The sequence below is a fragment of the Eublepharis macularius genome, chromosome 5, assembly GCF_028583425.1.
Source record: "Eublepharis macularius isolate TG4126 chromosome 5, MPM_Emac_v1.0, whole genome shotgun sequence".
Lineage (NCBI taxonomy): Eukaryota > Metazoa > Chordata > Lepidosauria > Squamata > Eublepharidae > Eublepharis > Eublepharis macularius.
Genome location: NC_072794.1, coordinates 170,460,690 through 170,582,585, shown reverse-complemented (window position 1 = coordinate 170,582,585; position 121,896 = coordinate 170,460,690). Strand labels below are relative to the sequence as shown.

At 48.0% G+C, this 121,896-nt stretch overlaps 3 protein-coding genes across 7 annotated transcripts in view; all 3 read left to right on the top strand.

Moving 5' to 3' along the window:
• Positions 1-1,114: 1,114 nt before the first annotated feature.
• On the top strand, positions 1,115-43,821 carry LOC129330539 (sodium-dependent lysophosphatidylcholine symporter 1-like). 5 transcript variants are annotated; one of them, XM_054980601.1, is made up of 14 exons: positions 1,116-1,858; positions 10,949-11,068; positions 11,218-11,342; positions 12,063-12,195; positions 15,476-15,554; positions 24,841-24,995; positions 25,896-25,986; positions 26,961-27,082; positions 30,062-30,145; positions 34,002-34,085; positions 36,213-36,325; positions 38,531-38,674; positions 39,661-39,837; positions 42,513-43,821. In XM_054980601.1, exons 1-14 carry the CDS (start codon positions 1,763-1,765, stop codon positions 42,544-42,546), a joined length of 1,557 nt encoding a protein of 518 aa, XP_054836576.1. In that variant the 5' UTR covers positions 1,116-1,762; the 3' UTR covers positions 42,547-43,821. The 5 variants fall into 5 exon arrangements, with proteins under 5 accessions (XP_054836578.1, XP_054836580.1, XP_054836576.1 ...); XM_054980602.1 differs by having other exon boundaries at positions 1,117-1,858; positions 42,516-43,821; XM_054980603.1 differs by lacking the exon at positions 34,002-34,085 and having other exon boundaries at positions 1,115-1,858.
• A 6,991-nt stretch (positions 43,822-50,812) lies between these two features.
• On the top strand, positions 50,813-82,302 carry FKBP1A (FKBP prolyl isomerase 1A). Its single transcript, XM_054981944.1, has 5 exons — positions 50,813-50,937; positions 51,070-51,117; positions 78,564-78,676; positions 80,724-80,887; positions 81,258-82,302. The coding sequence occupies exons 1-4, from the start codon at positions 50,901-50,903 to the stop codon at positions 80,850-80,852; spliced, it is 327 nt and encodes a 108-aa protein (XP_054837919.1). The 5' UTR covers positions 50,813-50,900; the 3' UTR covers positions 80,853-80,887; positions 81,258-82,302.
• Positions 82,303-113,426: 31,124 nt separating this feature from the next.
• SDCBP2 (syndecan binding protein 2) overlaps positions 113,427-121,896 on the top strand; it is a 22,253-nt gene continuing 13,783 nt past the window's right edge. Inside the window, exons 1-2 of the mRNA XM_054979193.1 lie at positions 113,427-113,506; positions 121,418-121,495. Of these exons, the coding sequence (XP_054835168.1) occupies positions 121,442-121,495 (54 nt within the window). The 5' untranslated portion in view covers positions 113,427-113,506; positions 121,418-121,441. The remainder of the gene's footprint in view (positions 113,507-121,417; positions 121,496-121,896) is intronic.

Sequence of the window (121,896 nt, the reverse complement as noted above, 5' to 3'; positions counted from 1 at the left end):
TGGCTCCATAAACAGCTTTCTAATGAACTGAGAAATAAAAAAGACTCATTTAGGAAATGGAAGGAGGGCCTTATAGCCAAGGATGAATATAAACAAATAACCAGTGCTTGTCACATCACAAAGAGATGCAATGTCCCTCCATGGGTCAGTAACGACTCGGTGCTTGCACAGGGGACTACCTTTACTTTTTTTTAAAAAAAAACCAGTGCTTGTAGGGAGAGTGTTAGAAAAGCTAACGTTCGGTATGAGCTTAGGCTAGCAAGAGATGCTAAAAACAACCAAACAGGGTTCTTTGCTTATGTTCAAAGGAAGAAAAAAAGCAAGGACATGGAGGGCCATTGCAGGGGCAGGGAAGTAAAATTGTAACAAGCTGGAATGCATCCAGAGGACAGCAACGAATATGATGGGGAGGGGGGCGGTCTGGAGACCAAGTCCTGTGAGGAAAGGTTGAAAGAGCTCAGTTTGTTTAGCTTGGAGAGTTGACTGAGAGGTGATATGATAACCATCTTCAAGTACTTGAAGGAGTGCCATATTCAGGATGGCACGGATATGTTTTCCACTGTCCCAGAAGTTCAAACCAGAACCAACAGGTTGAAATTAAATTAAGAGAGTTTTTGGCAAAACATTAGGAAGAACTTCCTGGCAGTTAAAGCAGTCCCTCAGTGGAACAGGCTTCCTCAGGAGGTGGTGGGCTCTCCTTCTTTGGAGGTATTTAAGCAGAGGCTAGATGGCCTTCTGACAGCAATGCTGATTCTGTGAACCTGGGCAGATTGTGAGAGGGAGGGCAGGAAGGGTTGCATCAAGGCTTAGTTCTTACATGCCTAGGGTAAGGCCGATCACCACCTTGGGGGCAGGGAGCAGTTTTCCCCAGGCCAGTTTGGCTAGGGATCTTGATGGTGTTTTGCCATCTTCTGGGCATGGAGCAGGGGGTCACTGGGTTGGTGTGGGGGAAGGGGAGGTAGTTGTGAATTTCCTTCATTGTGCATGGGGTTGAACTAGAGACCCTACAGGTCCCTCCCAACCCCATGATTCTATGAAAGAAAACAAAGTATGTATTCTGTGGAAATCTAGAGAGCCAGTTCAGTGTAATGATTAAGAGTGGCAGGACTCTAATCTGGAGAACGGAGTTTGAATCCTCACTCCTCCACTTGAAGCCAGCTGGTTGACCTTGGGTCAGTCACAGCTTCTAGCTCTCTCAGACTCACCCACCTCACAGGGTGTTTCTTGCGGGGATAATAATATACTTTGTAAACCGCTCTGAGTGGGTGTTAAGTCATCCTGAAGGGCGGTATATAAATCGAGTGTTGTTGTCGTTGTTGTTATTTGGTCTTTAAGGTGCTACTAGACTAGATTCTTGCTCTGCATGTGCACAGAGGCGCTGTGGCTGGTCCTGTCCCTTCTCTAGTCAGTTTCCTTCTAGTCAGTTTCCTTTTCTAGTCAGTTTCCTTTGCGCTTCCGCCGGCAGCAGCTGGTCAATTTCTGCGCGCCTCTCTCAGCCTTTGGGAGGTGCCCAAAGCAAGCCGGGAATCCTTGGCCGGGGCTCCATCGGGCACTGATCCCCCCCCCTCGTGTTTGCATCTTTCCAGGTCCCACCCCCTGCCCGGGAGGTTTCTGCTGGTGTCAGTTTCAGGGCCTCCCCCCCCCTTCCCCTCTGGGCTACATAAGGAAGAGGCATGCTCCGCGGGCCGAGCCCGGCCTGTGCCTGCGCTCCCGTCCTTTTGCAATTGGGGGGCGGGGGACAGGGGGGTGCTAACCACCAGCCATGCTTCAGCAAGAAAGCCAGGGCGATGCGGCACTCACACGGTTAACTCTGGAAGCAGCCGTGGATCCCGGGAAGAAGCCACAACAACCCGTTAAGGTAAGAAGAGGCTTGCGGGGGGAGGTGGGCGAATGGGAAGCAACCGTGCCACGCTTCTGCCGTTGTAGCAGGGCTGGCAGCTTGGCTGGGAGGGGGGGGGAGCTGCGGGGGAGGCCCCCAGAGCAGGCTGAGTCAAGCAGGGAGGGCTGATCTACAGTCCCCAACAGAGTTCCTGCTGCATTGGACTGGAGGTGGCTTTTCAAAGCAGCCCGGACTCTCTTGGGTTTTTCAGAACTCGGGAAGGCTGTTTGCTAGGCCTTGGCCTGACTCTGGCCGGCAGAGGCAGGGCTGGTGCTGAGCACCCCTTCTTTTGCAACCGATGCGAAGGAGCCACACCGGCAGCTACACACAATCCAGATCTGACGTTCTGCTCTGCAGACTCCGGAACCACTCCGGCATTCTTTGTTCCCTGGTATAAAACAAATGTCTATTTGCTTCATTTATACCTCGCCTTTCTCCCCAACAGAGGCCCAAAGCAGCTTACATCATTCACGCCCCCCCCCCACTCCATTAATCCTCACAACAACCCTTTGATGTAGCCTGGTGAGGCTGAGAGTGGGTCAAAAGGTAAAGACAGCCCCCAGTGCAAGCATGGAGTCATTACTGACCCATGGGGGGATGTTGCATCCCCCCTTGGCAGACTTTTTGTTATGGGGTGGTTTGCCATTGCCTTCCCCAGTCATCTACACTTTACCCCAGGAAACTGGGTACTCATTTTACCGACCTTGGAAGGATGGAAGGCTGAGTCAACCTTGAGTCAGCCACTTGAACCTGGCTTCTGCCAAGATCGAACTCAGGTCGTGAGCAGAGCTTGGGCTGCAGGACTGCCGCTTACCACTCTGCGCCATGGGGCATGTTCTGAGAGTGTGTGATTGGCTCCAAAGAGCCACTTTGGTGTAGTGGTTAAGAGAGGCAGGACTCTAATCTGGAAAGCCAGGTTTGATTCCCCACTCCTCCGCTTGAAGCCAGCTGGGTGACCTTGGGTCCGTCACAGCTCTTCCAGAGTTCTCTCAGCCCCACCCATATCACAGGGTGATTGTTGTGGAGATAATAATAACATACTTTGTAAACCTCTCTGGGTGGGCGTTAAGTTGTCCTGAAGGGTGGTGTATAAATCAAATGTTATTATTATTAAAAGTCACCCAGTGAACTTCCAGGGCAGTCCGGGAATGCGAACCTAAGTTGCTCTCCTCTAACCAGTGCACCACATTGGCTCGGAGTGTGTTGTTATTTTACTTCTTTATTTATAGTCTGTCTTTCTCATTGAGACCCAAAGTGGATTACATAGCACAAGCGCAAATACGATATAAGCAACAGCTGGGACATTCACTGAGCAAAGTACATCCAGAGGAGTTAGCAGTGTTAGTCTATAGTAGCAAAATAGCAAAGAGTCCAGTAGCACCTTTAAGACTAACCAACTTTATTGTAGCATAAGCTTTTGAGAACGACAACTCTCTTCATCAGATGCATCTGATGACGAGAGCTGTGGTTCTTGAAAGCTGACGATGCATCTGACGAAGAGTGCTGTGGCTCTTGAAAGCTTATGCTACAATAAAGTTGGTTAGTCTTAAAGGTGCTACTAGACTCTTTGCTATTGAGCAAAGTAGGTCAATGAACAACAGGACTTTCAGGGAAACAGGGACAAAAGGGAATAGTCACAGAAAAAGTTTAAGCAAGCATAAAGCTGAGCACAGAGATGAAATCTATGAGAAACCAAGCATAGGTTATGTTGCTATTAGGAATTCCTCATTTGTTTAGACAGGACTTTTTTTTCAGCTGGAACGCTATGGAACGGAGTTCCAGCACCTCTTGAAAATGGTCACATGGCCGGTGGCCCCGTCCCCTGATCTCCAGACAGAGGGGAGTTGAGATCGCCTTCCGAGCCAGTGGCACGGAGGACAATCTAAACTGCCTGGAGATCAGGGGGTAGGGTCACCGGCCATGTGACCATTTTCGCCAAGGGCAATTTAAACTTTAAAAAATTCCCCCCTTGTTCCAGCTGACCCAAAGTGACATCATTGTGCGGTCCTGAGTTCCGCCACTGAGTTCCACCATCTCTTTTCCCAGAAAAAAAGCCCTGTGTTTAGGACTCTCAGTGTAAACAGGCCCCTGCCCCAAGGTGCTTCCAGGCTCAATTTGAAGATGGAAGAGGGAGAGGAGACTGGAGAGGAGGTGCCGTGGAGGTTCTTCAGGCTTTGCTTCAATTGCGGGCGGGTGGGGTGTTCCTCCAGCTCCCTCTTGCCCTGGGTGATTAATACCAGGCCGCTGTGCAATTTCTATATCCTGCAGCGCCTGCCAAGCCCTTTCCCCTGTGCCTTGAACTTTGTCCTCCTTGGACAGGAGCCCTGGGGAAGTGCAGGCAGGAAGAGGGGGGGGTCCCAGGGCATATTAATTCATGCTTTAACAAAGTTCGCCCCCTAGGCAAGCTCTGCTTCGTGAGAACATGAATAAACGTGCCCACATTCCAGTCTCCACCATCACCTTGTCTAATTGCAAATACCGTCCTCCACGGTTATTTCTTACATCGAGGCTGCCACAATGAGGTTGCCACCTGTGAATTTTTTAAAAGGCAGGGATGCAAAAGGTGAAACTCTCCAGCTAAAAAAAATCCCTGTAAAAGCAGGAAAGATAGCCGGGCGCTGAGCTTTGTAGTTGGGGCATGTTGCTAAGAGAACATGAGGTTCCACAGCAGGGTGTGCCTCTTAGCACTATCTCAAGTTTCCAGAGAGGAGTACAGATATGGCTTGAAAGCTATTTTCTTCTTCTGCAGATCTGCTCAGTTTGCCTGCACCCTCCTTCAGCCCACAGTTCCTGCTCTGGTTGTTGTGGGTTTTCCGGGCTGTATTGCCGTGGCCTTGGCATTGTCGTTCCTGACGTTTCGCCAGCAGCTGTGGCTGGTATCTTCAGAGGTGTAGCACCAGAGGTGTAGCACTGAGAGATCACTGAGAGATCCCTGTCTTTTGGTGCTACACCTCTGAAGATGCCAGCCACAGCTGCTGGAGAAACGTCAGGAACTACAATGCTAAGACCACGGCAATACAGCCCGGAAAACCCACAACAACCATCGTTCTCCGGCCGTGAAAGCCTTCGACAATACAGTTCCTGCTCTCTCTGGGGGTTCTCTGCTGACTTTCCCCTATTCTTCCGCTTTTCTCAGGCCCTGCAACTCTCGGCTCAACTCCCTCCCTCCCTCTTTCGCCGCACTTGATATGTGATGTCAGCATGCTCCTCAGCTTATTCTAAAACATTTCTGCAGTTCTTTGAACATTCTGGGTGCACTCAGAAGACGTTTACAAATTGGAATTCCAGGATGGAGGTGAGGGAAGGTACAGGAGCTCTTGACAGATGGAAAACATGAGGCTACCTAGATTGCATCAGACTCTTGGTCTAGCAAGATCCACCTTGCCCTCTCTGAGTACACAGCACAATGGACCGCGGTGTAAATTGAAACATATATAAAAAATCAGCGTGCAAAAGTTAAAGGGCGAATGTATTTATTCTAGATTCTTATAATCAACCCTAAATAAATATTATTTGACAGTTCTGCTAGAATATGTAGGATGAAATCCTTGGTATTCGTCTGCAATTATATTTAATTCAAAGGTAAACAATGGCAAACCACCCCGTGAAAAGTCTGCCAAGAAAAAGTCGTGATGCGACATCCTCCATGGGTCAGTAATGACTCGGTGCTTGCACCTTTATCTTAAACTATACATTAGAAAATCACCTAAAGTCAAAAACAATTACATTCAACTACAAAACATATATACATGAAAGAACAATAACATACCTCCATAACTCTCAAGGACAGAGTCCCATTCTTATATACAAACAATACCTAAGAAAAAGGTCCAACTTTTCCACACTGTTCAAATGTCGATTAGATTAAACAACTCAATCCCATTGGATGTTCATTTGAATACACAACTACAGACATCCGGTAATTCTGCCGTTTCAAAAGAAAAATTCTTCCTCTGCTTTGAAATTCCTTACATCCAAATGTTGTGGTGTTTCTGTGCTTACAGTTGTCCTCGGATTTTACAGACTCAAATATTAGCAGTACAAATCATGCGTACATCCAGGGCTCATTTTGAGGGGGAACGCACAGGAACACAGTTCTGGCAGTTCCCCAAAGAGGTCACGTGTCAGGTGGCCCCGCCCACTGGACTCTCTGCCATTTTGGGCCCGTTTCGGCCTGGATTGGGGCTGAAACGGCCCAGATCGGGTTGGTGCCAGATGGGGGAACTTTTCAGCCTCTGCTCCCCAGCTGTATTGTGGAGATAATATAGATCCAGAGGAGTTAGCCATGATAGTCTGTAGTAGCAAAAATAGAAAAGAGTCCAGTAGCACCTTTAAGACTAACCAACTTTACTGTAGCATAAGCTTTCGAGAATCACAGTTCTCTTCTTCAGGTGCATGGAGGGTAACAAGAAACTGGTCAGATGTGGGGATAATAATAACACTGACTTGTTCACTGCTCTATGGCACTAATCTGTCTAAAAGAGTGGTATATAAGTACAGTTATTATTATTATTCAAATTTCACACAACACAATAATAAATAAAAATCACATGTTATGCTTGACTGGCCTTCTGAGCTGATACAAGTTTCCACCAGAGATCCAAGTATCAGCCAGGTATCGGTGTAAAATGTACACTGTTCCAAGTAACACCATCTTTTGCAGTTTTGTAGGTGTTATGTCAGAAAGCTGCAGTTTTTCCATATAAGTTGCAAAGTTTTTCAGGATGGTTCCAAGGGCCCCAATGACAATGGGGACTACTGTTGCATTCTTCTTCCATAGTCGGGTGGTTTCTATTGCCAGCTCTCTATATTTAATCATTTTTTCTTGTTCTTTTTCTTTGACTCTGGAGTGCCCTGGAATTGCAATGTCAATGATCCAAACTTTTTGATTTTTTTCTACAACTGTTGTTGTTGTTGTTGTTTCCAGGGTAGAAGCTTTCCAACACTCTCTTTGTCAGATGGGGAGTTTTGACTCTTGAAAGCTTATACCCTGGAAATCTTGTTGGTCTTTAAAGTACTAATGGATTAAGGTTGCCAACCTCCAGGTGGGGCCTGGAGATTTCCCAGAATTACAGCTCATCTTTAGATGACAGAGATCAGTTCTCCTGGAGAAAATGGCTGCTGTTAAGAGTGGGCTCTATGGCATTTACAACCCACTGAGGTCCCTCCTCTTGTCAATTCCTACTGTCCCCAGGCTCCGCCCCCAAATCTGCAGGAATTTCCTAACCCAGAGTTGGCAAGCCTGTACTGGGCTTGCTCTTCTATTGCAGACCAATGTGGCTACCCACCTGAAATTAAGCTGGAGGTAGGCTCTTTAGTTTAGAGAAGGGCTTGAAACTTTCCTGAGCAGAGTGGTAGGAATTGGATACAGGCTGTTTGGAATGAATGCCTGAAATCCAGCAAGGTTCTGCTTAAGGTCTTGTGGTTGCCAACCTCCAGGTGGTGTCTGGGGATCTCCTGGAATTACAACTGATCGCCAGGTGACAGAGATGAGTTCCCCTGGAGAAAATGGCTGCTCTGGACAGTGGAATGGCATTATACCCAGGGGTCATTTAGTAGAAAAAGAGCTAGAGGAACTTATTAGTATAACTCATTAGCATATGCCATGCCCCTTGGCATCACCAGAAGTGTGTCATTGGCATAACTGATTTGCATATGCCACACCCCCTGACGTTATCTATCCTGGCTGTTTTGGACCCAATCCTGGCCATTCAGGGCCAAAATTGGGCCCAAAATGGCAAAAAGGGGCTGAAAACAGCCCCAAATGGGTCCAAAATGGTCAGGATCAGGCCGCTGTTGAGCGAGAGAGTGATCCACCACCCATCAGAGGCCTGATCCGGGCCATTTCAGCCCCAATCCAGGCTGATACAGGCCCAAAATGGCCGAGGTGGCCCCACCCACCTGACTTGTGACCTCTTTGGGGAACTGCTGGAACTGCATTCCTGTGCATTCCTCCTCGAAATGAGCCCTGATTATACCCCATTGAGGCCCCTCCCCTCCCCAAACCCTGTCAGGCTATGGGTGACAGGATATGGCGGACAGACCCCTGGACCATTGCAGCAAGACGCAGCTTCTTGGTTCAATGGCTTTTATTCAGAAATCAGATCATTTCCATACATATGTCCATAGGACCACTCAGAAGCCAAGTAAGCATCTAAGCCGCAAGAGTAAAAGTTGACAGGAATGACATCACGTGAGAGAGACTTCTCTTTTAACATTCAAGTTTGTTCCTTTCCCCTCTCCCAATCATAAACAAGATGTTGGCGCTCTTCTTGTGTGAGAACGTTCCACATATTTGCAGTATCAGTTGAGTCACTAGAAAACAAGACATAGCAAAGTCTGACAGGGAGTAGCATACAAGGTCAGAAACACTGGAAACTGGTGCAGTTCGTTAGATAAACACCTGTGAAAGCCTGTGAAAGAAATAGTTATGGCCTTGGTAAAATGACATCGAGTTACAGCAGGCTACATTGGTTCAGAACAAAAAGATCAGTAAAATTGGCATGTTTGGGGCTCAGGCATGACACGACCCTTTCCAGGTTTCACCCCCCAAATCTCCAGGAATTTCCCAACCTGGAGCTGGCAATTTTTGCCTAGATATTAGACACTGCTGCTTGGATGAGTGGGGAGTTCAGGCAGCTCTCCTCAATATTTCATTTCTAAGTTCATAGAGCTATCTCTATGAGCCAATGGGAATCTTTATGGACTAAAGAAATTAAATTTACTGATTGTCAAATGTTAAGGGGGAATTGGTATAAAATGTTTTTTAGATGGTATATTACTCCTAAGGAAATAGCAAAAATCAATAAAGACTATAGTGGAAGGTACTGGAAATATCAAGGGACGGATGCAACATTCTATCGCAGGGGTGGCCAAACTTGCTTAATGTAAGAGCCACATAGAATAAATGTCAGATGTTTGAAAGCTGCAAGACATGATGCATTAAAGTGACTTCAGAGGAAGAGGCGAATTTGGGGGAGTGTCCTGGAAGTGACATCACAGGAAGGGGCGAGGGTTTGGTGCAGTATGCTGGAAGTGACATCATGGGAAGGGGTGGAGCTTTGGAAGAGCCATCACCTGACCTTTGACTTGGAAGTGACATCACAAAAGTGATGTCATATCCTTGCTAGGCTTCACCCCCAAAGTCCCCAGATATTTTCTAAGAAAGATCTGGCAATGCCAGCATTTTTATTGAAAATATGAAAGACATGAAAAGAAATAAGGAAGGAAGGAAAAAAGGAAAGAGGAGGGAAAGACATGGAAAGAAAGAAGGAAAAGGAGGGAGGGAAAGACATGTAGAGAAAGGAGGGAAGGGAGGGAAATAAACTAAACTAAAATGTATGGCCACGGCAATACTCAGAGTCCTCTGGGAGCCGCACAATATGTCTAGAAGAGCCGCATGTGGCTCCCAAGCTGCATTTTGGCCACCCCTGTTCTATCATATGTGGTGGACATGCAAGAAAATGAAAAGATATTGGATAAAAATACACGAAGAGATGCAAAAGATACTAAAGCTTTGCTTTGAGCTAGTCCCCCAAAATATGTTATAAAATGTTTTACCAAGTAATATAGCAAAAGAACACCATGAACTCTTTAAATATATGGTGACGGCATGACAAAATGAAAGACAGAACTTTGTCCAGACGTGACTGAATGGATGAACAAATTGTATGTTTATGGGACAATGAATACATTCTTATTTGCATAATAGATCAATTTCAGAATTTCAGGAAAAATGGAAAGACTTTGTCGCGCTTCGGGGCGCCCCCTGGCGGTAGCGGCGACGGGTCCAGGGGAGACGGTCCCGGTGGGTCTGTTCTGAGCGCCTCGGCGGGGCCGGAGGGTACCCTGGTCGATGGAGGCTCCTTCCCAGGCGGCCTCAGACACACGTGCGGCCCTTATCTGAACCGGTGGGACCGGTCAGCACTTGGCTCCACCCAGGCCAGCTGCGCCTTTCCTGTCCAGGGCAGCCTGACCTCCTTCACCAACGTCAGCCACGCTCTCACTGACAAACCACCACTTTCCTCCTCGGCCCGCCTCCAGAGCCTCCTTAAATCCCCCTCCACCCTCAGCTCCACCCCTGCTCTCAGGTGCCTCCACCCAGCGTCATGCCCACTACCTGGGCCACCTGTGGCCACGCCCACTGCACCCACTTCCCCTTAGCCCATTGGTGGGTAGCCTGTAGGGTTGTCTCGCCCCCCTCCTGCCTTCTTGGCCTATTGCCTGCCTCCCCTGCGGCGGACAGCCGCCCCCGCCACTGCCGGTGATGCCTGGGAGGCCCGGCTGCCTCCTGCCCCCTTCCCCCACCCTGTAGCCTCTGGCCGTCGCCTGGGCCGGCTCTGTGCACCTGCGCCAGCGTTTGGCGGCGCGGCCCGGCCCGGCCTCCTCTCGTACCAGGGCCTCTTCGCCGCCGCTGTGCAGCTGGCCACACTCCTGGGCCTCTTCCCTGGCCGCCGGTTGTCCTGCTTCCCAGCGCTCCTGGCGGCGGCGTGGTGGCGGCTGGCGGGCCCGCGGGAGCACCGCGGCTCTCTGCTGCCGCCGTGGCCTTCGGGGCGCCGTGGCTCGCTGTCGCTGCCGCGGCCTTCGGGGCGCCAGGGCTCTTTGCTGCCGCCGCTGCGTCTAGGCTCCCTGCGGCCCCCGTGTCCAGGTAAGTGGGGCCGGGGTCTTCGCCACGGAGGGGGTGGGGGTGGCCGTAGTCCAAGGGCACCGCGCCCGGCCTCAGACAGACTTTTTCGACTATGTGGCCAAAAGAGAAGTTTTTTTTAAAATATACTGAATATAAAATGACGAGTATAACATAAATAAGTGAGAAGTTGGAGAGGAGGAAAAAATGTGCAGTTTTAATAATCTGCGATATATTCTGTCTTTGATATTATGTCTATACTTTAATGTTACTTTTTGTTATGTTATTATGTAGATTTAATACTTCGTTACATACATTGTTTTTGATATTATGTTTACTGTCTAATGTTACTTTCTGTTATATAGTCTGCTTTTGATATTTTTTCTACAGTCCAATGTTATTTTCGGTTTTAATAATATAATTTTAAAAAATTATTTCATTTCCAGGGGAATTCCCCTTTGCCGCTACACAGGAAGATCTGTTATGCCATCGGAAGTGCCCCATACCAGCTTACCAACAACGCTCTTGGATTTTTCTTCCAGCTCTTCTTACTCGATGTTGTTCAGGTGAGCTAGGATGGAGGAAGGCAGCCGATTTCCAACTGATTTCTTTTGTGTGTGTTGTGAAGTTGGTGGGAGGGAAGCCCGAGTTCCAGCCCTTGGCCTATCAGGAATGCTCTTTCCGTGCTATGAGCCGGACGTTTGTCTTGATGCAGCTCGAGCCGTTCCTTGCATCTCTGATTCTTTTCCTTGGGCGAGTCTGGGACGCGGTGTCGGACCCGGTCGTGGGATTTTTGGTCGGCAGGAGCCCCCGCAGGAGATGTGGCAAATTCATCCCTTGGTGAGTCAGGAAGGAAAGGATTCTGGGATCAGATCCAGAGATCTGTTGATGGGAATCTGTAGGCACTTGAGTCTTAAATTATTACCAGCAATTAGTAGAATAGTGGATACGTGCTTTCCTTTATGCACACAACTCGCACAAAAGGTCTAGAGTTTCCTACTTGTATCTGACAAAGGGAGCTCGACTCTTGAAATATGGTTGGTCTTTAAGGTGTTACGGGACTCAAGACTTGCACATCTATTGCAAACTGACATGCCTGCTCAGTTGAAAAGGTCTAGGCACTTTTTTAAAAGCTGCAAATTCAGGGAAAGGGGCTGTGAAGGCTTCCCTGTAGCTTAAGACCTTGAGTTAACATCTTTCACCAGCATTCAGACCTGTGGTTCTGTATCCTCTGTGCCGGGAGAGGTTAAACCCGTTGGGTTTCTGCCTTCCTTGCAACTGTTAGTCCCAGGAACACATCCAGAGAATAGTGATGCTGAGGTTCAGTTGTAATGAAATGCAATGAGTTCCTTGTTGGAATTGAACCTCCATATTCAGAAGCAGTATACTGCTGAATACTAGAGGCTGTGGACAAGCAATAGGGGAGTGGGCCCTTAATACCCTGCCTGTAATCATCTAAAGACTTATGGCTGTCCACTGTCAGAAAGAGTATGTCTGTCTAGACGTCCCTTACATTTGATCCAGTGATGCTCTTCTGATGTTCTTGTTTTCTCTTTACAGGATCGTTGGCTCCACACCTTTTGGGGTCTTCTTCTACTTCTTGCTCTGGCTTGTCCCTACTGATGCCCCCTCCGTGTCACTGAAGTTAATTTGGTACTTGGTTATGTACTGCTGCTTCCAGACGTGCATGAGTGTAAGGACTTCTGTGTGGGGCTGGTGGATGTTTGTTCATCTTTCCATTCTTCTCTTCTGCATCGATGGTGGTTCACTATAGAAAAGAGTCCAGTAGCACCTTTAAGACTAACCAACTTAACTGTAGCATAAGCTTTCAAGAACCACAGTTCTCTTCATCAGAGGCATCTGACAAAGAGAACTATGGTTCCCGAAAGCTTATGCTACAATAAAGTTGGTTGGTCTTAAAGGTGCTACTGGACTCTTCTATTTTGCTACTACAGACTAACATGGCTAACTCCTCTGGATCTATGATGGTGGTTCACGTGGCACTCAAAATTCACCAGTGGGGTGTAGTGGTTAGTGTCAGACTAGGGTCTGGGAGACCCAGGTTCGAATCCTCACTTTGCCATGGAAGCTGGCTGGGTCGTCTTGGGCCAGTCACACAAACTCAGCCTAGCCTACCTCACAAAGTTGTTGTGCGGATAAAATACGGGAGAGGGGAACTATGTAAGTCTCTTTGGGTCTTTATTGGGGAGAAAGGCTGGGTATAAATGAAGCCGATTAATTAAATAACAACACCACTTGCAGCCGGGCAGTTTTTTTCCTGTCCCTCAAGTTCTGCAATTGGGCCTGAAGACGAGGCAGTTTGCCTGGCACATTGTTGAGCCTTTCCTTTCTCCAAGGATCTTAGGGTAGCATTTTAATATTTAATATTCTACACCCGCCAATTTTAATGGTTTTTAATACGATGTTTTAATGTTTTTATAATGTTTTTACTGTTTTTAATTTGTTGTCAAACCGCCCTGAGCCCGTCTGACGGGGAGGGTGGTCTAAAAATGTAATTTAATAAATAAATAAATAAATAAATAAATAAATAAATAGCATACCTGGTTCACCACAATCCTGTGAGGTACAGTTGAACCTGCCTTCAGCTGAGTCCATCTAGAAGTCGGCCTGCTTGGCATGCTCTCCTTAGACTGGCAGCATCTCTCCAAGAGAAATCTCTGCGGAGCGCATTTTTTAGGTAGATGCTGGGGATCGAACTTGCGGCCTCATGCATGCAAAGCAGGGCCCTGTCCCACCAGCCCACAGCTGAGGACCTGGTCACAGGTGCCTCCTTCATGGCTGAGCAGAGACTAAAGCCCACAATAATTATTTATTTATAATTTCAATTTATAGACATGGCTCAGGGCACTGAACAATGTAATGATAAAAACATTCATAAATAATAAAACAATTTAAGTGATCCATAATTTAAAAACATTCTCAGACGGAGATAGGGCTTCAGATTCCAATGTTGTCACTGCCCTACAAGAAACAGAAAGGGGGCAAGGAGAAGGAGGGGGGATTGCCATTAGGATGGTATCTGTCACTGTCCTCAACCACAAGCCTGGCAGTACATCTCTGCGTTAGGTCTTGTAGGGAATAGATGTTATTTGGTAGGGAGTTCTACCAGGTGGGAGCCAGGGCAGAAAAGGCCCTGTTCTGGTCGAGGACAGGTGGACTACTTTTGGGCTAAATCGTTCTCAGCAACACGTAACACTCTTCGGGGAACATACCAGAGGAGATGGTCCCGAAGATACGCAGGTCCCTGACAGCTCAAGGGCTGCCAGCCTTCCAGAGGGTACTGGAGATCTCCTGGAATTACAATGGATCTCCAGACTGCAGAGATCAGTTCTCTGGAGACCATAGCTGCTTTGGAGGGTGAACTGAAAATTAATGGATGGCTGCCCCCATACAAATGCAAGTGAAAAACAAAGGAACTAGTCCACGGGAAGCACACTACAGTAATCAAAGAATTTACAAAAGTGTATTCAAAGTGCAAGTGCTATAAATAGTTAATAATTCATACATATTCCAAGTTAATTCAGATATTCTTATCCCATATACAAGACAGATTTTACAGGGAAAACCTTCAAAACTGTATGTCAGACAGCCGGGCATCAAATAAATAAAGTCTTTTACAGAGTCTTATACAAAATACTGATGTTCCCAAGTCCTCCCGGGTCCAAAGAAGCGGCAACGATGAAAACGAGGAACTAAATTCCAAACCACGCCCAATCTGGGGCCGGCTACACGCTGCAGATTTCGTAACACCTTCGTCAGGAGCGTGTGGTTCGCTAAAATAAGGTTTAAAAACCTTTTTATATCCAGCGCAAATGCACCACGACCCACAAGTAACAATTACGTAGAAGTGTACCTTCATTATAGGAGGAACAGGCATAATCCAGCGTTATTTCATTATTAGAACCAAGAACCCGGAACACGGCGGCTGTGCTATCTCTCTTGCGCAACTAAAACGCTTGGCGGTTCCCCTTTTCATTCCCTACTGGCTAATGACTGATCGGATCCTTAAAGGGAACACGCTCACAATCCATTTCCTATATACAACACATCTTGCAAGAAACATATCTCTGAAGGCAATTTCAAAGAAAACAGCTGAGGGAGAGGTCGTGATTAAGACCCCGTGGATGGACTGTGTCCAGTTTATGAATCCAATATGCCTCCCAACATAAGAGGGATAGTTGAGCATTGTCATGATTATGTCTGCAAAACTTCCAAAACAGAAACCCTAATTGCGTTCTCCTTGTGTCGTGTGATAAACATGTAGGTTAGTCCTGCCCCCCTCCCTCTCTCATCGGATGCACAACGTAGCTGGAGTCTCGTTCCCCACAACTGAAGGTCTCTGATTGCAATACGATGCACGTTGGAGGCCCCAAACAGCTATGCCAAGCAGCCTTTTGATACTCATTGATAGGGCACAGTTGCTGTTCTTCCAGGGAGGTAGAGCAAGATGGGTAGCCGTGTTAATCTGTCTGTAGCGGCAGAAAAAAGCAAGAGTCCAGTAGCACCGATAAGACTAACAAACTTAGGGGCAGGGTGTGAGCATCTGACCAAGAGAGCTGTGGTTCTCGAAAGCTTATGCTACAATAAAGTGGGTTAGTATTAAAGGTGATGCTGGACTCTTTACTATTTTGCCTCTACAGACGAACACGGCTAACTCCTCGGGATCTCTTTTCTCCAGTAGAACTGATTTCTGTAGTCTGGAGAGGAGTTCTAATTCCAGGAGACGTCCTGGCCCTACCTGGTAATCCTAATATTGACCTACCTTAGAGGATTGTTGGAAGGGTTACAGTGATAAGGACTTTGGACATTCAGAAGTGCTATTAACCTGCTAAGTATTGCTATAAAGAAACAACTGGTGTGTGTGTGTGTGTGCACGCGCGCGCAAACCAGCAAGTGGAGCATATTTGGGCCATGTTAGTCTAATGTGGACCTGTCCTGTTCTCTTTTTCTAGTGTTACCATGTATCATACTCCTCACTAAATATGTTCCTGGGAGGGAATCAAAGAGAACGGGACTCTGCCACGGCCTACCGTAAGTCTCTTTGGATGCCATTTCGTATGTTCCCTGTACAAATGTATGTACAAACTAGCGACAAAGCTCATTGTGGGGAAAAATACAACGGGCTCTAGAAAGGGGAGGGCGGGCGGGCAGGGATTCCATCCTCCTCTGTCACTGATCTTGGCTGGATGAAGGCAGGGGGGGCAGGCATTGCCACCTGCTCTACACCTGATCCTGGCTGGGTAAAGGGATGGGCATTGCCTCCTGCTCTATGTCTGATCCCAGCCAGGTGAAGCAAGGGTGGGCATTGCCACCTTCTCCGCGCCTGAGACAGGCTGGGTGAAAGGGGGGTGGGCATTACCTCCTGCTCCACACCTGATCCTAGCTGGGTGATGGGGAGGTGGGCATTGTTACCTGCTCCACTCCTGATCCCAGCTGAATGAAGGGGCGGGCATTGCCGCCTGCTCCGTACCTGATCCCGGCTGGTGAAGCAGAAGTATGTATTGCCACCTGCTTTTTGTCTGACTCCAGCCGGATGAAGTGGGGCGGGGGGGGGGATTTCTGCCTGATCCACGCTGGATTCCAACAGTTTGAATGGGGGGGGGGACGGGCATTACTTCCTGCTCTGCACCTGATCCCTGCTGGGTGAAGTCAGAGGTGGGCATTGCCACCTGCTCCGTGCCTGATCCCAGCCAGGTGAAGGAAGGCAGACATTACCTCCTGCTTTGCACCTGATCCCAGCCAGGTGAAGGGGACATGCGTTGCCACCTTCTCCACTCCTGATCCCGGCTGGGTGAAGGGTGAGGTGGGCATTTCCTCCTGCTCTGCGTCTGATCCTGGCTGGTTGAAGGGGGGTGGGTGGGCAGTGCCACCTGCTCCGCTCCTCATCCTGGCCAGCTGAAGGCAGGAGCCATTCAACAACAAGGGGAAAACCCGCGCGGGGAATTATACTGTGTTCAGTATATAACCAACAATTCTGTAACAGCAGTTCAGTGTATTCAGAATGTTTATCTCAAGCTTATAGCAATGTAATATATTTCCAATTCAAAATACTTGTAACAAAAAATTTTTATACAGGATGGACCTTCCAAATTTCAGTAACCAGTGTCCGTTGCAGTGTTTTCCTAAATACAACTCATATAGTCACAAAATAAAGTATGCAGACAATAGTCCAATGGTCGGAGGGAAGACACGCCCAATCCGGGGCTGGCTAACACACAGATTTTGTCCAGTGCCTCCTCAGGGGCGTCTATCTTCGTCGTTTGTGCCACTCAAAACCAAATATTCTTTATATCTGCAAAACAAACATATCTTCACACGTACACTCAATAATAATGTCTATCCCACTCAGTTGGTACAATCCATAAACACTTACATGTACAATTTTCCAAATAACTCATGGTCTGCAGATCACAGGTAAAGTGACATTGAGCTTTCACTGGTAGCATGCGGCGGCAGTCAATTCTCTTGCGTGCCTCACGCAAACTCAAACGGACCCTTTTAAACTGTTTAATTAGCCCGCCCATCTAATGAAAAGGAACAGGTGGTTCTCCATCAGCATAAGTAAATTAAAGAAAACAATTCAAAGACAACTCATTGTTTAGTCCTTGGTTCAGATTATGCCACACGTGATTAGGTTTATTTTCTAGTGTAATTATGTCCCTTAAGACCATAAATTCAAAGGTGGTCGGAAACGGGTGGAATAAAAGTTGACGCGCCTTTAAGGCGGCGGGGCACCGGAAAACCACCACTATTCTCCGTAGATGGCAATGCAGCGAAAAATAATTTTAATTTGATTTGGCGAACTAATTTATAAATATCCACGTGCGTTTGTAGGGGCCTATATGGGGGAGTGGGAACAAATCCCAAACCCCTATTAAGTACTGCCAATTCAGCGGCACTTAATGGGCGGGAAGCCAAATTAAAGACTAAGTTTTCTTTTTTGGTCTCTGGAAGGGTTTCCTTTTGCCTCTCTCTAAAAAAGAAGACGATCCCCGTTGCGGGGGATACACAGTTCTTGTACGTAGAGTTCTACCGCTGGGGCCCTCATCGCCTGAACTATCAGAAACACCCGAGGTTTCAGAAAATAAACCTAATCACGTGTGGCATAATCTGAACCGTGAGGAAAGGCAAGCGATAAGGAACTTACGTCTGGATCCTACACTAGTAATTAAATCTGCCGACAAAGGGGGTGGCATAGTGGTCCTTAATAGGGAGATGTATGTAAATGAGGTCCATAGGCAATTACAGGACACTTCTAGCTATGCAAAGATTTCATTTGATCCTACTAATCACATACAGGGACTTGTTAAGATAGTATTGGATGAGGCCAGGGAGATGGGGGACATAGAAGATAACCTATATCATGCACTACAGGTAAAAACTCCAAGAATTCCGTTATTTTACATCTTACCAAAGGTGCATAAACAAGTCTTCCCTCCCCCGGGCAGGCCAATCGTGTCGGGCTGTGGTTCCGTGTTAGAACCTTTGGCCATCCTTTTAGATACCATCCTTCAACCAGTGGTGCAGGTGATTGATTTTTTGTTACGTGATACGAAGGATTTCATTAACCAGGTGGAGAGTACTCACCTGGAAGAGAATGATGTGTTTTTAACAATGGATGTAAATTCACTTTACACAATCATTGCTCACGAGGCTGCCAGGGAAGTTGTCGAAGAATCCCTTAGGAAGGGCACAGGATCGTGTCCCTTACCGGTACCACTTCTGTTACAAATGCTGGGTTTAGTACTGGAGAAAAATTATTTTAAGTTTCAGGAACAATTTTATTTTCAGAAGAATGGCGTTGCCATGGGATGCTCGGCCGCTCCGAGCATCGCCAATCTTTTTCATAAATGAGACCAACCCGTTTAGGAACTGGATTCGTTTTTACAGAAGGTACATTGATGACCTTTATTTTTTGTTTTCTGGGGAACAACAGATAGAGCCCTTTTGTACTTGGCTGAATAGCCGAGACCATAAGGTTCAGTACACTTGGCAACATGCCAGGGGAGAGATTGATTTTTTGGATGTAATCACGTACAGGGACTTTTGTAACAAGGTTAAAGTGAGGACTTTCACCAAACTTACTGATCGCAATTCTTATTTAGATTTTTTCTCATTTCACCCCAGGCATTTAAAAGAGAATATCCCATACGGACAATTACTACGTATCAAACGCAATTCTTCTACTTCCCAGGATTTTTTAAGGGATAGCAGGGCGTTGTGTAGGGATTTCAGACGTAGGAATTATCCTGATAGAATTCTTAATACCGCACTCTCACGGGCTAAGATGGTAGATCGGAGGAGATTGTTTCAGACTAGACCTCAGGACACGGTAGATAGAATTAAGTGGGCACTGGATTACACTCCCCTTGCTAACCACATTAAGAGAACGGTGGATCGACATTGGACGATCGTCCAGGACATTAAAGGCTGTGAACAGCGACCACTGTGTGGTTTTAGAAAAACAACTAGCCTTAGGGATAGTTTGGTCCACGCACGTTTGGATGGCCATAAAGAAAGAACACACTTACGATTCGGTTTCGCTTTCTCAGCCATGCCGGACGCTCCTCTCGGCGGGTCTGGGAGGAAGCGCCCGGGCACCCTGACCGGGTGGCTGATCTGCAAGGATTAGCCCCCAGGACTCCCAGTTAGGGAGGCAGGGTCCGGGACGCTGCGGGAAAACCCCCCCGGAATCAATGCGGGGGGGGAATTGCCCGTTTGTCCCTATGGAGGCCGGCAGACGTGCGCGGCGCCTTGAGTGCCGCCGGGCAACGAGAAACGGCAAATAAAAGAAACAGGCGGAAGCCTGTAAACAAGCGAATCCCTTCTGTTCTACAAGCGTTTGTGAAGGAGAGGTTGATCTGAAGAAGACTCGCTCTTCCCCTTCGGTGAGTTCCAGAATTTGGCTGGCGCCCCCCCCCCCCAATGGCAGCAAAGAAGCAAAGTCCCGCTCTGGGTAAGTCAATCTCGGCTACCTTGCAGAAGGGAGAGTCACTCGAAGAGTTGGTGCGCAGGGTGGTGGTGGAAGCCATAAAACCCTTTGTTGACAAGCTGAACGAAACTGATCAAAGGGTGGGCTTAATTGAAAGCGAAGTGAAAACCATTAAGGAAGTAGCGGGGGGGGCAGAGAAGTCTGCTCTGGAAAGTGCGTCACTTGTGAAGGCTACGAAAAAAGAGCTGAACTTGGTAGAGAACCAGCTGATCGGACTACAGGTGGAACGAACGCAGACCATTTTGCGTCTCCAAAACGTGAAAGAGGAGGAAAATGAGGATCTGTGGGATTTGGTCTCGGAACTACTGGCGACACCCGCGAGGACAACTAAAGAAGAGGTTAAAAGCGCCATTTTGGAGGTCCGTCGGGCTTCTTCAAAATATGCAACAAAGCGACAGCTGCTTCGCGAGATCATTATTGACTTTTCATTTAAAAAGATTCGTGACACTATCCTATATAACTCATACAATGCGGATTTGGATTTTATGGGTCTTAAAGTCAAGATTTTGAAGGACGTTCCATTTCTAGTCCAGAAAAGACGTTTTAAGTACAAAAAGTTCGCAGCTCTTCTGAGGGACCATGGAATAAAGTATAAATGGTTACTTCCGGAAGGAATATGGTTTGGACATAAAGATCAAGCCTATAAGATACTATCAGAAGATCAACTAAAGGATTTTGAGGATAAAAACCCGGAATTCCAGTGCACCAAGAACGAAGAAAAGGAGAAGCCTGAGGGGGGGGGGAGGAGGAGAAGAGCACCGCAGCTGCGGTTGCACAGAGAGAATTGCGTCCGGGACCCAGAAGGGGGAGGAAAATTTAATTAGAATTTGAAATGTGTATTCTGTATGATTAACCACCCCATCATTATCTTATTGAGCTATTTTTTTTATTATGGCAGTATGAAGGGAAAACATTGAAGTGTAGTGTTGATTGTAGGTTATCCTTCCCTTTTTGTCCCTTTTTCCTCGCCCCCTCCCTTTTTCTTCATCTCTATCCCCTTCCCTTGTGATAGTCTTGTGTAGTGTTATTGTAGTGTTGTGTAGTATACTGAAAAATAAAAATTGTTAAAAAAAAAGAAAAAGAAAAAAAGAAAGAACACACTTACCTCAGGGTAATTTTAAATGCGGCAGGTGTGCCGCATGCAGCCTCATGTCAGAGGGGAAGGAGTTCTGGATTAAAGGAGAAAGGTTAACTATCGACCATTTCGCCTCTTGCCACACTGCAGGAGTGATTTATTTGATAGAATGCTCCTGCAAATTTTTGTATGTAGGTTGCACCACAAGACCATTAAAAACACGCATTCTGGAACACCTCTCCCGCATTCGGCACAAAGTAACAGAAGCCCCTTTGGTGCAGCATTTCATTGATTGTAAACATGTTGCTAACTCCTTTCGGGTTGTGGTTTTGGAAGTTTTACAAAAAGAGCATTTTAGTCCAACTGCTCTTTTACGCAGAGAAGCTTATTGGATCTTACGTCTGGAAACTGTAAAGCTGCAAGGACTAAACAATGAGTTGTCTTTGAATTGTTTTTTTTAATTTACTTACGCTGATGGAGAACCACCTGTTCCTTTTCATTAGATGGGCGGGCTAATTAAACAGTTTAAAAGGGTCCGTTTGAGTTTGCGTGAGGCGCGCAAGAGAATTGACTGCCGCCGCATGCTACCAGTGAAAGCACAATGTCACTTTACCTGTGATCTGCAGACCATGAGTTATTTGGAAAATTGTACATGTAAGTGTTTATGGATTGTACCAACTGAGTGGGATAGACATTATTATTGAGTGTATGTGCGAAGATATGTTTGTTTTGCAGATATAAAGAATATTTGGTTTTGAGTGGCACAAACGACGAAGATAGACGCCCCTGAGGAGGCACTGGACGAAATCTGTGTGTTAGCCGGCCCCGGATTGGGCGTGTCTTCCCTCCGACCATTGGACTATTGTCTGCATACTTTATTTTGTGACTATATGAGTTGTATTTAGGAAAACACTGCAACGGACACTGGTTACTGAAATTTGGAAGGTCCATCCTGTATAAAAAATTTTTGTTACAAGTATTTTGAATTGGAAATATATTACATTGCTATAAGCTTGAGATAAACATTCTGAATACACTGAACTGCTGTTACAGAATTGTTGATTATATACTGAACACAGTATAATTCCCCGCGCGGGTTTTCCCCTTGTTGTTGAATTGCTGTGGCGGGGGCAGCCCCCTTTTGTTAGCTTAGAAGGCAGGAGCCAGGCATTGCCCCCTGCTCTACACTTGATTCCAGCCACATGAAGGGGGGACGGGCATTGCCACCTGCTCTGCGCGTGATCCCAGCCAGGTGAAGGAAGGCAGACATTACTTCCTGCTTTGTGCCTGATCCCGGCCAGGTGAAGGGGGTATGCATTGCCCCCTGCTCCGCTCTTGATACCAGCTGGGTGAAGGCAGGGGGCGGGCATTCCCATCTGCTTTGCGACTGATCCCAGCTGGGTGAAGGCTGAGGAGGGCATTACCACCTGCTGTGCTCCTGATCCCTCCTGGGTGAAGGCAGGATGTGGGCATTGCCACCTGCTCCGCTCCTGATCCCAAACGGATGAAAGTGGGGGGCAGTCTTTGCTGCCTGCTCCATGCCTGCCCCCGTCCTGGGCTTCCCACCATGGCGCGCTCTCTGGAGGTCCGGCTGCCTCATCTGGGCTTCCTTCCATGGCGCCCTCTGGAGGTGCACCAGGGTAGGAAGGGAGTTGTCTTGAATATGCTTAGCCTTTTATATAGTAAGATGTATGCAAACAAGTGTATCAACCCGGCTATCATCAAAATACTGTCTTTCACCAATACTGCGTGATGTAGTAGGAGGAGCGCTGGAGTATGACTGGGGAAACTCAAATCCTTACTTTGCCACTGAAATTTACTGTCAGCCTAGCTTGCCTCGCAGGTTTGTTATGAGGATGAGCTGCAGAACGGAGGACCATGTACGCCCTCCCCGCGCTCCATGGAGGAAGTGTGGCGTATAAATAGAAACTCTTTGCAGTCGCCAAAGTCACAGCTCATAATTTTTTTAAAAAAATGTTTTTAATCATCATAATGACCTGGAATGCCCAGGTGAGCCTGATCTTGTCAGATCTCAGAAGCTAAGCAGGGTCGACCTGGGTTAGTAATTGGATGGGAGACCTCCAAGGAAGATCAAGGGTGCAGAGGCAGGCAATGGCCAACCACCTCTGATAGTCTCTTGCCATGAAAACCTCACCAGGGGTCAGCATAAGTCAGCTATGGCTTGAGGGCACTCTCTACCACCACCAATAGCACGTTACAAAATAGCATCAGGTGGATAGCTGGATTGGCCTGCACTGGAAGAGCAAAATTCGGGTCTAGCAGCACCTTAAAGACCAAATGGAATAATAATAGTAATAAAAATAGCAGTAATTAAAAATAGCTGTGGTAGGCTACATGTGAAAACCAAGTGTGTATAAGCCCCCAACACTTCCCTAATAATAATTTGCTCCATTGATTCATGAACGTCGAGAAAATACTGAGATGGCAGCATTGGGATTGATTAATTAAGGTGAAAGGAAAATGTGACATTTTAAAGGGACAGGGAGGGCCTACATGGAACAGCTTGATACTGCAATTGGATTTTGAGTTTTAAAAATAGACATAAATGAGGACTGAAAAAGATGGAGAAAACTACGCAGAAAGCATCAAGCTGTAACAGGTGGCCAGCAACGTTGTCTGAACTCTCTGCTAAAACTGAGTGAAGGAATGAGTCACGGGAATTCTACAAATCGATGGCTAGTTCGGAAAGGACCCCGGCTTTGGGCTGTGCTTCTATCCAGGGCTCCTGCATGGGGGGCTGGAGTTCTAATGGAGTTACAACTGATCTCCAGGCTAGAAATTCGTTCCTTTGGAGAAAATCAAAGGTTTGAAGGGCAGAGTGTGGCATTGCACCCTTGCTGAGCTCCTCCTCTTCCCAGGAATTGGCCCCAAATCTCTTTGAAGTATCCAAGCTGGAACCAGGGCCAGATCTAGAGTGCCCGGCGCCGGGGGCAACGCTTGTAGGTCCTCGCAAGAGCGCGCTCCCGACGCGGCGTGATGACGTCATTTTGGTGACATCATCGCGCCGGCGCCAGAGGCAGCGTGCGGGGCTGGGAAGCCACCCACGCCATTCGCTTCTCCGCAGGCAAATGGCGCGGTCGGCTTTGCAGCCCCCCCCCGCTGTCTTTCGCCTGCACTGTGGGACAGGGGGCGGCCCGGCTGCCCCCTCTCCTGCGGGGCAAGCAAATGGCGTGGGTGCCTGTGCTGCCCTTTGCCTGCCCTGCGGGACAGGGTGCGCGGCAAGCCGGCCACCCCCTGTCCCATGGGGCAAGCGAAAGGGAAAGGCAGCACGGGAACCTGTGAGGCTGCCCGCGCCATGCACCTGCCCCGCGGGACAGGGGGCGGCCGGCTGCCCCCTCTCCTGCGGGGCAAGCGAATGGCGTGGGCGCCCGCACTGCCCTTTGCCTGTCCTGCGGGATGGGGTGCACTGCAAGCCGGCCGCCCCCTGTCCCGCGGGGCAAGCAAAAGGCAGCGCAGCTGCCCATGCTGCCGCCTGCGCGCTCCAGCAGCTGGCAGCTGCTCCCGGCGCCCCCTCCCTGGTGGCGCCCGGGGGCAGACTACCCCCTGCCCCCCCCAGATCCGGCCCTGGCTGGAACTGATCATTCTATTTCCATTTTCTAGTTTTACTGCTGTGATTTCAATGCTGCAGGTTAGATATTGCAGTTTTTAGTACAGTCCCCCTACCCCGCCGGTTGGAGACTTACAGATAGTTGTTTTTCTTACTTTTCAACAGTGTGCTTCTCTTGTTAGATCTTAATAGTGCAGCTTGGGTATTTTAAGCCACTTCATGTGTTCCTTCACTTGATAGAATGCTGTGTTAATATCAGAGATAATAGCCTCCTCCAAGTCTTTTGAAAGGGACGTGGATCCCTCCCCCAAATAGACTAAAAAGAGGAAGTGCAGGATTGCAAACAGCCTTGTAATTTTGGACCTGAAAAGTTGCATCATGCAGAGGCACAGTGGACACAAAATTTAAGGGCCATAGATCCAGAAGAGTTAGCCGTGTTAGTCTGTTGCTGCAAAATAGTAAAGAATCCAGTAGCACCTTTAAGACTAACAAACTTTATGGTAGCATAAGCTTTCGAGAACCACAGCTCTCTTCGTCAGATGCATTTGAGGAAGAGAGCTGTGGTTCTCGAAAGCTTACAATAAAATTTAAGAGGTATATCTTTGCAGCGAATGTGATGGGCAGCTCCAGGCAAGTTCCCCTCCCCTCTTTCCCTTTCCTTGCATTTCCTGTCTTTTGGCAGGGATGAGTGTGGAGGTGTTGAGCACCCTCGTCGGATCAGGCATCCAGGGCGAAATAGTTGGCAGCCACCACGCAAACATGAGGAAGACCTGTGACACCGAGAACGGCACCCTGGCGAACGGCACCTTTCTGCTCACCCACATGTTGGAGAATACAGTAAGAGTCTGGCAGCACAGCCGCATAGGCAGAAGCTGAGAGTGAGTCCCGGAGACGTCGGCTTGGGATGGAATGGAGGGGAGACTGGTGCCGGGGGGGGGGGGCCTGAAAAGGAGGCAAACAGTGCAATCCTAAGTAGAGTTACTCCAGTCTAAGCCCATTGACTTCAATGGGCTTAGATTGGAGGAACTCTTCTTAGGATTTCACCGGAAGTCTAGGGATTGGAACCAAGACATGCAGCCAGAGAGCTGTGAAGAGCAGGCTTTGGGCAATGGGATAAGGAATTGTTGCAATTGGAAGAGCAGAAATAGGCAGGGAAGTAAGATCGGTAGAAGCCCCCTTGGGCCATGGTTGGGGGAATTCATAGAATCATAGGTTTGGAAGGTACCCCTAGGTTCATCTAGTCCAACCCCCTGCACAATGTAAGAAATGCAGTTACCTCCCCCCGACACACACCCAGTGATCCCTGCTCCATGCCCAGAAGATGGCAAAACACCCTCAGGATCCCTAGCCGAACTGGCCTGGGGAAAATTGCTTCCTGACCCCAAAGTGGCGATGGGCCTTACCCTGGGCATGTAAGAAGGGGCCCCGAGAACTAAGCCCTGATGTAACCCTTCCTGCCCTGATGGAGGGCAATATTGCCAGGAATGGGCAGAGGGTGGCGTGCAGGTCCATGCCTCGGAGAGCAAGATTGGCACTCTTGCCTCTATTGCCTGGTCTCAAGGGGCTCATTGCAAGAACTGCCCAGCCTGGAGGGTCTGGGTTCAAATTCCAGCCCAGCCCAGTCTAATCTGTCACTGTCTTGTCTCCTCCTGTAGTTTGGTGTCTTTTGTCTAGAGAAGGAAGGTACAGTGGTCCTCTTTAGATGCTAAGGCGGGGCTGTTTCTCTCTGCTTTTCAGCGCAGGTCCTACATGGTGGCCTCCGTAGTGCTTGGATCTCTCTATTGCATTTCCTGCCTGGTCCTCTTTTTGGGAGTGAAAGAGCAGACAGGTACATTCATCCGTCCTGCCTTTTCACACCACCTTAATACAGATTTGGAAGAGCGAGCCAAGAGACGTATAAGCACATTCTCCAAAGCCGTAAGTGACCCATTCCAGTTCCGAAAGACCTTGGCGACGTCCGTAGTTCAGGATGTTTTGTTTCTCTACGTGCCTGAACCTCACAGTTGAACAAGTACGCCCCACAAACTCTGCAATATAACAGAGGGCGGATGCTGGTAGCACACCTCTGAGATCACGGGGTGCCTCTCTTGGCTTGCAGGCTGCCTCGGCTGTGCCCCTAGAAATATTCTCTCTCCACTGGTTGGGATATCCTGACCTGGATAGCCCGGGTGAGCCTGATCTCGTCAGAACTCGGAAGCTAAGCAGGGTCGGCCTTGGTTAGTCATTGGATGGGAGACCTGCAAGGAAGACCAGGGTTGCAGAGGCAGGCAATGGCCAACCCCCTCTGTTAGTCTCTTGCCATGAAAATTCCTCCAGGGGTTGCCATAAGCCAGCTATGACTTGAGGGCATTCTCCCCCACCACACTGGTTGGGTTGCTTGTGTCCTTGGGCTGGCCTGGTGACGGGTGACCCACAGACCCTGCTGGCGTTGCTAACCTCCAGGTGGTGGCGGGAGATCTCTCAGAATTACAGCTGATCTCTCGGCCACAGAGGTAGGTCTCCTTGGAGAAAACGGCCGTTTTGGAGGGTGGACTCTATGGCATTACACCCTGCTTCAGTCCGGCATCTCCCTAAACCCCGCCCTTTCAAGACTGCAACCCCAGATCTACCTGGAGCTGGAAACCGAAGGCCTTGCAGAAGTGCTGGGCTTGAGATCTTTGGCCTGTACAAATGTGCTTGACTCTAGCCATTCTCTAAGCCAGTCTCAGGCTTGAACCGGAAATCCCTGGGACCGCACCTTGGCCTTTCTGCATGCAAAGCCCTCCCGCTGTAAACCTCCTCACCGTGACCTCTGTCTTCCAGGCCCCCTCAGCCCCTTGGGGAAGTCCAAGATCCCCTTCTTCAAGAGCCTGCGGATCATCCTGAGCCACCGACCTTACATCTGGCTTCTCGGTAGCTTCCTAAGTGCCTCGCTGGCATTCCAGGTACTGTGTCTCCCTCTGTGGACTGGGGAGAACTGTTAAAAAGTGAGGAGGAGAGAGCAAAACAGCTACAGCATTCGCAATGCAGAAAGTATGAACTCCAACAGCTGTTAAGTGAATTTGTTATCCCTATTACCATACGGCTAGAAAGTTTCTGTCTCATACCAATGTTAAAAATTTGGCCAAGGAGAAAAATTCTATTTAGTACCAACTATTTTTGAAATTCTTTAATGTTTTCTAGGGAAGCTACCATCAGTATGTTAAAGACATGCATTGTAGTCAACTGCACTGAAGAAAACGGGCTTTTAAAAATGTGCCGGAATCCAGATGCTATTATCATTCTACAGTATTACCAAAGTGACTTTCTATACCCTTCACCAGGGGTCATTTTGTAGAAAAAGAGCTGCAGGAACTCATTAGCATAACTCATTAGCATATGCCACGCCCTTTGCCACCACCGGAAGTGTGTCGTTAGCATAACTGATTTGCATATGCCACACACCCTGACATCACCTATCCTGGCTGTTTTGGACCCAATCCTGGCCATTCAGGGCCAAAATTGGGCCCAAAATGGCAAAAAGGGGCTGAAAAGGGACCCAAAATCATCAGGATTGGGCCACTGCTGAGCAAGAGAGTGATCCACCACCTGTCAGAGGCCCGATCCAGGCAGTTTCAGCCCCAATCCTGGCTGTTTTGGGCCCAATCCAGGCTGAAACGGGCGGGGCGACCTGGCATGTGACCTTTTTGGAGAACTACGTTCCTGCACGTTCCCCTCAAAATGAGCCCTGCCCTTCACTATAATTTATCTAATCCACTGAACTACTCATTGAAATCAAGATTATAAATTACTTTTACACAGCTATACACACCAATCAATTACAGAATATTCCCAAATAGTAAAAAGTCCAGTAGCACCTTTAAGACTAACCAACTTTACTGCGGCATAAGCTTTTGAGAACCACAGCTCTCTTCATCAGATGCATCTGACAAAGAGAGCTGTGGTTCTCGAAAGCTTATGCCTCGATAAAGTTGGTTAGTCTTAAAGGTGCTATTGGACTTTTTACTATTTTGCAGCTACAGACTAACTTCTCAGAATATTCCTAGGCTCAAAAGCCAACCTTACTTCAAGTCACATCATCTGTGTACAGTTTAAGATTTGAACTTCGTACTAGTTATTCTTTCATATTAGAGACCTGGATTAATTGCTTTAAAGCCATATAAAACAGAAAGAGCCTATTTCTTTGTCCTCCAACCAATTGCCCAGGGTCTAGAAGAATGGCAGAGGCTTAGCCCCTCTCTTGAGCACGAGTGGGGGTCTGTAGCCTTCTGGTACCTTGAAAGAGGGGCCAAGTGACAATTAGCCCCATTGCTATAGTTAAGGATGCTATCAAATAGCGTTGCCAACCTGCAGGTGGGCCCCGGACTGGAATTACAACTAATTTCCATATGACAGAGATCAGTCTCCCTGGAGAAAATGGTGGCTTTGGAGGTTGGACTTTATGGCATAATACCCCCTCTTCAAGGACCATCCCTTCCCTGACCCCCTCCCCTCCCCAAACTCTACCCTTAAATCTCCAGGAATTTCCCAACCTAGAATCGACAACCTAGGATCCTGTGATAGTTTTAGGTAGGCAGTTGTGTTGGTTCACAGTAGAACAGCAGGATATGAGTCCAGCGTAGCACCTTAGAGACCAAGAAGATTTTCAGGTGTAAGCTTTCAAGTCAAAGGTATCTGAAAAAGGGAACTCCAGTTCCCGAAAGTTCACACTCTGAAAATCTTGTTGGTGTCTAAGGTGCCACTGGACTCAAATCCCGCAGTGCTTCTGAGAATGTGCAAAGTATCTGAAGAAGGGAGCTCTGGCTCTCGAAAGCTCACACCATGAAAATCTTGCAGGTTTCTAAGGTGCCACTGGACTCAAATCCTGATTTTCCAGGAGAGCTCCAGATCCCACCTGGAGGTTGGCAATTCTACCTTATATCAGAAGAAGGGAGCTGTGACTCTCGAAAGCTTACACTCTGAAAATCTTGTTGGTTTCTAAGGTGCCTCTGGAGACAAATCCTAGGATCCTTAGAGGAAGTTTAGGGCAGCATGCATGCTTCTCTGTTCCCTCCCTTTATACTCACCAAAGCCCTGTGAGTTCAGCTAGGCAGAAAGGGAGTGAGTGGCCCACGGTCACAGAGTGGAGAGTTATTTATTTATTTATTATTTATTCATTAGACTTATAATCCACTCTCCCTGCAATGTAGGCTCAAAGTGGATCATAACCTGATTAAAACACAATACAATATACACAGCAGCGGCGCCAGGGTTTTCGGTGCCCGCGCGTGTGTGCGTGCGTGTGCACGCACCAGCCTGTGTGATAATATCACGTATGACATCATCATGGGCGTGCGTGCGCCGCCAGCCCAATTGCTGTGGTGGGTGGCTGGGACGGCGTGCAGGTGGCCTCCCAGCTCTTCTGCTCAGTTGCCCTGTGCCACTGCAGACGCATGCCTGGAAACTGAAACCAAAGTGTGTGCTGGCGGAGGCGCGGGGCGGGAGGGCTAGGAGGCTGCAGCTCCCTGGTGTGCACTCCTCTGGCACCCCCTCCAGACCCCCTCTGGCGCCCTGTGTCCTGAGGCCACTGCCTACCTGGCCTCAATGGGTGCGCCGGCCCTGAATATACAATAAACGTATAGCTAAAGGCAATTTAAAACTGGCAGCAAAATTTTAACAGCAGATTTCACAGTCCTGCAAGATCACTGGGTCTGTGGAGGCTAATATACAGCAACGAGCTTAAACCAGGAAGTGGGGGGGGGTCTTCTCTCCCACTCAGTAGGAGGCTGAGAGGAGGCCTGCCTGCATCAACCTGGCGGAACATCTCTGTCTTACAGGCCCGGCGGAATGCTAAGTTGAGCCTAGATCTTCTAGATTCTGGTCCAGGGCTCTAACTTATTCCATCCTTTTTCTGGCATGCCAACCATCCTTCCGTTCTCCCACAGCTTGCCCAGGGGATTTTTGCCTTCTTCTGCACGCATGCAGCCGGGCTGCCTGACAGCTTCCCGTACCTGGTTCTCATCCTGCTCGTAAGTAGCTCCGCATTTGCCCTCTGTACAAGTTTGATCCTGTGGGCAGGAATAGGATTGTGTGCCAGCACACCCCATCATGGTAGCCATTCACCCTTGGGGTGGAAGGACCTTGTCCAACCTGTATAAGTTGGAGCTTTCCCAGGGAATCTTTGCCTTTTCCAACTGTACAGTCTCTGCACTCCAAATGTCTGCATGTGTTAGAAAACATTAGGGGAAAGAACCTTAGGGCAAGCTACGACATGGATGCCATAGAAGTAGGACCAATCACAATATGTTCAAAGTTTCAGGTAGGTAGCCGAGTAGGTTGGCACAAGAACAGGTATCTGGAGATGCAATGTTAGAAGGGTAGTTTAAAAGGACAGAGCCGGCGGCAGGGCAAAGGCTTTGCTATACATGGGAGCTGTGTGAAGGGGCTGTGAAATACCAGAAGGGAAACTTCAGCCCATTAGAACCCCTCCAGGTCCAAGCCTGGCTCTGGAAGACAGCTCCAGCCCATTTCAATTCCTTGCTGCCCTCTGGTTGCAATCCCACCCAGTTTTAGACTGGAGATGTGAAATTGACAGAGCCTTGGGGGAGGCGAAGATTAAATTAACAAACCGTCTGATGAGTGATCTCTGCCAGCTCTGTCTTTTTAAACTACGCTTCCCAGCTAACATTTTATCTCCCTACACTTGACAAATACGCACTGAAGCATCTCATGTAGAGAGACTCTGAGATCCAATACAGTAGAAGATTCCAAGCCACATGTCCTCCTCGGATGGACACAAATGCTTCCAAATGCACACTCCTTGCAGAGGCAAAGGAAATTGCCTTGCAGGCTCTTTGGAAAGATCCCCTGCTCCAAGCAGGCAAAGGAATGCTGGGACCAGCCCTTAAGAGATGCTGTTTGGTTTCAGTTTCCAAAGAAAGAGGACAGTTTGCTCCCTGCATGGCCAGTGGGAAGGGCTGCCAAATCCAGAGACCTGACCAAGTCTGAGAGGGAAACTACACGAGACGCCTGGGCACATGTTGGGTCCTGCAAAGTTCCCTGGGTATTGTAGTCTTACAAAGAACAGCCGCTTGATGCAATTCTCTCCTGGGGAATCTCTCTCTCTTGCAAAAAGCCTCGGCTTGGGTTTTCCTTTGGGGCTGGGGGAGGAAGTAACAAGATGCAGGAAACCCAGGGCGGCTTTTTGCAAGAGAAAAAGAGAATCCGCCAGGGAGAAGAGCGGTGTGTATGGGGGGGGCGGGGGGAATTCTTTCTCTCTCTCTCTCTCTCTTGCAAAAAGTTGCCCTGGATTTCCTGCCTCCTGTTATTCCCCCGCCCCCCCCGAGCTCCCAGAAGAAAACCCGGGCTGAGGCTTTTGGCAAGAGACAGAGAGAGAATCCTTCTCATCATTCTTCCCCCGATGGAGAATTGCATCGAGCGGCTGATCTTTGTAAGACTACACTACCCAGGGAAACTTGTGGGACCCGTCCCATGAAGAACACGTGTTTGCCGTCTCGTGTAGTTTGGCTCTGAGTCTGTGGTTGAGCTCATGACTGGGACATGTCTGTGCTTTCCTTGTGAAGTCAGCTGGCAAAGTACTGTCCTGGAGTTCCCTGTTTTTTTTCCAAGACCCTTTTGGATTTTATCACAAGACTCAATAACCAAGCAGGCATTTGGAAATATGCCGGGCACACGAGAATCACCAGATTGGTTAGAGGGAGAGCCGCTGGTCCTAGTGAACTCTGTATCAGAGAGGGATTTGAATCCATGTCTCTCTGCTCCTAGTCAGACGTAACAAGCCACTGCATCATTGTCACCCCTCGCAGCTTCCTGTCTGTTTTCCTTCAGGCTTTCCTTGAGCATGAAGAGATGCCCTATAGCTAGTAGCCACCTCCTGAAAATGCTCATCTGAGAAGTGTCTTTTGGTCTTCAAAAGCCATTGAGAAAACCTCTCTCACCCCAAGATCACCACGGCCATCAGGGTCCATTAACAAGCCAGTCCATTGCCTAAAAGTTGGTCCAGTCTTTGTGACGCCACACAAGAGCATCTTCAGAGGTAGTCTGTTGGGATCTGAGAGGCCACTTTAAGGGCACATGGTAAGCAAGCTTGCTGAAGCTAAGCAGGTAGAGGTGTGGCTGGCGCCTGGAGAGAAGATCAGCTTTGAGCAAGGGTTGGTTTCTATAATCCTCAAGCTTGAACGCTCTGTGACTACACTGGAGGTACTGCTCAACTTAATTCGGCTTGCATGTGCCCCTATTCTTACAGTCTTGATGGCACTGGCTGTTGTTCCGATTCACTCTTCCCTTAATGCTGACTTTAATTTTCCTCTTGTTTGTTTGTTTATTTTATTTAGTTTCAGATGGATAGCCGTATTGGTCTGCTGTAGAAGAGCAAGATTCTAGTCCAGTAGCACCGTAAAGACCAACAACACCACATCTTGTGGGCCTTTAAGGTGCTATTGGACGCAGATCTTAGTTTATTTAGTTGATTTATGTGAGGTTCTTTGGAGGTTTTTAAGCAGAGGCTAGACGGCCATCGGACAGCAATGCTGATTCTGTGAACCGGGGCAGATCAGAAGAGGGAGGGCAGGAAGGGTTACATCAGGGCTTAGTTCTGTGGCCCCTTCTTACACGTCCAGGGTCATGTTGATCGCCATTTTGGGCCCAGGAAGCAATTTCCCCCGGGCCAGTTTGGCTCGGGATCCTGACGGTGTCTTGCCATCCTTCTGGGCACGGATCAGGGGTCAGTGGGGGTGTGAGACGGGGAGGTAGTTGTGAATTTCCTGCACTGTGCAGGGGGTTGGACTAGATGACCTTGGGGGACCCATCCAACCCTATGATTCTATATGAGGTGCCTGCCCCTCTTTCTTCAAGGAAAGGCTCCTTACATTGAAGGAAAGCGCCAGTAGAATAGTTCCCCCAGACTAACCCTATTGACTGTTAAGCATGAGGAACCTGGTTTGACTGCAAAAGCACTTTGTTATGTGATGCTGTATTTTAATGCTATTTTTAGATTTTTTTTTGTTAAGTTTTGAGAAGCCAGCTTATGTGTGTGGGCATCAGCATTTTGGAAATCAATTTTAAAAAGAACTGGAGGTGGTGTAGTGGATAGAGTGCCGGGCGAGGATTTGGGAGATCCAGGTTCGAGTCCCCCTTCTGCCACGGAAGTTCGCCAGGCGACCTTGGGCCCGTCGCAAACTCTCAGCCTGGCCTACCTCACAGGCTTGTTGTTTTGGGGAAATGAAGGCGGGGAGAACGGCGTTCAAAGCCGCTTTGAATGCCCTGACTGAGGGAGAAAAATGGAGCATAAATAAATAAAGGCAAAGGATATAAACAGGGGTCATTTCATAGAAAAAGAGCTGGAGGAACTCCTTAGCATAATTCATTAGCATAACTAATCAGTATATGCCACGCCCCTTGCCATCATCGGAAGTGTGTCATTAGCATAACTGATTTGCATATGCCACACCCCCTGACATCACCTATCCTGGCTGTTTTGGACCCAATCCTGGCCATTCAGGGCCGAAATTGGGCCCAAAATGGCAAAAAGGGGCTGAAAATGGCCAAAAAGGGGCCCAGAATGGTCAGGATCGGGCAGCTGCTGAGTGGGGGAGTGATCCACCACCCATCAGAGGCCCAATCCGGGCCGTTTTGTCCCCAATCCATGCCGAAATGGGCCCAAAATGGCCGAGAGTCTGGTAGGCGGGGCCACCTGCCATGTGACCTCTTTGGGGAACTGCCAGAACTGAGTTCTGGTGCGTTCCCCCTCGAAATGAGCCCTGGATATAAATAAATAAAGGAAGGCTTTTAAAAGTGACTTCTGCGACCAGTATTACCATGCTTTGGCAGGTGGAAATTGCCATTCTCACTCTCTGATCTCTCCAGGTGGTCGCCTGCCTCTCTATCCCCTTCTGGCAGTGGTTCCTGGTCAGGTTTGGGAAGAAAACAGCTGCCTTTGTAGGCATGTCGGTGAGTGGCCTTTTCAAAGAGGCACATTGGCGCTTGAGTGTCAGAGAACCAGCTTGGTGTAACGGTTAGATTTACAGATCGGGAGATCCCAGTTCGAATCCCTACTCGGCCTTGGAAGCTGGCTGGGTGACCTTGGGCCAGCCACACGCTTTCAGCCTAACCTACCTCACAGGCTTGTTGTGACCTTTCCTTAGCCTAACAGCAGCTCGGAGAAAGGCCTACAGATCATTTTGCCAATAATGGAATGAAGCTAAAATGTGAGCCACCTCAGAATTGGCTTCCTGCTGTCCTTTTCACCATTGTGCCTCATGCCTGCAAAAGAAGGGTGAGGCCATCTCTGAAAGGCAGGGCTTTTTTTCAGCTGGAACGCGGTGGAACAGCGTTCCGGCACCTCTTGAAAACGGTCACATGGCTGGTGGCCCCGCCCCCTGATCTCCAGACAGAGGGGAGTTGAGATTGCCCTCCGCGCCGCCAAGCGGCACGGAGGGCAATCTAAACTCCCCTCTGTCTGGAGTTCAGGGGGCGGGGCCACCGGCCATGTGACCATTTTCTCCAAGGGCAACCCACTGAGTTCCACCACCTCTTTTCCCAGGAAAAAAGCCCTGCTGAAAGGTATGGTAATGTAACTGTAAAAGACCCACAAAGGGGCTGTCTTTGTTGTATTGGGCTCTCATGATCCCCCCGGGAGAGAGGTTTCTCTTACACCTGTTCTGCATAGGGGAAACTGAGGCAGAGAGCAGCTAACTTGCCTGAGGTCACAGAACTGAGTCCGTGTCAGAGACGACCCTCTGACGTTGAAGGGGAACACGCAGTTTCTAGACCTCAAGATCACAAAGGAAAGCGTTGGGATGTTTGGTAACTTACAGGTGGACCACCAACGAACTCCCCGCAAGGAAAAATCAGTAATATACAACGATATTTACTCAAATGCTCAACGAGAAAAAAGTGCAAAGCGCTATGAATAAATGCAATGTAATAAGAACAATATATCAATTCCACATAGCATAAATGCATCAATCCCTCAATGAACACAGCACTTCAATTTCCTCAATAAATACAATTACACAATCATAGATGGAAAGACTTGATGGTTTGACTTTGTATTACGGGCCTTTTAGGACTGCGTTGTCGATTACATATTTATTGGAAGAGGATAGTGATTACTTATGAATTATTTATGATTGTGTAATTATCTTTATTGAGGACATTGAAGTGCTATGTGGATCCAGAGGAGTTAGCCGTGTTAGTCTGCAGTAGCAAAATAGTAAAGAGTCCAGTAGCACCTTTAAGACGAACCAACTTGACTGTAGCATACGCTTTCGAGAATCACGGTTCTCTTCGTCAGACGAAAGTCCAGTAGCACCTGTAAGACGAACCAACTTGACTGTAGCGTAAGCTTTCGAGAACCACAGCTCCCTTCGTCAGTAAAGTTGGTTAGTCTTCAAGGTGCTACTGGACTCTTTTCCGAAGTGCTATGTGGAATTGATATATTGTTCTTATTGCATTGTATTTATTCATAGCACGTTGCACTTTTTTCTCGCTGAGCATTTGAGTAAATATTGTTGCATATTACTGATTTTTCCTTGAGGGGAGTTTGTTGGTTGTTTGCTTTTGTGCTCTCCCTGGCCAGCCTCTCACCAGTATAACTTCCGGGTTCCCAGCTGATCTCCATAGAGCAATTCCCCTGGAGAAAATGGCTGCGTTGGAGTGTGGACTCTATGCATTATACCCTGCTGGGGTCCCCCCCCCAACTCCCCCAGGTTCCACCCCTCCAAATCTCCAGGAATTTTCTAACTCGGAGGTGGCAACCCCATTCTCAGCCCCTGCTGGACTCCATTGGCTTTGCTGTCCAGGAAACTTGCCAGTGGCACGGCTTCTGCTCACCGTCTTCTCGGCCCTGTCTAGATTCTGCCTTGGGGTGTGCCCTCGCGCATGTCACTTGCCCTCCAGACCCATCCAACGGGAGCAGCGATGGCCTTGTAAGTTTTCATGCGCAAGATAATGCTTGTGACTGGGGCAGATTTTGTTAATTCAAAGGTTACTTATTAAGACTGTGATAGGCATGATATCTGAAGTGAGAGATCCTGGCCCTGACTGAACCCCCCCCATTTCTGCCTCTCTCATCAGCTCTTCATCCCGCCCGTCATCGTCATCACATTAGTAACCCACAACTTCCTGGTCTTCGCCTTCATGGTTGCCCTCGCGGGGTGTAGTCTGTCTGTTCTCTACTTGTTGCCGTGGTGAGTGGAAGGGAAGTCCTGAACAATAGACAGCGTGTTCGGGGAGGGTGTGTATCCAAAACGTCCTGTGATCCTGTCCAACATTAGGAACAGGGGGCGTTTCTGAAATGGTGGGGTGGAAAAATGCAAGCACTGTGGAATGTGAGAAAGAAAAAGAAACTGCTTTTAATAAGATGGGAGAATCGCAGGTTCCACGACGGAATTTGCTTCACCTTCCTTTTGAGGTTTTGACTGAACAGCAGGAGTCCTGGATCTGAGTCCAGAAGCATCTTAGAGACCAACAAGACTTTCAGAGTGTAAGCTTTCGAGAGTCACAGCTCCCTTCTTAGGATGCAAGTAGGATTGAAGATCCTCGAACCTTTATATCCCAGCTAAAGATGGGTGGGGTATTAGAAGGAAGGGCATCAGGATATAAAGGTACAATGCAGCTTAAGTACAACAGAAATTAGCATCTGTAGTGAGATAAGATCCAGAGGAGTTAGCTGTGTTAGTCTGTAGTTGCAAAATAGTAAAGAGTCCAGTAGCACCTTTAAGACTAGCCAACTTTATTGTTGCATAAGCTTTCGAGAACCACAGCTCTCTTCGTCAGATGCATCTGACAAAGAGAGCTGTGGTTCTTGAAAGCTTATGCTACAATGAAGTTGGTTAGTCTTAAAGGTGCTACTGGACTCTTTACTGTAGTGAGATAAGAATCCTAAGTCTTTATTCAGTCCTGGAATGATGATGGGTGAGTCCATTGTTCTGTACTTGTGAATGAACTCCATTTCAGCAATCTCATGTTGTAATCTCCCCTTGAAGTTTCTCTTAGGTCAGCAACGGAACGTCCTGGAAGATTTAAAAGTTCTCCCATGGATTTTTGAGTGTTGTGATTTCTAATATCAGATTCATGTTCAGGGCTTTTTTTCTGGGAAAGGTGGTGGAACTCAGTGGGTTGCCAGCACAGGGGGCAACTTTTGGTGAGAGGTGGTGCCTCTGGTACCACATGTGCGCGTGCAAAGTGCACATATGCTCCCAGGACCAATGATGTCACTTTGGGTCAACTGGAACAAGGGGGGAGTTTTTAAAAGTTTAAATCACCCTTGGCAAAAATGGTCACATGGCTGGTGGCCCTGCCCCCTGATCTCCAGACAGAGGGGAGTTTAGATTGCCCTCCACACCACCGGGCGGCACGGACGGCAATCTAAACTTCTCTCTGTCTGGAGATCAGGGGGCGGGGCCACCAGCCATGTGACCATTTTCAAGAGGTTCCGGCACTCCGTTTCACTGCGTTCCAGCTGAAAAAAAGCCCTGTTCATGTCCTTTTATTCTTTTGCATAGGGACTGGCCTGTTTGTCCAACGTAGAGAGTGGAAAGGCATTGCTGACACTTGATAGCACATATAACATTGGAAGATGAATAAGTGAATGAACCTGAGATGGCATAACTGGTGTTGTTAGAGCCAGTGATCGTGCCATCGGAGCAAACTGAATTGTGATTAGATTGAGGTTCCTGTTTGCAAACTGCCGCCCCCCATCAGTCTCCTGTAAGGGAATGTCTATGCATTGAAATAATTCTGGGAAGAGGGGAATAGAAGTAGGAAGGATGAAGAAAGGGAGTCAGGTTGTGTACTCCCTATGAAGCATTAGACTGAAGGCAAACAAAAGGAAGTACAGTTCACACAATGGACATTTGACTTGTGGAACTCGCTACCTCGAGATGCTATGAGCGCCTCTGTCTTAGATGGGTTTCAAAGGAGTTGGACACATTTATGGAAGATCGGTTTATCATTGTCTACTTGCCAAGAATGGGTTCAGGAGGGACTAGAGGTTAGATGGGCCATTGGACTGATCCACCAGGGTCATTCTTGCATTCCAGCTGCTAGGCAACTTTAAATTTGGGGTCAGTTCTCGCTCTCTCTCTCACACACACACAGATGTGTGCGCGCGTTCTCATCCAGGTCCTAGGAAGTTTCTAATGCAGTCTAGCAGAACTCTTGGCATTAGTTTGTCAGGAAGAGAGAATGGGCCCATCCCTCTATGTGCCTTAGCTGTCGACATCTGCTGTCCAAGAGAAACGAAGAGAATGTCTTTCTTTCTCTGGCATTAGATCCCATGACAAACCCGTCACTCACTGGAGCTTACCCTCGGCAGTGCAGTCTCTGTGCTGGGAGCGTGCATGTGTGAACAGGCGTGTGTATAGTTAACTCGAACTTCTGCTTGCTCCCAGGTCTATGCTTCCAGATGCAGTGGACGACTTCAAGCTCTGCAATCCCACCTGCCTCAACCTGGAAACCTTTTTCTATTCCTTCTATGTGTTCTTCAACAAGTTTGCCGGGGGAATTACTCTTGGCGTTTCGACAATGGGCTTACAGTAAGCGTCCTCTTCCAGCCCCTCTTTTTTTCCCTAGTTGAACTTTGTAAAAATGGGGTTGGAAAACTGCTCACTGGAAAGGAAGACTTTGGGGAAACTAGGAACCAACTTTCCAACCCAAATGGATAGATGTCGGGGTTGTCAACCTCCAGTTGGAGCCTGGAGGTCTCCTGGACCCACAACTGATCTCCAGGCTACAAAAATCAGCCCCCCTGAAGCAAATGGCTGCTTTGGAGGGTGGACTTTATGGCATTATGCCCCACTGAAGTCCCTCTTTCCCCCAAACTCTGCCCTCAGCAAGCGCCACTCCAAATCTCCAGGAATTTCCCAAGCCAGAGTTGGTAACCATAAAAGGGGAGTATTCTCTTTTTGCTCCCTGATACTTGTTCATTCATTGGAGCGACAGACGCAGCAGGAACCATTAATTTCACTGGGGCTTATGCAAGAAACCTTTGTGTTGGATGGTGCCTCTGCTATGTGCCCATCCACTCACTGTCTGTTTGGGGCGCACCTCTTTCCTTCCCCAAGGAAATCTCAGGTTCTAGCCATCTCCAGACCAAGGCGAGTTAGGCAGATGTGGTCCATTCCTTAGGGTGGCCTGCTGAGGCCTGATTTAATCGGGATACTAGAGAAGCAAAAGCTCTCTGCCTTGGGACTTTGCACTGCCCCAGCCTCTCACGGAATCTGGGTTGCCACTCATGCAAAGCAGTTCTGCATGCCACATACCAGCTTTGCAGGTACACAGAGATGTTTTGCAAAGTCCCACAGGAGAAGGCTTTTGCCTCACTAGTGTCATGTTTCAGTCAAGCCTGAGTTTGTCATGGATGTGGTTTGTGGCTTCGGGAGGAGTGCAGCCACCGGTCCCTGAAGGAGCTTTCTCTGAGTTTAGTGCTTGCCCACCTGTTATCTGTTTGGCAGTGCCTGTGGCTGCTTCCATGTAAAAACTTCTCCCCAACGTGGCGCATTTTGACCTTCATCCTGGACAGTTTTGCAGGTTACAAAGCCGAAGACTGTGCACACAACCCCCAGGTCATCCTCGCACTGCGGATTTTGATGGCGCCTGTTCCCATAGCCCTGCTGCTCTGCGCCATGGTCATGTTCTGCTCCTACCCCATCAATGAAGAGCGGCGGAAGCAGATCCAAGTCGAGATGGAGGCTGCATGGTGAGAATGGATTTCAGTAACAAAAGAGGGTAGGAGAACCACAGAGTATGAAGGGTGTGAAGGGTTCTCTGTTACTCAAATAGGAGGTCCCCTTAATTAGCCGGGGGAATTAGCATTGAAAGAGATGCAGCAAGAGGGGGTAACTGGGAAATCTCTGCCTATGTATACCAGGATTGTTCCCTTAGAAAACTCTCAAATAAACGGTCAGGAAAGGTTTCTTTTATTAACAGAAAAATAAAAGGCAAATGTACAGAGAACCACACACAACAGACACACAGAACTAGCTAAGAAAATAGTGAAGAAGAGAAAGCAGTTTCAGGGAGGGCTATAGTTACCAGTCTTGAAGAAGGAGGTCCATGGAGGCAGCAGGGAAATGACCAGTGTTTCACAGAGAGAAGAAGACATCTGGGTGTGTGTGGATGGATCCCAGAACACACAGTCACAGCACATGGCTGGGCAGCCCAATTATAGGGCCAAACATACCCTGCTGACGTCTCTGCCCCACAAGCAACAGCACAATAAAAAGCAAGAGTCCAGTAGCATCTATAAGACGAACAAAGTTAGTGGTAGGATTTGAGCTTTCGTGAGTCACAGCTTACTTCTTCAGATACCTGAAGAAGTGTATCTGAAGAAGTGAGCTGTGGCTCAAGAAAGCTCATACCCTACCACTAATTTTGTTAGTATTACAGGTGCTACTGGTCTCTTGCTCTTTTCCACTGTTACAGACAAACACGGCTATCCATCTTGATCTATCTCCTTGGAATAATAAGTTGGGAGAGGCTAGGCTATCTGGGATGGACTAAAGGTGAAATATTGCTTGATGACCCTTTAAGCACCGGGTGGGAAATCTATCAGTTTTGCTGAATAGCCTGATTAGGCTAGATTGGTGAAGGGAAGCACGGAAGGGCGTTGATGAGATAAACTCAGGAGCCTTTTGGAAGACCTCATTGTTTTAACTTTTTGCATTTTCCCTGGGGTGTGGAGGGGGCTGCCAGTCAATCAGCTGCCCATGACTCACGTTCTGGTAGTTTTCCACCTCCAGGGAGGCTGCCATCCGCCCTGGCCCAGGCAGTACCTTCTGCTTATGGCACAAGGAAGGGGTTTATGATATTAAATATGTAGAAACGGTCCTTTCCCGCGTGAGAAGGGGGCTGACTGCTAACACCTCCAGGGCGGGGCTCTGGCTCAGTGGCAGAGCAGCTGCTTGGCATGCAGAAGGGTTCAGTCCCAGGCATCTACTGTTAAAAGGATCAGCCAATAGACAATGTTGACCTTGAAAGACTAGCAATGGCGATGGAAATTCTGCACAGGGTTTTTTCATTTTGCCTTGTCTCCACTGAGCTTTTAAAAAACGAATAATAAGAATGCAGTATTAGGACAACACAGGAATTTATCTACTACCGATTAAAAACAGGAGGAGGAGGAAGATTTTGCATCTTTTGTACTGGATTTCTGCTAATGTTTTGTCTTTGTAAACTTGCATTTATTTCCCCCATGGCATTGTTTATTGAAATGTCCTTGGTATTGACTGTACGAATCTCACCCTATGTAATCTGTCTTGATTCTCAGTGAGAAAGGCGGACTATAAATGACATAAGTAAAAGAAATAAATACATGCAGCAAATGGAGGTGGTAATGCAACTGAGGCTGAAATGCAACTCCTTAGCGGTGGTGTAAATACCATCTGAATGCTTCCCAATGCAACCCCCCCCCCGCAGGCCAAAAACTAGCTCTTCAGGGTTGTAGCCCAGACCTCTTGGATGTACTTATTTTCTAGCTGGAAGGAGGTTTGTTTGGGGAGCATTCAACAATGTGATCCTCCCCCGGTGAAGTGGCCCAGTTCTGTCTATAAAGTCCAAATTCATTGCTTCATATTCCCATCCTCCATTCCTATTCCTTTGGCTCTTCAGCTGGGGGAGTTTACATCCAGACCCACATTTACCCACTTTACAAGCCCCCTCCCACTAGAACAGCCTTCTGTGCCCCAACACCTACCCTTCTCTTTTTACCCCACCAGGTAGGGTGGTCCCTTGACTCCCACAGTGGGAGATTGGGAGCCTAGAACCTACCTTGCTGCGGCCCCGGGTCCCGGTCTCTTGTGGCTGCGCTCCCGACTTGCGCGATAACGTCACTTCTTGGAAGTGGTCGTCATTGTGCAGTGTCAAAGGGCAGTTGGGAGCGCTCCTGCAGGCTGGATCAGCCCGCTGCAGGGCACAAGTCAGGTTGAAATGGGCCCACTGAGGGGCGCGTTTTGGCTCGAATTGGGCCGCTGTGGGCATGGGCATGCGTGCTGCACCGCCTGGGGGAGGCACCTTGGGGAGCGTGCCCTCCACCAGCCAAGTTAGTGGGTGTGGGGGAGGAAGGGTGGGAGCAGGGAATCCCCTACCCTGGCTGGGGGAATGGCACCTTTACCAGGAAGGGACTGATCTTTCAATTGCCTGGGAGGTTCCTGGCACATAGCTGCCCTGGAAGGCTGCTGGTGGCCAGAACATGCTAAAATGGCAGCGTAAGGACCCAGCCACTGCCCTCCCCGCAAGGAGCTGTGGCTCCGTGGCAGAGCCTCTGCTTTGCATGCGGAAGCTTGACTTGCTCCGGGGCTGTTCTAGCAGCCCAGACCTCCCTCAACGTCACCGTCTGTTAAAAAATAGGCTTAGATTTTGTGTGTGTCTTTTAAGCAGCCTTCGAGGACAGGCTGAAAGCCCGGAGTAGGAGACAACTTAAGCTCCTTCGCCCATCTGGAGAAAATGCGATAAAGTGCTCACGCCTGGCTGCGACCGAGAAATCAGCGCTGTTGCGGGAAAGACCTTGATGCTTCTTGCTTCTGGTTTCTGTATTGCAAAGGACAGATCTTGGCTGTCTCTCTTGGCGCATGCAGGGATGCTCAAGAAAGCTTGCTGGCAACAAAGAAAGGAATCTCACAGGGCTTGCCACTCCATTGGACAGTTTCTTCTCAATGTGCAGAGGATGCTGTGGCTTTAACCGACAGATCAACTGCTAAAAAAAGATCTCTTTTTATTGGAACAGATCAGCAAGAGATCGCCAAAGGTGGCTGTGGAGTATCCTTCCTTGGAGGGAAGGTTGAACAGCTACCAGGAAAGCTCCATATATCATCCTCTTCTCTATGATTCATAGATGCCCCTCACTTTTAAGGGCCAATCACAGAGACTGTGCGGATGTGCAATTTCAACATGTCCCCAACACTTGGGATCTGGGTGTCCGTGCCAAAGGTGTTGAACAGCACCTCCCCCATACCAGGTCCATCTCCATATCACCCTTCCCAAATATCCACCTATATAGCCCATCGGATAGGCAGTCATTCCCTCTCAGCCTAACCTACCTTACCAGGTTGTTGTGCAGATAAACTGGAGGTAGGAAGAACCTGACCTTGGAGGAAGGATTGATAAAAATGTTTTTTTTAAAAATATATATATAGTGTGTGACCTTTCCAAAGCACTTTGTCATAATGGATTTCAGGAGTTCGCTGATTGGTGGGTGCTGTTTTCGAAAATTAAACGGGGATCTCTGCACAGTTGTTTTGCTAACACCAAATAGATGTCCTTGTCCACTCCTACCCCATGATGTTATTTGTGTCTTGAGGCAGAGGGTTGCAGTGTATTGCTAAAGCATATACATTGCATGTAGGATCTCTGACTATATTTAGGTAAAGAGGATGGCAAGGACCTCTGTCTGAGAATATGGAGAAGTCCAGCCTAGCTGAGTAGACAATCCTGGGCTAGTCGGATGCCTGCTTGATACCTAAGGCAGCTTCACAAAGTTCTAGTAGTTGGTCACAGCAGCAAGAGTTGAACGACCAGGCTTTGCCAAGCCCCGACAGGTACCTAGCAAGACCTTCGCATAGGATCCAGATGGCCAGATCAGCCAGTTCAAGGAAGAGGGCAATCTTTCGGGCTAAACAGAGCAAGACTTTCCTATCAAAGCTAAATCTATTTTGTTGCTTTAAAATAAAATGCATCATTTATATCATGCTGGCTTATAAGATAGTATTAATTTATAGAATTTTTAGGAGTATATAGGGGGACTAAATGTTGCAAATGTTGGAAGGGACCCTACAGGTCCCTTCCAACCCTATGATTCTGTGATTCTATAAATGCTAAGCCGCCAGTCCTGTACCACCCACCACCTGCCTTTTCAGAAAAATTCAGTACTGCGTGCGACGTTTCTCAGAGGGCTTTGCATAACTCCAGAACTGGTGTAGGCTGTATGCTTTGGGGAGAGGGAAGGGGATTTCGCTTGCCCTTCATCTTCCATGAACGGAGTTGAAGGTTTTGCATTATTCCTTCTCCCTGCTTTGAGCCTACATAGGTATCAAAAGTTTACCAAGCATCACAACCCTTGTTTCCATTTCAAAGACCTGGGAGAGGGCTTGAGCACAGCCTCATGTGCTAACACAGGGTGCATTCCCTTCTACTGTTTTTGAAGATCACATTCTGCCACTGAGACGGAGACGTGCTTCAGGAGTGGGTTGCGTACAGCTTGTATGCCGCCCTGCCACTTCATTCCCATTATATTCAGAGGTTTTTTTTCCCCCGAAGGAGAGCAGCAGCCTTCTGGTGCCAGGGAATTTAAAGCTGTTATTCCATCCTGCCGAAAGCTTTATAAGGGGTGTGATTTGTATTCAGGTACTTTTGATGTTACACCACGTAGGCTGGGAACATGAGGAGTCTCATGCGGTGCTCTGTGCTTTGCTGTTTGACTGCAAACGTGTTCGTTCTGAGACCAACGGCTCTGGGGTTGCTTTCTTTCAGCTGACAAAGCGCCTCTTTCTTTTGCACAACTTGAAAAGCGGCCTCCATGTGTCACTCTCTGTGTGGTGTTCCGCAATCTATAGCTCTCTGCTGTTCGCTTCGTTCTGTGCCCAGAGAAGAGAGCGAGGTTGAGGGTGGTGGCTCTCAAAAGCTTCTTGGGAGGTGTGGGCTCACGTCTCATTTTGACACCTTAAAGACTTCGCCGGATGGAAACACCACAGTTGGCTTCATCAGATGCATGAGGGAGATCAAGCAAAGGCAGGTATATTAGAGAAGGACTTGCTGAGGTATGCAGGGGTGGATTGGTCCTTTAATTAAAAAAAAAGGTAAAGGTGCAAGCATCAAGTCATTACTGTGCAAGCATCAAGTCATTACTGACCCACGGGGGACGTCACAGCACAATGTTTTCTTGGCAGACTTTTTGTTATGGGGTGGTTTTCCATTGCCTTCCCCAGTCATCTACACTTTACCCCCAGGAAACTGGGTACTCATTTTACCGACCTCGGAAGGATGGAAGGCTGAGTCAACCTCAGAAGGATGGAAGGCTGAGTCAACCTCGGAAGGATGGAAGGCTCAGTCAACCTTGAACCGGCTTCCGCCAGGCTCGAACTCAGGTTGTGACTCAGAGCTTGGGCTGCAGTTTATCACTTTGTGCCACGGGGTCCTTTAATTATCTGGGCAAATTTCTGGAATGCTGATATCCTGGAGTGCCAGCGGCGGCCGGAGGAAGCCAAGTTGAGTCCCTGCAGAGTTGGCAGCACCAGAGAGACTGTTTGGCTTGCTCCTGGAACATTTTAACATGGAAGGGAAAGATAACAAGATGGGGACTAAACAGACTAGGAGAAAAAACCTTATTCATACACTGAGTGTGTGTTATGTGCTATCAAGTCACTTCCCACTTATGGTACACTCCAAAATGTCCTATCATTAACAGCCTAGTATTAGATTTCCCCTCCCGATCCTTGCCCAATCCATGGATATTAAAAGAGTCCTCAAAGCAATTTACAAATGATGGAAATAACAAAATTATAATAAATCAACAGAACGTGGAGGTTCCATTTAACTGTTCAGCTAATAGCCATTGATAGTCCCTCTTCTCTATGAGTTTGTCTAATCCCCTTTTAAGGTCATCGAAGCTAGTGGCCATGGCTACATCTTGTGGGACTGTGTTCCAGAAGTGAATTCTTCACTGTGTGGGAAGAAACCTTTTTTTTAAATAAGAGTTTTTATTAAAAGATTGTTCCAAGTTAATAAGACACAAAAAAAGCGAAGACAAAAAAGATAAAAAAGAAAAAAGACAGTAAGAATTAGAAACGAGAATTAGGAATAAGTACCAATTTTCTCTGTGTAAAGATTTATACATATTACAAATTATAGCCTACCTTCAAATTTATCTTTACCATCCTTAAACAAAATTGGTGAGCCATACTGGCGATGACTCACCTTTTATGTGGTGCAGACGCAGACTGTGGACCGGTGGGAAGGACGCACCCGCCTCCCAGCCCTTCCCCGTCATGATCGGCCCACGGTGGGAAGGGCCCACCCACCTGCACAGCTCTTTGCACTGAGATTGAGGCAAGGAGGCGGCAGGGTGGGTGGCCCTGCCTCCCAGCCCTTCAACACCACGATCAGGGCACTGGAGAGGGTCAACGCCCAGCCCGGCCACCCTCCTCCTCCTGCCCCAGATCGGGGCACTGGGGAGGGGGCAATGACCAGCATCTGCCCTTTCTAGAGCCCGCTATATTTTTTGCCACAATGGGCTTTGTTGCTAGTCAATAATATATCTTAACCCCCAATTAGCCCCAAGAAACCTTTTTTTAAGCCACAGTTGCTTGGTGGGAATTCCACAACCTGGGTGAGGTCTCCTTGCCTCCAGGTCTCCATCTTTTTAACCTCACTGGGTTGTGGCACCCAAAGCAAGGCTTCATCTCAGGTCCACAGCCCAGGACAGCTCCTAATAGGAGACAGCATCCCTTGTATAAATACAGCCCATTTCCGGTTGACTCTACGCAGTGAGCCACCCGTGACCGAACAAGCCTCGAGAACAGTTGGATTCCTGAACAGCTTCCAATCTGACAGCCTCTTGCATCCCTGTGCTTGCTTTTTGCAACGGTTCTATTTATGCCAAGGCAGAGCGCAGCCAGAGACAGAGTGTTCTGAGAGTGTGACATGCTCTCACGTTGATGGCCCAGTCTCCCTGTTCAAGAGCTGCCTTGCGTCTGCTCATTCGGCTGCATCAGGACTTTCTAGGTATTGAAGCATACAGCTGTCAAAGGGATGTGCAGGCAGAATACAGTTCTCACCAGCTACCTTGAGAAATGCCTCCTTTGCTCACAGATGGTCCTCGGCTCCCAGCTCCACAACCTCCCAAGGTTCCCAGATCACAGCAGGACCCTGTTCGCGGTATTCTGTTGACGCAAGCAAGGCACAACTTTGCCCCTTCCTCCTGCCAAACCCCTGCATGGGCCTGACTGTCACCTGGCTAGCCACGGCCCAGGCCCATGAAGGCTGGTTCTGGGCCACAGGGCTTGGGGGACAAGAGACAGCCCCCGATAGTCCCAAGCTAGCTGGACCAACGTTCTGACTCGGCAAGGTGGGGGGGTTTTGCTCTCATATGACAGCTCCCTGTTCTGAAAGAGGGAAGTCAAAGGAACCAAGATCTCAGTAATGTTGTGAGCTGTGTTGGCTCTCAAGGGCACCATGGGCAAAAAAGCGTTTTCTAGTGATGATGCCCTAAAGGAGGACACTTTCAATGCAAATTTAAATGGAGTTACTTTGGTCTAAGCCCATTATTATCAACTAGCAACAACACCTATTGTGTTTAACAATACAATGGGCTCTAGCAGGGCCTCAGACAGGCAAAAATCAGCCTGGTGCAGAGTGCAGCAGCACTCCAGGGCCTGTTCTGTCGCTCCGGCAGTGAGAGCCAGTTTGGTGCTGTGGTTAAGAGCGGCAGGACTCTAATCTGGAGAGCCGGGTTTGATTCCCCACTCCTCCGTTTGAAGCCAGCTGGGTGACCTTGGGCTAGTCACAGCTCTTTGGAGCTCTCTCAGCCCCACCCACCTCACAGGGTGTTTTGTTGTGGGGATAACAACAACATACTTTGTAAACCGCTCTGAGTGGGCATTAAGTTGTCCTGAAGGCCGGTATATAAATTGAATGTTGTTGTTGTTGTTGTTGTTATTATTATTCCTGCGCCCCACAGGCCTCAAACGGGTGGAAATCAGGCCAGTGTATTCGCGGCTGGGGAGGGCAGTGCAGGCAAGCCGGGCATGCCTGCAGCCACCCCACCCCAAATTGAGGCTTGGGGAGGGCAGCACAGGCTTGGCCGTCCCACCCCTTTTCAGCTGATCAGCTGGGGAAGGTTGGAGGCAGTGGGCTCGGCTGTCCTGCCCCTTCCGGGCTGTTTGGCTGGAGAGGGGGCAACTGTGCCTACACCGAAGGTGAGTTGTCGCCAATACAACTCACCTTTTATATAGAAGATGGGCTGAGATTGGAGTAACTCCAATTAAAATGGCACTGTGATTCTCTTAAATTAGAACCATGTGATGCCTCCTAATTTATTTATGTATCTACTTTATTTATGGTCTGCCTTTCTCACTGAGAGTCAAGGTGGATTACACAATTTAAATCAATACACTCTACAGGATGGGGCATCTGGTAAGCAATGTAATAGAATTAGGATTGTAGAAATCTGAAACAAAGCAGAAATATGAGAGGTAAAACAAAGCGTAAGCAAGCAGCGATGTACTACTTTGTACATCCAAAGCTTAACTGGAAATTCAGGCTTGTTCCTGAGCATTTTCAAGCAGAGGCAAGACAGCATCGTTAGCTACGGCAGAGTAAAAGGTTTATCCCACGGAGATCTTTTTTTCAGTCTAACACAAGGGGGCAGACGGTAAGGTTGTGGTACTGCCAATAGTTACAGCAACTCTTCCTATATACACCCCTGCTCCTACACAGAGTACAGTGCAGTGTCTGTGGCTAATGGTTACATTCCAGCTTGAGTTGGCAACTCTGGCATTGGAAATTCCTGAGGGCTTGCATTTGGTGATTGGGGAGGGCAGAGTTTAGGGAAGGAACTAAGTGGGGATGTAATGTCACTCTAGAACTCTTGTTGCTCCTAGACTCTATGGTATATCATGGGGTCCACCAAAGGCTACCAGGTCACTTACCTCCTTGCACTGGTGCGATGATGTCACTTCTGGGAAGTGATGTCATTGTGTGGCGCGTAGGGGCGTGCACTTTACAGTGGGCCGATTTAGGCCTCCAATGGGACGTTTGGGGGCAAAATCAGCCTGCTGCAAAGCGCAGGAGTGTTCTTGGAGGGGAGGAGTGATGTTGTCGCGCTGCCCCAGGAGCACACCCAGCAGGCCCCTTCCCGTGTCTTCCTCCCCTGCCAGTCAGGTAAGTGGAGACGGAGGGCGGAGGGTGAAAGCGGGGGATCCCCCACCCCACTGGGAGGATGGGTCCCCTAGGTCCACCTCTTGAAACTGCCATCTCCTCTAGGGGAACTAGTCTCTGTAATCTGGAGATCTGTTGCAAATCCTGGAGAATATCAGCCCCCCCCTTGAGGTTAGCAATCCAAGCAAGCCTGATCCCTGCAAACTTTGGGGTGTTCCTCTTTCGAAAAGAACAGCCTGCGCCATTGCTAAAGCTAGGTGGAACCTCCATGTTAAAAGGCAATATATCTCTGAATTCGTGAGGCCTAACTATAGGCACGTTACCCCTACGTCTGCCGTGTGCACTTTTGATTGACGTGTCTTGCAAGTTCCATGCTCAGAAATTGACTCTTAGGACTGCTGGAATCAAGCCCAGCTGGCATCAGCTTCTTGGCACCTGAGCAGAAGGCGCTTCAGTCTCCCCGCTCGTTTTCCTGCTCTGAAATGGCCCCCAAGGACTGCTATTTGCCCTTTTGAAGAAACCTTCAACCGACTGCACATTAAAAAATCTCCCCAGATGGGAAAAATGGCATCTAGCAACTTCAGAAGCAAACTCCTCCCTCAGTTCTGTAAGCTGCGCCATTAGGTTTTATTCATGCTTATCTTGTCTTTTTATGTGAATTTGGAAAACCGTGTTTGTCATTTGTTTTTTGCAGAGGTTAAAAGCAGGGAGCAGAGGAAGTGCTTTTCTTAAATAATTTTAATGCTAAATTAATAATTTAACATTATTTTAATAAGATAAGCCATCATACAGACTGGTGGAGGAACAGAGTTTCTCTGCAAGTGTCAGCTTTAAACTGTCCACGCCTCTCTCCCAGAATCTCCCTAGATGTGGCAAGCTAGCACTTCAGGGAGAAGATGCCCCAAGAAGCTAGCTTCCTACATACATGGTAGGGTTGCCAACATTTTGTTGGGAAATGTCTGGAGATTTGGAATGGAGCAGGGTTGCCAACCTCCAGGTGGTGGCTGCAGATCTCTCCGAATTTCAACTCATATCCTGGCTACAGAGATCACTTCCTCTGGAGAAAATGGCAGCTATGGAGGGGGGACTCTGGCATTGTGAGGTCCTTCTCTTCCCCAAACCACACCTCTCCATGCTCCACCCCCAAATCTCCAGGAATTTCCGTATTTAGAGAAGGATCTCAGCGGGGTATAATGCCACACGGTCCACCCTACAAAGCAGTCAATGTTGTCCCGGGGAACAGATCCCTGATGCCGAAAGAAGTTGGGATTCCGAGATCCCCCGACCACAACTGGAGGTTGGCAACCCCAATGTGCTCATTCCAATTGCCCTATCTCTGACCGAGGGTCCATTCTGGAATCAGGGCAGGGATGAAGCGCGGACGCGACGTCTCCAGGGGAACAGGTCCCAGTTACCAGCAGATCCCTTGGGATTCCGGGAGATCTCCCGGTCCCACCTGGAGTTGGCAACACCAACACGGAGATCATTCTAACTGTCCTATTCCCGCTCCGGCCGAGGGTCTATTCCATGAGGCCAGGGAAGAAAAAAAGATCGCGACGTCTCCATAAGGGACGCGCCTCGTCCCCTCCGCCGGGGCCAGATAGGCGAGCCGCCCCCGCCGCCCTCCCGAGGGGCAGCCAAAATGGCGCCCGCTCCTTTCTGTCACGCCGCAGCCGCGCGCGGGGCATGCCGGGCCTCGGCGAAGGGGCGCGGCCTCTAAAAGGAGGGGCGAAGCGAGTGGGCGTGGCCTCCGAGCGGCGGTTCCTGCGCAGGCGCCGTCCGTCCTCCGCTGCCGCCGCTTCAGCCGCCGCCGCCGCTCGTGGCTCCGACCTGCCGCCGCCTCAGCCGCCGCAGCCGCTGCTTCTCCGGGGCGGGCCGGGATCGCCGGGCGCGATGGGCGTGCGCGTGGAGACCATCACCCCCGGGGACGGTGAGCGGCCGGGGTGGGGGTGGGGGTCTGTGTGGGGGTGGGGTGGGGGTCCGAGCCCCGCCCGCCCCTCCCCCACTCCCGGCCGTTCTCCCGCCCCTCCCCCACTCACGGCCTTTCTGCTTCTCCCCTCAGGGCGGACCTTCCCCAAGCGCGGGCAGACCTGCGTGGTGCACTACACGGGTGAGTCCTGCGGCGGGGGCAGCTGTCAAGGGGGGGGAGGGGAGGGGAGGGGCCGAAAAGGGGAGGGGGCACCTGCGTTGCCAACCTCCAGGTGGGAGCCAAACCCCGGTACTGGAAGCACAGACCCGGAGTGGGCCAACCGCCACCGAAGGCGTCGGCATGAAATTTCCCCAATGAGAGAGCTCGGTATAACGCCAAAATGATGATTTCCTTAAGGCTTTATATATTTATATGTATAGCTATCTATAAATCTCTCTCTCTATCTATATAAAGAGATAGGTAGATTTAGATATAGATATATAGACAAATGTAAAGGGCAAGGTGATTAAGTACATATTACAATGATAAATATCCATAAAATTCATACAAGACTTTTGTATGAATTTTATGGATTTTTATTACTGTAATTTTTATTTAATTACATTGCACTTTACATAGATACACCTAAAAAGCCTTAAGGAAATCATCATTTTGGCGTTATATATATCTCCTTGGGGAATTTTCATGCCTACACCTTCAGTCGTGGTTGGTCCACTTCGACTCTCCAGATGGGGGCTGGAGGCCCCTGGAATTAGAACTCCAGACCCCAGAAATTATTCTTCCTTGGAAAATGGCTGCTTTGGAGGGAGGGGGGCTCTGAGGCTTCACATTCTGGCTCCCTTCCCTCCCTCGGCTCTGCCTCCCAGTCTCCAGGAATTTCCCGACCTGGAGCTGGCAACCTGGGTTATTAGTTTGGGAGTGGGTGAAATTGGGTTAAGGGATTCTCCCCCTGGGCAGGTGAGCAGCTGTCTGCCACAGACAAGGGATTTTCATTGTGGAATTGGGTTGCCAAGTTCAGCTTGCGGAATTCCTGCAGCCTTAGGGGCAGAGCCCGGGAAGGGAACTCAGCAGGGGTGTAATGCCTCAGCCTGTTTGCAGGGCGGGCAGGCTATAAATCGGATAAAGAAAATACAGTCCACGCTCTGAAGCTGCCATTTCCTTCAGGATTATCGATCTCTGAGCCTTGTGTCCTTTCTTATGTGCTCAGGATAATGCCGATTGCCAGTTTAGGGTCAGGAAGAAATTTTCCTCCAAGCCAGACTGGGCATAGAGCATGGGGGGGGGGGTGAGGGGGACAGGTGGCTGTGAATTTCGTGCATTATGCAGAGGGTTGGACTAGATGACTGTTGGGGCTCTTCCCTGCTCTATCTTTCTCGTTTCTATGGAGTCTTGAGCTCAGTCTTAGGTGGGTGTTGCGTTAGTCTGCGGTAGAACAGCAGGGGTTGAGTCCAGTGGCAGCTTGGAGACCAACAGGACTTTCAGGATGTGCGCTTTCAAGAGTCAAAGGTCCCTTCTGAAAATCTTGTTGAGATCAGTTGTAATGGCAGGAGAACTCCAGGCCGCACCTGGAAGTTGACCACCCAAACAGCCAGCTGAACCTCCCGCCCACCTGCCTGAGCTGCACCTGCTTGCCTCTGTGGCTTGCAGCGGCAGGAGGTGCTTTTTCAACCACATTTTCGTGGTGCTGGCGGGGAGCAGCCTGCCTGTGGTGCCCCCCCCCATGAGGTCAAATGAGCTCTGCCACCTCAGTTGCCCGTGTTCAAGCCTCATGCCCCATTGTCTGCTCTGGAGGCCCAGTGGGGCAGGAAGGGTGAGTCAGAAACCATCTGGCAGAGAGGGTGCTCGGAGAAGAACCTTTGTGTCCCAGTGTGGCCCTGGATGACTTCTGGGAGGCCTCTGGGGCTGCCGGTTTTGCATCTTGGCAGTCTCTCTGGCTGCTTTCACACATACTGCATAATGCACTCAATCTACTTCCAATGTACTTTAGCGATTGTTTACCAGTGAATTTTGCAATTTCACACAGTAAACTCCAATTGCAAAGTGCGCTATTTGGCACGTATGGAAGCCATTTCTCTCTCTTTCCACCTTGCCTCATTGCGTTCTCTCAGCTGGAAGGGAGGCAAAAAAGAACAAGCGTGTTGTGGCTTCTCTTGAGTCCGTTCAGGTTCCTGAGGCTCTTTATTTACTGAAACCATTTCTATGCCCTTTTCCCACTAGTGCAGGTTTTCTTCTGTCAATGCAGCCTGTGTGTGTGGGGTGGGGTGGGGAAGGCTATGTCTTCAGTACTTCCAACACTCAAATTGTCTCTTAGGGTTAACTCACCTGCTTCTCACCACAGTTGAAGCAGTGAGAATATTCAAAGAATTCATTTTAGGGCTGGGAGGTGAGAAATGGATTTAAATGAGCGGGCGCTGAGTTGAAAGTTGTCGGGATTGTGTGTGTATATGGTATGCCAGCATAGAATCGAAAAACATTTAAAATTGTTGAGTTTTGTTGAGGAGAAGTGAAAACCTTTTAACCTAACCTTACCCTCCCCCCCAGTACATTTGTGTTTTAGAGGAACAGCTTTTGTGAACGAGGTCCCAGCACAGAGCTTGTAACCCCCTACCACCTCCAGTAGCGCTAGGAGATGGAATAATGTGAGAAGTGGATGGGCGTTTGCATCCTGTTGTAACTGCTTATTCAGGATTTATTCACCCTCCCCCAGTGTGCTGCGTTTCAGTCCAGCCTGCCTCTGTTCGTCTGTGTCACAGCTTATTACAATAGCACATTGCTGACTATGCACCAAGCTGTTCCATTGGTGCCATGTAGGGTTCTAATGTTTGCAGTGCAAGGGAAATACATGTCTGGGAATAACTGTGCCAGAATGCTGTACTTGTACATACACAGAGCTCTGAAAGCTGACTTGTCGACTACGTTGTCCATATTAGTTAAGAATTTTGGCACGTAACACAATCCTTTGAGCAAAGTGTTGGTCCACGCTGTGCCCGGGCTCTGTCTGCTGGGTCGAAGCATCTACATGGGCAGAGGTGCAAGTGTGGGATGGAAAGTAACTAGAACGTTCTGGGAGAAATCATAAGCAGTTCTGTTGGAAGTCGGTCCCATGTTATTCTGTAGTGGCCTACTCTTGCTCAGTTTTGCAGCCCTCGGTCGCTCTGGTGCTTTTGAAACAGAAACCCTTGTTCCCTGTGCGTGTCTGCTTTCTTTCTTGCTGTGACTCGCCCCGTGGTTTAGATTGTGGCTTTTAATCTACTGCAGTAAATGAACTCTGTATTAACTTCTTTGATAGGCGTATTTGCTCTCTTGCTTGGAAGGCCCAATGGGCTGCTGTCTCGAAATGACAGCCAGCTTGCCCAATAAGATCTCAGCAAAATTGGGCTTCATATCCTGGAAGAGATGGAGATGGCAGCTTGGTTTTTCTGGAAGACAGCTTTCTTTCTGTTTTTTTAAGCTTCCCAATCTGCCGTTGGGCTGCTGATGCTTTCAAGTCTAAGCGTTTGTGAGGCTTGTTTGGAAGATGCTCAAGCTCTGACTTTGGCACACTTCCGGAAGGCTTGAGATTCCAGCACCGGAATGCAGCTTCTGAGTGCTAATCTGCCTGACAGCTGCCAAGGCATCTAAGGCTGTCCTTAAAGGCTCAGAGTTGGATGTAGAAGGAAACTGTGTTAGAAGGTGCCGCGGGAGCGCCACGCGGGTAATGTGAGTGGGCATTGCAATCCATGCCAGTTCTGGTGGTGGGCAGCATGGCTTTTTCGCATGCCCTTCTGGAAAGACTGAACAACTCTTCAAGCATCACAGACAACCGCATCATCTTTGCTTGGGGAGATCTAAAGCCAGCTTCGGGGATGCTTTCAAAGGATGTAAGGCCAGAATACTTCGGCGGGGCTCCATAGCTGGACAGAAACCAGCAGCTAATTCTGTGTATCCAACACCTTTTTACTGCAAAGAAGGTAGAATATTTCTCAGCAGAGCAGTTACTGTTTCCCCCTTAGTGTTCCTTGCTTTTGTGTGATCTTTTTTAAAAAAGTAAATAAGGGGTCAGGCTGTGGCTGCAAAGATAAATCTGCAATATAAGCACGGCAGGTGTCAGCTGAGTATTGGCTGTTGCATTTGCACGCATCGGGGGGGGGGCGGGGAAGAGCTCCTCCCTTTCATTTAAACAGTGGGTTTAAATTTTGGTAAGGCTGAGTTGGGGATACATCAAGGTAGCAATTGATCCTGTTTAGGGACGGTTGCTGTCTTTTATGGAGACCTTAACGGAGAATTTGAAGATACTTCAGGTGCCGATGTCTGATGTTTAAGGCTTGGTGCCATTAGTGCCCAAGGCTGAGGGCCTTGGGGAATGTCTAGTTTGGAGAAGAGGAGGTTGAGGGGGGACATGATTGCTCTCTTTAAATATTTGAAAGGCTGTCATTTGGAGGAGGGCAAGGAGCTGTTCCAGTTGGCAGCAGAGGGTAGGACGCAAAGCAATGGGCTAAAACTACATGCACAAAGGTACCGGCTGGATATTAGGAAAAACTTTTTCACGGTCAGAGTAGTTCAAAAGTGGAATCAGCTGCCTAGGGAGGTGGTGAGCTCCCCCTCACTGGCAGTTTTCAAGAAGAGGCTGGAGAAATACTTGTCAGAGATGCTTTAGGCTGATCCTGCACTGGGCAGGGGGTTGGACTAGATGGTCTGTAGGGCCCCTTCCAACCCTGTGATTCTCTGATTCCCGTGGTGTCCCTTTCAGATCCCTTCCAGATCAATCCAGTATGCTGCCAAATTGGTCACGAAGTCACCTGCTCTACGGTAATCGGCAGTCTTCCCCCACTCCTGCGCCCTTGCTTGGGATAGGGTTGGGGAGAATCCCAGGATGAGAATATAGCTTTACTTTGGTCTGTGTTTAAATAGTGACTGTTGGCCGTGTTTCCTTTTCCTGTCTAGCTCTGCCTGTCACCTTTTTACTTCAGCCTCTGTCCTGCCCATGGGGGGGGGGGGCATAAAATGGCACCGTGCCAGTCCGTTGTCTCTGCCTTGTGATCATTTACCTTCCAGTTTTTCCTTCCCCGTCGATGGTGGAGCAACCTCCCCTTCGGGCCCCATTCTTATAGATGTGAAAGGGAAGAAACGAGAAGGGTTGGTGCACCAGCGGAGCTCCTCCCTCTCCCCCATCTGCTTCTCTTTCCTTCCTTGCTGTCATTGGGTGGGGAAAGGAAACCGGGGATGGGCTCTCCCGGCCGGCTTCTTCAGCTGACAGGAGGAACAAAGGGTCGGCTGGCAGGGGGCCAGGAGGCGCTTGGTTGGGACAGCCCACGTGGATTGGACATCCTTCCTTTTGCATGCTTTTGGGGTGGGCAGAGGAGGCGGTCCTGCTGAAATCTGCAGCAGATTGAACGTTTCTGCTTACCTTGAAACTGTGGGTGGAAGAAGAAAAATGTTTGAGAAAATTGACGCGCTAGTTGTTTGTGGACCCAAAACTTCTTTTACTGCCTTAACCACATTAAAAGCATCCAGGGTGGATAAAAATCAATGATTTTTTTTAAAAAATCAAAAAAATCGGATTTTTTAAATTTAAATCGGATTTTTTTGATTTAAATCGGATTTTTTAAATTTAAATTGGATTTTTTTAAATAAAATGCTTTTGGAGGAAAATATATTACCATCCAAAGGTTATTCCATCATGAAATAAAGATTAGTTTTAATTATGTAGAATAAGGCTGTATATGTTTAATTTTTTTGGTAAATAAATTCCATTAATCCATTCACAATGTCATGCTCTTCCAGAGGTTTTTGTAAGATTATTGGGCAGTTTCTCTGCCTACAAGATATTATCACAGATGCTTGGTTTTGCAGTTCTCAAAACTGAATTTGTGTCAGCTCAGCAGAGATCACATGCCTCTTCTTCACAGCAAAAATGTTATAACATGAACAGAGTTGAGAAAAAGACCTTAATCCTATTGTTCTACAAACCTATGAAGACAGAATCAACCCCTCCAGTGCTAAGTTTCAAGAAGTTCAGTGAATAGAAACAATCTTTTTCTGATTGTTTGGAGTGGAATAGATCTGCGCAAGAAGAAACTAAGTGTGAGGAGGGCGGGGCAAGCAGTACAAAATGAAAGTGAAACTGTTTGAGCACAATACTGCACAAGTCTTTGGATCTTTTGTGTGTATGACCCGAGGTTTATCACATTCTTTCCTTGGAGGAAAAAACCTATAATGGCAGCAGGCCGTAAAAGAGACCCAGTTTGGGAATACTTTAATGAAGTTCCTTTACCTATTGGTAAGGCAGGCATCTACTTGCATATTAAAGTTATACCAGCAAGAATTAGTCTTTATGTAGAAAACTATGATTTAAATCAAGCCTTACTGACTAGTGATTTAAATCGTGATTTAAATCAGTTTGGTTTAAATCAAATCCACCCTGAAAGCATCATTTAAAACTTCATGTATATAATGGTGCTAATTGGTGTGTTTATGAAATGTAGAAATGCCGTAAGTTTTCTGCAGGCGAAGCTAAGAACATAGCTGGTACTAAAAGAACTGCAGATTGCGGCATTGCATGCCTGTGTGTATTTGTTTTTGCCACCTGAGAGGTAATTTATTTCTGTTATTTATAGTCCGCCTTTCTCACCAAGACTCGAGGATGATTACATAGTGGAAGTCCAATACAGTCAACGGGACAGGACAGGACATCCAATAAACACTGCAGTGGGCTTTGGATTGCAGTAATCTGAAACAGAGTTGAAACACAGCATAAGCATAGAAACATGCTTATGTTTATGTTATCTCTTTGAACCGTTTTCTTAAACTACAGCTCTGTTAACCTGTGTAGAAGAGCCCAGAATAATTCAGTTTTGCAAAGTTTGCAGAAAGCTAGAAGAGCGGAGCTTTCCTGACCTCTTCAGGCAGGCCGTTTTGTAAGGTGAGGGCCAAAACATGAAATGCACGTATGTGGGGAGTTGTTGATTTGGCCCAGAAAGCAGGGGTGGGGGGAGCTGAAAATAGAAAATGCAGCTTTCGGAGTAAAGGCTATAAGTGATGGGAAGGCTCATGGGCTAAGGAAGGATGCACAGACAGGGGGATGAGAGGTGCAAGCAGGGGGCATCTGGTAAGTGGAGAAGGGGAGGGGTCCTTGGGCCCCTCACAACCTGGAACCAGCCCTGGGCTGGTGAGTGGCATCAAATATAAATGGTACCTGCATACTGCCAGTGGTGAATGAGAGCATCTAGTTTCGTGGCGCAGAGGCTGGGGCGCTCTCATGGCACTTCTCTGCAATTTTAGATGCTTTCCTTTGAGAAGGGATGCTACACAGCACGAACATTCGATTTATATACCGCCCTTCAGGACAACTTACATCCACTCAGAGCGGTTTACAAAGTATGTCATTATTATCCCCACAACAAAACAACCTGTGAGGTGGGTGGGGCTGAGAGAGCTCCAGAGAGCCATGACTAGCCCAAGGTCACCCAGCTGGCTTCAAGTGGAGGAGTGGGGAATCAAACCCAGTTCTCCAGATTAGAGTCCAGTGCTCCAGATTAGAGTCTGGCACTCCAGATTAGAGTCCAGTGCTCCAGATTAGAGTCTGGCACTCTAGATTAGAGTCCAGTGCTCCAGATTAGAGTCTGGCACTCCAGATTAGAGTCCAGTGCTCCAGATTAGAGTCTGGCACTCCAGATTAGAGTCCCGCGCTCTTAACCACTACACCAAACTGACTTTCAGTGGAGTCTAGATTTGTCAGATGGCCATTGGTTGGACTGGGTGAGCCGGGGCCCAGGTTCCCATCCTCTACAGTGAGCTACTGTGAAAGCAGTATAGCCACCATCTCTGGTCTCTCCGTGTTTCCTCTTCTGCCCGTAGGTCAGCAAGAAGTAGCATCTTTTATGGGCTAGGTTTGACCTGGAGCTCACTAGTTACTGAATCCGGTGGGGGATTCGGTTGCAGACCCTGCTTCTAGAGCCTGAGCTCGTGTTTGCTTAGCTTGAATGGTGAATGGCACGCGCAGTGGGATGTGCCCTTAGTGGCAAGTGGCTCTGAGCCGCTGACTGTGGCACAGGTCCATCTCTGCCTGCCTGCTTCTCCCTCTGCTGGTGATCTGCCTGCCTGCTTCTCAGCTTGGCAGGCTAGTGGCAAAACCATTCTGATGCACAGAGGGTGCCATCTGTACTGTTGCATGGGTTGGACTGGGCTGTGCACTTTATGTTAACCCTTGAATATCTCCACTTAAAAGTATGGGAGTTGAATTTTAAAAATCCACCCCACCTACACCTTTGATGTGCATGCATTATGTGTTGGTAGTGATGCCGACCACAGAGCCATGTTTGGTGGTGGTATGCGGAACAGAGTCAGGCTTGCTAATGTGTTTCCCTGGCCAAATTGCTTGTAAGCTGCAGCAGCGCTGTAACATTTTCAGCTGTCCCCCTTTCTCCGAAGCTCTCAGGACAGCATACATCGCTCTCCCCTCCTCCACTTATCACAATAACCCTGTGAGGTAGGCTAGGCTGAGAGAGTGACTGACCCAAGGTCACCCAGTGAACTTAACAGAAGACTCGGGATTTGAACCTGCCTCTCCCCAGTCCTAGGATAACTGCGATACTACATTGATATAGCACAGAATGGTTAGATTAACAGCAGTATTAGCAGTGTGTTTAGAAGAAGCAGTTCTCGGCAGGTACGGTGTTCCCAGCTGTGTCTGATGGTGCAAAATTCAGCCTGCACTGAAACCAGAGTCAACAGACCTAGCGGAGGAAGGAACCTTTGGTCCCCCCCCCCTTTACAATGTGCGGCTGGCTGGAGGCAGGGCGTCTGACAGGAATTTCTGTTGAAAGCAGAACGGCACCAAACAGTCTCCAGTTGGGGAGAAACAAGTCAGGCGGGTGGTGTAGAAACTCTTTCAACTTCCCCCCCCAGGATTGTGCAAATCCTCTCTTTATTTTGTTCTCGCTTGCCGTTTTTCCTCCTGCTACTGCTGCTGTTTCCTCCTCCCTGGGCAGATTGTGATGGTGATGCCGTGTAGTTGAGAACCGCATAATGAATCGCATGATGTCGAAACACATAGGAAAAGGCCTGACGGATCCAACACCTGGTCTGTCTAGTCCCCAACCAGATGCCCGGGAGGGCCAGCGAATGGGGCCTAGAGGCCAAGGCCTTCTCCAGATACTGCCCCCCAACGTTGGCATTCTTCGCTTGGCAGCCTCTGCATGTGGATGTTCCCTTCACTCGCTATGGCTAGCTGACCTCTTCTCCATGAGTCTTTATAATCCCCCTTTAATGCCCTCCATGCTTTGGCTCATCGCTGTCATGGACGCCCCAGTGCCAAGCAGCATTCGATCAGCTCAAAACCCAATTTATTTCCGAACCAGTTCTGCAACACCCTGACGAAAATCGCCCATTTGTAGTACAAGTGGACGCCAGCGATACTGCGATTGGAGGCGTCCTCTTGCAGCGGGGGGAGGACGGTGTGCTTAAACCCTGTGCCTTCCTATCCCGCAAATTTTCTGAGCCTGAAAGAAATTGGAATGTTTGGGGAAAAGAGGTTTTTGCTGTAAAGGTGGCACTCTCCACCTGGAGACATTGGCTAGAGGGAGCCCGCCATCCGTTTGAGGTATGGACGGATCACAAAAATTTAGAAGCCCTACGCAGTCCCAGAAGGCTGAATGCCAAGCAACTGCGATGGGCGAAATACTTTTCTAAATTCAACTTCACTTTAAACTTTTTGCCCGTCAGCGGGTATTGCCGAGGACACGCTACATCCACTGGCGTCAGTTGCTCACCAGTGTAATTGATGCCTGCCCAGTATTTGTTCCACCAGGTATATGGTTATGTGAGGATGGTCATTGATGGCAACCGAGAGTTGTGGCAAGTGAAATGAGTGTTCATGCACTTTTGAAATGTTTGCCCCAAATATTTGCCAAAATCTGAACAGTTTCAGTCCGGCTCTTAATAGTGGGTGCAGCTGAGGCTGGCTATGGAAGGCGTGCTTGGGTAGTCTGTTATGTTTCCCAGTTTCCCTTCATCTCCTGTTCTGCTGTAACCTTGGTTTCCTTGATAACCATGAGAGACTGCTGTGAGCATAGTTCATGCAGTAAAGGGGAGAGTTGGAGCATGTGAGAGAAGGGCGTGCGTGAGCCCTGGAGCATGTTCCTGACAGCCATGCCGTGATTTAACTGCAATATCAATGAGCCACTGAGGGGGTCTCTGGTGGGCTGGCTTTGTTCTCCACCATATTTGCATTTGAGAAGGGATTTTTTCAGGTCACATTGACAGATTTCCTTGGCAGGGGCATTGAGGAGGGGGAGGCATCTCTGTAGCAGGTAAGTAAAATTCCTCACCGTTCTGCTGGGTTTTTGACCATTTTTCTCACGTGCCTTTAGCTCTCTGCTTGGGACACACCAGCACAGACGTGCTGTGCTATTTTCTGGAGGAGAGGAATTCGGGCAGCTCTTTCTGGTTCATGTGAAAACGGGCTCCTCATTAAAGAATTACTCCCCTGTGAAGAGCTACTTTAGCTTCACGTGCATTGCATTTTACTGGATGTATTACAGGACCCTTGCTACTGCTTATTGGCTTAAATGCCCGCCAGCATGATCTAATGGTTAGACTGTCCAGCTAGGATTTGGGAGACTTCTGTTTAAATACCCACTCTGCTATGAAGCTTGCTGCGTGAGCTGGAACCAGTCGCATGCTCTTGGCCTATGATGATACGGAGAATGGGAGAACCTTGTATGCTGCCCTAAGCTCCTTGGAGGCAGCTGAGATAAAGGCATGGCCAGTATTTGAATGGGCAGTGTGGAGCAGAAGGGGCAGCACAGCCCAGGACCATGGCTTCCTTGGCTGCGCTGCCCTTTACAGTTATGCTCTGCAACGGCCAAAGTGTGTAGGGCTACGCTGGCCCTCTGTGTGGGACCAATTCTGCCTCGAGGTGCAGTGAGCGAACCTAACTGCTGGACTCAGAACAGCAAGCCTCCCTTGTAGTTCTTACTGGAGTCCAGTCTTGTTGCTTCACATGCGCTGGTGCGTATGACGCTTAAGTACCCATGCATATGTGCTCCGTAGAAGGGCGGCTTCTACTTTGGGGCTGCGAGAAGTGCTAGTAGTGTGGCTCACAAGGCAGGAATTGCCATTCTAAGCTCCCTTCCCCTGTGCCCACATCACCCTTGTTGTATGTGCCTGTATGAATCAGTACTCTGCTGGTTTGATTCCCACTGCTGCCATGAGCCCTACAGGTAGCCTTGGGTAAGCCACACCCCTCAGCCCCAGCTCCCCAGCTGTATTGTGGAGATAATAAGAACGTTGACTTTGTTCACCGCTCTGAGTGGGAAGCTAATCTGTCTAGAAGACTGTTGTATAAGCTCAGTTATTATTAAGACACCATTTGCTCTCACCATGTCTGTTTTGATCTGCCTGTCAATCTGTCCAAAGCTCTGTCTTATCCAGTATCCTGTTTACAGCCATGATCAGCCAGGTCCTTTTGGGAGGTCCACAAGCAGGCCACGCGGTTCAGTGGGAGAGCACGTGCTTTGCATTGCTGAAGGCCCTTGGTTGAGACCCTGGTGTCTCCTGTTCGTGGATCTTAGGGGGCGGGCATTTGGAAAGCCCTTTCCCTGGTAAAGTCCCTGGGAGGCCCATGCTGGACCAAATAGCCAATACTGTGCTTGGCGAACCAGTAGGATATCATGAGGCAGTTTCGTGAGAGCAGCTGCCTTGTTTTGTTCCTGGCAGCTAGATCTGAAAAGGCATGCCGCCTCCCAGACTTGAGGTTCCGTGTAGCCGTCAGTCTATCCTCTACAATTGTATCTGGTCCCCTTTAAAAGGCAGCTGCCTTCACCACGTCCTGTGCCAGCCAGTTCCATGTTAGTTTGCTTCTGCACAACAAATATTTCTATCTGTCCTGAATCTGCCCAGTTCTAGGGTGACCCGGGATCGGTGCTGGGATTGTTTAGCCTTCTATCTTAAACAAGGCTGACAGCTGTAAAAGATGCGTGGAGTTTGTCTTGTAGATCTGTTGTAGCATATGGGTGTATGCAGGGGTCATTTTGTAGAAAAAGAGCTGCAGGAACTCATTAGCATGACTGATTAGCATATGTCATGCCCCTTGACATCACCTGAAGTGTGTCATTAGCATAACTGATTTGCGTATGCCACACCCCCTGACATCACCTATCCTGGCTGTTTTGGACCGAATCCTGGCCATTCAGGGCCGAAATTGGGCCCAAAATGGCAAAAAGGGGCTGAGAATGGCCAAAAAGGGGCCCAAAATGGTCAGGATCCACCACCTGTCAGTGTCCCGGTCTGGGCCATTTCAGGACCAATCCTGGCTGTTTTGGGCCCAAAATGGCTGAAAGTGGCCAGTTTGGGCCCGGATCAGGACTGAAACAGCTGGGACTGGGTTGGTGCCGGGCAGGGGATGGCTCCCCCACCTGGCACTGACCTGATCCGGGCCGTTTCGGCCCCAATCCAGGCCGCAAGGGGCCCAAAATGGCAGAAAATCAGGTGGGCGGGGCCACCTGACATGTGACCTCTTCGGAGAACTACTGGAACTCCGTTCCTGCGTGTTCCCCCTCAAAGTGAGCTCTGGGTGTATGAATGGCCAGCCTGCCAGGTTTCTGTCTAGACTGACATCCCCCCCCCCCCCCGGACAACCTCAGCAGTGAGAAGTGAGCCCTGGGATTTCTGGCTAAATCATAAATGTTCATCATCTTCCATCCACTGTGCTGAAGGCTGTCCATAATAAAGATGTGGAATTCTGGGGATTAACTGAAACTGTCCCCTGAGGAGCTGTTCCAGGTATGATTGATGAAGTAGCCTTTATTGCTCAGCTGATGGCAGCCGGAGCCAGACTCGTTTGTCTGTGTGCAAGGTGCCGTCAAGTTGCAGCTGACTTACAGCAACCCCTCAAGGCATTTTGGAGGCAAACAGGGGTGGCTTGCCATTGCTTGCCATTGCCTGTCTCTGGACACCCTTTTTGGTGTCCCATCCAAGCACTAACCAGGGCCAATGAGTAGTGTGAAGAACGTCCACCCCTGTGTTTTCATTGAGGATTTTTTCCCCCATGGGAAAAAGGGAGACGTTTTGGGGAGTGCTGAAAAATGGCCGTGACTTATTTTTTTCCTCCTTTGGAATGAGTGAGATGCTTTTCAAGACATGGTTTTACTCACTCAGGTGTAGCTTTGTTTTTCTGACGGAAAAACTGGCAAGTTCTGGGGAGCACTGAAACTCCTGTGATTTTCCCCCCCCCCCTTCTGGAATGAAGTGTGCTAAAACAGCATTAGGTGCCACAATGGTAGCTCTTGAATGCCTGCAATTTTGCTCATACAAAACAAAGACCGGTATCATATCTAATTCTCTCCTTGGCGGAATGTGCCCAGCTACAAATAAATGGGGCTAGGAAGAGAAGTGGGCGGGCTTGGGCCACTTGAGTGAGCTGGAAAACCAACCCAGTAGTAGAAATGGCTTCGTGAGCATTTTGTGAATGGTTAAAAGAGACCACCTACAAAAGCTGGCAGTTTGGTTCTTTCCCCCTCTGCCTTCCCCTTTTTGTCCTCCAATATCAGTCGTTATTTTTTTTCGGTTTTGGCAAACCTTTGTTTGCTCTTTCATCTAAATAGGCAAAATTCTGGCTGACAAACTTGGGCCCTGAACTAGGAAGAAAAGAGCATTTAGAACCCTGTTTTTCCGGGTGAAATCCATCTTGTAGCATCAAACTGTGGTTTGTCAGCAACCCAGAAATATCTAATTTTGCTCCGGGCACTTGAGCAAAAGGGAATGAACATGTGAGCATCAAACTCATTGAAGGCTTGATCATAAATTGCCTGATCCTCGTTAGGTGAGCTTTCTGAATCAAGCTTGTGTTCCTGGTCCAGGTGTACCCAGCATGTGCGTGTAGGCACCGTGACAACACCTATCTTGGTGCCCGCCCGGTGTTTTTAGAAAGTGGGTGGGGCTTTTGCCCAGCAGGGCTTCTGATTGACCACTGGAGATCTGATTGGCTTTGCAGATTTTTTAAAAGCATTGCTTTGGCAACAGCTGCCACCATAGCACTGCGTGGCTAAAGGTAAGCTCTGCAAGCAAGGACATTTTTAAAAATAATATATTCATTTAAGAAGTAGTCATGTCTTTTTCAAATGTTGAAGAGTTACTATTAGAGTTACACATAACCTCACGCCCTGACATTTTGTGGTTGGCTCCGCCTCCTGCAACAGCCCATTTTGTGGTTGTCTCATTCAGAGGTGCCCACAGGCTCAAAAAGGTTAGGGACTCTGGTCACCGGTCAAGGGGAACGAACTGGGATTCTGGGAACCTAGCCAAGGGTAGATTTTTTTCCCCCAAAGAGGACTAAATGGTTGCTTTCAAGGGATGAAGAATTTCCAAATGTATTATAAAGCCAAAGATCAGCACAGCATTTTTGCATTCTTCAGACAAACACTAGAGCAGCTTAGTGGTGAGAATAATATAGGCTTGAGCCTGCATCCTCCCTGCGTATGCCTTTTTGTAGCTTATATAGAGTTCCTTCCATTGTAGAGTTGTAAGCAATAGGAACTCAGCGAACCTTTGTGGACCTGTGGCCATCGGGTACTCTCAAAGGGGAATTGGTGGAGTTCCTTCCAGTCCTTGTTGTACCCGTCCATGCTTGTCATTGGGGGTTGGTGAGGTGCCCATAGAGAGCCTCTTCCGTATTACTCCCTTGAAGTAGGTGGGCAGCCCGTCTCCAAAGGGATTTAAAAATAAAACAAGGGCTGGCCTTTGGTGGGATGTTGCTTATCCCAGTGGGAAGTAAAAAAGCAAGGCCTTGGAGATCACGGATTCTTAGGCTCGTGACGAAATAGGTTATCTTGGTTGCTTGGTATAAAGCTGGCTTCTCCCACCAGTGGCAGGGGAGCTCCCAACTTTTGGGGCTTTTGAGAGAGGGAAGCAGGTGCCACTACCGGGTGGCCCTGCCTCTGCAGTTAATCAACCACAACACTTAAGGAAATCCCCACAAATATCTTGCCTTTTAAAGGAGGGCCCAGACTGGCATAGGGCCCTATCAGCCCTTTCTGCTGTGCTCCTTGGTTGCATCAGGCAAACCAGCCTTCCCTCCCACTGTGGGACGCAAAAAACTCTGTGGCTTGAGTAGTGCTTGTCTTCTCCCTCCTAGGTCTTCCTTTACCACAGTCCTCTACCTTAGGGATTTGAACTGAACTATGAGCATGGGACCCGTTGATGTGCCTTCCTCCCATGGCCCAAATACTGCTAGCCAAGAGGGCGACAGTCAAACTTGGCAGGGCTTCCTTGGTTGCCTGTGACCAGGTGGTGCCTTTTGGGTTTCTCCTGGCTTGGTTGGTAGCTTCCTTTGGCCACCAGGAAGCCTTCTGCCCTGTTTCCAGTTGCCCAAAAATCCATCTCCTGCCTGGTTCAGTAACATGGCACTCTAGGAAATGGGGCACATTCTGTTCATGCTTCCACAAACTATAAACTGCTCTAGCCTTTGTTTTCCTAGCTGCAGCTTTAACAAGGACTCCCTGTCTGCTCGGAAAGCGCTTTACCGTGTAAGGTGATGACGAGTCCTTGTAGCTGAAAGGCTGACGGAGCAGCCAAGCTTCAGGAAAAGCAGTTGGGTGGGGGTGGCGGGAGGGGACGGAGGACTCCTTCCTCTCTGTGCTGGTAGCTGGAGTGGGTGGGGGCTCTTGTGTCGCCTCCTGCTAACTTGGCATGTCACGTTCTGCGTCTCTGCAGGGCAACCTGCCAAGTGCAGCCCAGGCCTTAAGAGGTGTGAGATGTCTGCCCTTCTTGAAATGGAGTCACTGTTCAGGCGGCTCACACTTGCCTGTGTGCGATTGTTTCCCAGGCGACGTGTGTTGATGGGGCTGCAGTTCTTCACTTCCTGCCACAAGTGCAGCTATTGTTTGCGCTGATTGTTTCAGTGACATTCCAGAAGAGCAATCGTGTGCAGCAGCACTGGGGCTACATGGAGAGCCCTGGCGATGGGAGCTGGCTGCAGCCCCGGGTACTCCCCCCTGGAAGCAGGTCTCTGAGCTCCCTCCATCTAGGTTTGCATAGGATCACGCTTACGTCTGCAGTCACCCCCAAATCGGGGAATGGCTTTGAAGAAACTGGACGGGGTTCACAGCAGGGCAACTGATGCAGAGGTCTGGAAAACAAGCCCTGTGCAGAAAGGAGGAAGGGAACTGGGGATGCTTAGGGTGTAGAAGAGAAGGCTGTGGAGGATCATGGTTGGATCTCTCAAACTTGCTTTAGGGCTTTCGAATGGAAGATTGCGAAGACTTTGCAGATACCTTTGTGCTCAAGGAGGGTAGTTAACACAAGATCCAGTGCAGTGTCTGTCCATGTTCTTATTCTCACTCTCTGAATTTTGATGATTTAGGCATAAATCATTTATAAATTTCCAATCAGAATTGAAATTACACTTAAAACAGCCAATAAAGAAATTTACTTAACCCAGTCCACTCCAGAAGCCCACCATAAAAGACCTTACAATCCAAATAGCTAATCAAAGGCTAACTAAAAGAGGAAGGTCTTATCTGGCAGTATCTACAAGAACACCAACAGCGTTTGCCTTTCTTATCTCTTCTGGGAAGTTATAGTAAGCACAGCTGCAGAAGATTCCCCCTTCACCTGCAACTGGGAGAATCCTTCCCTGAGAATGTGCTGGAAGTTTATAGCCTGCTGGCATCTCACCAAAGAAGCCAGCAGCGCCAGACCTTTCCATTGTGTACTGAATAATTTGCTTTCTGCCCTTCTACCATCTTAAATTTTGTAACCTCTAGCTGGATGAAGAGTTCTGATGAGATTGAAAGCTGCCTGGCACGACATTTTGGGTCAATCGGTTGGTCCCCAATAAAAGATGTTACATGAATTTTGTTCTCACTTTTGGATTTTGCACGGGCCAGAATGGCTGTACAACTTTTTCTACTGTCAGCGGAGTGTGACTTGGTCTGCACGGGAGTGCTGGAAATCGAAGTGGCCGTGTGTCATATCTAAGTACTACGCTCGAAACACTTTTTTTTTTAAGAATTTTTATTGGATGGGTTTACAAACATACACATAGAAATCATTATCATTATTCACCCCATTGCATTTTCCCCATCCTTCCCCTCCCCTTTTTCTGGTGACTCCCAGCAGTTTTCCATACCCAACTTATTCTAAAAAGTATATCATATAAATTCTTAAAGTTTATAATAATAATGTAATAATGTAATATTTATCTATATTATACCTATCAAATCTCTTTAATTATCTTAACAATCTACACTAACTATATTGCTTATCTTAGTTAAAAATATAAAAATTATATAAGTAATAATAGGTACATATATTAACTAAAAAAAACAACTACATATATATATATATGTAACATACTATTCCTTACATACCAATTAACTATATTATCTGTATTTCACATATACTCCCTATAACCTTATTACTCATAATTATACTCCCCTGTAAATATACTATACTAATCCAATAAAATACAGTAAAATATACCCCTTTTTAACCTTAAGTAAGTTTCTATCTCCCCTACTTCTCCAAAGACCACAGTTTCCCCTTCATGTCCCACTTTTTCTCCACATATTTCTTAAATTTTTCCCAGCTTAATGTATAGTCCAATTCTTCTTGTTCTTTCAATTTCCTTGTTAATTTGTCCATTTCTGCCATATTCAAGACTTTCAGAATCCAGTCTTCCATAGATCGCTCGAAACACTTTTTGACAACAAGGAAGAGGAGAATGTGGCAAAATGGCAGGGCGGATAAAAATCAATGCTTTTAAAAAAAAAATTGGATTTTTTAATTTAAATCAATTTTTTAAATTTAAATTGGATTTTTAAAATTTAAATTGGTTTTTTTAATATCTATCTAAAGATAGTTTTCTGTTTAAGATATATTATAGTCCAAAGGTTATCATCATGAAATAAGGATTAGTTTTTAATTATGTAGCATGAGGCTGTATATTCATGCAGTGTTTACATTTTTTGGTAAATGAATTCCATTAATCCATTCACAATGTCATGCTCTTCCAGAGGTTTCTGTAAGATTATTGGGCAGTTTTTCTGTCTAGAAGATAATATCGCAGATGCTTGGTTTTACAGTTCTCAAAACTGTGAATGTGTGTCTGCAGAGATCACGTCTCCATAGCAAAAAGGTTATAAAATAAACAAAATCAAAAAGAGTCCAGTAGCACCTTTAAGACTAACCAACTTTATTGTAGCATAAGCTTTCGAGAATCACAGTTCTCTTCGTCAGATGCATCTGACGAAGAGAGCTGTGGTTCTCGAAAGCTTATGCCACAAATAAGTCAGTTAGTCTTACAGGTGCTACTGGACTCTTTTTGATTTTGCTACTACAGACTAACACGGCTAACTCCTCTGGATCTATAAACATACACAGTTGAGAAAAAGACCTTAATCCCATTGTTCCTTTGTACACAGAACCAACCCCTTACCTCTTAAGTGCTAAGTTTCAAAAAATTCAATGAATAGAAGATGGTTGGGAGTAGAATAGATCTGCACGAGAAGCTAAGCGCGAGGAGTCTTTATGTAGAAAACCATGATTTAAATCTAGTCTTAATGACTAGTGATCATAATTTAAATCGATTCAATTTAAATCAGATCCACCCTGCAAAACAGGAACCAACTTGGGCTGATGAGTTGTGTTTCAGTGGGGGGATTACCAAGCAGGGCTTAAATGCGCAAGCAGACTTTCTTTTAAGACCTTCCAGAGGTAGGAGGTATATGAAGCTACCTTGTGTTGAATCAGGTCACTAGTCCATCTGACTGGCTACAGTCTTCTATAATTAGCTGTGGCTCTCCAGGGTCTCGGGAGAGGGGCCTCTTCTGGTACATGAGACCCTTTCACTAGAGATGCTGGTGGTTGAACCTTGCTCCTTCTGCGTGCAAAGCAGACACTCTTCCATTGACCGACAGCCCCTTCCAAAATGCTGCTGGCTTCTGTGATTTGGATCTTGGAAGAGTGGCTTATTATCTACCTAAAAAGCTTGGGCATGCCCAGTTGGTAATAAACTTTGTTCTTTGAACAGCAGGTCCCTCTGGCATATTGTAAGCTGTTTTTGAAAGTGCTTTCCAAAGCACTTTGCCAGGTGGCATATGGGGAGAGGGGTTTTCGGCTGCCTTGGGTGGGCAGAACTAGTTGCACAGTTCTCGAGTCCAGCCATGCTCTCTAGATTCTCCGTATGTCAAATAATCTCTAGCTAGTTTATGTCTCCGCCTGTCCAGAGTGAGAGAGAAGACCTGCTTTTTTGCTTCAAACTTCCTACCTTAGTAAACGAGTTAGACCTTGTGGAGCATCTGGACAGATTTCGAATTATTGCCCAGAGGAACTGAGCGACCATATTTCTGTAAAATCTATTAATGTTTAAATGGAGACTCCCTGGAGGAGAGAAAGATGAAAGTCCAAAGTTGGTTCCCTTTGTGCTTTGGGGAGATTTAAAAGAAGGACAATGCATATCCATGATCGTATTTATTAGAATTTTATTCTGCCGTTCACTCAAGGACCTGAGAAAGGAATGTGCAGCTTCCTGTTTTTATCATCACATGAACTCTGTGAGGTAGGCTAGGCTAAGAGAAAGAGACTGGCCCAAGGTTACCCAAAGAGCTTCATGGCAGAGTGGGGATTTGAACCCAGGTATTCCGGGTTCCTATTGGGAAGACCCAAAATGAGACGGCTGGACTCAATAAAGGAAGCCTCGTCCTCCAGTTTGCAAGGTCTGAACAAGTCTGTTAATGATAGGACGTTTTGGAGCTCTTTCGTTCGTAGGACTGCAATAAGTTGGAAGCAGTTTGATGGCGCACAACACACGCACGTTTGGGTTATAATCTAGCACTAAGCACTGCCCCACTCATCCCACCAGAAGGGGTGAGTTTGCTCAAAGCAGTCTCGGCACTTTTAAAACAGAAGCCAGTTGCAATAACAGGCTGGACAAATTGTGGGCAGTGTTGGCCAGGAACATTACAGTCCGTTTGTAAACTGTTTGAATGGGCTCACGATAGTGGTAACATTTATATAGCAGCTTCAGCGCTTGCAGTGCTCTGCATACATGATCTTGTAATCTTTGCAGCCACCCTGTGAGGTAGGCCAGTATTATAGCTTATTTCTCATAGCCGCTTTCCTACAAGACACTCCCATCATGGTGTTCTAGACGGGGCCAAACCTTGAAGTTTGTCCAGTTGTTTTGCTGCTTCCTTTCTTAGAGCCTAAAGAATGTCCTGGGGCCCCTTCTGCCATTCTAGAGTTATTATCAGCATATCCTGTTAATGACAAGCTAATCCTCTTTCAGTCTGGGGTGACCTGGTGCAAAGACCTGCTAGTTGGGTGGTGCACCTAAAAAGCTTTGCTTCTGTTGCAGCTGACCTTTCTAGTGTGTGGGGAGCCCTGCACTGTACATTCTTCATGTGGTCACATGTGGCAGCCTTCTGTGGACTCTTGTGGAGATAGACAGCTTTACTTTAAAGCTTTAATTAGATTTAATTTATTTACTTTAGAATAAGAATGCTTACTGGTAATTTGTGAAATCAGAAAGAGTCCAGTAGCACCTTTAAGACTAACCAATTTTATTGTAGCATAAGCTTTCGAGAATCAAGTTCTCTTCGTCAAATGCATGATACAAACTGGTCAAATACAGAAGAGGAGGGTGGAGAGGGGAGAGAAGGGGACATATATCAGAAGGGGACAGGATGCAATTAGCGGGGAGGCAACCAAAACATTCCTTTGCTAGTAAACGTAAACATCTCCTTTTGGTGTGGAGTCAGTTTGCCGTGTTAGTTTGCAGCAGTAAAAGCATCCAATTCCTATGTAGTATAAGCCTTCGATAACCACAGCTCTCCTTGCCAGATGCATCTGACAAAGAGAACTGTGGTCCCCGAAAGTCCACACCAGGCGCCACTGGGCTCCCCCAGACTACGCCGCTGTAAAGGAAATCTGTTACCTGTGATAATGTGATAACCATTCATAGTCTCTATTCAGTCCCAGCTTGACAGAGTCAAATTTGCATATGAATTCCAATTCAGCAGCCTCCCGTTGGATTTTGTTTTTGAAAGGTTTCTGTTGGACCACAGCGACCTTTCAGTCTTTGGTGGAATGTCCTGGTAGATTGAAGTGTTCTCCCACTGGTTTTTGGACGTTTCCATTTCTAATGTCAGATTTGTGTCCATTTATTCTTTTGCGTAGAGGTTGGCTGGTTTGTCCAATGTACAGAGCAGAAGGACATTGTTGGCACATGAGGGCATATATCAGATTGGAGGATGAGCAGCTCTCCACCCTCCTCTTCTGTATTTGACCAGTTTGTATCATGCATCTGACGAAGAGAACTTGATTCTCGAAAGCTTATGCTACAATAAAATTGGTTAATCTTAAAGGTGCTACTGGACTCTTTCTGATTTTGCTACTACAGACTAACACGGCTAACTCCTCTGGTAATTTGTGTAGCATCTTGGCCGGAAGGTCTTGGCTATTCCCATGTTTTGGGCAAGGCTTGATGATGGTTGAGGCGTCTTGGGGAATTCATGGCTGGGGAGAGATTGGTCTAGAGACTTTCAGACCATACCTCTGTCTCAGGCCCTGGGTGTCACTGGTTGTCAAGCGTGGCGATGCTTGCAGATGGTACCCGCGATGTGCTAGGTGCTGTACAAGCTTAGAAACATCATGCTGGCTTGCTTAGATGGGTCACTGTCTACACTGGAAGTTGGAGGAGGGTTGTGGGTCTCAGAAGAAGAAATCTACTTGGTGAGTAATTTCCCATCTACCGGGAATTCTTTCGAGCTGGAGTTGAGGTGAGGGTGGGCTTGAATTGCCACGCTGCACCCTTGTGAATACTAGGGAGGAATTTCAAGCCAGTGGGCAGAAGGGCTCTGGCGGAGGCACACGCTTGGCAGAGATCTGAAGAGGAGCTCTGCTGGATAAGACCAGCTTTAGCCACACCCTGTTCCAAGCCTGGCTGGGCTGGTACCCCTGGGAAGGAGCTGCTCTTTTCAAAAGGGCTTTTAAAGGGTGGGGGTGCTTGAGTTCCAAGGGGGGAAAAATAAAAGCTGTTAGTGCTTCTGCCATGCTTGCTGTGGGCTGTTCCCCTGACACAATACACTTTCGTTGGCTTTTCCTCTCTTTGTGTGTCTCCTCCATCTGCATGTTTCCTGTCCACCCTCCCTCCTGCTTCCCCTTCAGCCAGCCCTTTGGGTTGCTTGGGGCTGCACCCCAAGCCTGCCTCTTGAAAGAAGCATGCAATGTTTACCCTTCTGGATCTCCTTTCCCCAGTAGCCACCAACCAGCCCTCATCACAGTGGAACACCTTTGCAGTTCATGCCAAGACAGTTGGGCTTCTCCTTGCAAGCTTATTTGCCTCCAGACAAACCATTTCCTGATCATGTGGGGGCATCCAGTAGTCTAGAGTAGTAGTAGTAACTGAGGTAGTAACTGAGACTCAGGTGGCAGGAATAGCAAATGTGTCTATCTCGGGCTGGTGATTACATTCCTGGTTACGTGTTTGGGTGCTGGTAATGTTGGCGACTCGGGGGGAGAGAAACTGGATTAATTTAAATCAGATTGAGGTATATCAGTGGCAAAACTGAATATTGGATAGAAAAGCATACGGCTGCTAAGCTCAACTCGCTCTCGTGTGCATGTGCAGCAGGATACGAGTCCCATGGCACAGTAGAGACCAACAGGATTTTCAGAGTGCAAGTTTTCGAGAGACAGTGCTCCCTTCTTCAGACAGGAGCAGGAATGGAGATCCCTGAGTTGGTTGTTGTGGGTTTTCCGGGCTGTATTGCCGTGGTCTTGGCATTGTTGTTCCTGACGTTTCGCCAGCAGCTGTGGCTGGCATCTTCAGAGGTGTAGCACCAAAAGACAGAGATCTCTCAGTGTCACAGTGTTGAGAAGATGTTGGCAGGTCATTTATATCTACTCAGGAAGGTGGGTTTGGGCTGAGTCATCCTGTAAGAGTTTCCCAGGGTGTGGAATGCTAATGCTTCACTGTATCCTGAGGAGGTTCTTTTGCATATGTGACACTGAGAGATCTCTGTCTTTCGGTGCTACACCTCTGAAGATGCCAGCCACAGCGGCTGGCGAAACGTCAGGAACTACAATGCCAAGACCACGGCCATACAGCCCGGAAAACCCACAACAACCATCGTTCTCCGGCCGTGAAAGCCTTCGACAATACATGGAGATCCCTGAGCTTTTATACTCCCCAGAAAGGGAAATAAACGCTCAGGGATCTCCATTCCTGCTCCTGTCTGAAGAAGGGAGCTCTAACTCTTGAAAGTGTACGCTCTGCAAATCTTTTTGGTCTGTAAAGTGCTAGTGGACTAAAATCCTCTCTCTCTCTCTCTCTCTCTCTCTCTCTCTCTCTCTGTGTGTGTGTGTGTGTGTGTGTGTGTGTGTGTGTGTGTGTGTGTGTGTGTGTGTGTGTGTGTGTAAAGACATCTGTGCAGGCCAACCTGTGTGGCCCTAACAGATCACACTGCATGGTAACGTCTGGGAAAAGCCTCATAAATGGCCTGTTTCTCAAGAGGTGGATGACATAATTATCCTTCCCTCCTGAACGTCAGTATAATTTGTGCTAAATTAAGACCTCAAAGAGATTCCCGTAGGACTAGATTTTATGAATTCAGGTTCCTTTTTTAAAATCGTTGTTTTAAGTCTCTCTGACGGCAAACCAAGGGTGACTTCTCCCCACCTCCACATCCTGCTCTGATTCTGAGTGATTACCATTAGCTTTCTGGTTTGGTGAACACAACCATTTCCTATATAGCTGAGATGCCTTGCTTTGTGGTTTTAATAGCAGCCTTGATGGTTTGGAGTCCTTATCTTACAGTTAAGTTTCTGAGTGTGCCTGGATTGCCCAAGCAAGCCCGATCTTGTCCGATCTCGGAAGCTAAGCAGGGTTGGCCTTGCTTTAGTAACTGAATGGGAGCCCTCCAGTGAAGACCGAGATTGCAGAGGCAACTCATGACAAACCACCTCTGTTAGCCTTGCCTTGAAGACCCCAGCAGGGGTCAGCATACGTCAGCTATGACTCGGGGGCACTCTCCACCACCACGGTTATATATATAGAATTGCTGGAAACATGTCTTGGGCCAGGGGAAATTCAGGGACTGACAAGAAAGTTACTGGCTTTTTGCTTATGGCGTGTTGCAGGGAGGTTCAGTGCTTCATTTTAAGGCTCAGAGCCAAACTACAAGTGACGCCTGACACAGGTTGGACACTAGTTGGCTTCCCTCAAGTTTTGATGGGAAATGTAGGCATCCTGGTCTTGCAGCTGTAATGGAGAGCCAAGCTGTAAAACCAGGGCGCCTACATTTCCCATCAAAACTTGAGGGAAGCTGACAAGTGTCCAACCTGCGTAAGGCGTCACTTGTAGTTTGGCTCTCAGTTTCCTTCTCTCGGTCGTTTTCTGGTGTGCTCTCACAAGTGAGACTTTGGGGTTTGGGGCATATTTGTTCAGCAGCAAACAAAATCTGTGAATTGCACGGGCCTCTCGCCTGTCCAGTTTGCAGAGAAGGGCTGCACATGAACGGGGCACAGCTATTTGTAAACCCTCTGCCGTCCCCTTTCCTGCCAAGGCTGTTTCTCACACTTCTGCTCAAGGCTGTGAGCCTAGTAGAATCATGGAGTCGGAAGGGGCCTTACAGACCAACTGGTCCAACCCCCTGCCCAATGCAAGAACAGCCTAAAGCATCCCCGACAAGTATTTGTCCAGCCGCTCTGTGAAGATTGCCAATGAGGGGGAACCCACCATATCCCGAGGCAGCCGATTCCACTGCCGAATTACTCTTAACGTGGGGAAGTTTTTCGTAATGTCCAGCCAGTACCTACCCTCCTAGTGTTTAAACCCATCGTTTCAGTCCTGTCCTCTGCTGCCAACAGGAGCAGCTCCCTTCCCTCCTCTATGAGCCAAAACACACGTTAAGAAATACCTAGGTTCAGCACGTGTTCTCTTACCTCAAGGTTTGCCGGGATCTGTAGGCGTCCTGGAAGCTTAAAGAAGGCGTCCTGGAAGCTTAAAGATCTGTAGGCATCCTGGAAGCTTAAAGTCCTGGAAGCTTAAAGGATCTGTAGACGTCCTGGAAGCTTAAAGGCGTCCTGGAAGCTTAAAGCTTAAAATACAGGCGCCTGTATTGCCCTTCCCCTTTTTGCTGCTCTGTAAATGCTAAACTTTAAGCTTCCAGGACGCCTACAGATCCCGGCAAACCTTGAGGTAAGAGAACACGTGCTGAACCTAGGTATTTCTTAACGTGTGTTTTGGCTCTAAGTGACAGACTTTTAAATGCTTAAAGAGAGCAATCATGTCTCCCCTCAACTTCCTCTACTCCAAACTGAACATTCCCAGGTCCTTCAGTCATATACCTATGTCAGGCTACATAACCTTAATACCTGTGATACGTCCTGTAGAACCCTGGTTCGGAAACGCTGCTCTAGCGGCTACAGTGGGGCTTTCTTCACGTGTAACGCTTCTTTGTCTAGCCCGTCCCCACCCACCTTCAGCCCCACTGTAATGGAATGCTTATCCATTTCTCATTAAGGCTTTCAGCTGTTGAGATTAAAGATTTTATCTTAAATCCTGAGCAGCATCCAGACCTTGAAGTGAGATCTGAAAACAGCTTTTGCTCCTTTTAGAGAAACTGTTTGTCAGTACAAAATAATTTATAGGGTTCTTCTTGCAGTACTCTCCCCACCAAGACACAGAGACTTAAGAGTTTAATGATTTCTTTTATTAAAATAAACACTAGTCTTTTTAATAAAGCAAGACATCAAAATATAAATGCTTATTAAGATAAAACCTACAAAGATGGAACAGATTAAGGCAACAAGAATTAAGTCTAACATTTCTCAATTAACTCCAAGTTTAAATCGTTTGGTTTTACTATGAAATGCATTAAAATTCCCGTAGCGCACAGTACAAAGGTACGTTTCTCCCTGGCTCTTCATGAGATTTCTTTCAGTCAAAACCCCGATCTGCTGTCTGGGTTAGCACTTTTATAAGTTAGCTTCTGCTGAAATCTATTTTTTTTCATGTGATAGCATCGATAAGCTTTGATTGGTTTGAGATTTAATTAATTATTCGTATTGTCCATCATGTGACATTCTACCGAGCCAAAAAAGCTACCAGAAAAGTGAGCGGATCATCATTGGTTCATTCTAACAATTAGAGAATATTTATTCGATACTGTCCGCTATTTTTAATTGGCTGTCAAAGATGAAGGAGCGCCTGTGGAGTTATACAACGTGCGCGGAAAAAACTACAGTAAAGTTCATGCGGAGTTCACTCGAATACATGTGTATCACTCAGTATTATGTGCTCTAATCCATATTTCTGTGACACCGCTTTTTGATGATTGGACATTCATCATCATCAAACCACTCTTCTCTCCCCGCCCCCCCCTTCTCCCTATTTTTTCTTTCTTTTTTAAAACGGTCATTTTTGTATCACTGTATCAGCCTACTGTTGGTACTAATGGATGCAGCAGATGCTTAGACTGTTCCTGCATTGGGTAGGGGGTTGGACTAGATGGTCTGTAAGACCCCTTCCAGTTTACCCAAAGCCAATTCCAGTGCTTGAGGATCAGCTGCTAAGAAAATCAGGAATAAGTCGAGTGTGCAGAAAAGCCCAGTATTCGATGAGATCCGGGAAGCCCTGGGCTCAAACCCCATCCTGCCACGCAGGAGATGCTGAGTCAGTCATACTCTGAGGCCAACCTACCTTGCAAGACGGTTGTGAGGATAAAATGGATCAGTGGGGCAAGGCAACCACGTAAGCCACTCTGAGTTCCTTGAAGAAAGAGTGCAATAAAACGCATAGCTATGTTGCCTTGTTAGCCCAGAGGAGACGAGGGGCAAGACAGCATCTGTGTGGCACTAAATAGCTAGAGTTGGCTTGGGCAATAGTGAGTTGGGTGCAGGGCCGGCGCGCCCATTGAGGCCAGGTAGGCGGTGGCCTCAGGTGCGGGGTGCCGGAGGGAGCGCCAGAGGAGGCATGGGGGGCGGGAGCGCGCGCCACAAAGCAGCAGCCTCCGATCCCTCCCACCCCGCGCCGCCGCCACTGCCAGCACAAGCCCCGGCTGGGCGCAGCCACCATGGGCAGGCATCTGCGGCGGTGCAGGCTACCGAGCAGGAGAGCTCGGAGGCTGCCTGCCGCAGCGATCGGCTGGTGGCAGCGCGCAAGCTCCCGTGATGATGTCACGTGCGACATCATCACGCAGGCCAGTGTGCATGGGGGGGCGGCCAGCCGCGAGCGCCGCAGACCCTTGCGCCACCCCTGGTTGAGTGTTGCATCTCCTTTGCCAGCAGATGTATGGCAGAAAGCCCTGCTTCTGCCCGACTCCTTCTAGAGTACCATCAGCATACATGGTGCAAACAAGGCAGCCCTGTGCCCTAAGGAGCTTAGCCTAACTTTTTCTGGCGTGGGGACATAAGGGGCAGGCAGAGGCAAGGGAATCGGGTGAATTTGTAATTGGGTTAAGCCAGAGGCTTCGTGGAAGAGGGTTATGCTTTGAGGGGAGGTTTGAAGGAGAGGCCTGTGCTGCTCTGTCCGTCTCTTCCTAGGTACGGAGCGTCTCCTTTGTCTTCCACTTGTTCCTTTAGATTCTTGCTACTGATTCTCAGAAATGGCTCCAGTGTGACATGGACTTCCTTCTCTTCCTCAGGCATGCTGGAAGATGGGAAGAAGTTTGATTCCTCCCGCGACAGGAACAAGCCATTCAAGTTTGTGATGGGCAAGCAGGAGGTCATCCGCGGCTGGGAAGAAGGAGTCGCCCAGGTATGTTGGCCCCCACCCTGTGGAACGGCCTGCCTGAGGAGGTCGGGAGAGCCCCCACCCTCCTGGCTTTCTGCAAACAATGCAAAACCGAATTATTCAAAAAGGCTTTTTACTCAGATCGGAGGGAAGCATTATAGGGAGGGGTCTCAAATGCTTCGCTAATGAGTTAGGGACCAGAGACTTCACCACTACGTTGCCTTGCATATTATCTGTTGCTCGAATATGTACTCTTATACTACCTGTGCTTCATGTTTATCTAATGTCAGCCCTAGAATTGATTATGTTCTGTTTCAGCAATTCTTCAGCTCTGTATTGGATCCTTGCCAATGCTACGTCTTTGTAAAATCCTATGACATTACACTGTATGGAAATGTCCTTGATACTATATGGAAATGTTCCCGATACTGATTGTACTAATTTCACGCTATGTAATCCGCCTCGAGTCTTAGTGAGAAAGGCGGACTATAAATGATATAAATAAAACAGATAAAAAGTGAAGAGCGCCAGAAACTGCGGGGAAAGGGTGTGCTAACGGAGCATAGGTTTCATGCAGCAAGTGAAGGTTCCTCCTCTTATACCAGGGGTGGAGAACGTCTGGCCCGCAGGCTGTATCATTTGGTCTGGCCCGCAGGGCTGGTGTGTCCATTAAGGTGGAACCGGCAGCCGCCTCGAGCACAGCTCTCTAAAGGAGGTGCTGTGACCCATGCCGGCCCCCGATGATTCCCCCCCCCCCGGCCTGACCTGGCACCAGCACCGCGGGCCACGCAGCGCAGAAGCAACCAGGCTGTGCCTGTTGCTTCGCGCACTTGCGCCCCTGGCCCGACCTGGCGGCAGTGCCACAGGACGCGCAGCGCAGAAGCAATCAGGCTGTGCCTATTGCTTCATGCGCTTGGTGGGTCAATCAGGCTGTGCCTATTGCTTCGTTCACTTGGTGGGTATTGGACATTGGGAAGGTCAGTTTGTAGCCCCTCAAAGTAGCTTCCAGCAGACACTCCAGTTTTTGCCACTGTGAAGAGAAAATGACCAAAGAGAAGCAGTTCCAGCTATCACATTAGGGGTGAGTTAATTAAATGTTTGACCAAATATAGCAGGCTAATTTTAAGTTGATAATTTTGTATGGCCCGCAAATGATGTTATAAATATCCCAGTTGGCCCTTGGCAGAAAAAAGGTTCCCCACCCCTGTCTTACACAGTCTGAACTGCGCAAGAGTGGGTAAATCAAAGATGATAATTGCCGGGGCTGCTCTTGACCGTCAAACAAAGCATGGTTCAGGTCTCATTGGCACACTCAAGAACCTGCATACAACAGTCCCTGTCTGGACACCCAAGGAATTTAGGGTGTGTGAAGCCCACCCCATACTCACCATTTGAGTCCTGCATAGACTACAGTTGGCTGGGTTTCCCATGACCTGATAGTATGGTGAACACTTAACCGTGAGCTAGAAACATGTTGAAACATCTCTCGTTCTCCAACCTTGCCAGTAACTGTTTGGGAAGAGCGTGTCGCTAAACTTGCCTACAGAGATCAGAACAAACTCCTTGTCTTCAGCACATTTGTGTTTGATAGGAACTTGATGACCGGCCACCGCCTTGCATGTCTCTTGTCTGAAGAAGGGGGGAGCTCTGACTCTTGAAAGCTTACACTCTGAAAATCTTGTTGGTCTCTCAGGTACCACTGGACTCAAATCCTGCTGTCTGGTGTTGGTGTACAGAGACAGAGAGGTGTCCACACCCCTTGACCTGGCTGCTACCAAAGAGCTCAGATGCAGAGCATAGGAGCAAGCAGTTGCCCATCGGTTTCCAGTTCTGGCTGGAGAATCCATCCATTTCTCCCTGCTCTGGTAGCTGGGCAGTGCTGGCCCTGTTTTAGAAGCAGCAAAAAAAAAGGCAAAATATAGTGGGTGGGATCGACCTTGACTGCAGGTACATGCTGTGAACTTGGTGGCACGAGACCGCTGCCATGCTTACACGGATAATGAACAGATGCTCCAAACTGGGGGTAAGAGGGACTTGTGTCTCTCAACTGCCTGCTCTGTTCCTTCCACAGATGAGTGTGGGGCAGCGCGCCAAGATGACAATCTCGCCAGACTACGCCTACGGCACCACTGGCCACCCAGGAATCATCCCCCCCAACGCCACTCTAATCTTTGATGTGGAGCTTATAAAAATGGAATGACAAGAGGCCCAGCTTCTCCTTTTTCCCGGTCTGGGGTAGGTGAGCTTTTGGAAGATTCTCGGTTTGGTGTCTGCTGGAGGCTGCCATTTGGGAGGGCAGGTGGTATTTGTGGTGGATTTGGGGAATGTGGTTGTGTTGCGAGGCCCCTGCCTGGCGTAGGGTGTGTCTTGGAAGAGTGCCGCTAGGCACATTCATTTGCCTGGGACTCTTTCCTCGTAAGAGGGGATAACAGGAGATTGAAATTTTCCTGCCAAGGCTGGGCTTGGCAGCCGAGCGCAGTTTCCTTGGCAATTAATGGGTTCGCCGCCCAGATCAAGTAGTGTCTGAGGTAGCTCTCTAGGTCTTGCCACTTCCTTCCCCCTCTCCTGGGCGAATTCCAACACAAGTTCTCATTTGTCCTAACAGGTTTGGCACATGGCGAAATCCAGAAACCTTTGCTTCAAGAAGAATGCACACAAATTTGTACGGAGCTTTCCCGGCTATCCACTACACTCTTGGTGTAACCATCCACCCCGATTTGAATGTGTTGGGTCACTCGGCTCTGCTTCTGACTCTCCTTTCTTGTTCTGCTCTGATTTTTGACATTTTTAAGCTGTATGCTGTAAACCTCAGCTATCTATTTTTTGGTCAAGTTCTTTAATCTTATTGGTTTTTGTTGGGTTTTTTGGTGTAGACTTGAGTTGTGTATGATTGAGCATTTGCTAGTAAGTATACCGATTGGTTCACATTATATAGGAATTAATTGCGCAAATATGGCAAACCTCTTTTTTTTTGTTTGTTTTGGAAGTATCTATTGTATTAAACTGAGTTGCTGCTGCAAAGCCATACAAAGCAGTTTGAGGAGCTGTTGAGGGCTGAATCATCCGGAAAAGCCGCGTAGTCATAGGATTTGATACGGTTCTCTGCCTGAAACTTGGGGTCGTGAGGGACTTCCTCCCCCTCCCCCCCTTGCCTTCCTCACTTCCATCTTGGGGAAGGGGCAACTCCCACAGTGACATAGCAGTAACCTTTTTATGCTGGGGTGGGTTTTGCCCCAAGTTACAGATCTCTTCCCCCCCCTTGCCAATACTGGTGTTTTTTCTACGGGATTTTCAGGATATTTTTAATCTATAGCTTTCTGAATTCCACAACTAGCTAAATTCCAGAACTTCGAAGGTGCTGTTTTTTCCTCTTGGGGTGAGGGGATGAACCCAGCTTTTCCCCGGCTGTCAGTGCGGATATACTAGAGAGTTCTTACGGAAACCTGATGCTGGTCATCGCAGCTTGCAGACGCCTCTTGGGCAGTGCGCCGACCCCCCCACCCCCACCCCTGGTGTCATACCAAGCCCTTTTCTTCCTGTGTAGTGATTTTTGGTAAGAGAATTGCCGTTGCCACTTCCTCCACCATCACCACGTAAACACATAGAGTTTTATTATTGCAATAAAAACGCTTTATGCTGGCTTTTCTCAACTCCTCTGTGTCTTGTCGGTTTTTCCCCCTCCCTTGCTGGCTGTTCTGGCCTGCTGGGTGTTCCTTGGGAATTGGATGCATGCACTTGCTACTTTCTGAACTGTATCACGATCATGATGAGTGTTAGGGGAACACAACTCGACTTGGGTCGGTATTGAGACCCAAAGGCTTGTAGCTGTGATTTTTGACATCAGGACATAAGTCCAGAGTTCCAGTTCGGAGTAGAGCTGATACTGATTGCTTCCAACTTTCTGCTCACGATGAACCCAACCATCACTGGCAGATACTGATCATTTCTCTGAGGTTTGCACAGGTCCAGAGATCTTCCTGGTGGAATGGTCACTTGTTCAGATGCCCCAGACAGAAAAATGTCTTGGGCTACCCCTTCTTATTTCCCAACTCCTCCCATGTCCTGTCTCAAAAGCTCATACCTTGGAAACCTAGTCGGTCTGTAAGGTGCTATCGGACCCAGATCTTGCTTTTCAGACCCACACGGCTACCCACCTGAAACTGTTTGCAGCAGTATTGCTTCATAGTAATAGTTTGAAGAGTGTACTAGTGAGACCAGGTTTTCCTTGAAGAGGAAAGCGACCGTGAAAGATATTTCTGGAAAGAAGCTGCCTCATGCATATTGGGACCACTGGTGTTGCGCATCTTTACTTGTGCCAGCTCCTCAGGGTTTGGAGCAGAAAAAGGTCTTTTTCTACATATCCTCCCCAAGGCCCTTTAACTGGAAATACCAAGCTTTGAACCTGGGACCTTCTGCTTTAAAAGCAGGTTGTTGTCCATTGAGCCACAAAATCTCTTGCGAGCCCTGGCTGGTCCACCACTACTGATGGTTCTTGCTGTATGCAGTAGCAGGTGCGTTTGGGCCATGCTGTGTGTACATGGCCCATCATGGGGCATCTGGTTCAGGTCCATAATCTTATGCAACATCTAGAGTCTGTTTAGGGAACTCAGCTGGGGTGGGGAGAGAGCGAGTGGGAAGAAGCAAAGCTTTGTAACAAACTTCTAGAAAATGTTGGTTGGGTACTTCCACATTTCTGGAGCCAGTGTAGTTGTATCCTGGGGGAGATATCTCAGCTTTCATTGTTCTATGAAATAAAGACAAGTTCTTTATTCATCCCTTGGATATGAAATTTCTAGGGAGAAGCAGCCTGTGTGGAGGGCTTGCCAAGGGCCAGGAAAGGGGCAACCCTTATGGTCCCCTTATGATGTCCTGAATGTTGTTGTTGTTGTTAAGTATCTTCCCCCTCTCCAGGATGCTGCACACATTTCCAGGTTCTTCCGAAGCAGCTACAGAAAGTGGAAATAACACTGAATGCAAATAACGTGAAAGAAGCAAGCAGATTTTATTGTGAAACACAGAATGGAATGTTCTCAGTCAGGGTGCAGAAGTCAAATGAATAAGACGCTCCCTCCAAGCAATCTGGCTCTAGCTTTGGGAGCATCGGTAACGGATCAGCTTGTTCTGGCAATGTTGTAATTGCATTATGATAAACCTATTAGGCTGTCTCCTCCGGGCAAGGAAGTGTGGCGAGGACGCCATCTTCTGCACCGTGCCCATCATGCTCTTGGACAGAGCTGCGTCCATTCCATGTTCAGGGCAACAAATGCTGGTCGTGCAGAAGGCTGCGTTTGGGGAACCTCTGCTCTCTTTAAAAGCAGGTTCAGTTGCAGAGATGTAGCTGAAAACATGGTAGATGGTATCTGATCGATTCACGGATGCTGAGCCGGGGAGAAGGGGGTTCACTGCTTGGCATCCTGCCCCACTTAATAGAAGCAAATATTTTTCATGCAAAAAGTAAATAGTTACTTTATTTATTCCCTGCCTTTGTCCTCACATTGTTCTCTCTATTTTATTCTCAAAACAACCCTGTGAGTTAGGCTAGGCTGAAAGCATGTCCCATGGCCCATGATCACCCAGCAAGCTTCTGTGGCAGAGCAGGTGTTTGAACCTGTGTCTCTCACATTGTAGTCCGACGCTGCTACATTATACTGACTCTTGTATGCAAGTGACTTCATATTTGTAATCCTAACCCTACTGCATAGTTTGCCTCTTAGGTCTGACAGCCACATCTGAGTCGGTCTGTTTTTGTCCATCAGAAACCGCCAGAGTTTTCAAAAGCAGGCAGACCCCCGGATGCGGCCCTTTCTGTCCCCACCTACACTGCTCCGAATGTCTCTCTAGCGTGTCTAGAGCGTTGGCTCTGTGCGCAGACATTCCCAGCCAGTTCTTGGACAGCTTGAGAGCTGGACTCGAAGCTCTTGCAGGCCTGGTTTGGGCCCCAACTCATTCTTTGCCCACCTCTGCCTTAGAACAGCTCCTGATGGACTTTCTAGCAAGGATGTTTTCTTCAGTATGATGATCTGTTGAGTCAAAGCGGGTGCGCTTTGGCTGTGCAGTAAGAGGGAAGGAGCCTGTGGGATGATAAGACCTCTTTATGTCGCAGACTGAATTGCAGCCTGGAGAGCTGGCTGGAAAGCAGTCTCTGCCCCTGGGAGTTTAATTCCTCTAGGCGATGGGTCTTACTGGGGTCACTCTGTGGGGGAGGCAGACTTCTCAGATGCCTGAACAGGACCGGCACGGAGTGTTGCTTGGCTTCCTTGATAAGCCCGTGGCCTCTGCAGACACGTCCTCAAACGGAGAGTTGCATGTCCGTGGCATGCTCCTTTGGGATTAAAATTTGCTGCCATTCCTGAGAATGTTCTCTTCCTCTTGTATACAGGTATAATGGACTATTATCTGTGTATTTACTAAGCTTCCGCTATCCTAGAAGAAATACTTCTCTTTCCTCTTGGATAGCTTTCAGCAGTTAGTTCAAGACCTGTCAAACAGGACTGTTCTTTGAACAAGTTCTGCTTATCAGTACATTATTTATAGGGTCCTTTTTGCTTTACATTTCATAATCAAAGTACACAGACCCCTTTCTAGAGTTTATTTATTTCCTTTTTATTGGAGTTACACTCGTTTCTTAATGAAGCAAGATATCAAAATATATATCGTAATTAATATAAATCCTACAAGAGCGGAACACTGAAAAGCAATAAGAATTAGATTTGCTAACATTTCTTATTTAACTCTAAGTTTAAAACAAAGTTTCTATGAAATGCATTAAGATTCCTGTAGCGTACAATGCAAAGATAAGATTCTCACCTAAATTCTCATGAGATTTCTTCCAGTCAGAACTCTTAACATACTATCTGAATTTGCATTTTTTAATAAGTTATCTTATGCAAATATCTAAGATCTTTTCACGTGATAGCATAAACAAACGGATTGATTTGATGCTTCCTTAGATATTCATAATATCTATTGTATAACCTTCTAATTAGCCAAAAATGATGTTATAGCCAACTTGCAAAACAAAACTATAAATCTGTGAGCAATGACAGAAAGAGTTAAGTTGGTAGATCACCATTGGTCCATTCTCTGATAGAAGAACATCAATCTAGATAGAGTCCGCTATTGTTAATCGGTTGTCAGAGATGAAAGCTACACCTGTTTTAGTTACTGAATATTCTGAAAAAAAGCCCTCACAAAGACCATGCAACATTTAGAAGTTCACCTAGAATACAAGTGTATTGCTTAGTATTACTTCCTGCAATGTTCTTTAATCTATATTACTGCAACCAGGTGCCCTTGAGCAGAGGTTGCTTTGGGTCATGGCCAGTTGCCACATTCTCCGAGGCTACAAAAGAGAGGCACTCCCAGTCAAACAAGCTAGTGATGCGGACAGTCTGAGTTCAAGGGGGATAGAGATGCTTAAAGCAATAGTGTAACCTCATTCAGAAATAAAGAAATGTCAATGTCAGTTTTAGTCAATTACAAAAGTATCTATTAAACAACTTAGTTTAGTATGCGACTGTTGGAATGACCGTTTTGGAGTGTGCTGAATTACCAGCACGTAAAAAACTTGGCTGAAATTGCGTGGGATATTGGGTATTTTATTTTGAGGGTGGATGATTTGGGCCCCTGAGGAAGTGGAATATTCATGAAACAAGCCCATTGACAATTGCTGGCCACTTGTAGGGCCAAGGAGACCCCCCCCCCCCGGGTTTCCCCATTCTATTGTTTGAATTCCACCTGCAGAACAGAAGGAGAAAGAAAGAATTACTGTAAGAATCAACATTCAGGAACCAACTTACGCTTATACGTCAACTTTACCTCCGTACCGCACATGGGCGGAGGGAAGAAGAACTACTTTTCTGAACAGTGTTTTCTTCCGTCCAACTTCTCCAGTGTTCTCTTGGAATTAACAAGGACTTATCTTCAGAATTTATAGTCTAAGAACGCTGGGAGAGAACACTTACGTATACGGTCTTTAGAAGTATTTATGTAAGGGTACTTGAACGCATACCAAACTAAGTTGTTTAATAGATACTTTTGTAATTTATTGTAGAAGGCTTTCACGGCTGGAGAACGACGGTTGTTGTGGATTTTCTGGGCTGTATCGCCGTGGTCCTGGCATTGTAGTTCCTGACGTTTCTCCAGCAGCTGTGACTGGCATCTTTATATCTTCAGATCTTCAGCCCGGAAAACCCACAACCATTTTTGTAGTTTACTAAAACTGACATTGAAGTTTCTTTATTTCTGAATGAGGTTACACTATTGCTTTAAGTGTCTCTATCTCCCTTGAACTCAAACTGTCCACATTCTCCAAGGCAGCTTCAGCTCTCTTTGGAGGGGGGAACATTAAAGGGGGTGGGGGGGGACAATACATATTACGTGTCTGCAGGAAGAGGGGTTCGTGGGTCCAACCACCCATCTGTGTGTTGGCCCATGCAAAGAAGTCATCCCGGGCGCACCTCAGGCAGTAACCAGGAATGCTTCCATAGCAACACTGGTTTGACTGGAAGGGGACAGTTTCTTGGGGAAGGCCCAGGTTTCCTCAGTGCTCCTTCTGGAATTGCACCTCTCTTTATTCTTGTCTTAATTTATGCTTGGCAGCAGCTGGTGTAAAAGACACACTTGAAATCCATCCTACGGGGATGACTTCACTATGTGTTCCATGGTGGAAGCAGGAAATCGGAAGCGCTTCCCGCTAGGGGAGGGATGAGCGGGGGTGGCATCGATCTTTTCGACTTGCAGCCTCCTTCGGTTTCTGCAGCGACATGCATGCTCTTCTTGAGCGTGCTGGCTCGCGCATCACCCTTTCCCCCCCTTCATTTCTTGACATCTTTATTAACGGCCCGAACCTCTCTACCACCGCCACCTCTCGTGAGCATCTAACGGTGGGATTTCTTGCATTCCTTGTGTGGTTTTGGATGCTGTCCTTTGCCTACTTGATGCGTGGCTCGCCCAGGTGGAAACTTACCGGAACGTATGAAGCTGCAGGGTCTGAGGCCGAGGTTTTCCCATCACCTTTTACTTGATCCTTATCTGAAGATGCCGGGGATCGAACCTGGGACCTTCTGTGAACCCAGCAGAGGCTCTTCCACTGAGCTGCAGCCCCTCCCCAAAATATCAGTTTGAAGTTAATTTGAATCCAATGAACACATGAAGTTGCCTTATACTGAATCCGGCCTTCAGGCTATCCAAGTCAGTCTTGCCTGCTCAGACTGGCAGCAGCTCTCCGGGATCTCAGGGAGATCTTTCTCATCACCCACTACTGGAGATGCTGAGAACTGAACCTGGGACAAACTGTCACTTGTGTCCCCTTGACCTAGATGGATGGGGGTGTTTTGTACGCACAAAAAACCCTCCCAAGAGGAACTGGATTTTGTAAGCAATATTTTGTAATGCCAGTTGTGTGGGATATACCTGTCTTTGCTTAAGCATCGGAGGTTGCTGTGTTGGATTTTGTTGCCTCCATATTTCGGGGTGGGGAGATGTTGAGGTACGTCAGTGGCCAGCTTTGTGTGTGTCGCCCTTCTCTAAAGGAGTGGTTCACACACTGTATATTAAATACTGATCCAATCTTTCCTCCTAGGAACTCGGGGCCCAAAGTCGCCCAGCAGAGTCGCCCAGTGGGAATTTGAATCCAAGGTCTTTCTAGTCCTAGACCGCCACTCTACCCATTACCTACACTGCCTTTTTGCATGCCTGTTGGAGCACTTGATTGCTGGAGCGTTCAATGCGATGATGAATACTTTGCTTTGCTTGGGTCCTGTGTTAAATCAGATTCAGTTAAGGATTTGGGGCTCTTCCCTTTGCCAAGAACTTAAACCCAAACACAAGAGTCTCTTATAAAGAAAAAACCCGAGTTCTGAATGGTCCTATTCTGGAGGAAAGCACCCAGTTCTCGAGTGTATGCAGTGCTTCAAGAACCACAATAAGCCACTCGGTGTTTACCGTTCTTTGTTTCGTAAGCTGCCCTAAACACCGTTTAGAAGATTACTTGATGAAGGCAGATTAATTGCTTGCAAATCTAATTAATTGTGCCAAAGCTGTAAAGGAGTTGATGCTGCTTGAAGCTCTAGCAGACCGGATCCTGATGGCTGAGAGCAGAAGGGGTCTCGCCCTTCCTTCTGCTGCAGCATCCTCCACCCCTGTGGTTTGGGAGACCCTTGGGAGCAACTTGCAATGGGCTTATATAATACTACAGCAAGGGGGGATTGGCAGAATGGAGGGGCACCGTATGAGTGTAAGTGCTCTCTAGTTGTGCAAAAAGCAGAAATCTAGAGCAGGAAGGGATCCCAAGAATCATCTAGTCCAACCCCCTACACAATGCAGGAATCTACAGGTACCTCCCCCATCACCCACCTGTGACCATTGGTCTAACCCCAGGAGGAGCCAAAAAAACCTCCAGGATCCCTGGCCAAACAGGCCTGGAGGAAAATTCCTTCCTGACCCCAAAGTGGCAATCAGCATTACCCTGGGCATGTAAGAAAGGGCCACGAGAGCCTAGCACCGGCTCATCCCTTCATACCCACCACCCTCTTCCAATCTGCATTCTACTATATAAAAGGGCAGGCGAGTTCCTGACAACTCACTTCCCACCCTGGTGCGCCTTCAGAGGGTGCAGCCATGGAGGGAAGCCCAGATGAGGCAGCCTGTCCCTCCAGAGAGTGCCATGATGGGAAACCCAGGCTGGGATCAGGTGCACAGCAGGCAGTAATGCCCACTCCTCCCCCCACCTTCACCCAGCCTGGATCAGGAGCGGAGCAGGTGGCAATGCCCACTCCCCCCCACCTTCAGCCAGCTGGGATCAGGAGCGGAGCAGGTGGCAATGCCCACTCCCCCCCCCCCGCCTTCAGCTAGCTGGGATCAGGAGCGGAGCAGGTGGCAATGCCCACTCCCCCCCCCCTTCAGCCAGCTGGGATCAGGAGCAGAGCAAGTGGCAATGCCTGCCCCCCTTCACCCAGCCTGGATCAGGAGTAGAGAAAGGGGCAGTGTCCATTCCCCCTTCACCCGGCTGGGATCAGTCATGGAAGAGGAGGCAATGCCCGCCCTCCCCTTTCTAGAGCCCGTTGTATTTTCCCCCCACAACGGGCTTTGTTACTAGTATGTTAATACTGAGTCAGAATCATCATTGCTGTCAGGTGGCCATCTAGAGGTCTGGAGTCCTGGCCTCCCCCAATAGCTGAGATTTTCTAGTTTAGTGACGGTCTTGTGCATAGCAAAACATAAGGCACCTTCCAGAGCTGGAATTCTTCAAGATGAATGCCTACCATTTTACCTATCTAGTGCTTGCAGTTATCTTGAGTCTTCATTGTCACAGCTCAGAAAAAGCCACCCCCTGCTGTCTAAACAAAGCAAAGCTGGGGTTCAATTTGGAAAGTTTCGTGGCCTTTGTGCCCTTCTGTGTGTATTGTCTAGGGCCGATTCACACATAATGAAGTCTGTGGCTGCTGTGTGTGTTTCTCTCAGGTGTATACTGGGGTTTCCTTGCTGGGAACTTAATTCCTGGGCATGTGGGACTGCAACGTGCAGGAAGAGCCTTCCTCCCTGTATCATTTCCCTGAACTGAAACAGCCCCAGGGAGCTGCAGCTTCCCCCACTGGGGAAACTTGTGTGTAACCACCAGTACACTCAAATTTCCCCAGTGGGGAAATAACTGCTCCCCAAGAGCCGTTTCAGCTCAGGAAAATGGTGTGGGTAAGGCTTTAAGATGCGCTCCCCCGTGTGTCTCAGGCTGGATCCAAATCTGGCCCATGCCTGCTGATGTGGGGAGGGCGGAGTATAAATCCAATAAATTAAATTAAATGCACTCTTGGAAAATGAGCTCCCAGCATGGCTCTCCGGTCCTGTCCTGGAGTTCCAGGTTACCGCTCCTCTTTAGCTACCTGCTGACCCAAGGGATTCCATTCCAAATGACCCAGAACCAACTTACAGTTGAGCCAAGAGACGGATGCTTCCTGTGTATCGTAGCAGTAGTTTATTTAAAGGTGCGTTAAAAGCGGTCATCTTTCCCCTTCCTCGTGGGAGATGCTCAGTACAGACAAAGGGAGGAAGAGCGGTTGTAAAACATCGCACTAAAAACAGGGACAAGGTCAAGCTGGGACTGAATAGGGACTATGAATGGTTATCACATTATCACAGGTAACAGATTTCCTTTACAGAGGCGGGGTCAGGGGGAGTCCAGTGGCACCTGGCGTGGGCTTTCGAGGACCACAGTTCTCTTTGTCAGAAGCATCTGGCGGGGAGGACTGTGGTTATCGAAGGCTTGTGCTGCAGTGGAATTGGATAGTCTAGGTGATGCTGCTGAACTCTTTTTGATTTTGCTACTACAGACCAACACGGCAAACTCCTTTGAACCTTTACACAAGCAAACTGATCCCCACACCAAAAGGAGCTGTCTGCATCTGCATATCAAAGGAGTTGTTTACATCCCTCCTCTATATTTGACCAGTTTCCTTCTGCCCTCCATGCATCTGACGAAGAGAGCTGTGATTCTCGAAAGCTTATGCTACAATAAAATTGGTTAGTCTTAAAGGTGCTACTGGACTCTTTTTGATTTTGCTACCACAGACTAACACGGCTAACTCCTCTGCATTAAGGATTCAAATATCCCTGGTCTTGTTGGTGGCGGTGTAAACTACAATTCCCATCATTCAAAACCTTAAAGAGGCAACACACATTTCTGATAGAGCTAATACAAGCTTCTAAGCTGTGGCTAACAGCACAGGTCCCACGGGAGTAGAAAGTCTTTGTGGTTCTCCAAGGATGCTGTAATGTGTGAAGCAGCTCCACTTCTATCTGCTTCTCTGTAGTAATATTTGCTAGCTGAAGACAATATTTTGTTTCTGACCAAGTAGCCCATGCCTGCATCGGACACAATTCAGTTAATCTTTGAAAAGCCCCAAGACTCTTAATTGTTTATAACAAGCTTGATATCGATGTATTGTCGAAGGCTTTCACAGCCGGAGAACGATGGTTGTTGTGGGTTTTCCGGGCTGTATTGCCGTGGTCTTGGCATTGTAGTTCCTGACGTTTCGTCAGCAGCTGTGGCTGGCATCTTCAGAGGTGTAGCACCAAAAGACAGAGATCTCTCAGTGTCACATATGCAAAAGAACCTCCTCAGGATACAGTGAAGCATTAGCATTCCACACCCTGGGAAACTCTTACAGGATGACTCAGCCCAAACCCACCTTCCTGAGTAGATATAAATTACCTGCCAACATCTTTTCCACACTGTGACACTGAGAGATCTCTGTCTTTTGGTGCTACACCTCTGAAGATGCCAGCCACAGCTGCTGGCGAAACGTCAGGAACTACAATGCCAAGACTACGGCAATACAGCCCGGAAAACCCACAACAACCAAAGCTTGATATCCTTTTGAAATTAGGACAAAAGGTATTTCAGCCAGTCTGGTGGTATTCCTTGTTGACCAGATGGTGTCCCATCAGTCGCAACCTCGCAGAGCTCAGACTGAAGCTTGTTGAGCCAGCGTTCTGTAGTGGTTGGAGAACTGGGCTAAGAACTGGGAGGCCCAGGGTTCGAATCCCTGCTCTGCCATTGAAGCTCACTGGGCAACCTTAACCCAGCCTAACCAACCTCACAGGGTTGTCGTGAGGATAAAACGGAGGAGAGGAGAGCGATGTAAGCTGCTCAGGGTCGCACTGTGGAGGAAGGCGGGCTACAAAGGCAGCAAACGCTGCTGTGCGGCAGATTTCCTTTTGCGCGTCTGGTGCTACCAAGTTCTTCTAGGGATGGCTGAAGCTTTAGCCCACAAGGGGGCGCTGCATGTGCAGGCTCAACAGTGCTGAACGGAAACTGGGTCTGCGTCATTTTCTGTCCGGTGTGCTTTTTGCCTTCTCCTCCTGTAACAAGCTTTTGCCCGTGTCTGAAACTAAGCTTCCACTTAACCAAAAGAAAGATGTATCTTTTCTCTTGGAAAGCTTTCAGCAATTAGTTTTCAGACCTGTCAAGCAGCTAAGTTCTTTGAACCACCTGTTTATCAGTACATTTATTTTATATAGGGTTCGATATTGCTTTGCAGCTCCTTATCAAACACACAGACACCTGTCTAGAGTTTATTTCACTTTATTGAAAATACACCCTAGTTTTTTAATGAAGCAAGTAATTAAAATATAAATGGTTATTAATATAAATCCTATAAAAACAGAACACAGAAAGGCAATGTGAAATAAGTTTGCTAACATTTCCTAATTAATTCTAAGTTTAACATAAAGTTTCTATGAAATGCATAGGTAAATATAAAAGCTCACCTAAATTCTCTCAAGAGATTTCTTCCATCAGAGCTCTGCCATTCTATCTGAGTTTGCAATTTTATACATCATCATATGCAAATATTTAAGGTCTATTCACGTGATAGCACAAACAAACAATAATTGGTCTGATGCTTCATTGAATATTCATAATTTCTATTGTATAACCTTCCAATTAGTAAAAAATGACGTTATACTCAAACTTGCAAAACAAAACTTTAAATCTCTGAGAAATGTCAGAAAGAGTTAAGAGATCACTATTGGTTGAATCTCTGATGAAGGAACATTAATCTAGATAGAGTGCACTATTTTAATTAAATGTCAAAAGATTAAAGCGCACCTGTTAAAATTACCTAACACACAGAAAAAAAAACACAGACAGTTCATGCAAAGTTTGCAAGTTCATCTAGAATACAAGTACATGGGAGGATTCGGTTTCGTTTTCTCAGCCATGCCGGACGCTCCTCTCGGCTGGTCCGGGAGGAAACGACCGGGCACCCTGACCGGGCGGCTGATCCGCAAGGATTAGCCCCCAGGACTCCCAGGGAGGGAGCCAGGGTCCGGGACGCGGCGGGAAGAACTCCCCGAAATCAATGCGGGGGGGGATTGCCCGTTTGTCCCTATGGAGGCCGGCAGACGTGCGCGGCGCCTCGAGTGCCGCCGGGCAACGAGAAACGGCAAATAAAAGAAACAGGCGGAAGCCCGTAAACAAGCGAATCCCTTCTATTCTACAAGCGTTTGTGAAGGAGAGGTTGATCTGAAGAAGACTCGTTCTTCCCCTTCGTTGAGTTCCAGCATTTTGTTGGCGCCCCCCCCCCCCAAAAATGGCAGCAAAGAAGCAAAGTCCCGCTCTCGTTAAGTCAATCTCGGCTACCTTGAAGGGGGAGTCGCTCGAAGAGTTGGTGCGCAGGGCGGTGGTGGAAGCCATAAAACCCTTTGTTGACAAGCTGAACGAAACTGATCAAAGGGTGGGCTTAATTGAAAGCGAAGTGAAAACCATTAAGGCAGCAGCGGGGGGGCAGAGAAGTCTGCTCTGGAAAGTGCGTCACTTATGAAGGCTACAAAAAAGGAGCTGAAGCTGGTTGAGAACCAGCTGATCGGGCTACAGATGGAACGAACGCAGACAATTTTGCGTCTCCAAAACGTGAAAGAGGAGGAAAATGAGGATCTGTGGGAGGTGGTCTCGGAACTATTGGCGATACCCGCGAGGACGACTAAAGAAGAGGTTAAAAGCGCCATTTTGGAGGTCCGTCGGGCTTCTTCAAAATATGCAACAAAGCGACAGTTGCCTCGTGAGATCATTATTGACTTTTCATCTAAAAAGATTCGGGACACCATCCTATATAACTCATACAATGCGGATTTGGACTTTATGGGTTTGAAAGTCAAGATTTTGAAGGACGTTCCATTTCTAGTCCGGAAACGGCGTTTTAAATATAAAAAGTTTGCAGCTCTTCTGAGGGACCATGGAATAAAGTACAAATGGTTATTCCCGGAAGGAATATGGTTCAGATATAAAGATCAGGCCTATAAGATATTATCAGAAGATCAACTAAAGGATTTTGAGAATAAAAACCCAGAACTCTGCTGCACCGAGAACGAAGAAAAGGAGGAGCCGGAGGGGGGGGGGGAGGAGGAGGAGAGCACCGCAACAACGGTTGCACAGAGAGAACTGCGTCCGGGACCTAGAAGGGGGAGGAAAGTTTAATCAGAATTTGAAATGTTTATTCTCTGTATGATTAACCACTCCATCATTATCCTATGGAGCTATTTTTGTATTATGACAGTATGAAGGGAAACATTGAAGTGTAGTGTTTAGTGTTTGTAGTTCATTCCCCCCCCCCTTTTTCTTTTTTTTCCACCCCCCTTTGTCCCTTCCCTCTCCCCTTTCCTTGTGATAGTCTTGTGTAGTGCTGTGTAGTGTTTTGTAGTTATGAAAAATAAAAAAATTTATAAAAAAAAAAAAAAATTAGAATACAAGTACATGGCATAGTATTGCTTAGTATTGATTATTGTCATGTGCTTTTATCTATATTGGTGTAACACTCCAACTGACTGTGGCAAAAGCAAGCTGCCCAATGGACCACTAGATTCTGAAAACTATGGAAAACAAACGGCGCAATCCCAAGTAGAGTTACTCTGGCCTAAGCCCATTGAAATCAATGAGCGTAGACTGGAGTAACTGCTTAGGAGTGCCCTGAAAACCACTCACAAAAGCTCCACAAATAAGTTTGGTGTTTTATATTCCCCCCCCCCCCCCATGATTTTCTAAACGGTGTCTTGCCCCTTGTCTCCTGGAGAAAGAAGACAGGTGTCGTGTTTTCAGCGCCAGAGTGCTGATTTCGAAGTGTCTTTGCTGCATTTGATCTAAGGATGAATGCAGGGATAAAGCAGAATTGTTCAGGAAGGCATTATTGTAGAGGGGGTAGAGCTGTGATATAATGAATGGGTCAGCCAAGGAGATAACCTTTAATAGAGAGCACGAGGCATTTTTCCTCCTTCAAGGCCAGCCCCACTGCATCGTATCATTTTATTAGGAAGCTTTGCTGTTAGACTCAAAGGTTGCTATATTTTGTAATCTGCTTGCTGATTGGCTGAATAGCTTTGTTTTGCTAGGAATTTGTGTATGCATTTACATTATTTAGAGTCTGCCTTTCTCGCTGAGACTCAAAGTGGATTAAACAGCGTTGAGTCGATACGATTAGTGGTTGGACTATACAATAACAATGCAATAGCATACAATAACAAAGCATAACCAGTTAACAAAGTATAAGCAATTGGACATGGCATATTGAATGATGCAGAAACTGCTCAGCAGGTACACAGTAGTGTAGTCGACAGCCCCTGTCCCTTAACCAAAACATCTCTCTGAACCATTTCCTTACAGCAGGGGTGGGCAAATTGCGGCCCGCGGGCCACATGCGGCCCGCTACAGAGTTTTTTGTGACCCGCCAAGACAGTCAGAAAAATCCACCTTGAACTGAGATTTCCTTCTAAAATTAAATGTGCTTGCAGCTATAGATGATATGAAATTAGCACAATAAATAAATTGAATAAATCTACCACTATTTTATTTAATTTATATTTATTGATTTTTATGATACAATTTATACCTTTTCTGAAATGCAAAGTTAACTAATGAATGCAATCCTTTTAAAAGGTGCGGCCCTCCGCTAACCTCCGCTCCCACAAAGTGGCCCCCAAGCCAGAACAATTGCCCACCCCTGCCTTACAGTATGGACTTCCTACCTGTGTAAAAAAAAGCCCTCCCAATTTTCCTAGTTTGTGAAAAACTAGGGAGAGTGGGATCTTTCCTGACCTCTTCAGGCAGGCCATTCCATCTGTGGGGGCCACCCGAGAGAGAAGAGGTATGTGTGGGCAGATGTCGATTTTGTCCATTTCTGGGGTGGTACCTGTTGGAAGCCCTGTTCAAATGAGCGAAACTGTTGAAAAACGGGCTCTGCTTAACAACAGTTGTGTACAGTACAGATTAGCTGGTGCCTGTGCTATCATGGCCTTCAAGGCTGTTTCATAGTTTTAAAAGAGTGTTCAGGTTTTTTTATTGATTAAATTTTAGTGACAGCCTGGTGAGAATTCCCTGCGAAGAGATTCTTTGTAGGATTGGAACCCGGGCTTTTTTTCAGCTGGAACCCGGGGGAACGGAGTTCCGGAACCTCTTGAAAACGGTCACATGTCTGGTGGCCCCGCCCCCTGGTCTCCAGCCAGAGGGGAGTTTAGATTGCCCTCCATGCCGTGGCGCGGAAGGCAATCTAAACTCCCCTCTGTCTGGAGATCAGGGGGCGGGGCCACCGGTCATGTGACCATTTTCTCCGAGGGCAACCCACTGAGTTCCACCACCTCTTTTCCCAGAAAAAAAGCCCTGATTGGAACTAAAATGGTTCTGTGGGGAAAAGGAGGTAGTGGTAAACCTATCAAGCATGCAGAGTGGATATCTTTTAGTGGTGATGATTTTTTCTTGAGGGCTCATGATCACTATCAACAAGGCTTTTTTCCTGCCAGAACGCTCTGGAATGGTGTTCTAGCAGGTCTAAAAATTCCCCCCCCCCCTCAATCCTAGCCGTTTCGGGCCCAAAACAGCCAGGATCAGGCCCAAATCAGCCTGGAACAGGGGAACACTCCCCTGCCCAGCAGCGGCCCGACCCTGGCTGTTTTGGGCCCAATTCTGGCCGTTTTGGGCCCGCAATGTCTTTTGAAACCATCAAGCTTAAGAGCGATTCTGAAACCAATATGCATATCAAAACTCTGCAGCAATCATGCTTATGTTCTTATAAATCCATTCTACTTCTGTTTAAGCAAGAAAGATTCCTTTTTTCGGGCCCCAAATGGCTGAAACGGGGCCCAAACGGCCAAGATCGGACCTGAAATGGCCAACATCAGGACACTGCTGGGCGGAGGAGTGCTCTCCCATGTGGCAGCAGTCCATTCCAGGTTGTTTCAGGCCTGATCCTGGCCATTTTGGCCCAATTTGGGCACTAAACGGCCAGGATCGGAGTAGAAACAGCCAGGATTGGGCCTGAAACGGCCAGGCTCAGGCCACTGCTGGGCAGGGGAGCATTCTCCCGTGTGGCAGCAGCCCATTCTAGGCTGTTTGGGGCCCGATCCTGGCCATTTTGGCCCAAATTGGGCCCGGGCTTGAAACAGCTCAAATTGGGCTGCTGCCAGGTGAGGGAGTGCTCCCCTGAGCCGCAGCAGCCCGTTATGGGCTGATTCAGGCCTAATTTGGATTGAATTTGGCCTAATCCAGGCCAAATCGGGCCCTCTGTGGAGTATGGCAGTGTTCTTGGGGTGGCTACAGCCTGCATGATGATGTCACTTCCTGGAAGTCACTTTCCTGGAAGTGACATCATTGCACATTTCCAGGAGCATGCTCGCGCATGTAGTAACAGGCGCCACCTCCTCCCAGGAGTTGCCCCGAGTGAGGGTTCCCCCACCTCTTTTCCCAGAAAAAATGTCCTGCTTGACAACACGCATAGCTCCAAAGCAGTGTGCTGTATAAAATTAAATCAATTCTGGATTATTGAATTATAGCCTTGACATTAATCTAATTGTTCCTTGATTATTTAACGATCAACATTTGCAACATTTAATCAAAACTGTCAGTCGTTTACTGCAGGAATCAAAATTATGGCATTGGATTGGATGCCTATAATTCACCTTGATTTATTAATGAACAAACTTAGGTTTATTTATTTACAGATTACTCTTTAGGTAATGTGGATCCATCAGAAGAATTATGCACATGCCCAGGGGCCTTGCTCAAAGGGAAGTGTGAAAAACTCATTGGGCTGGCTCCTTTACGCTGGCCTCAGGCCTCCGGTTGAGTTTCTGCTCGTCTGGCCTTTAGTTGCTTTTCTGCTTATGCAAGAAATCCTGTTTTATTTTACTGCTAAAAAATTCTTTCGAAAATAAGCTTGCGTGCTGTATTGCAAACCTGACACTTATTTGCATGGCTGATGGTTTGTCCCCAATACAACCGCTGCCATCTATTTGATGAAGCTAGCTATAGTGGTAGCTCTTGTGCAGGCGGAAAAACACGGCAACCATTTCTCTTTCTGCTTGCGCATCATTGAATCCAAACCATTATATTGTAAATATGCAACTATATTAACTATTCAACCGTATTAACTATTAACAAGTCACTGTTGCATATAAGGCCATTTAGTACAACTAACGTAATGATATAACCTATAAAAATGCCCTTAAGGGGGACAAAACCAATATATAAACAGTCAAACAAAAAGTAGCTCTTTAGCAAACGAAGTTTCTGAAGGGCAAAGCTGAAGAACTTTGGATCAGTGGCATGTAACTTTCCTAACTCAATTACGCCTTTCTGCTTCTCAAGGGCTGGTGGTGAGGGAGTCACCTGGACCTTCCAGGGAAGGACATTTCCCCATCTGGAACCTGCAAAAATGTTCCTGAATGCAGCTGCTACTGTCCCGTTTTCTTTGCACTTTTTTGGGGGGTGCACTTTTTCGGGGGTGCACTTTTTTGGGGGTCCTGTGTCTTTTAAGATCCCCTTGATGGACTAAACATGATCTCTTTGCCATGAAGAGTTTCATCAGCCAATCAATTTAATTTAATTTATTGAATTTTTAATGCACCCTCCCTGCAAGCAGGCTCAGGGCGGGTAACAACATTGTTAAAATACAATAACAATAAATACAATATAAAATGAATAATGCACTACTAAGTACAAAACACAGTTTAAAACCATAAATCACCCAACAGCTGCAAAAGTAGTAAAAAAAAACAATACACCTCTTCAACAATCAGGAAGGTTATAGATTTTTCAGATAAGGCTGACCAGGTAGCCCGCCCAGACCCCAACCACTACCATAGGCCTGGCAGAAGATCTCCGTCTTACAGGCCCAGTGGAACTGTAGTAAGTCCCCACAGGGCCCTGGTCTCGGTGGAAAGAGAGTTCCACCAGCCCGGAGCCAGGGCCTAAAAGGTCCTAGTTGAGGCTAGGCAAATGTCCTTAGGGCCAGGGACCACCAAAAGATATTGATCAGCTGAGCGATGAGTTCTCTGGGGAACATATGGCGAGAGGCGGTCCTGCGGGTATGTAGGTCCCAGTCCATTTAGGGCTTCGAATACCTTAAACTTGACCCAGAACTCAACTGGGAGCCAGTGCAGCTGGCACAAAACAGGTCTAATGTGTGTCCTAACCAGTCCCAGTGAGCGGCTGGTGGTCGACTGGCCTCAACCAGGGCCAGGGCATTTTTGGTCGTGGCCCTGACCTGGTGGAACTTTCTGTCCGAAGACACTCGGGCCCGCCAAGTTCTTCCATTCTTTCGGTGGGCCTGCAAGACAGAGATGTTCCGCCAGGCATATGGTTGAGGCCAACATTAAATCCATTAAATCTCCTTGCCGGTCTCCTACCTGGGGGGGGGCTATATGGCCACCTCCCCCCCCACACACACACACACATGAGCAGCTGCGAGATACCGATCCAGACTTTCACTCTTTTCATATATGGTGAGCAGGTGAATTCTTGAAACATTGTGTTTGTGAAATCTGTGATTTTATTGGACTCCTGCATTTTACCTTTTTTATTGTAACCCGCCCTGAGGCCGCTTGCAGAGCGGGCAGGCTATAAATCAAATAAATAAATAATAATTCTGGACCAGCTGTAACTTTCGGATCAACCTCAAGGGTGGCCCTGCATAGCACGAGTTACAGTAGTCCAGTTGTTGGTGCTGTGAGGGGCCCAGGATCAGGCTGGGGCAAGGCCCTCTGTTCACTCGGCAGCCCGTGCAGGGCTGTTAAGGATCCAGTTATATGTGGATCACCTGCTTGCAGCAGGTCTCTCGAATCACCTTACAGCAGGTGAGGAGAATGCCGGTGAGGAGATGCACCTTCAGTTTGGAAAGAGCTGCTGTGACAGGGAGGAGATTTGACCTCTCTCTCTCTCAGGGATTCTTTGATTTGGGCCCTTGTGTAACTTCTGTTTAACTGAAACTCAAAGAGGGGGTTCAAAAGAAATCCTTCTTCAGTTAAAGAATTGAGGGAGGTGAAATCTTCGGACAGAGTGATCCCACCTTGGGATGGTTACATTAATAAAAAATAATAAGCCCCTTCAGATCTCTCCTTTTTCATACATAAGACGTGGTATCTAGAACAATGATTACGGTATACAGACCAATAATTCACATGGGACAGTTCAGGCCGGTTGACCCCAAGAAGATGGGCGGGGGGGGGGTCTTACTCTTCTGATTTTAATCAAGCCAAGGGGCCTGCTCCTCTACTCTGCCTGGTGCTGTCTGTCCTCTTTCTTTCTAAGAGCTCTGTCATCCCTAAGATATCAATGTATACATTTATAAGCCAGCTGGATTACTCCTGAGGCAAGCGCCCTGCTACTCCTCTCTCAGCTTTCCAATTGCTCTAGGAAGATTGTGCCTTTGTCTCTTTATGCGGAATAACTCAACTCTTTAGCCCCCTAGTGGAGTCTGTGTTGCACTCGCTTTGGGTCTGTTGGATTCTGGTTCCCTACCACTTTCTGTGCCTTCCCTTCTCCTCCGCCTGCTGCTCTGCTTCTCTTGCGTGGCTCATTTATGTCACTCTTCATTTTGATTTAGGGTTTCCAACTCCAGCCTGGGAAATTCCTGGAGATTTGGGGTAGTGCTTTTGGAGGGTGAAATCTGAGGGAAGGGTTTCACCCAGAATCGTACCTGGGGAGTTTTCTCCCTCAAGCTTTTTCTGGAGGAACTGATCTCTGTACTTTCGAGATCGGTTGTAATTCTGCGTGATCTTCAGGCCCTACTTGGACGGCAATGCTGTTTTGATTTCCCCAGGCCTTATTGGTTTCCACAATTGTCTCATTATTAAGTTCCAGCTGCTCCTTACCTCTAAAGTTACTGCATGCCTGTGCTTTGCGATATCTTCCTTCTGGGTTCCTCTGTACTCGCTCCTGGTACCCCTTGTACTTCTATGATTGGATCTCCCCCCAGCCATTTCTTGGACTGGAAATGGCTTCCCTTGGAGTACACAAGTTTCTGCATGGTGAAAAGACAGGACTGATTACAGGTTCCCACCATCCTACGGTCAGGAGGAGCTGATAGGGTTGCCAGCCTCCAGGTGGGGGCTGGAGATTCCCCAGGCAACAGAGCCCCTGGAGAAAATGGCTGCCTTGGAAAGCAGATTTTACGGCATTATACACAGCTGAGGTCACTCCCATCCCCAAACTCCACCCTCCCCAGGCTCTACCCCCCCCCCCAAATCTCCAGGAATTTCCCAGGCTAGACCTGGCAACCCTCACCCCAAAGCAAGCTGGAAATAAAATCATAGAATCTCAGGGTTGGAAGGGATCCCCAAGGGTCATCCGGTCCAACCCCCTGCACAATGCAGGAAATTCACATCTCCCCCACCCCCAGTGACCCCTGCCCCATGCCCAGAAGGTGACAAAACACCATCAGGATCCGTAGCCAAACTGGCCTGGGGAAAATTACTTCCTGACCTCAAAGTGGTGATCGTCCTTATCCTGGGCGTGAAAGAAGGGGCTGCGAGAACCAAGCCCTGATGCCGCCCTTCCTGCCCTCCCTCTCACGATCTGCCCAGGTTCACCGAATCAGCATTGCTGTCAGGTGGCCATCTAGCCTCTGCTTAAAATAGACAAGTGAGGAAGGGCTGCTGTTCCTTTGCACGGTAGTGTTATTCCTGGGTCCTGCAGAAAGATTTTCATAAATAAATGATTTTATAGCCAAGTAACTGCTTTTCCATCCAGCTATCTCTGTGATTCCTACATACAATGAGATGCATGTTCCTGGCTACTGCTGAAATTGTCACGTGTGTGTGTGTGTGTGTGTGTGCATATGTGCACACAACTGGTTGAATGTGTGTGAGGAGGGACTGTAGAATTTATGGCAATGTTGAATGCCCTGCAGACGGTTTTCTTGCCCTCTACTAGAGTTCTGTCCCTTGTTGAGAGCTCAAAGTAGTCAAAAAGAGGAGGTGGGCTGGTTTTGTTTCAACATTAGGTCAGACTCAATTTACCCATTCTTCATTAGCCATCTTTAGGTTTATAATTGCTAACGGAGCTGTTTGCTAACCAGATTGGATTAGGTATTCACCCTTTGAAATAATTATGGTCAGCTATAAATCATGAGCAAGACTGGAGTGATGATCAATGAAGTCAAACCGTGGACGAATGTGGCCTCATATTAGGCGTGACATACCTTCCCAAAAGTTTCCAGATAAGCCTGTTGTGTAACCGTGTGTGTTTCCTTACCCCAAAGGTAGGGCAAGCCCAACAGAACCTTTAGCCGTCTCTGAGCCTTGCCTGGGATAGAGGTTTTTGTGGAATTGGTAGGCAGGCACTTTGGGGGGCTTCCCTGTTGTTGGATGCCAAAGAAGCTGTGTCTCTGCACCTGCCTCTTGCTAGGCTGGGTCCATAAACAGCTTGGGCAAGCCTAAATGGAACTGGACATGGGCCATTTTCATCTATCTTTGCCCGCAGCCAGCTTCATAACTGACACTACTCAGCAGCGCCTATATTCAGCTAGCCTTACATAGGTAAGTGTGAGCATGAAACACGTTCTTAGTGGCATGACCCTTCTTCAACATTAGATAGTTTTCATCCATTCAAACAGATGTGGGATAGTTTTAGTTCTGCCTCAGTCAGATCTCAGAAGTAGACATGGGCACGAATAAAAAAAAATTAACAAACCTGTGGTTTGTGGTTCGGTGCCGCTGCCGAACCCGAACAAATGAACCATAATGAACATTTCCTGTTACCGAACCGGTTCGTGGTTTGTGGGCATCGGAACGGCCCCCATTGCACTTAGAGAGCCCATATTTACAGAGAGTGTTTAGCAGGCTCTCCTCCAGCCCGCACCCAAATTTGGTCAAGATTGCAATAGGGATCTTGGAGTTATACCCTCTCCAATCCGAGGCCCCCAGGAACCTCCCACTCGATACAATTAGAGCCACCAGTTGACGTTGGCCCAGTGTACAAGGGGTTGGCCATCAGAACTGCCTATCAGGGTTTGCAGGGATAAGATTGGAGTGTCCATGGCTACAGAACACCCCCTTCCCCCTCCCTCCCCCTAGGTGTCTTCTCCCATGTAACCAATTGTAACCAATTTGCAGCTTCATGGTTGGAAGGAAGACCTGCTGATCAAGGTAAGCTGGCTTCGATTCGGGTTTCCAGGGCGATAGAGGGAGTGCAGACAGAGTTCAGGCATTCCCCCAGCTCCGTTTCCAAGGGAATTGATTGATGGTGCCTAACTGTCTGGCTTCACGAACCACGGGCGAACACAATGAACCGGGCTTCCAACAAATGCTGGTTCGTTGGCCATGGACCCTCACAAACCGCCGGATCATAAACAGAAGATCAGGCGGTTCGTGGGTTTTTTTGGTTCGTAATGCAGTTCGTGCCCATGTCTACTCAGAAGCTAAGCAGAGTAGGCCTTGGTTAGTAATTGGGTGGGAGACTTCCAGTGAAGACCAAGGTTGCAGGAGCAGGCAATGGCAAGCCACCTTTGTTAGTCTCTTGCCATGAAAACCCCATCAGTGGTTGCCATAAGTCAGCTATGACTTGATGGCACTCTCCACCACCGGAAGAAATAGGAGCCTCAAAAGAAATCAAATTTCAGCATTCTAGTTAATATGGCAGCCGAATTCAGTGCCACATTTGGTGGTGAAGTCTAGAAATGAGTTCCTTTCAGACTATGATCGGGTTATCTTGAATGGTATATATATCAAATTTCAGTTTTCTAATGAGAGAGGAAATATCTTTTAAGCATTGCAAGGAATTCTCTAAGCAGGGATGTGTAATCAGCATTTCTTGGACTCTATAGACTAGATTTCAAAAATTAATTTTAAAGCAAGCATAACTATACATATGATCTCAGTTAGGTAGAATTGCCACCATCTTGTTTTTTTACTAAACCAGTAGGGGTTGATAAACACATTTTACAATCACAGAACAACATGTTTAAAAAAATATATCTGGAATGACAAGCTAGGTGATCATCTTATAGTCAGGGTGGGGTTAGATTGCTTAATATTGCTACATATGATCAAGCTGCTTGTTTGACAGATGTGAAATAGCGATCTAAGAACTCCAGTTCATACAAGACAGGACGAAGTGATTTTGTAATGCCTCTAAAATGTGTTACGTGGTATGATCCTCGTGACATGTCTGTCGCATGAGCAAAGCCCGGAACCTGGATCTGAGTGGTTGGTGGCTGGGTGAGGAATCGAAAAAATTATCCTTGTCTTCAAGATGGATAGAAAACATGCCTGCAACTCCTGGAAGTTTTGTTTGTTCCCCCAACGTGAAGCACCTTCTCTAGGCTCTTCCACTGTAGAACCCTCCTGGGTTGGGGAGAGAATCCTTGCACCGGAGAAAGTGGTGGAGCAGATCCTTAGGAGGCAAGCCATGTGGTTGAGGAACATCTGGCTTTGGAAGAGATCTTTCGCTGTTTGGTCCCTGTGGGTAGTAAAGACCTGGGCCGTTTCCAGATGGCTGACCTGCACCCGGGACGTTGCGCCACGTTTCGGATCGTGCCGGGGAAAACGCGATATTTCGCGTTTTCCCCGGCCCGATCCGAAACGTGGCGCAACGTCCGGGATGCAGGTCAGCCGTCTGGAAACGGCCCTGGCGAAACCTGTGTTCTCTACTGACTTTCCTGGGAAATCAAAAGAAATGGGATAAAGGCTTGTCCAGAGAGCCTGGCTGGAGTATGGGGCTTTGACTGTAGGGACCTGGGTTCGATGCCCTGCTTGCTAGCGTTGACAGCTCCCTGTGGGAAAATTCTTGGAAATTTTGTGGGTGGATGAGAATAAATAGTTTCATGATTCCACCTTCTGGAAGAATCTGAATTAGGTTCCTCATTCTTCATTTGGAAGGAGAAACATTCAAAGGTCAGACTGACCTTATAGAAGTCTTTTCGAATAATCAGGGTTTCGTGAGCTACATGTGTATGACATTTCAGCTTGTGAGCTGCGAGGAAATGTTTGGTAGCTCTGTGAGACAGCAAGTGGGTTAGTGAAGTGTCTACAGCGGGGGTCGCCAACATTTTTGAGCTTGTACCACCTTTGGGATTTTGAGGGGGGGGGAGGTAGATAGCGCTATCCTGAAATGTCTGCCACAGAAAGTGAAGCCAAACCCCAAATAGCTGCCATGGGAGATGGAGTCAAATGAAGTCCCTTCTCTCCCACATCTCCTGGGATGAAGGAAAGCCTGAAGCGGAAATAGAACCACACTCTGACCAAAGGAAGCCCAAATACTTACCGGATGCTTCCTGAGCCTCCCTGGGAAGACTCTTTCATGTGAATGATGAGATAAGCCCAGCCTACATCCTGAAACGCTCAGTAGGCACCCTGGTGCCCATGGGCACCATGTTGGGGAACACTGGTTTAGAGAAAAGAGTAGGAAAGAGTGGGTGGGCACAAAGCAGAATCCCAGGCAGGGTGAGATGTGGATCCAAGAGCACTTTAAAGACCGATAGTAAAGAATCCAATCGCACCTTTAAGACTAACCAACTTTTTTGTAGCATAAGCTTTCGAGAACCACAGCTCTCTTCGTCAGATGCATCAAGCTGTGGTTCTCGAAAACTTATGCTACAATAAAGTTGGTTAGTCTTAAAGGTGCTACTGGACTCTACTGTTTTGCTACTACAGACATATACGGCTAACTCCAGATTAAAGACCAATGAGATTTCCAAGGTATGGGCTTTCGAGAGACAAAACTTCCTTTGTCAGATATCTGATATCTGATGACATGTGACAAAAGGAGCTCTGACTCTTGAAAACTCATACCTTGGAAATCTAGTTGGTCTTTAAGGTGCTACTGGGCCCGAATCTTGCTCTTTGCAGACTAACAGGGCTACCCACCTGAAACCAGACAGGGTGGTTTGCTTGCTTGCTTCATTTATCACCTGTTTTTCTTGCTGAGACTCAATTTAGAGTGGAATTCAGAGGTGTAAAACACTGCAATAAAAACCAGTGTAGTGCATGCAAAAATAATGCAACAAAACTGGATCACACAGTTAGAGAAACAATGTCATAGACATAGGCATTCCATGCAATTAAAAAATGTAATATGGAGGGGGAGAAAGAGAAAGGAAAATAGGCATCATAATGCCCCTGTATAGACCTACGGTGCATCGGCATTTGGAATCCTGGATGCTGTTCTTATTTGATTGGTTGGTTGGTTGGTTGGTTGGTTGGTTGGTTGGTTGGTTGGTTGGTTGGTTGGTTGGTTGGTTGATTGATTGATTGATTGATTGGCATTTGTGCCCTGCTTTCCCTGCACGCAGACTCAGAGCAGTTCTGGTGGCTGTCCTCAATAAAGATAGTGGGGAAAATTCAGAAAAGGGAATGTAGCTTATTTTAATTATATCTTTCCCACCTACTCTTTATATATATATTGCTCAGATAGAGCCCTGTGGCGCAGAGTGATAAGCTGCAGCAGTACTGCAGTCCAAGCTCTGCTCATGACCTGAGTTCGATCCTGGAGGAAGCCGGGTTCAGGTAGCCGGCTCAAGGTTGACTCACCTTCCATCCTTCCGAGGTCGGAAAAATGAGTTCCCAGTTTCCTGGGGGTAAAGTGTAGATGACTGGGGAAGGCAATGGCAAACCACCCCATAAAAAGTCTGCCAAGAAAACGTCGCGATGTGACATCCCCCCATGAGCCAGTTTGGTATAGTGGTTAAGAGCATGGGACTCTGATCTGGAGAACTGGGTTTGATTCCCCACTCCTCCACTTGAAGCCAGCTGGGTGACCTTGGGCTAGTCATGGCTCTCTGGAGCTCTCTCAGCCCCACCCACTTCAAGGGTGTTTTGTTGTGGGGATAATAATGACATACTTTGTAAACCTCTCTGAGTAGGCATTAAGTTGTCCTGAAGGGCGGTATATAAATCAAGTGTTGTTGTTGTTGTTATAATGACTCAGTGCTTACACAGGGGACTACCTTTACCTTTACCCAGATAGGGGGGATGTATTGTAGGGAGGGGGGGGTCTCAAAGAGATGCCTCGCTAATGAGTTAGAGACCACAGACTTCAGCACTACGTTGCCTTAAGTATGCGCTACCTGTGCTTCATGTTGTCTAATGTCAGGCCTAGAACTGATTATGTTCTGTTTCAGCATTTCTTTGACTCTTTATTGGATTCTTGCTAATGCTATGTCTTCTTGCCTTTATTTACCCTGTGGCATCATTTATGGAAATGTCCTTGATGCTGACTGTGCTAATCTCACACTGTGTAAGATTACCCGCCTTGAGTCTCAGTAAGAAAGGCGGACTCTAAATGACATAAATAAATAAATAAATAAACAAATAAACAAATAAATAAATAAATAAGTTCAAAAAAGGACAACTAAGACGAGCGAGGGGATGAAGCATCTTCATTATGTGGAAAGGCTCAGGAGTTTGAAGTGTTTTAGTTTAGATGAAAGACTAGATGACTAAGTTTTATAGAAAGAAGCCTGGGGTGGAGGAGAGGATAGAGGAGGCTGTCTTCCTCTCCTTTAATGCTATAAATGAAATTGACGGGCAGGAAGTAGATCACGGGCAAGACAGAGAAGGGACAGTTTCAGGCAGGGCATACTTCACTTGGGGAGCTCTGTAAATTTTATGGAGTTCGTCTGACCCTTGCAGACTCGGTTAAGAGCCTAGGAGTTATACTGGATCCAGCGCTACTACTAGAAAAATAAGTTAAGGCAGCAGCAAAAAATGCTTTCTACAACCTCACTCTAGCCTGGAAGACGGCTTCTTATCTCGACACCGCCGACTTGGCCACCTGGATCCACGCTATGGTAAAATGCTGCAGCTCGACTGTTATCAGGAGCGAGCAGGAGCATGAACATCACTCCCATTCTACAGTCACTCCATTGGCTACCCATCGTTTACTGTGCTCAGTTCAAGGTATTTGTTATTACATACAAAGCTCTTCATGGCCTTGGTCTGGCATACTTATGGGACTGCCTCCCTCCCTATGTCCCTCCACGGCAGCTTCGCTCATCTGAACAGGGTCTCCTGCAGGTGCCAACCTGCACTGGCGAAATCACCATACACGGGCTTTCTCTGTGGTGGCCCCTATCCTGTGGAATCACCTGCCTGAGGAGGTCAGGAGAGCCCCCACTCTCCTGGCTTTCTGCAAACAATGCAAAAATAAATTATTCAAAAAGGCTTTTTACTCAAATGGGACGGCTGTACTGTAGGGAGGGGTTCTCCGATGTTTCGCCAATGAGATAGGGACCATAGACTTTACCACTAGACATGGGCACGAGCCGCATTACGAACTTCAAAACCCCACGAAATTGGCGATCGCATGATTGCGATCCGGCAGTTCGTGATTGTCCTCGGCCAACGAACCAGCGTTCAGAAGAAGCCTGGTTTGGTGCGTTTGGCCGTGGTTCGGGAAGCCAGACAGTCAGGCGCCATCAATCAATTCCCCTGGAAACAGAGCAGGGGGAATGCCTGAACTCTGTCTGCGCTCCTTCTGTCGCCCTGGAAACCTGAATGGAAGCCCAGCTTACCTTGATCGGCCTTCCAACCATGGAGCTGCAAAGTGGTTACAAGTTGGGAGAAGACACCTGGGGGAAGGAGGGGGAGGGGGTGTTCTCTAGCCACGGCCACTCCAATCTCATCCCTGCAAGCCCTTATAGGCAGCTCTGACAGCCAAACACAGACCTCCTTCGTTGCTCTATGGGACCTCAGCTTATACAAAGCACTGCGCTCCCAGTTCTGGTTTCACTTTCAGCGAGCAGTGGAGTGGGACGGAGCTCTTGCTTGCTACTTGCTAGCCTTTGGGGAGAGACAGAGAGAGTATAATTGAGCTTGGATTTTTGGGATAGGCATCTATCTCCTCTGGTTCCAGGGCTGCTGCCCGGCTCTGGGGCCAAGCTCAGTGGGCACCTCGGCTGAGGGCCCACGAACCGTGAACCGCAAACCATTTCGGCAACGGAAAATGTTCGTTGTGGTTCGCGACTCTGGGATCGTCGTCGGCACCGAACCACGAACTGCTGATTCGTTAATTTTTTTTTGTCTATTCACCACTATGTTGCCTTCCATATTATCTGTTGCTTTAAATATGTACTCCTGTGAACCACCTGTGCTCCATGTTGTCTAATGTTAGTCCTAGAATTGATTATGTTCTGTTTCAGTATTTCTTCTGTATTGGATGCTATGCTATGTCTTTTTAAACTTGTATCCATTTACCCTATGGCATTGCTTATAGAAATGTCCTTGATACTGTATGGAAATGTACTTGATACTGATAGGACTAATCTCATACTGTGCAATACGCCTTGAGTCTCAGTGAGAAAGGTGGACTATAAATGACATAAAATAAATAAATAAATAAATTTGCTATATATATGTTTTGTATTGTATGCCAATGGCTATATACAATAAAATTTGCCTACGTACCACTTGGAGAACTCTCTGTCTTGCCTTTCTTCAAAGGAGCTCAGGTCTCATACAAGTGTCTCTATCCTCTGTTTTATCTTGAAAATGACCCTCAATATCCTCATAAGCCTGGGGGAGGGACATCTTAGACGGGGCAGAATGTCAGGTTCTGATTGTGTTTAAGCCAAAGAGACTCCATTTTAACATTGTCAGTGTATCAAGTGTGCTTCTTGCAGGTGGGAAGACTGCTGCTGGGAGCCTGGCAGAGGGAGAGGGATTGGTATTGTCTACATACCTCTGCCTTCCTGCCGCCCTTGAGAAACTTTCATTTTCTCATCCTCGGGCCATTTGTTTTGAGAACTAAGGGGGAGGATGGGGCCTGAGGAGAACTGCATATTCTGTACCTAATCCTTTGCTTGTCATTCATAACAATTCTACAGTTCAGCTAAGATCAATGTATCTTGGAATGTGTACTCCATTTGTTGACAATCTTCAGTAAAGCCTTTTGAAATCAATGGACTTTTGTCTTATTGCAAGAGGTGGGCTAAGTTGCAACCTTTGGTAAGCCACAGTCTGACATTGGAAAGGGTTGGGCTGAAAGAGAATGACTGCCCAAGGTCACCTTGTGTGTGTGTGTGAGAGAGAGAGAGAAAGAGAGAGAGAGAGACATAGGCCATTTCCACACGACTTACCGGCCTCCGGAGTGTTGCACAAAACACACAGAAGATAGTGTCTTCTTGTGTGAAATCGCACCAGGAAGAGGCAATCATCCAGGAGTTTTGCACGACATCACGTCTTCCTGGAGCAATTTCACGTGAGAAGATGCTATCTTCCATGTGTTTTGCGCAACGCTTCGGAGGCCAGTAAGTCATGTGGAAACAGCCATGGCTGAGTGGGCTTTGTGAATCTGGCTGCATCCTCCCAGCTTTGCCTCTGGTGCTACTGTTGCATTTTAGGAATCGGTTGCAACTAGATTTTGCTGAGTGAGCAAGCCAGTTCAGTTGCAAATGATTGCTATAGTGCAATGGATGTACAGGATCCAGGGACGACTCATTCTTGGTACAGACGGCGGCAGCCTTCCCACATCTCTCCCAAAGAGAAGTCACCAGAATTAGTCACAGAAAATGGCCTTGGAATTTGCTGCTTAACTCCACAGGTGATCTGTCAATGGCCAGCTCTGGATACAATTATAGCCTGCCTGCCTGCCTTACTTCAGTCAATGGGTCATGCGCCTCCTGCTCAAGAATGCGGGGCCTCCAGTTACTGCGAGAGTGGAAATATACGGAACTTGAATTAGGTCTGAAGTCCGTCTCGTTCATCAAAGCCCTGAGGTTCCCTTGCTGGATGGGACCAAGGACTGCTGAATCTACCGTTTCCCAAGGCAGGTGATGGTGGGGGAGTGAGTTGCCTGCTTCAGTGCTTCCCAAAAGATGCAATTCCCTGCATGTAGAAAGCTAGCAAGTCAGAGAAGATAGTTTTATTCTTCCATGGAAGCTGGCCTTCCTTTTTAGAATGCAGCCCCCAAGACCTCCCACCCCCAAAGGCATTGCTTGGGGTCAGGAAATTGCACAACATACTTACAGAGAGAATCCAAAAAGAGGGGGCTTCCTTGTACCAGTACTTCTCTTGGTATAAGAGGACTGTCAGCGGAAGATGAGACTGATTTTTGCCTCTTTTTCGGCTCCTCGAGGCTGCCCCTCTAGGGTTGCCAGCTCGGGAAGGGAAATTCCTGGGAAATTTGGAAGTGGAGTCTGGAAAGAGTGGGGTTTGGGGAGGGGAGGAGCCTCAGTGGGATATAATGCCGTACAGCCCACCTTCCAAGGCAGCCCTTTTCTCCAGGGGAACTGATCTTTGTCACCTGGAGATCCGTTGAAGTTGCAGGAGATCTCCAGCCACTCGCTGGCAATACTAGCCCCTTTGTTCACTGGCTGTTTTGTCACTGAGATCCCTTGACACCCAACAACCTCTTGGTGGTCTCAAAAGGGTGCCCCTTCCATTCGCAGATCACAGGATCTGACCTGAGGCTGGGAGTGAAGCTTGGCCCCAGATCATCAGGGTGAGCTTCCTGGGCCGAGTGAGAATTCGAACCTGGGTCTTCCCCAGCCGGTCAAGCACGCCGGCCCCTACTCCATATCAGCCCTGTCCACGTGTTCCAGTAAGGGTATCAAAGGCACATGTGAACATCTGTTTGGAAGAAAGAGCAAACATGCCTTCACTTTATAATTTAAGTCAGGAATTAGTATCTGGATAAATACAGAAGAGCAAGATTCAGGAGTAGGAGCACCTTAAAGCCCAACTAGATTTCCAGGGGGTGAGCTTTCGAGAGTCACAGCTCTCTTCATCAGATATGAGGAGTGGAAAAAGAAAAGAGTCATAATCCAGGCAGAGCCTAGGAGTGGAACTGGGATTTAAATGAGCGTAACACAAGAACTGATGCATGTATGAAGAAAAATCAGGTGTACACCCTCCTTAGTGGTAGAAAAGAACCAGTAGCACCTACAAGACTAACAAAATTTGTGGTAGGGTGGGAGGTTTCGTGAGTCACAGCTCACTTCTTCAGATACTGTAACTCACGAAAGCTCATACCCTACCACAAATTTTGTTAAGTCTTATAGGTGCTACCGGACTCTTGCTCTTTTCTACTGCAACAGACAGACTCACACGGCTACCCATCTTGATCTACACCCTACATAGATTGTTCATGGTAACTTGTGAACTGGGGGTACCTACAACCCTACGTTGGACCTGCTGATTTATCCATCCTATTTCTCTTCTACCGGCATGGCTACAAACTGCCTCGTCAGCAACATGAACAAAACAAGTCACGAGAGAGCAAACATCATCTGCCCCCAGAGACTTCCACAACAGCTGGAATCAACAATGGTGTATTTCCGGCAGTGGAGGGCCCCCTTCGCCCCCCCCAATAATTCCCCACTTAGCAACTGCAAGCCATACCAGTTTGTGACTGGCAAGATGCCTTCCAGCAAGGAACAAAACTCGGTGGCACCGTCGAGCCCAACACGATTTTCCAGGTTATATGCTATCCTGATAAAGGGAGCTTTGACTCACGAAAGAGTATATGCCCTGGGATCTTCTGTTGGTCTTGAAGGGGCTACAGGACTTTGATTTTGTTCTGCTGCTACAGACTAGCAAAGCTACCCCCCCCCCAAATTTTCTGCAAAGATAGTTTCAGGTGGGTAGCCGTGTTGGTCTGTAGTAGAAGAGCAGGATTCGAGGCCAGTAGCACCTTAGAGACCAACTCGATTTCCAGGGCGGGAGAATATTTTAACCTGCTAGGCTGCTCCATGGCTGACCTAAGAGTAGCTGTCCTCAGGCAGAAAAACTTCAAAGGGAAATTACAACCCCCGATTGCTGAAACCGAGTTTGTTTGCAAATTGGGAGCAATGGAGCCCCCAGGGTTGAATCCGGACATAGAATCTTTCTTACATTACAGATGCTAATTTTACCTTAAAGACCCAGATGTTCAGTTGTTCTGAGTCTTGCTTGTCTGCAAAGCGACGCCTACGTCTGGCTTGCATCACACCGGTGCCCTGGACTCTCTCACCTGTCACCTGGTACGTATGCCGTCGCCTTCCTTCCCCAGTTTCGCTTCCTAATCGGCAGGCGGCTCCTCCTCTGGCGGTGTCGTAAAGTGCAGAGAGATCTTGGAGCACAAAAGTCAAGAGCGGCACTCTCACCAGAGGCCCCGGCCAGGTAAGGCAGAGAGAGACCTTTCCCTCTGTGCTGTCCTTCTTTTGTCTGTTGCCCGAAATTCAGAAGTGGTTTGAAAACTCTCTGGCAGTCTGTTTTTCAGTATTGGCACCTGTATTTCAGAGTGGCAGCAAGGGCTGGGGTTTGAAATGATGGACTTTGGGGAGTGCAGGAAGAGATGCAGAAGGGTGAATGGGGCTATTTTTTACTAAGGACTTAAAGTACTTGGGGTCAGGTAGTAATTTTCCCCAGCCCAGTTTGGATAGCGATCCAGGAGGCGTTTCGCCATCTTCTGGGCATGGGGTAAGGGTCGCAGGGTGTGTTTGTGGGGGGAGGTAGTTGTGAATTTCCTGCATTGTGCAGGGGGTTGGACTAGATGACCCTGAAGATCCCTTCCAACCCTATGTTTCTATAAACTAGTGCCCTGACCTGGATAGCCCAGGTGAGCCTGACCTTGTCAGATCTCAGAAGCTAAGCAGCATCAGTCTTGGTTAGTAATTGGATGGGAGACCTCCAACGAAGACCAGGGTTGCAGAGGCAAGCAACGGCAAACTACCTCTGTTAGTCGCTTGCCTGAAAACTCCAGCAGGGGTTGCTGTAAGTCAGTTATAACATGATGGCACTTTCCACTCCCAAACAATCGGTATTTCCCTACCTGCCTAGCTTGTGCCTCTTACCAGAAGGGAGATGAGCTGGGAAACACTCCTTGCAAGTGAGGAAAATGCAAGTAGAGTACCAGGACACAGCCCTCTGCACTAGGAAGAGAGTTTTGTATTTTACTGGAGTTATTGGGCTCCCTCACTAGGAACGTCCCCAACTTTATGTAGAAGCGCTCTCTTCCATACAGAACGGATTGTAACCAGAAATGTTATGGTAAGACAGCATGAAGATGCTGGTGTGTGTGTGTTGTGTTGTGTTGTGTTGTGTTGTGTGTGTTTCCAATTCCCCATCACCCTGAACCTCACTGGGTGAAGCCTGATAAAGACATGGGTCGGGCCCTGATGATATCACATTAATCTCATTGAATCGAAGCATTAATAATAGCACTGACACACACCATTAGTATGTGCCACATGGTGTCTCTGCGATGTCACAATCCTGCGGCTTTGAAGAGATGGTCTGTTTACCACACCAACCAACAAACAGCAGAACACGGAAATTAGTTATGCACAAAATGAAAAATGTTGTTGAGATTTTAGCGTCGGTTATCGCTAATTTATATGTGCAATAGCTTCCCCAAGCAGTCATGCACAGAAGTATTAGAAGAAGCCGCATATCTGCAGTCTGGCATACCGTCACCTATCCAGGGAAAGGTGATATACTTATGATCATAATATGAGGGTCTCTCTAGACGTGCAGGATTTTGAAGAGTTGGGTCTGGATTCCCAACTTGGGGTTCTGCAGCCATACAGCAGTTAAAAAGTAAATGGCTGTTAAAAAATAAATAAAGGCGAGCCCAAATGGCCTCAAAATGCCTCTGTTTGGGGGGGAGAGGGGCTCTTCCTCCCCCCTCAAGCTGTCTCCCCATGCCACAATAGCACGAGCGAAGTTCCTCCCCACCCTGTTTTTACTGCTTCTTGTTCAGACTCCACATGGAGCAAAAAAACAAGAGAAACCCCTCCCTCCCCTGCTACTTTTGACATGGGGAAATAGCTTGAAGGGGGAAGAGGGAATGCCCCCCATGGAGGCATTCTGAGGCCATTTGGGCTCCTATATTTTTTAACAGCCATTCCCCAAAGGTGCTGTATGGCTGCAAGGAACTCCAGTTGAGTCTGGGGAACCCGACCCACCTCTTTAAAAACCTGCATGTCGAGCTAGGCACGGAATTCCTTGATTTAGGCTGGGCGGGGGCAATATTTAGGAAAGCAGAGCACGAGTGGGGGAGATGGCGACTGATCAGAGCCTTCATTGCTCCAGCGGGAAATACCCAAGTTACGCCTGCTTGAAAATCATCCCCTCCAACTCAGGGCCGAGCTACAAGTGACGAATGACACTTGAACGGCAAGTGTGTTTCTCCCTGTTCACTTGCCCTCCACTCCATCCACTTGCCGTTCAAGTGTCATTCGTCACTTGCAGCTTCGCCCTCAGAAAGTATTGCCTAATGACAGGTGGGTAGATGGGTGTGGTTTCTGCGTAGCACGTTGAAAGCAATGTAGTTCTTCTCCGCTGCCTGGCTGAATGTTTTGAATGTGTCAATTTCCTATTTGATTATCTCATCTGCGGTATTCAAGATGCCACCATCCATGCAGGGCCGGATTGAGGGGGGGCAGGGGGGTAGTCTGCCCCCGGCGCCGCCAGGGAGGGGGCACCGGGAGCAGCTGCTAGCTGCTGGAGCGTGCAGGTGGCAGCATGGGCAGTCTCGCACCCCCCCCCCCCGCGCAGCCTTTCGCCTGCCCCGCAGGAGAGGGGCCAGCTGGCCGCCCCCTGTCTTGCAGGGCAGGCGCATGGCGCAGGCGGCCTCGCAGTCCCCTGCACTGCCTTTTGCCTGCCCTGCAGGACAGGGGGCGTGTGGCAAGCTGGCCGCCCCCTGTCCCGCGGGGCAGGTGAAAGGCAGAGCGGGGGGCTGCGAGGCTGTCCGCGCCATTTGCCTGCAGAGAAGTGAATGGCGCGGGCGGCTTCCCAACCCCGCACGCTGCCTCCGGCGCCCTGCGTGATGACCTCACCAAAATGATGTCATCACACGCATGAGGCCGGACTAGGGTTGCCCCAGGCGCCGGCAACCCTAGATCCGGCCCTGCATCCATGTTCCCTCTCAGCCAAATTTAACAGATCCTAAATTCAGCAGCTTTGCACGCAGAAGGTCTCAGCTGAACCTCTGCAATCCCCAGTTGAAGGAATGACCGTAATGGAGACCTCTTGCCAGTCACAGTAGATGCAGCTGAGCTGGACGGAACCGTGGTCTGACTCGGCCTAAGGAAACCCGCTATATTCATGGCTGAAAGTGTGCCCCAATACAAGCGAAAGATTCAAGTGTCTCTTGTGAAAATAATTGTCTCGAGGGTTGCCAATCTCCTGGAATTACGACTGATCTCCAGATTGCAGAGACCAGATCCCTTGGGGAAAATGGCTGCTTTGGGGATGGACTCTACGGCATTATAACACCCCTGAGGCCTTCCCCTCCCCCAACCCTCACCCTCCCCAAGTACCCCCCAAATCTCCAGGAATTTCCCAACCAGGAGCAGGTAACTTTAATATCTCCCATTGTAAAAGCCACCAGGATTAGTTTTTCACAGAGGCACATGGGAAACTGTTTGCAATGAACAAAGTGGGTGGGAAGTACAAGTGTGACCGGCATCCCGGAAGAGCCTGTATTTTTTCCTATGACTAACCCTTTGCATTGGGCAACTCCTGGTATCTGGCTGCAGGTGGAGCTTGGATCCCGGTCACAACAGGAATGATTGCTCCTGCCTATGAGATCATGGAATAAGCTCTTCTGGAAGACAGGGGGGGGGAAACCCGTCATATAACTTCAGGATGAAAAAGCAAACCAGAAACAAACGAAATTTCTGCTTTTCGAGACTCTGCTTATTCTAAGTCACGATCTTGAAAGTCAGCTTTCCAGTGACACCTGCCCTGCAGCTGGTTGGCTGGACTCCTCAGGAGTCAGTCAGTCAATCGCTTGGCTGGCTGGCCTCTGAGCAAGAGCAGCTCACGCTGTTACCGGAACTAGTGCTGGGACCCAGGGTTTGCGCCTAATGGACTGGTTTATCCAGCAATGCGGCTCTCTCAAGGCTGGGGGCGGGGGGGGGGGGGAGTGATTTGGCTCAGCTGTGTTGTTGGCAGGTGTTGGAGCTCAGGAGGCTGTGCTTTGCTTGGGCCAGGATCCTGTGAGGAAGTATCACATTTAGAGCCAAGCTACAAGTGACGAACGACACTTGCCTGGCAAGTGAACGGACTCACGTGTGTTCCTCCCTGTTCACTTGCGCTCCACTTGCGCTCCACTTGTAGCTTGGCTCTCAGTGATCTGTTCCAAGATTGCAGGGAAGTGGCATGCTGGCTGCCTTGCAGTTTGCCTCCTTTGCGCCACCTGGGCCCTTTGGTGTTGCTGTTGCTGTGACAGGCGATCCAGAAGGGCTACGGGCCCTGGTTTGTGCCTTACCTAGTGGGGGCCCAGTGGTAGGCTTCCCAGTTGCCTGCTCATGGTGGGCAATCTCCCGCAGAGTTGCCTCATTGCCCTCCAATCACTAGTGATTGGTAGGAAGTGGCAAACCTTCTGGTGATTGCCTGCCACCAGCAGGCAACTCGAGAAAGCATGCACTGGGCATGTTCCTGGCACAGTGCAACGATGTCACTTCCTGAAGTGACACCATCACATCAGCTGTGGGCATGCTTCTGCACTTTTCTGGAGACAATTTTGGCCCCCAAAGTGCCAGAATTAGCCCCACGCAAAGCATGGGAGCACACCCATGGGAAGGGCAATGACTTCACTTCCTGGAAGTGACATCATTGCACCTCTCAGGGAGCCTCTCTGGGGTCCTCTCCAGGAAGACTACTAAAGTCCGCCCCCCCCCCGGCCGTGCTGGGAATGCATAGGGACCTGGGAACCATACCCTCTGGGGCAGACGTCAAGGACTCCCTTGCTCTGGTAGGAAGGTCTCTGGTGCTGTCGGAGCATGGGGAGATGGCCCCGTGTTTGCAGGCCATGTCAGAGTGGTCATTGCTGCTGCTGGAGCGTGGTCAGCCAGTGCCCCTGCTGCACTAGGCCCTTCCTCTGAGCCCTCCAGATCTGAGTTACTGACCTGGTTTGAGGACTGGCAGGCAGACACAGAACGCCTTGGTTGATGTTTAGATGTCCAAATGGGGACGGAAATGTGTGGCTACACACCCAGATCGAGGTAGTGCAGTCATTTAGGGCAATCCATAAATCCCAGGATGCACACGCATCATTCTTGGAGTTTCTAAGTTTCTTTTCCTCACACTGTTTCTTAAAAGCTTCTCTTAAAACTTGCACAGGATTTGGACCTTTAAAGGATCCCACCTCCCAAGGGTTCTGTCCTTGGTTCACAATCCATCTTTCAATTTTGTCCAAGCTTGGGCTAAATTTTAATATTTTTTTTAAAAAATATTTTTATTCAATTTTAGAACTGTAACAACAATCAAACAACAAACCAATATAATACATTGCATTTACAAATATTAACACAGTGCTTCAACTTTAATACATTAACAATGAGTGGTGTGAAGAGGGAGGTTGCAGATCTCTTGCTTCTATGAATTCGTAAAATGGGATCCATTTTTCCCAGAAGTTTGATCCCGAAGATTGATATTCCGTTATTTTTCTTTTTAAACTGTCGGCTTTTCTGCACTAAAAATCTAGGTGGGGGAGAGTCCACACTCCTTGGCCGAGGAGCCCCTACCCATGCTACACAAATGCTCAGCCCTAGAGCTAGGGTTGCCAGCCTCCAGGTAGTGCCTGGAGATCTCCTGGAATTACAAGTGGTCTCCAGGCCACCTGGAGAAAATAGCTACTTTGGGGGGGGGGGGTAGATTCTATGGAATTATGCCATGCCAAGGTCCTTTCCCTCCCCAAACCCCACTTTCTCCCAGTTTCACCCTCCCAGTTCTCCAGGAATTTCCCAACTTGGAGCTGGCAACCCTACCTAGAGCCCTTAGCAATCTGTGCCCCACTGCCGGTAGTGAACTTAAAATCTGTGCACTTCCTCCCTGGTAGCGAACTTAGAAAAATGGACCTAGTCCAGGGAAAGGGGGCGTGTCCTAGCCTGCTACTCCTCCTTGGTCCTACTCTCTCGTGGCGTTCAGGGCCTTGAGACATAGTTATTAGACTTGTCTTTCCAAAGAGCCTCGAGGCAGAAAAGTATTCATTTAAGTATAAATCAATAAATTAAACGTGATGGTGGCCACTAGCTTAGATGGCTTTTAAAAAGAGTCTGGCCATAATAGCTGAACAGGCTTCCCTGCTCCCTCTGAAGATCATTTGTGAGGGAGGGATAACGAGGGCTGTTGCCCTCCTGCATGCTTAGGGGCTCCCCAGAAATGTCTGGCTGTCCTGTGTTGGAAACAGAATGCTGGTTTCGAGGGACCTTTCAGTTTCGGCTTAGGTGTCAATCTCCTGCACTCAATTATAGTCTACACTATAAGTCTGATGCGACAATAAGGTGTATGCTTCCCTGAGCTCCCCTGAGGAAAGGCAAGCTTTAAAATGTGGTGGATTTGAACTCGGGTCTCTCTCATTCTAATCGATCCATTATGCCACCATTGTGCCCTGAGATCCCATTTCGACTGGAGCACAGAGCCAGACCCCTTCCCTGACTTTGTTCCTCTTATCTCCCCTTTGCATGGATGCCAAGTAATCCTTCCCGTTAGCTTTTTAAAAGGTCCCATTTTACCACTGGGATGATTTCTACAGCAGTTGCTTGGCTCTGCCCCCCGCCTGGCTCCTGCGCAATACCTCCCAAATCCATTGCCTTTCTCCCATTTCCTCTAGGGCAGGCCCCACATCCACCCAGCTCCATACTTGCCTAAGAGTCTCTCTACATGAGATGCCTCAGCGCATGTTCGTGAAGTGTAGGGAGATACAATGTTAGCCGGGAAGCGCAGTTTAAAAAGACAGCTGCAGAGATCACTCCTCAGAGAGTTTGTTAATTTCATCTTTGCCTCTGGAAGGCTCTGTCAATTTCACCTCTCCAGTCTCAAACTGTGGGATCCTGACCAGAGGGCAGCGAGGAATGGAAATGGGCTGGAGCCGCCTTCCAGAGGAAATGGGCTTGGACCCAGAGAGGTTCTAATGGGCTGAAGTTTCCCTTCTGGCATTTCACAGCCCCTTCACACAGCTCCAGCGTATAGCAAAGCCTTTGCCCTGCTCCGTCTTTTTAAACTATCCTTCCCGGCTAACATTGCATCTCCCGACACGTGTTCTTCGCATGTCAGATGTCTTGGGTACAGAGACTCTGAGGCTGCAGTCCTAAACATACTTTCCTGAGAGTAAGCCCAATAGAATAACATGGGACTTACATCTGAGTAGACCTGCTTTGGATTGCTTCCTGGGTGTGTTTTCTTCCTTTTTCTCATTCTGCGGATGGGCTGTGGCTCAGGGGCTTTCTAGACATGCAGGTTTTTAAAGAGCTGGGTCAGGGAAACGGGTTTCTGCAGCCATAAAATACTTAAAAAGTAGATGGCTGTTAAAAAATAAAGGAGAGCTCAAAGGGCCTCAGAATGCCTTTGTGGGGGGAGGGAAGAGCCCCTCCTCCCCCTACGGAGGCATTCTGAGACTGTTTGGTGGTGGAGAGTGCCCTCAAGTCATAGCTGACATACGGCGACCCCTGGTGGGATTTTCATGGCAAGAAACTAACAGAAGTGGTTTCCCATGGCCTGCCTCTGCAACCTTGGTCTTCCTTGGAGGTCTCCCATCCAATTACTGACCAAAGCTGACCCTGCTTAGCTTCTGAGATCTGACGAGATCAGGCTCACCTGGGCTATCCAGGTCAGGGTCTGAGGCCGTTTAGGGTCTCCTTTATTTTTTAACAGCCATCCCCCAAAACTGCTGTGTAGCTGCAGGGAACCAGACCCAACTCTAAAAACCTGCACATCTAGCTTGACCCTCGATGGTAGAACCTGTGCTTGGCATGCAGAAGGTGCCCGGTTGAGTCTGCAGCATCTCTAGCTAAAAGGGTCAAGCAGTGGGTGATGTGAAAGACCGGAGACCTGGAAGAGCCACTGCCAATCTGAGTAGCCAAGACTGACCTAGGTAGACGGAACAGTCCGTCCATATAAGGAAGCTTCTTGTGATCACGTTCCGAGTAAGGAAAATTACATGTGTGCCAAAGGATAAGCATGTTTTCCCATGGAGAAAAAGGTGCAACACCTGTGGAGTTGTGAGGAAGAGACTGCACGGGTCCTGTGTGTTCAGGCACCTGCTCAAGCTCCACCTGAACACCCTTCTCTGCTCTTTTGCAGGTGACTCTTGTGGAAACGGTAACCATGGCGACTTTGTACCCATCGCTTGAGGACATGAGGGTGGATCAAGTCCTGAAGGTGAGAACACAGGGTGGCACCTACCTTTAACTATTGTTCATCGAGTGTTCTTTTGTGCAGTCACGCATGGGAACTGCGCATGTGCAGGCTGGCCGGTGCATGCGCAGTTCCCATGTGGGACTGCACAGAAGACACACTGATGAAAACAGGGTGGCACCTACCTATAACTGTTGTTCATCAAATATCCTTCTGTGGCTTACCTGATCCTTGCCCATCTGGCATGCTTTTCATTTCTGTTCTTTCATTTATTGTTTTTCTTATACCAAATGCAAAATTACAGAAATGAAATTAACAAAATATCAATTGCAATCGAGCCGTTTCTGAACGTAGTTCTTTTAGCATTAACACTTCAACAGGAAGCGAAATTAATCACTCTGATGAGGGTTGCCCACTCTGGATTG

Coding starts and splice junctions, on each gene's coding strand:
- LOC129330539 (XM_054980601.1), top strand. CDS start 1,763: ATGCTTCAGCAAGAAAGCCAGGGCGATGCGGCACTCACACGGTTAACT. Junction 36,326..38,530: donor GTTCTCTACTTGTTGCCGTG/GTGAGTGGAAGG, acceptor GCTTGCTCCCAG/GTCTATGCTTCCAGATGCAG. Junction 38,675..39,660: donor GTTTCGACAATGGGCTTACA/GTAAGCGTCCTC, acceptor CATCCTGGACAG/TTTTGCAGGTTACAAAGCCG.
- FKBP1A (XM_054981944.1), top strand. CDS start 50,901: ATGGGCGTGCGCGTGGAGACCATCACCCCCGGGGACG. Junction 50,938..51,069: donor GACCATCACCCCCGGGGACG/GTGAGCGGCCGG, acceptor TTCTCCCCTCAG/GGCGGACCTTCCCCAAGCGC. Junction 78,677..80,723: donor GGGAAGAAGGAGTCGCCCAG/GTATGTTGGCCC, acceptor TTCCTTCCACAG/ATGAGTGTGGGGCAGCGCGC.